At 31.1% G+C, this 144,179-nt stretch overlaps 2 protein-coding genes and 1 long non-coding RNA gene across 5 annotated transcripts in view; 1 reads left to right on the top strand and 2 right to left on the bottom strand.

Moving 5' to 3' along the window:
* Positions 1-30,849, top strand: part of LOC143228634 (uncharacterized) — a 32,241-nt gene extending 1,392 nt beyond the window's left edge. The window contains exons 2-3 of the long non-coding RNA XR_013015367.1: positions 15,168-15,274; positions 30,642-30,849. This is a non-coding gene — a long non-coding RNA (uncharacterized LOC143228634). The remainder of the gene's footprint in view (positions 1-15,167; positions 15,275-30,641) is intronic.
* LOC143228633 (transient receptor potential protein-like) lies at positions 1,292-45,587 on the bottom strand. Of its 2 annotated transcripts, XM_076459861.1 has the most exons (15): positions 45,449-45,587; positions 32,807-33,155; positions 30,162-30,399; positions 26,398-26,742; positions 23,939-24,109; positions 22,837-23,071; positions 18,979-19,131; positions 16,227-16,366; positions 15,198-15,310; positions 14,765-15,019; positions 14,458-14,653; positions 11,112-11,273; positions 8,019-8,054; positions 7,409-7,592; positions 1,292-2,347 (listed from the first exon to the last, which is right to left on the bottom strand). In XM_076459861.1, exons 2-15 carry the CDS (start codon positions 32,962-32,964, stop codon positions 1,650-1,652), a joined length of 3,084 nt encoding a protein of 1,027 aa, XP_076315976.1. In that variant the 5' UTR covers positions 32,965-33,155; positions 45,449-45,587; the 3' UTR covers positions 1,292-1,649. The 2 variants fall into 2 exon arrangements, with proteins under 2 accessions (XP_076315976.1, XP_076315977.1); XM_076459862.1 differs by lacking the exons at positions 16,227-16,366; positions 18,979-19,131; positions 22,837-23,071 and having other exon boundaries at positions 1,293-2,347.
* A 15,898-nt stretch (positions 45,588-61,485) lies between these two features.
* Positions 61,486-125,941, bottom strand: LOC143228632 (hemicentin-1-like). Of its 2 annotated transcripts, XR_013015365.1 has the most exons (29): positions 125,815-125,941; positions 123,952-124,227; positions 120,238-120,431; positions 119,708-119,921; positions 119,184-119,318; positions 114,647-114,834; positions 113,307-113,658; positions 112,578-112,751; positions 111,514-111,684; positions 109,117-109,287; positions 106,387-106,557; positions 104,569-104,739; positions 102,480-102,650; positions 97,519-97,662; positions 90,303-90,440; positions 88,426-88,557; positions 85,087-85,314; positions 83,124-83,186; positions 79,614-79,733; positions 77,828-77,962; positions 73,592-73,711; positions 70,509-70,628; positions 70,199-70,330; positions 69,905-70,033; positions 69,527-69,649; positions 68,264-68,415; positions 67,618-67,737; positions 67,383-67,509; positions 61,486-62,489 (listed from the first exon to the last, which is right to left on the bottom strand). XR_013015365.1 is itself a non-coding variant. In XM_076459860.1 (27 exons), exons 1-27 carry the CDS (start codon positions 125,897-125,899, stop codon positions 62,111-62,113), a joined length of 4,560 nt encoding a protein of 1,519 aa, XP_076315975.1. In that variant the 5' UTR covers positions 125,900-125,941; the 3' UTR covers positions 61,486-62,110. The 2 variants fall into 2 exon arrangements, 1 of the variants encoding a protein (XP_076315975.1); XM_076459860.1 differs by lacking the exons at positions 68,264-68,415; positions 69,527-69,649.
* Between the last annotated feature and the right edge of the window lie 18,238 nt (positions 125,942-144,179).

The raw sequence follows: 144,179 nt of genomic DNA, 5'->3' as shown, positions 1-144,179 counted from the left end.
TGGTTCACGTCACAGTTAGTTGTAAGTGTGTAAGGTTGGTTCACATCACAGTTAGTTGTGTGTAAGGTTGGTTCACATCACAGTTAGTTGTAAGTGTGTAAGGTTGGTTCACGTCACAGTCAGTTGTAGGTGTGTAAGGTTGGTTCACGTCACAGTCAGTTGTAGGTGTGTAAGGTTGGTTCACGTCACAGTCAGTTGTAGGTGTGTAAGGTTGGTTCACGTCACAGTTAGTTGTAAGTGTGTAAGGTTGGTTCACGTCACAGTTAGTTGTAAGTGTGTAAGGTTGGTTCACGTCACAGTCAGTTGTAGGTGTGTAAGGTTGGTTCACGTCACAGTCAGTTGTAGGTGTGTAAGGTTGGTTCCCGTCACAGTCAGTTGTAGGTGTGTAAGGTTGGTCCACGTCACAGTCAGTTGTAGGTGTGTAAGGTTGGTTCCACGTCACAGTCAGTTGTAGGTGTGTAAGGTTGGTTCAAGTCACAGTCAGTTGTAGGTGTGTAAGGTTGGTTCCGTCACAGTCAGTTGTAGGTGTGTAAGGTTGGTTCCACGTCACAGTCAGTTGTAGGTGTGTAAGGTTGGTTCCACGTCACAGTCAGTTGGTTAGGTACATGTAGGTTGGTTCACGTCACAGTCAGTTGTAGGTGTGTAAGGTTGGTTCCACGTCACAGTCAGTTGTAGGTGTGTAAGGTTGGTTCCACGTCACAGTCAGTTGTAGGTGTGTAAGGTTGGTTCACGTCACAGTCAGTTGTAGGTGTAAGGTTGGTTCACGTCACAGTCAGTTGTAGGTGTGTAAGGTTGGTTCACGTCACAGTCAGTTGTAGGTGTGTAAGGTTGGTTCACGTCACAGTCAGTTGTAGGTGTGTAAGGTTGGTTCAACGTCACAGTCAGTCACAGTCAGTTGTAGGTGTGTAAGGTTGGTTCCACGTCACAGTCAGTTGTAGGTGTGTAAGGTTGGTTCCGTCACAGTCAGTTGTAGGTGTGTAAGGTTGGTTCACGTCACAGTCAGTTGTAGGTGTAAGGTTGGTTCACGTCACAGTCAGTTGTAGGTGTGTAAGGTTGGTTCCACGTCACAGTCAGTTGTAGGTGTGTAAGGTTGGTTCCGTCACAGTCAGTTGTAGGTGTGTAAGGTTGGTTCCACGTCACAGTCAGTTGTAGGTGTGTAAGGTTGGTTCAGGTCACAGTCAGTTGTAGGTGTGTAAGGTTGGTTCAGGTCACAGTCAGTTGTAGGTGTGTAAGGTTGGTTCCAGGTCACAGTCAGTTGTAGGTGTGTAAGGTTGGTTCCACGTCACAGTCAGTTGTAGGTGTGTAAGGTTGGTTCCACGTCACAGTTAGTTGTAGGTGTGTAAGGTTGGTTCACGTCACAGTTAGTTGTAGGTGTGTAAGGTAGGTTCACGTCACAGTCAGTTGTAAGTGTGTAAGGTAGGTTCATGTCACAGTCAGTTGTAAGTGTGTAAGGTAGGTTCATGTCACAGTCAGTTGTAAGTGTGTAAGGTAGGTTCATGTCACAGTCAGTTGTAGGTGTGTAAGGTTGGTTCACACTACAGCTGTTAGTTGTAGGTGTGTAAGATTGGTTAATGTTACTCTTAGCCAGTTTTATGACACAGTGGTAGAAGAGTTTGTTATTCATTTGCATGTGTTGGTACTGGTTTACTTCACAGCCAACCATTTTTTGGTTGTAGGGAAATCGAAGATGCAGTCACTCTGTTTGTTCCAACTCGACTTCTCAGTGGTTCTTGATGATGTTTCGTTTTTAAAGGAGTGTTGGAATGTGAAGACACCTCACATCTTTCTTGTATGCTTTCTTCATTTTCTGATCTAACTCTTGGTACATCCAGTGGGTAGGAATCTTCTTTGTGGCTGAGGTCATCAGTTGAGTTAGAGGAAGTGGAAGCTTGTGGAAAACTACGTGTTGGAACTTCTGTAGTTATTTCATTGACAAACTCAACCTGAGTTATTGAGTTGATCTCTTCAGATATTGAAGCTAAATCAGACTCATTGTTTGAAAGATCATTAGAGAATGACTTCATTAAAGATGTATTGTACCTATTGATTCCTTCCTGTTTGACGTCAGTTTCTGATTCATTTAAAACATGGGCTTTCAGATCTTTTAGATCTCCACTGATTCTCAAATCGGTTTTGCCAATTTGGTTTTGTTTGTTCTTCGTAGCTGCCACAATGGCATTCCAGTTTTTCCTGGCATTCTGTTTTTTGGTTCCAGTTAGACGGCGGGTGATCTTGAAACCTTTCATCTGTTTCTTTTCTTGAAAGACTGTGTTAATTAAGTTTTCTACTGTACCAAAGTTGAAATCCTTGAGCAGGCGGCGTTCCTTCTGACGTTCTTTTTTACCAACTACAAGAAAAAATAAAATTTCAGACACTGGTGGTCATCTGTGAAAGTACCTTCTTTTCACCTTCATGAAAGCAACTATAGAAACAATAATAAAATGACTTATGAGTTGAATATTGATGGATAATCAGTAAGTTGACTCCCTGTTTAAAGATAAAAATAATGCTGCCTAAAATATTGTATAATATGGGATAACTGTATAATCTACATTATAAATGGTTTAAGTGGTTATAATGTAAGCTTTAAAACAGTTGAATAGATAGAATATTTGTTCTTAAAGGCCCAGAAAGGACAGTACTTTTAGATTTGACAAGCTTAACACGTTAAGTCAGGCTTTCCTAAAGTAAGACTTGAATCTGTAGGGACATAATAACACAGCATAAATAAGTTAAGCTAGTTACATACTTTAGACAATTTGAGCTTGAAAATACATGATTTACTAGCATTACACATACACGTGCACTACTAGAGAAAGTAGTTCACTTTAATGACAAAGAAAGTAAAACCAATAAACAGTGGTAAGTCTATGGATTTACAATGCTAAAATTTGGGGTTCAATTCCCCTTGGTGGACTTGGCAGATAGCCCGAGGTGGCTTTGCTGTAAGAACACACACACACACACACACACACACACAAACTTCAATATATTACCAGAAAGCAATGATCTGATGTGCTTAAAAAGTTGCACCAGTTATTCAAATGATAAGTTAATATCAAAATTTGTTGCAGTTGGTGGTATGTAACATGTATTTCAAATGACATATAATACCGACACTGTAAATACACTTAGCTGTACTTAATATATATATATATATGTATATTAACTTGTACTGAATATTATAGAACTGACACTACATTTAATTAACCTTCACAATCATATTATAGAACTGACACTACATTTAATTAACCTTCACAATCATATTATAGAACTGACACTACATTTAATTAACCTTCACAATCATATTATAGAACAATAATACACTGAACATAACATTTATCATGATATATTACTTCAAACAATACATTGAACATAACCTTTAGAAATATATTATAGTAGCAACAATACATTGAACATAACCTTTAGAATATTATAGAACAACAATACATTTAACTTAACATTTAGAATGATATAGAACAATACATTTAATTTAATCATTAGAATGATACTATAGAAAAACAATACATTGAACATAACCTTAAGAATGACATTATAGAAGAACAATACATTCAACATAACCTTTAGAATGCTATTATAGTACACACAATACATTTAACTTAATATATAGAATGACATTCCAGTACCAAGAGTACATTCAACATAACCTTTAGAATGATATTATAGTACCAACAATACATTTAACTTAACATTTAAAATGCTATTATAGTGCCAACAATACATTTAACTTAACATTTAGAATGATATTATAGTACCAACAATACATTTAACTTAACACTTAGAATGATATTATAGTACTGACAATATAAACTTAACCTTTAGAATGATATTGTATGAATATAGTTAACTATTGTTATCTCCCTTTAAACCACAGTATGTATATATACAACATGATGTCATTCGCACCTTCTCTGTCAGTATAGTGAACTTAAGTATTGTTATCTCCCTTTAAACCACAGTATGTACATATAAAACATGATGCAGTTCTCACCTTCTCTGTCAGTGTAGTTAACTTAAGTATTGTTATCTCCCTTTAAACCACAGTATGTATGTATAAAACATGATGTGGTTCTCACCTTCTTTGTCAGTATGGTTAACTTAAGTATTGTTATCTCCCTTTAAACCACAGTATGTATATATAAAACATGATGCAGTTCTCACCTTCTCTGTCAGTGTAGTTAACTTAAGTATTGTTATCTCCCTTTAAACCACAGTATGTATATATAAAACATGATGTCGTTCGCACCTTCTCTGTCAGTATGGTTAACTTAAGTATTGTTATCTCCCTTTAAACCACAGTATGTATAAATACAACATGATGTGGTTCTCACCTTCTCTGGCAGTATAGTAAACCTAAGTATTGTTATCTCCTTTTAAACCACAGTATGTATATATATAAAGTTATATGTGGTTCTCACTTCTTTGTCAATATAGTTAACTTAAGTATTGTTATCCCCTTTTAAACCACAGTATGTATATATAAAACATATGGTTCTCACCTTCTTTGTCAGTATGGCTAACTCAAATATTATCTCCCTTTAAACCACAGTATGTATATATAAAACATGATGTGGTTCTCACCTTCTCTGTCAGTATGGTTAACTCAAGTATTGTTATCTCCCTTTAAACCACAGTATGTATATATAAAACATGATGTGGTTCTCACCTTCTCTGTCAGTATGGTTAACTCAAGTATTGTTATCTCCCTTTAAACCACAGTATGTATATATAAAACTGTATGTGGTTCTCACCTTCTCTATTTGTGTAGTTAACTATTGTTATCTCCCTTTAAACCACAGTATGTATATATAAAACATGATGTGGTTCTCACCTTCTCTGTCAGTATGGTTAACTCAAGTATTGTTATCTCCCTTTAAACCACAGTATGTATATATAAAACTTGATGTGGTTCTCACCTTCTCTATTTGTGTAGTTAACTATTGTTATCTCCCTTTAAACCACAGTATGTATATATAAAACATGATGTGGTTCTCACCTTCTCTGTCAGTATGGTTAACTCAAGTATTGTTATCTCCCTTTAAACCACAGTATGTATATATAAAACATGATGTGGTTCTCACCTTCTCTGTCAGTATGGTTAACTCAAGTATTGTTATCTCCCTTTAAACCACAGTATGTATATATAAAACATGATGTGGTTCTCACCTTCTCTGTCAGTATAGTTAAGTATTGTTATCTCCCTTTAAACCACAGTATGTATATATAAAACATGATGTGGTTCTCACCTTCTCTGTCAGTATGGTTAACTCAAGTATTGTTATCTCCCTTTAAACCACAGTATGTATATATAAAACATGATGTGGTTCTCACCTTCTCTGTCAGTATGGTTAACTCAAGTATTGTTATCTCCCTTTAAACCACAGTATGTATATATAAAACATGATGTGGTTCTCACCTTCTCTGTCAGTATAGTTAAGTATTGTTATCTCCCTTTAAACCACAGTATGTATATATAAAACATGATGTGGTTCTCACCTTCTCTGTCAGTATGGTTAACTCAAAGTATTGTTATCTCCCTTTAAACCACAGTATGTATATATAAAACATGATGTGGTTCTCACCTTCTCTGTCAGTATGGTTAACTCAAGTATTGTTATCTCCCTTTAAACCACAGTATGTATATATAAAACATGATGTGGTTCTCACCTTCTCTGTCAGTATAGTTAAGTATTGTTATCTCCCTTTAAACCACAGTATGTATATATAAAACATGATGTGGTTCTCACCTTCTCTGTCAGTATGGTTAACTCAAGTATTGTTATCTCCCTTTAAACCACAGTATGTATATATAAAACATGATGTGGTTCTCACCTTCTCTGTCAGTATAGTTAAGTATTGTTATCTCCCTTTAAACCACAGTATGTATATATAAAACATGATGTGGTTCTCACCTTCTCTGTCAGTATGGTTAACTCAAGTATTGTTATCTCCCTTTAAACCACAGTATGTATATATAAAACATGATGTGGTTCTCACCTTCTCTGTCAGTATAGTTAAGTATTGTTATCTCCCTTTAAACCACAGTATGTATATATAAAACATGATGTGGTTCTCACCTTCTCTGTCAGTATAGTTAAGTATTGTTATCTCCCTTTAAACCACAGTATGTATATATAAAACATGATGTGGTTCTCACCTTCTCTCTGTCAGTATAGTTAAGTATTGTTATCTCCCTTTAAACCACAGTATGTATATATAAAACATGATGTGGTTCTCACCTTCTCTGTCAGTATGGTTAACTCAAGTATTGTTATCTCCCTTTAAACCACAGTATGTATATATAAAACATGATGTGGTTCTCACCTTCTCTCTCAGTGTGGTTAAGTATTGTTATCTCCCTTTAAACCACAGTATGTATATATAAAACATGATGTGGTTCTCACCTTCTCTGTCAGTATGGTTAACTCAAGTATTGTTATCTCCCTTTAAACCACAGTATGTATATATAAAACATGATGTGGTTCTCACCTTCTCTCTCAGTATAGTTAAGTATTGTTATCTCCCTTTAAACCACAGTATGTATATATAAAACATGATGTGGTTCTCACCTTCTCTGTCAGTATAGTTAACTATTGTTATCTCCCTTTAAACCACAGTATGTATATATAAAACATGATGTGGTTCTCACCTCTCTGTCAGTATGGTTAACTCAAGTATTGTTATCTCCCTTTAAACCACAGTATGTATATATAAAACATGATGTGGTTCTCACCTTCTCTCTTGTGTGGTTAACTATTGTTATCTCCCTTTAAACCACAGTATGTATATATAAAACATGATGTGGTTCTCACCTTCTCTGTAAGTATAGTTAACTTAAGTATTGTTATCTCCCTTTAAACCACAGTATGTATATATAAAACATGATGTGGTTCTCACCTTCTCTGTCAGTATAGTTAAGTATTGTTATCTCCCTTTAAACCACAGTATGTATATATAAAACATGATGTGGTTCTCACCTTCTCTGTAAGTATAGTTAACTTAAGTATTGTTATCTCCCTTTAAACCACAGTATGTATATATAAAACATGATGTGGTTCTCACCTTCTCTATTTGTATAGTTAAGTATTGTTATCTCCCTTTAAACCACAGTATGTATATATAAAACATGATGTGGTTCTCACCTTCTCTGTCAGTATGGTTAACTCAAGTATTGTTATCTCCCTTTAAACCACAGTATGTATATATAAAACATGATGTGGTTCTCACCTTCTCTGTCAGTATAGTTAAGTATTGTTATCTCCCTTTAAACCACAGTATGTATATATAAAACATGATGTGGTTCTCACCTTCTCTGTCAGTATGGTTAAGTATTGTTATCTCCCTTTAAACCACAGTATGTATATATAAAACATGATGTGGTTCTCACCTTCTCTGTCAGTGTTCCCAGCAGCAAACTTCATTCCATTATTTTTTAGGATTTCAAAAAGTTCTGAACGAAAACCATGAATACTTTGTTTTATTTCTTTGACATCATCTTCTGTGATGCCCGTGTCATCGGTCATTTCCTGATGGTTTGTTACGTACCTCCGGACTAAACACTTCATAATCCTCTGTAGGAACGTGAGAAAGAAACAGTTGTAAGTGAATAAGATGAAACTACAGTTGGTTTGTATGTAAAACTGGTAAAGATATTACACTTTTAAAACCAGTATTTTGGACATGGGTACTAAGCTTTCTATCCAGAAAAGGTACTTTTACATTTCTCTAACCCTCTTTCTCCTCAGTGACACAGTGGTATGCTTGTGGACTTGTATTGCTAGAAATTGAGTTTCGATACTTGCAGTGGGCAGAACACAGATAGCCCTTTGTGTAGCTTTGTGTTTAATGACATACATAAACCTTACCAGAAATTTTTGATATCATACTGTGACTATATAATGAGAAACATAAGCCTTACAGGAAACCTTTGATATCATACTGTAACTATTAAATGTTACTTCTCAGAACATACAAAGTTACATAACGGAAAGTTCTACCTGATATTTAGCATCTCTGTCTCTCTCCTTTCTTATCTGCAATATAAAGAAATACATCACTATAGTAAGTTACAGACTAAGGCATGTTTACTGTCGAGATCTTTACTGTTAAACGTTGTTAGTCACTTTTAAATATTTCAAGAAATGCATGGTTTATGAGAGTGTTATCAATAACTCGTTAACTTTTATTGTTCAATAACAAAATAAATTACATTTACAGTTTCTGCATTAAGCTTATTTGGAAGTCAGAATCTTCCTCACATCACCAAGTTATAAATTACTCCTGTAACTGACCTTGACTGGAAGCAATAGATGTAACTTACCTGGTGTGAAGAGAATCTCTTCGACATCAGAAAGTTTAAGAGATTAATGCTGTAACTGACCTTGCTTGGAAGTAATAGATGTAACTTACTTGGACTGATGGGAATCTCTGTGACATCTACAAGTTATAAATCACTCTTGTAACTGACCTTGACTGAAAGTAATAGATGTAACGTACCTGGTGTAAAGAGAATCTCTATGATATCAGAAAGTTTAAGAGATTAATGCTGTAACTGACCTTGCTGGGAAGTAATAGATGTAACTTACTTGGACTGATGGGAATCTCTGTGACATCCACAAGTTATAAATCACTCTTGTAACTGACCTTGACTGAAAGTAATAGATGTAACTTGTTCGGACTGAAGAGAATCTTCATGACATGTACAAGTTGGAAATTACTGCTCTAACTGACTTTGACTGGAAGTATTAGATCTAACTTACTAGGAACAATTAGAATCAACAAGTTAGAGATTATTCCTGTAACTGTTCTTGCCTGATTAAAATCCAACTGTGCATCAACAATGCTTTAGTAATTCATTTTGACTGACAAGAATCCATTCAATTTATAATGATTTTTATCATTCAGCTTCACAGGTGACAATGGAACAATAAATTTACAAACTAGTAGGTATTGTTACTACTCATGATGACTGCAAGGTCCAACAATACATGAAGAAACTAATAGATACTGTTGCTACTTAAGTTGTCTTCTAGAATCCAACAGTACATTTAGAAACTAATAGATACTGTTGTTACTTAAGTTGTCTTCTACAATCCAACAATAAATGAAGAAACTTAATAGATACTGCTGCTTCTTAAGTTGTCTTCCAGAATCCAACAATACATTTAGAAACTAATAGATACTGCTGCTACTTAAGTTGTCTTCTACAATCCAACAATAAATGAAGAAACTTAATAGATACTGCTGCTACTTAAGTTGTCTTCCAGAATCCAACAATACATGAAGAAACTAATAGATACTGCTGCTACTTAAGTTGTCTTCCAGAATCCAACAATACATGAAGAAACTAATAGATACTGCTGCTACTTAAATTGCCTTCTAGAATCCAACAGTACATTAAGAAAATAATAGATATTGTTGCTTCTCATTTTAACCAAAAAGGATCCAACAGATATATATATATATATATGTGATGTAAGTGGTCTTGAATGGTGAGAATCCAACAACATATCAAGAAACTATTAAATATCAGGCTTTTGCACATGAAATGTATTTTCATGTGCCAATGAAACTCAATATTTAGTAGTTGAAAGAGAAACATTATTGTAAACAGAATAATATGTTGTCTGGTTCATTTCAAGCTCACTTTATTTTTCTTATTTCAGAAACTAGGTAATATTTATATTGAGTTTATCACCATGGATAAAATTGATATTTGTGTAATTTTCTTGTATGAGTTCAAGCTTGGTAATATTGTGGCAACAGCAGTTTGTAATATCAATCATGCATTTGATGGTAAGCTAATGAGAACACAGCACAACGTTGATTTAAAAGATTTCACTGTGGTGATACAAGCCTTGAAAATGGGCCTCAGGGTCATTCTCAGAAAGCTATTAATGAGGAAGAATTGAAGGTGTTTATTCCAAACAATGAGAGACCTACTGACAAACTTAATGTTTATTATTTAACAATTTCCTGACATCTTGAAGTAATTGGTAAGGTGAAAAAACTGAAAACCATCAGACAAGATGAGTTGAATATGTTCTTCTCTCACAACAGAAACAATTTGTTTCTTCATAGAATCATCACTTGTGATGAAAGAGGATTCTTTACAACAATCAACGATGATCCAGACAATGGCTTGACTATGATGAAGCACCAAAGCCAGTTTTTTTATCGTATAAAGTTTATGGTCAGTGTTTGGTGTTCATCAACAAGTGTGATTCATTATTCATTCTTAAACCCAGGAGAAACAATCACAGCAGAGATATATCGTTGTGAACTTGAAATTATACATCAAAAGTTGTCATGCAAACATCCAGCAACAGTCAATCACATACCGTTTCATAACAATGTTCGACCTCATGTCTCACGTTACTGTCCAGAAACTTCATCCACATCCTCGATATTTACCACATCTTGTGAACTTGAAATTATACATCAAAAGTTGTCATGCAAATATCCAGCAACAGTCAATCACATACCGTTTCATGACAATGTTCGACCTCATGTCTCACGTTACTGTCCAGAAACTTCATCCACAACCACCATATTTACCACATCTTTTTCCTACAAATTTTCACCTTCCTTTGAACATTTGGGCATTTTTAAAGGAAAAAACGTTTGCAAATTAAAGGTCAATAGAAAGTGCCTTTGAAGACTTCATTACATGAAAGGACTTCTAATTGTTTAAAAATGGCATTTATAAACATACAACTCTATGGCAGAAGTATATTTAATCTATAGGAGTTTACCATGCTTAAGTAAATTAAACAACAAGAATATGTACTTTAAAAATTTAACATTTCATATGCAACAACCTAATCTTATTATCATTCATTTTGACTGTGAGAATCTAAAAATACATTGACGACAAACTATTATTATAATAATCCATTTGACTGATAAGTAGCACGTGCCAACATGTATATATATGTGATGTAACTGAAATCGTGAGAATCTAACAGTACATCGATAAACTATTAGTATAACTATGGTTGTCTGACTAGGATCCAACAGATACATTTGTGGTGTAACTGACATTAACTTTGAATTATTTATCGCTAATTTCTGAAGTATGTAGTTGTTACCTTGACTGACAAGGTTCCTGCATGAGATCTGCAGCCAAACAGGTGTTTGAAAGCTTTAGGTGTTGGGATAATGTTGAAGGGGGGTGGAACTGTTCCTCCATCTTCAAAGTAACTGATCCACAATTTGCTTCTAGCAAACTTCCACTCAATATCTGATCGTTCCTTTTGCAAGAAAATTAACAACTTAGGGTGAGTTGTACAATTTAAATGTTTTCTTAGGTAAACAATAATTGTAACTTAACTTATGTGGCAATATGTGCTATATACTTAGTTGAGACGACACAAGGTATGACATTTCATGCATAGAAAAATGTTTGGACTTTGTGTAGAGGTAAGAGGCTATATGAAGTTATACAAGGTAGAAAGTTCCACATGAGAAAGATGTGAAATAAGAAACAAAATAAGAAGTTTCATCAAAACAAGGAAATATGTGGTGATTAGAAGGATAGCCAACAGAACATTGTGGTTTCATCAAAACAAGGAAATATGTGGTGATTAGAAGGATAGCCAACAGAACATTGTGGTTTCATCAAAACAGGGAAATATGTGATGATTAGAAGGATAGCCAACAGAACATTGTGGTTTCATCAAAACAGGGAAATATGTGATGATTAGAAGGATAGCCAACAGAACATTGTGGTTTCATCAAAACAAGGAAATATGTGATGATTAGTAGGATAGCCAACAGAACATTGTGGTTTCATCAAAACAAGGAAATATGTGATGATTAGAAGGATAGCCAACAGAACATTGTGGTTTCATCAAAACAAGGAAATATGTGATGATTAGTAGGATAGCCAACAGAACATTGTGGTTTCATCAAAACAAGGAAATATGTGATGATTAGAAGGATAGCCAACAGAACATTGTGGTTTCATCAAAACAGGGAAATATGTGATGATTAGAAGGATAGCCAACAGAACATTGTGGTTTCATCAAAACAGGAAATATGTGATGATTAGAAGGATAGCCAACAGAACATTGTGGTTTCATCAAAACAAGGAAATATGTGATGATTAGAAGGATAGCCAACAGAACATTGTGGTTTCATCAAAACAAGGAAATATGTGATGATTAGAAGGATAGCCAACAGAACATTGTGGTTTCATCAAAACAGGGAAATATGTGATGATTAGAAGGATAGCCAACAGAACATTGTGGTTTCATCAAAACAAGGAAATATGTGGTGATTAGAAGGATAGCCAACAGAACATTGTGGTTTCATCAAAACAAGGAAATATGTGATGATTAGAAGGATAGCCAACAGAACATTGTGGTTTCATCAAAACAAGGAAATATGTGGTGATTAGAAGGATAGCCAACAGAACATTGTGGTTTCATCAAAACAAGGAAATATGTGATGATTAGAAGGATAGCCAACAGAACATTGTGGTTTCATCAAAACAAGGAAATATGTGATGATTAGAAGGATAGCCAACAGAACATTGTGGTTTCATCAAAACAAGGAAATATGTGGTGATTAGAAGGATAGCCAACAGAACATTGTGGTTTCATCAAAACAAGGAAATATGTGATGATTAGAAGGATAGCCAACAGAACATTGTGGTTTCATCAAAACAAGGAAATATGTGATGATTAGAAGGATAGCCAACAGAACATTGTGGTTTCATCAAAACAAGGAAATATGTGGATGATTAGAAGGATAGCCAACAGAACATTGTGGTTTCATCAAAACAGGGAAATATGTGATGATTAGAAGGATAGCCAACAGAACATTGTGGTTTCATCAAAACAGGGAAATATGTGATGATTAGAAGGATAGCCAACAGAACATTGTGGTTTCATCAAAACAAGGAAATATGTGGTGATTAGAAGGATAGCCAACAGAACATTGTGGTTTCATCAAAACAAGGAAATATGTGATGATTAGAAGGATATCCAACAGAACATTGTGGTTTCATCAAAACAAGGAATTATGTGATGATTAGAAGGATAGCCAACAGAACATTGTGGTTTCATCAAAACAAGGAAATATGTGATGATTAGAAGGATAGCCAACAGAACATTGTGGTTTCATCAAAACAGGGAAATATGTGATGATTAGAAGGATAGCCAACAGAACATTGTGGTTTCATCAAAACAGGGAAATATGTGATGATTAGAAGGATAGCCAACAGAACATTGTGGTTTCATCAAAACAAGGAAATATGTGGTGATTAGAAGGATAGCCAACAGAACATTGTGGTTTCATCAAAACAGGGAAATATGTGGTGATTAGAAGGATAGCCAACAGAACATTGTGGTTTCATCAAAACAGGGAAATATGTGGTGATTAGTAGGATAGCCAACAGAACATTGTGGTTTCATCAAAACAAGGAAATATGTGATGATTAGAAGGATAGCCAACAGAACATTGTGGTTTCATCAAAACAAGGAAATATGTGATGATTAGAAGGATAGCCAACAGAACATTGTGGTTTCATCAAAACAAGGAAATATGTGATGATTAGTAGGATAGCCAACAGAACATTGTGGTTTCATCAAAACAAGGAAATATGTGATGATTAGAAGGATAGCCAACAGAACATTGTGGTTTCATCAAAACAAGGAAATATGTGGTGATTAGAAGGATAGCCAACAGAACATTGTGGTTTCATCAAAACAAGGAAATATGTGATGATTAGAAGGATAGCCAACAGAACATTGTGGTTTCATCAAAACAAGGAAATATGTGGTGATTAGAAGGATAGCCAACAGAACATTGTGGTTTCATCAAAACAAGGAAATATGTGATGATTAGAAGGATAGCCAACAGAACATTGTGGTTTCATCAAAACAAGGAAATATGTGATGATTAGAAGGATAGCCAACAGAACATTGTGGTTTCATCAAAACAAGGAAATATGTGATGATTAGAAGGATAGCCAACAGAACATTGTGGTTTCATCAAAACAAGGAAATATGTGATGATTAGAAGGATTCTAGCAATAGACAACAGAACATTTCACATATGAGGTCTGATATGTCTTACCTAAGTATTAAAAATTGTTTGGTCAATTTTTTACCTATCTTTCATTTTAGAAAATAAGTTTAATTTTTAACTAGTTATTTATTGTTGAAGAAAAGTTAATCATATTCTTAATGTGTATATATATATATATATATATAATGTATTATGAGATATATATTTAACCATTGTTAAAACTTCATAAAGTAAGTTTGCATCTACTTGTTGAGAATATTATATGTCAGTTCAAATGACGTAGTTCCACTGAGGTTTACATATGTAATTACGTAAAATATACACAGAACTATGACTTTCTTTCTCATGTTACTTCTGTAAAAATGGCGTCACTTGTTTGTAAGCTCATCTTCTGGACCTTACCGAAATGATCTCGTACGAATGGTTCATCATGGCAATGAGAAGATTTAGAAGTACCACGATGTTGATAACTGAGTAACAACCAAACATCAACAAACTCCAGAAACGGGTGTAACTTTTCACCCCTGTCAGCTCGAAACTTTCTAGCTCGACTAACCCAAAACTGGCCCAAAATAAACTCTGTGAGGTTTCGAAAAGGCTGTGTATGGAAAGAGAAATATTAGAAACTTGTTCATTTTTATTTTATTTATTCAACATAAGCATTAATGCAAAATAAAACATAAGAACCTGTGTGAGAAAACAAGCTTACTTTGCAAACCGCCGCCAGATGTCGCACGATTTATCCTCGTTCGGGTTAGGTGTCCCCCCTGGGCCACTGTAGCAGATGTTCTTATCCATCTCGGCATAGTACCACAACATTTGATTCATGCCACACCCAAAGGCAAAGAGAACAAGAGTGTAAATAAAGAAGAATTTCATGATGTCGTAGATCATTCTTCCTAGAGAGATTTGTATTGGTCCAAGATGGTGATTCACAGAAAAGATGTGGACCGTCTTCAGAAAGCTAAATAAAACATTATATTACTTCATACAAATCTTATTCTTAAGTAGTTTTTCATATTTTTACGTTTAAGTTAATTGGTAATTTCTGTATTGTTTTGCACTCTCGTGACAAACTAAAATAATCTTAATTTATATATTTTTATTCTCAGGTAGACTTCGACAAAATGTAACACACAAACCTGAAAATGTTGGCTGCTCCAAAGACTCCTTCAGCTATAAGCATAGGATCATAAGGGTGCCACTTCTCACGTGGCTGGTAAGCATCCATACCCAGTGCTAACTCTCGATGAACCTGAAAGAAGTAATAAAATGTTTAACACTTTCGGCATTTAATAAAAACACTGTTAATCCATCGTTCAATGAATTTGAACAAATACATTGTGATACATTAGTGTAACTTGGTATAGTTATAGATGTTTATGGATAACAAATACATCATGATACATTAGTGTAACTTGGTATAGTTATAGATGTTTATAGGTATGGTTAACAAATACATCGTGATACATTAGTGTAACTTGGTATAGTTATAGATGCTTATAGGTATGGATAACAAATACATCGTGATACATTAGTGTAACTTGGTATAGTAATAGATGCTTATAGGTATGGATAACAAATACATCATGATACATTAGTGTAACTTGGTATAGTTATAGATGCTTATAGGTATGGATAACAAATACATCATGATACATTAGTGTAACTTGGTATAGTTATAGATGCTTATAGGTATGGATAACAAATACATCGTGATACATTAGTGTAACTTGGTATAGTTATAGATGCTTATAGGTATGGATAACAAATACATCGTGATACATTAGTGTAACTTGGTATAGTTATAGATGCTTATAGGTATGGATAACAAATACATCGTGATACATTAGTGTAACCTATTTACTCTGGAACGTAAAGAGGTGTTTAAAGAATGAGATTCTTAGATAACCACAGGTCTGATTATGGTAATATATATGGTATGTTTGTTATATTATAATTAAACATAATCTTAAAACCACAGACACAAGACTCAAAAAAATAAATTTTCATTTGAGGTATTATAGGTATTTTTTAAGATTATTCCTTGCAGCTTTAAGCATGCCATTATTTTTGTTAGTGACTATATCATAGGTAAGCTTGAAGTGTTAAAGGTTGGAGGTCAATGAATAAGGCCTATGACCTTAACTGAAGGTGATCATGTACATTACCTGTATCCAGGCAACCATTCGCATACTGATCCACGTTAGATAGAGCATGTTTGTTATGAAATCCACTATGTTCCACATGTCACTAATATAGCTCAGCAATCCAGAGGCCCATAGCTGCTTCACTTCACACCAAACAAACCCTGTGTGAAAATGAAGAGAGAAGAGTGCACTCTCTTCAACAAGATGTCCAGAAGTTTATTAAGATGTACAATACACTAAAAGGACACAGGTTCATAGGAGATTAAGGAACAAACACTTTATCATGTCTTCTATGATAAGAAGATAGCTTAGAGTTTCTACTTTACTTTCAAAGAGGAGAAAGACATTTAGAGTCGTTATTCAGACAGCAGATTGAGATTAAAGGTCCTTGCTTGCATAACTTAGTGAGTTTGAAGGCCTTCTAATGTCAAGGTGAATTTGGCATCTTCGATTGGCTATTCAAGAGGATTGAAATGTCTTCAGTTAGAGCCAAGGTGAGGTTGGAGGTCTTCAATGAGGCAGGATGGTGAGACTGGAGGTCCTCACATAGATGAGAGGGTGAGGTTGGTGGTTTCACTTGAATAGTGAATCAAGTTGAAAGTTCTTCTCTGAGATGGGTAAATTTGGCAGTCTTCACTTGGATAATAAGGAAATTGGAAGGTCTTTAGTTAGACGAGTGAGGTTGGAGGTTCTCAGTTGGATAATCAAGACAGTTGAAGTGCTTTCAGTTAGATGTCAAGAAGAGGATGGAATACTTCACTTGGATATCAGAGAAAGCTGGAAGGTGTGATTGAGGTTCTTCACTTGGACATCAGAGAAAGCTGGAAGGTATGATTGTGGCTCTTCACTTGGACATCAGAGAAAGCTGGAAGGTGTGATTGTGGCTCTTCACTTGGATATCAGAGAAAGCTGGAAGGTATGATTGTGGTTCTTCATATCTATATCAGAGGAATTTGGAAGGTATGATTGTGGTTCTTCACTTGGATATCAGAGAAAGCTAGAAGGTGTGATTGGGTACTTCGCTTGAATATCAGAGAAATTTGGAAGGTATGATTGTGGCTCTTCACTTGGACATCAGAGAAAGCTGGAAGGTGTGATTGTGGCTCTTCACTTGGATATCAGAGAAACCTGGAAGGTATGATTGTGGTTCTTCATATCCATATCAGAGGAATTTGGAAGGTATGATTGTGGTTCTTCACTTGGATATCAGAGAAAGCTAGAAGGTGTGATTGGGGTTCTTTGCTTGAATATCAGAGAAATTTGGAAGGTATGGTTGTGGTTCTTCACTTGGATATCAGAGAAAGTTGGAAGGTATGATTGAGGTTTTTCACTTGGATATCAGAAAAAGCTGGATGGTATGATTGGGGTTCTTCACTTGGACATCAGAGAAAGCTGGAATGTATGATTGGGGTTCTTCACTTGGACATCAGAGAAAGCTGGAATGTATGATTGGGGTTCTTCACTTGGATATCAGAGAAAGCTGGAAGGTGTGACAGGGGTTCTTCACTTGGATATCAGAGAAGTCTGGAAGGTATGATCATGGTTCTTCATATCTATATCAGAGGAATTTGGAAGGTATGATTGTGGTTCTTCACTTTGGATATTAGAGAAAGCTGGAAGCTATGATTGGGGTTATTCACTTGTTTAACCAAACGAACTGGAAGGTCTTAAGATATATTGAAAGGGGAGATTATAAATCATTACTTGGATAGAAATTTCATTGAACTGTTCATATGAGTAGAAGAATGAAGTTGGAGGTCTTTGGATAGAAGTGAGATATCACATAAACATACAATGGAGGCTGAAGTTTCTTATTCGGATTAGGTGAAGTCGTTATACACAGTGTCAATGATATTATCACTGTTCAACGTCACTATAACAAGATGTACAGTAAGTTGTGTGTTAATGACATTATCACTGTTCAACGTCACTGTAACAAGATGTACAGTTAGTTGTGTGTTAATGACATTATCACTGTTCAACGTCACTATAACAAGATGTACAGTAAGTTGTGTGTTAATGACATTTTCACTGTTCAACGTCACTATAACAAGATGTACAGTAAGTTGTGTGTTAATGACGTTTTCACTGTTCAACGTCACTATAACAAGATGTACAGTAAGTTATGTGTTAATGACATTATCACTGTTCAACGTCACTATAACAAGATGTACAGTAAGTTGTGTGTTAATGACATTATCACTGTTCAACGTCACTATAACAAGATGTACAGTAAGTTGTGTGTTAATGACATTATCACTGTTCAACGTCACTGTAACAAGATGTACAGTAAGCTGTGTGTTAATGACATCATCACTGTCAACGTCACTGTAACAAGATGTACAGTAAGTTGTGTGTTAATGACATTATCACTGTTCAGTGTCACTGTAACAAGATGTACAGTAAGCTGTGTGTTAATGACATCATCACTGTTCAACGTCACTGTGTACCAAGATATACAGTAAGTTGTGTGTTAATGACATTATCACTGTTCAGTGTCACTGTAACAAGATGTACAGTAAGTTGTGTGTTAATGACATTATCACTGTTCAGTGTCACTGTAACAAGATATACAGTAAGCTGTGTGTTAATGACATTATCACTGTTCAACATCACTATAACAAGATGTACAGTAAGTTGTGTGTTAATGACATTATAGCCTTTCAAACATCAATTGACTGGAAGGTAACTGGGCAGTTTTATGTTGAATGAAAGACACATAAAAGACCTTTTCACTGTTTCATGATGGACAATGTGGATAAATGGAACCTACCAAACACATACAATATGATGCCTGTTTCTACAAATCCAGGAAGTTTTCCTCGTTCATGTTCCTGTGCAATTCGAAGCCACTCCAGAAGAAATGGTGTTCCAAACCATTCGAAGACCAGTTGTTCCACTCGTTGGGAAGCCAGGATTAAAAGAACTAGGATTACAATAGAACAAAGAAGTAAGATTGTAAACGAAGATAATGGTGATACAAAAAGAAATAGACCATAAAACAAAAAGTGATGGAGATTTATAAATAAATATGTTCATAAAGGAATGTAGAGAACTATCTAAATTACACCATAACACAAAGAGTGATGGAGATTTATAAATAAATATGTTCATAAAGGAATGTAGAGAACTATCTAAATTACACCATAACACAAAGAGTGATGGAGATTTATAAATAAATATGTTCATAAAGGAATGTAGAGAAGTATCTAAATTACATCTGCATAGACAGAGACACACACATATATTCACAATTGTTTATACTATTTCCATATATATATATATACAAGTAGATAAACAATATTAAAGGTAAGAGAATTTGAAAACTTGTAAATAAGGGTCATAATAGTAAAGACAAACAAGGCTGTATTACTGTAGACAGTATTTATTTTGTCTACAAACCTCTATTTTAGGTAAATGCTTTTACCAGTTGTTACATTTGGTTAAGTAAAAATAGAGATTGTAGTTTGTGTAAATAATATCTGTTGGATCTCCAGCCTTGTTTACTTAGTTTTATAATTCCTATTTGTAGGATTATAAATTCGCATTTTTTATTTGTTTATCTTGCTTGTTGGCTTTTTATGATCAACTAAGGCAAATAATTACTTTATGGCAGCTGTTTTTATACATTGTAATGATAATATATGCATAGCTAGGTTCATGATGATTTACTGTAGCTATTGGCTATTAGATCGCATTAGTTCGAGATGTAGAATGTTAAGGTGCAGCTGAAGATTGTCGTGGATATTTGTTTGAGAATATAGTAAACATGTGTAGCTTCTAAATTAACTATACATAATGCATAGATTAAGATACAATATCACTAAATTTGTACAAAAGTTACTAGTAGAAAAGCAGGCTTTTCAAATAAACACATATATGTCAAAAATATGATTTAAAATAAGCTTTGTGTTTTTTAATAATTTAACGAATGTTTGTAATAAAATTTAATATTATGTGTATGATTTATTTAATTCTTCATAATATATGACTTATCTCCCTAAAGACACTGATTGTACAAACAAATTAGTATTCTATATATAACAAATCTATTATCTGCTGCTAATTCCTGTAATTAACATTTTAAAGGATCACCATATATTTGAAAAGAAGTTAACTTCAAAGGGTAATGGTAACATCATTTACACTAGACCAGTGGTTCTTGACCTTTTTCATGCCTTACCCCCTGAGACTCTCCAGGGTATTACCATGATCCCTCTAATAATTTTTGTAATGGTGAACTTTGTGTAAAGGTAGAATAAAACAAAACTTTATAAAGATCCTAATTTATTGAAAATGTTACAAATAAATGACCTTGAGAAATGCTTCAAGTGCTAAACAAATGTAAAATCCATGGAAATACTGAACAGCATACAAAACCTACATATTCACTCAGTGTTAGGGTTAATGAGAAAATACACTAAATACACTTAAATATTTAAGTTTTAAGTTTGATATATTAATATTATATAGTTAAAAACATTTAGGCAATTCTAAACGTTGTAATATATGAACATTTTTACTCAAAATTAGACGGGTAGTTACACAACAAGCATCTCGATGCGGTTCAACTGCCGCACTTCAGCGTGTTTCTCATTGGTGGGTAGTTACGGGCACTTGCCACGAAAACTACAAACTGCTCCATGATTTCCCCAATAATTCCCAAACCTTCCGTGACCCCCGAGAAACTTCAAACGACCCCTAGGTTAAGAACCACTGCACTAGACTTTAAACATTTTAGCATAGGTAAAATACACAAGAAACAAATCGATTTTTCAGTAACCTATGGCTTTTTTAGTACTTTATCTAGTATTCTACAAAAGGTTTGGGTACAATATATCAATCTGTTTTTGTTGTAGACAACCAAGAGAATAATAACACTATAATTACAAACTTGCTACTTTGATGGATTTTCTTCTTCCTGTAAGTCTTGTGGGTGCATTGTTATATGTGTACAACCTTAACAGTCAAAAGCAAAGGTTGTAACATGTTTTTTAACCAAATCTTTAGGGTTTATGTTGCTCCTTATCACAAAGGTCTATTATGGTTTTGAGGAATTCTATGCAATCCCTATTATGAACCACTACTGTGATTAATTATACTCACAACTGTTTAAACTATAACTATTTATATATACATATGCAATTGTTTGTACGACTCCTACGTATAGATATATACAACTGTTTATGCTACACCTATATATTTCCTTACACCATACTACACTCGCATATATTTTTTCAGCCTAAGATCTTAAATGGTAAACTATGGGTGGAGGACAGACACGTTTCTTTTCTTACTTTAGAGAAGTTCACTATGACAGAGGACAGGAACTACTGATCTAGAGGTTGACCATGACAGAGAGGGAACTACTGATCTAGATGTTGACCATGACAGAGTTTGAGAACTACTGATCTAGATGTTGACCATGACAGAGGACGGGAACTACTGATCTAGATGTTGACCATGACAGAGAGGGAACTACTGATCTAGATGTTGACTATGACAAAAGACAGGAACTACTGATCTAGATGTTGACCATGACAGAGGACGGGAACTACTGATCTAGATGTTGACCATGACAGAGAGGGAACTACTGATCTAGATGTTGACTATGACAGAAGACAGGAACTACTGATCTAGATGTTGATCATGACAGAGAGGGAACTACTGATCTAGATGTTGATCATGACAGAGAGGGAACTACTGATCTAGATGTTGACCATGACAGAGAGGGAACTACTGATCTAGATGTTGACCATGACAGAGTTTGAGAACTACTGATCTAGATGTTGACCATGACAGAGGACGGGAACTACTGATCTAGATGTTGACCATGACAGAGTTTGAGAACTACTGATCTAGATGTTGACCATGACAGAGGATGGGAACTACTGATCTAGATGTTGACCATGACAGAGGACGGGAACTACTGATCTAGATGTTGACCATGACAGAGGACTGGAACTACTGATCTAGATGTTGACCATGCCAGAGGACTGGAACTACTGATCTAGATGTTGACCATGACAGAGTTTGAGAACTACTGATCTAGATGTTGACCATGACAGAGGACAGGAACTACTGATCTAGTTGTTGACCATGACAGAGAGGGAACTACTGATCTAGTTGTTGACCATGACAGAGAGGGAACTACTGATCTAGATGTTGACCATGACAGAGAGGGAACTACTGATCTAGATGTTGACCATGACTGAGGACAGGAACTACTGATCTAGATGTTGACCATGACAGAGGACAGGAACTACTGATCTAGATGTTGACCATGACAGAGAGGGAACTACTGATCTAGATGTTGACAATGACAGAGTTTGAGAACTACTGATCTAGATGTTGACAATGACAGAGTTTGAGAACTACTGATCTAGATGTTGACCATGACAGAGGACAGGGACTATTGATCTAGTTGTTGACCATGACAGAGAGGGAACTACTGATCTAGTTGTTGACCATGACAGAGGACAGGAACTACTGATCTAGATGTTGACTATGATAGAGAGGGAACTACTGATCTAGATGTTGACCATGACAGAGGACAGGGACTATTGATCTAGATGTTGACCATGACTGAGAGGGGTCTACTGATCTAGATGTTCACAATAAAGTATCTCACACAAAAAGAAACAGTAAGATGCTGATTGACAGATGAATTTCATGAAAGGCTTCTTCATCTTGAGACCCATTTTGCTGTGTGGTGCCAAGATGTATACCATTGAGTAGACTGGGAACATAGCACTCAGTTTTGCGATCTCCAATATCTGACCAATAGAACCTTTCCTTCTAAATCCTGGCATCCCCTCATACCAGACAGAGGCAAGCAACTGTTGCACTTTGGAGTGAGCAACAAACTGAAAGACAAGTAATGGAATTCACTAAGTTCCTCTGTTTTTACGTTAAAGTTTCTTTAAAACGTATACTGGAACTTTAGTGTTAAACGGTGCAAAATCTATTTTTGAGCAATGATATTAGACTTCTGTGGTGTTGTGTTTTTGATGATGGTGTTATTGTGATGACAAGAACTATGTTTAATGATGATGGTGTTATTGTGATGACAAGAACTATGTTTAATGATGATGGTATAATTATGCATTATTCTTTTACCTTCAAATTTTTATGTTCACTAATATTATCCATAAGTGTCAGTGTAATTGTTTTTGTATAATTCCCTTTTCTGCTCCAGCGAGACACATTCATGGACATCATCAAATTGAAAGTCTTATAAACAAATATTCCACGATTGTCCTACGCGAACAATAAATTCTAATTTTATTTTATAAAGTAAGTAATTAGTTCCAATAACATGTTTTCCTGAACTGAAAAAAAACGATTACTTTACTCCTCAAGAAGACAAACTCAGAGCAGACCTGAAATACTGAGCTGAGGCCACACTCAAATCGTGTTAGTTTGGCAGGTAAATTGTTACTTAAGTTATAAAATAGCATCAACATTGTCGTACTGTCAACCTATATATCGTATGAGATAACATTCTTTCTTTTGTATTTTTGAAAATTGTAAATTTTCACTTATGGATTTCTTTAGGTAGTTTTGCTAACCGTTTTACGTAGACAATTTTGAGAATTTCACTAACTGGTTTTACGTACACATTTTTAACAGTTTCATTTATTCTTTTCTGTAAAGATTTTTGAGACTATTACTAATTACTTTCTGAGTTTCAATTACTGTTTTACGTAGCAATTTTGGAGACTTTCTCTTACCGTTTTCTGTTTGTAATTTACAGCAACTTTGAGACGTTCTAATTTCATTCTTTCTCCGGTCTGAAAAGCCGGGCCAGAGGGGTCATAATTTAATATGATTTCCAGTTCTGAAGATGTTCTAGCATGATCTAGAAGTGATGTGGCGAATTCTTGGCACCTTTGACGTAGTTCCTGGAACAGTTAGTGGACTTATTAATATAAAACTGGCCTCTTTTTAATCTAACATGCTTAATATACAGAATTACTTATTTTCATGCTATAGACCGACCTATAGGTTAACAACCTAAACAAAGTTCCGATACTGTTGTAGATTGTGTTTTAATGTAGACGTTTGTGTTATTATTGTCACAAAGTCATGTGTTTAAGGTTCGAATTTCTCTCCAAAGTTTTATAACACGAATTAGGCCAGAATAGATGACACAACATTCAGCCAGTTAGTCAGTCAGTTCGGTGTTGAAAATATTCAATTGTGTTTTGACGATAAACATGAGAAAACTAACAGGTAGTTGATTGTACAGTATTTAGTTATGTTTGTTTTTTGAATTTCGCGCAAAGCTACACGAGGGCTATCTGCTCTAGCCGTCCCTAATTTAGAAGTGTAAGACTAGAGGGAAGGCAGCTAGTAATCACCACCCACCGCCAACTCTTGGGCTTTTACCAACGAATTGTGGGATTGACCGTCACATTATAATGTCCACACAGCTAAAAAGACGAGCATGTTTGGTGCGACGGGGATTCGAACCCGCAACCCTCAGATTACGAGTCGAACGCCTTAACCACCTGGCCATGCCGGGCCGTATTTAGCTATGAAGCTAGGCCTATCGGTAGGTCCGTCTTGAAATTTGTGTAACGTTTAGTTGATAAAATAAAATGTTTTTGTTTTGAAATTCAGTGGACTGGACTGTAAATCATATAAACATTATAAACAATATAAACATTATAACATAAACATTATGACATAAACAATATGACATAAACATTATAAACAATATGACATAAACAATATAAACAATATGACATAAACAATATAAACATTATAACATAAACAATATAAACAATATGACATAAACAATATAAACAATATGACACAAACATTATAAACAATATGAACAATATAACATAAACATTATGACATAAACATTATAAACAATATGACAAACATTATAAACATTATAACATAAACAATATAAACAATATGACATAAACATTATAACATAAACATTATGACATAAACATTATGACATAAACATTATGACATAAACAATATGACATAAACATTATGACATAAACATTATAAACAATATGACATAAACAATATAAACAATATGACAAACAATATAAACATTATAATATAAACAATATGACATAAACAATATAAACATTATAATATAAACAATATGACATAAACAATATAAACATTATAATATAAACAATATGACATAAACAATATGACACAAACATTATAAACAATATGAACAATATAAACAATATAACATAAACAATATGACATAAACATTATAAACAATATGACATAAACAATATGACATAAACATTATAAACAATATGACATAAACAATATAAACAATATGACATAAACAATATAAACATTATAACATAAACAATATAAACAATATGACATAAACAATATAAACAATATGACACAAACATTATAAAGTTTACAACATAAACATTATAACACAAACAATATAAAGTTTACAACATAAACATTATAACACAAACAATATAAAGGTTACAACATAAACATTATAACACAAACAATATAAAGGTTACAACATTAACTTTAAAACACAAACAATATAAAGGTTACAACATAAACATTATAACATAATATAAAGGTTACAACATAAACATTATAACATAATATAAAGGTTACAACATAAACATTATAACATAATATAAAGGTTACAACATAAACTTTATATCACAAACAATATAAAGGTTACAACATAAACATAACAAATAATATAAAGGTTACAACATAAACATTATAACATAAACAATATAAAGGTTACAACATAAACGTTATAACATAAACAATATAAAGGTTACAACATAAACATTATAATGTTTATATTTATGTTATCTATGTTACAGCATTTCCCTAACCAGACTTGTTAGGGTTCTAATGCATTTTTATAAAACATAGGATATAAATCATAGAAATACATGTCTAAGAACAAAGTATAGTATGATTTGTATTTTAATAAGATTTTTGCAAATAGCTTGTTTGTAATATACGTAATTTATAGTCGATTTCTGAAGGACAAAGCTACACAATAGACTTCCTGACCTGAATCTACAATCGTTGGTGCGGGAAACAAATACTTAATATTATTTTCAACTTGATAAAACATAATAATTTTTAGTAGATTTTTTAAATTACATTTGGTTTTAACCAACACAAAAACGATATAAAATATTCGATTACCGTTACTTACTGTGTAGTCGACCTTAAATTCATTTTCTATAGAACTCAGGCGTCTCAGTTCCCAGCTCAGTTCAAAAGCCGTAAGAATCGGGTCTTTACTAGATAACGCTATCAGTGACGGAGACGAGAGGGCACGATAAGCATTAATTCTAGAACAAGAATGACGCAAACAGTCGCTAGAGGCCTTCACTACGCAGTCATCGCACCCGCAGCGTACATCGTGTGGCATAGGTAAGGTGGCGCCACGGTTGAGTAGTAGCTTCAGTATCTCGTAGTTGTCTTTATGGGAAGCAAGTATTAGAGGGGTGACGTCGGTCGTGTACTTGGCCATTTCATGAGCCACTTTCTCCCAACTCTGAAAGAAAGATACTTTATTAGCCTGTTCTCAGTGTGATTCATTATTATTGTTATTTATTTCTTCATAAAACGCTGTTTTCGCTTTTTAATGTTTTTAGAAAAGGTGAATTATTCGATTCATTCGCAATTTAATAACTTGTTATAAGATTTAACAGTTTTCTATTTGTTTCTACAGAACTCAGTACGTTTTATAAATATGATATTAGAATCTCACTACATCGTCACAGTCCTTGTTGCTGTGTCACATCTCACAACTTAACAATAGCCCTGCAGTGTGATTCCAGTGGTAACATTCTCCTCCTTAAGGTTGACATGATCAAAGCACACCCTCTCCATATAAGCTTTCCATAATCCACCTAGGGTATGAAGAAGAAAATTTATCAAAACCCTTTCTAACAGTCTAGCCACAGAGAAATCCATCCGACAACTTAAATCATATGTATTTCTTCCCAACCTTTTAAGATATTTGAACGGATATGGGAGCGGAAAGTGCTGGAGTATACGTGACTTATATCACTTTTCCAGATGGATATCCTTCCAGATAATGTCGTATACATGAATCGTTTTTGACACTACCTTTGGTGTTCGTGGATTCTCACACGCTATAAAACGCAGCACTTTGATTGGGTACGACTTGTTACATCATTTTGTTCCGAGGTGGTATCACTGATCAACGTTTCATTTGTTAAAGTACGAGAGGTATACTCGTTTGAGGAATTATATAATTCCCATTTGCACATGTCTTCATGAGTGTATAAATATTAAAGGGCGTAACACCCTTCACAAAAGCAATTTCTTGTCAGTGGCATCACGCTATCTACGTGAGACGCGCCAAACAATGTTAAAGTGTAGTTTTGATACACTCCGTTCCATCGCGACTTTATATTAGCTCTGGTTGTCACGTGACTTGCTGATTTGAATATACAAAATATATTTTATGTACTGTGTTCAACTCTCTGTAGTTACTGTAAACATTTGTAGACATCAAAATCTTCATCACTCCTTTCATAAATATGATAAAGGACTGCTATGGCCAAGTGGTTAAGGCACTCGACTCCTACTCAGAGGGTCGCGGGTTTGAATCCCGTCACACCAAACAAGCTCACCCTTTTAGCCGTGGGGGCGTTATAATGTTTTGGTCAATCCAATTAATAGTTGGTAAAAAGTACCCTGAGAGTTGGCGGTGGACGGTAATGACTAGCTGCTTTCACTCTGGTCTGACACTGCTAAATTATGCACGGCTAGCGCAAATAACTCTCATATAGCTTTGGGCGAACTTTCAAAACAAAAAAACAAACAAATATGACATATCGTATTAAATGCTTAAAATGGAAAGGATAGAACATGAACTGAAATAAAAATGTTTTATGTGCCTCTACCGTTGATAGTAAACAGTAGAGGTAGTAACTGTTTGTTTGTTTACTGTCAACAGTAGAGGTACGTAACTGTTTGTTTGTTTACTGTCAACAGTAGAGATACGTAACTGTTTGTTTGTTTACTGTCAACAGTAGAGATACGTAACTGTTTGTTTACTGTCAACAGTAGGGATACGTAACTGTTTGTTTGTTTACTGTCAACAGTAGAGATACGTAACTGTTTGTTTGTTTACTGTCAACAGTAGAGGTACTTGCCCACATCGAACCTTTATTTTCTGGAGGTAGGGATGCACATAAAAAAATAAGGTAACACGTTAAGTAACTGTTCGTCACATCTAACCCTTGAACATTGGTAGAATACAAGCAAGTTGAATTAATTTATTTAATAAGGTAGAATTATATGGGTTCGAAAGTGACTGGGTGTAATCACTTGTTGGGTCATGCGATATTACTGTTGAAGAGGATCATATTTTGTATCGTACTTTTAACACTTTCCTTGTAATTAAATGGTTTCTAGGGACACATTTACGTGGTTACTTACCAAAGTAGCTACAAGTTAAGTACACTACATGTCCAAAAGGTTGTGGACACCAGATCATCACACCCTTGATGAACATCTCATTACAAAACCATGGACATTTATATAGAGTTGATCACCCCTTGCTGTTATAATAGCTTTCACTCTTTTGGGAAGGTTTTCACTATATTTTGGAACATGGCTGCGGAAATTTGCTCCTATTCAGCCACAAGAGTATTAGTGAGGTCGGACACTGATGTCAGGCGAGAAGGTCTGGCTCACAGTCGGAGTTCCATTTCATCCCAAAGGTGTTCAATGGAGTTAAGGTCAGGGCTCTGTGCAGGCCAGTCAAATTCTACCACATCAATCTCGGGAGACCATATCTTTATGGACCTCATTTTGTGCACGGGAGCATTGTCATGCTGAAATAAAAAAGAACCTTCCCCAAACTGTTGCCACAAAGTTGGAAACAAACAATTCTCTAGAATATCATCGTATGCTGTAGCATTAAGAATTCTTTCCACTGAAACTAAAGAGCCTAGCCCAAACCATTAAAACAGCCCCAGACCATTATTCCTTCTCCACAGAACTCTACAGTTGGCACTATGCATTCAGGCAGGTAGCGTTCTTCTGGCATCAGTTAAACCCAGATTCATCTGTCAGACTGCCAGATAGTGAAGTGTGATTCAACACTCCAGAGAACACGTTTCCACTGCTCCAGAGTTTAATGACAGTATGCTTTACACCACTACAGCTGATGCTTGGAATTGCACATGGTGATCTTAGGCTTGTGTGTGGCTGCTCAGCCATGGAAACCCACTTTATGAAGCTCCCGACGAACAGTTCTTGTGCTGACATTGCTTCCAGAGGCAGGTTGGAATTTGGTAGTGAGTGTCCCAACTGTGGACAGACAATTTGTACCCGCTACGTGCTTCAGCACTCGGCTGTCCCGTTCTGTGAGCTCGTGTGGCCTACCGCTTCGTGGCTGAGCTGTTGTTGCTCCTAGACGTTTTCACTTCACAATAACATCACTTACAGTTGCCCTGATCAACTCTAGCAGGGCAGAAATTTGATAAACTGACTTGTTGGACAGGTGGCATTCTGTGACAGTGGCACGTTGAAAGTTACTGAGCTCTTCTGTGCGACCCATTCAACTGCCAATGTTTGTCTATGGAGATTGCATGGCTGTATGCTTGATTTTAGACACCATTTAGAAATGGGTGTGGCTGAAATAGTCGAATCCACGTTTTAGAAGGGGTGTCCACATACTTCTGGCCATGTAGTGTATATCATTCTAGTATTATAAAACGAGAGTGGAGTAGATTTTTAGAAACTAAAAATCCTAGTTTTACAGTTTCTCTTGAGTGCAAGTAACTTAACCTTTCATCATTAATGTGCACTTTGAGTTGACATAATCAAATACAAGTAGTTTTGTATCTCATGTCATACTCAGGTGTTTAACCTTATGTCCTGTGAACCACACGTGATGAACTAGGGTTAAGGTTGACGTTAAACACTTCTTACGTAGGGTTGTCCAGGCACGTGAACCTTCTCCTCATGTTGGAGCAACATCTCCACAGCTTCCACATATTCCTCCTCAATAGCACGCAAGAGACCATCTCCGGTCTCTATTCCATGTTTCAGTAAAAGCTCGATTAGTCCAGAATCCTCGTTCTCGATGGCCACCACCAGGGCTGTTCGTCCGAGCGGGTCACAAACATTGATGTTGAAGCGTGGATTAGACTTGTGATTCTCTAGAATTCTAAAACGAAACTTAGATCAGAATCTATTAACCAACAAACTTACATAAAATGAAACTTTAGAATGTATTAACCAACAAACTGACATAAAATAAAACTTTAGATCAGAATCTGTTAACCAACAAACTTGCACGATTTGTTTGTTTATTGTTATAGGCCCTTCCCTTGGACTTACACGGTTTGTTTGTTTATTGTTATAGGCCCTTCCCTTGGACTTACACGATTTGTTTGTTTATTGTTATAGGTCCTTCCCTTGGACTTACAGTAGAGCCATCAATGGTCATCCCCCAGAAGTGGAAATGGTAATGTATCATTCTGTAAGCTAAGCCTGAAATTTTGCTATGCAACTGAATGCAAATAACAAAATTAATTTCTAGCTTAGTGTGCATTTTGTTACCCGAATTTCAAAATATTTATTTCCTGACTTTTTGTTTTGTTACTGTAATTCTATGCCTCACTTCTGTGTAATTTGAATTTATGGATGTAGTTTGACGACAGCTCACATTCATGTTATAAATTATCAACTACGATATTTTTGGTTTCTTTTCTAAATAAATTATTATAGGACTTAAGAAGAGATCAAACTTGATGTTTTAGGTCGTTTTCATTCGTCCCCCGCTAGTACAGCGGTAAGTCTATTGATTTACAACGCTAAAATCAGGGGTTCAACTCCCCTCGGTGGACTCAGTAGATAGGCCGATGTGGCTTTGTTATAAGAAAAACACACACTCGTTTCCATTTTGTGAGTTAAGCGCCATCTGTCAATACGTAGAACAAATCCCACTGCTTTCGAAATTCGTAATATAACTGATGAAATTCATTCAGTTAATTTGATAATGAGATTTAATAACCGGATGTACTTCGGGTATGAAACTGAAAACTAAAATAGTATTTTCATGAAAGGCTACCACCAAGAGTCAGGGCCAACACCATAATAGGCCCAACAACAAGAGTCAACACCAATTTTTAACTTGCATAGTAAAGTAATTCTATTTTTTCATTTACTATACAGCTAGATAATACGACAAATAAGTCTAACATTTCAGTATTACTTACATGTAGGTATCGGTTTGAAACGTCAAAAGGAAAAAAACAACAACTACCTTTTCAAGTTTATATTTTCTAGATTTAGTATGAGTAAATGTATTGATCATACTGGAATGTCTATTTCATTCATAAGTTCATGTCCATTGGTCATCAGAGTAAGATTATTCGATCTGTTTTGACCCATGGTGCTTTTTGGTTGTATTTTAATCCTTTTCAGTTTTGAAAATGACCGTTCTCCAGTTGGTAACCGTGAATGACAAATAGATGCGCAAGGGAATTTCTACATTTGGAAGACAAGACTCCAAAGAATGGTCAATTATCAAACAGTAAAACTGTAACTGTACAAGTTCTTGTTTAGTGCCAAAACGACAAACAAGATAAGTGCTCAAAAGTTCAGTAAACTGCACCGAGACTTTCTTCCAAATCTTCTGGATTTGTCTTGGTCATATTTAATGACCTCTTCACAATCTCTTCAGGTGTAAACGACTGTAACTGAAGAAGGAATCCAAATACAACATTCACCTTTTGATAAGCATTCTGGCGTTTTGACATGGCAGAAAACAAGCCATCAGTAATGACCAGAAATGTTCGGCTTTCAATCTTCTGAAAAACGGTTTGAGATACAAGTGTATCAAAAGTTCCGGAACCACTGAAATAATCAGACTCGTGATTTGTGTTCTCTTCGTGTTTGTTGTTCACAATCTTTACACCAAATTGGTTTTTATCAGTTTCTTTGGCAAACTGTTTTCAGCCAAGAATACAAGTACTACACTGTTCGGTGTGTAACGGTACGTGAATTTTAAACCTTCAAAATCCACTTATAGAGCGTTCCATCTATATTTTGTTTAATGAGGAACAATCTATGGAGTTTTGTCTTTCGTTTAAAGTGCATAACGAAATGAACAATCCATTGTTATCAACGTATAATTTGGGAATGGTCAACACATGTTGATAGCTTGAAAGCATTTAGCGTGGGCCCTTGAAAGTGCTACTAGGATAATCCAGCATTGCCAGGGGTAATGTGAAAACTTCTGGAAAAATTAAAAACTTGAATCCGTTGTTGAAGAGTTCTGGTGAGTTATGAACAATTCCACTAACCAGCAATTAACTTTATCGTACTGATTCATCTTTATTGGTTAGTTTGATTATATTTGTTTATACATATGTGAGGAAGTATAATTCTTGCTCTCAAGTCTTCCTGACGGTAGGTGGCGCATATCTATATTCACACCTTTATTTATTAGCTATTTAAAAATACGTTGGGAAGTTAGGGATATTAACCGTAAAATTAAAACGTTGTTATTGGTTGTCATAGAAAGAATGTGTAAACATATGATCCTAAAATCCAAGCTTCACACTTACTTTCGAACTGAGACAATGTCTCCCCGCTCTGCACACAATAAATATTTCTTTTCGTAGATACTAAGTTGACAGTCAAGTTGCTCTGTCAGATAAGAAAACGTCTCTTTGCAGTGGTCTGATTGGTTTCCGAGAAGGTCGTTCTTCCTCATTGGAAACATCCCGGACAACTTTATACTGAAGTTCCAATGTCACTTATGTCGCTTCTTGTTAATAAATCACTGTTTCTATCTCAGTATTCATGTCGAAACATTTATGAATGTGTGACGACAAGCGCCATTAGCCACTTTTGTTATCACTTAGAGACATTGCTCACTTCCATTGGATATTACGATGATTCTGTAAAGAAACGCTGAAAACACATATTAATATTATTTACAAAATAAACATCAAACATAAATTAATAATAATACTATGTTGTGGTAAATCAGTAAGATAAATAAGTTTAAGATAACTGTTACAAGACGAGTTTATAAATCAGATAGACGTTTCCTAACCATTGGGACAGTTCTCTCAATTCCTTTAAAAAGTTTTAACAGTTTGAGTAGATTTCTCTATATCTAATAAACAGTATAAACGATTTGGACAAAATTGTCTGTGTCTTTCAGCAGTTTTAACGGCTTGGGCAGAAGTCTCTACATATATAAAAAATTTTAATGGTTGCAGCAGTTCTCACTACGTATTTAAACAGTTTTACAGGATAGGACTGTTCTCTCTACATCTGTAAACAGTTTTAATGGTTACCATTGTTCTCTCAACATGTGTAACAGTTCTAATGGTTACGACTGTTCTCTCTACATATGTAAACAGTTTTAATGGTTACCACTGTTCTCACTACGTATGTAAACAGTTTTAATGGTTGCGACTGTTTTCACTACGTATTTAAACAGTTTTAATGGTTACGACTGTTCTCTCTACATATATAAACAATTTTAATGGTTGCGACTGTTCTCACTACGTATTTAAACAGTTTTAATGGTTACGACTGTTCTCTCTACATATATAAACAATTTTAATGGTTGCAACAGTTCTCACTACGTATTTAAACAGTTTTAATGGTTACGACTGTTCTCTCTACATATATAAACAATTTTAATGGTTGCGACTGTATTCACTACGTATTTAAACAGTTTTAATGGATACGACTGTTCTCTCTACATATGTAAACAATTTTAATGGTTGCGACTGTATTCACTACGTATTTAAACAATTTTAATGGTTGCGATTGTTCTCACCACGTATTTAAACAGTTTTAATGGTTATGACTGATCTCTCTACTTATGTAAACAGTTTTAGTGGTTGTGACTGTTCTCTATATATGTAAACAGTTTTAATGGTTACGATTGTTCTCTCAACATGTGTAACAGTTTTAATGGTTACGACTGTTCTTACTACGTATGTAAACAGTTTTAATGGTTGCAACTGTTCTCACTACGTATGTAAACAGTTTTAATGGTTGCGACTGTTCTCACTACGTATGTAAACAGTTTTAATGGTTGCAACTGTTCTCACTACGTATTTAAACAGTTTTAATGGTTACGACTGTTCTCTGAACATATGTAAACAGTTTTAATGGTTACGACTGTTCTCTCTACATGTGTAAACAGTTTTAATGGTTGCGACTGTTCTCTCTACATGTGTAAACAGTTTTGATGGTTACAACTGTTCTCTCTACATGTGTAAACAGTTTTGATGGTTACGAATGTTCTCTCTACATGTGTAACAGTTCTAATGGTTACGACTGTTCTCTCTACATATGTAACTGTTTTAATGCTTACGACTGTTCTCTCCACATGTGTAAACAGTTTTTATGGTTACGACTGTTCTCTCTACATGTGTAACAGTTCTAATGGTTATGACTGTTCTCTATACATGTGTAACAGTTCCAATGGTTGCGACTGTTCTCTCTACATGTGTAAACAGTTTTGATGGTTACAACTGTTCTCTCTACATGTGTAAACAGTTTTGATGGTTACGAATGTTCTCTCTACATGTGTAACAGTTCTAATGGTTACGACTGTTCTCTCTACATATGTAACTGTTTTAATGCTTACGACTGTTCTCTCCACATGTGTAAACAGTTTTTATGGTTACGACTGTTCTCTCTACATGTGTAACAGTTCTAATGGTTATGACTGTTCTCTATACATGTGTAACAGTTCTAATGGTTGCGACTGTTCTCTCTACATGTGTAACAGTTCTAATGGTTACGACTGTTCTCTCTACATGTCTAACAGTTCTAATGGTTACGACTGTTCTCTCTACATGTGTAAACAGTTTTAATGGTTGCTACAGTTCTCACTACGTATTTAAACAGTTTTATTGGTTACGACTGTTCTCTCTACATATATAAATAATTTTAATAGTTGCGACTGTATTCACTACGTATTTAAACAGTTTTAATGGATACGACTGTTCTCTCTACATATGTAAATAGTTCTAATGGTTGCGACTGTTCTCTCTGCATGTGTAACAGTTCTAATGGTTACGACTGTTCTCTCTACATGTGTAAACAGTTTTAATGGTTACGACTGTTCTCTCTACATGTGTAACAGTTTTAATGGTTGCAACAGTTCTCACTACGTATTTAAACAGTTTTAATGGTTACGACTGTTCTCTCTACATATATAAACAATTTTAATGGTTGCGACTGTATTCACTACGTATTTAAACAGTTTTAATGGATACGACTGTTCTCTCTACATATGTAAACAATTTTAATGGTTGCGACTGTTCTCACCACGTATTTAAACAGTTTTAATGGTTACGTCTGATTTCTCTACTTATGTAAACAGTTTTAGTGGTTGTGACTGTTCTCTATATATGTAAATAGTTCTAATGGTTGCGACTGTTCTCTCTACATGTGTAACAGTTCTAATGGTTACGACTGTTCTCTCTACATGTGTAAACAGTTTTAATTGTTACGACTGTTCTCTCTACATGTGTAACAGTTCTAATGGTTACGACTGTTCTCTCTACATGTGTAACAGTTCTAATAGTTGCAACTGTTCTCACTACGTATTTAAACAGTTTTAATGGTTACGACTCTTCTCTCAACATATGTAAACAGTTTTAATGGTTACGACTGTTCTCTCTATATGTGTAAACAGTTTTAATGGTTGCGACTGTTCTCTCTACATATGTAAACAGTTTTAATGGTTACGACTGTTCTCTTTACATGTGTAAACAGTTTTGATGGTTACGACTGTTCACTCTACATGTGTAAACAGTTTTGATGGTTACGACTGTTCTCTCTACATGTGTAACAGTTCTACTGGTTGCGACTTTTCTCTACATGTGTAACAGTTCTAATGGTTACGACTGTTCTCTCTACATGTGTAAACAGTTCTAATGGTTACGACTGTTCTCTCTACATTTGTAACAGTTCTAATGGTTGCTACTTTTCTCTCTACATGGGTAACAGTTCTAATGGTTACGACTGTTCTTTCCCAAAACTATTAAAACTGTTTACATACGTAGAGAGAACAGTCTCAACCATTGAAACAGTTTTAACAGTTGGAATAATTCTCTCGCTACATGTTTAAACAGTTTTAACGATTTCGACCATTCTCTCTATACTTTAAACAGTTTGACTAGAGTTCTCTACATATATAAACAGCATTAACATTCTGGTAAGAGTTCTTTATATATTTAAACAGTTTTAAAAAATTGGCAGGGAACTGTACATGTTTATACAGTATTAATAGTTGAGACACTATTGGCAGAGAACTGTACATGTTTATACAGTATTAATAGTTGAGACACTATTGGTAGAGAACTGTACATGTTTATACAGTATTGATAGTTGAGACACTATTGGCAGAGAACTGTACATGTTTATACAGTATTAATAGTTGAGACACTATTGGCAGAGAACTGTACATGTTTATACAGTATTGATAGTTGAGACACTATTGGCAGAGAACTGTACATGTTTATACAGTATTAATAGTTGAGACACTATTGGCAGAGAACTGTACATGTTTATACAGTATTAATAGTTGAGACACTATTGGCATAGAACTGTACATGTTTATACAGTATTAATAGTTGAGACACTATTGGCAGAGAACTGTACATGTTTATACAGTATTAATAGTTGAGACACTATTGGCAGAGAACTGTACATGTTTATACAGTATTAATAGTTGAGACACTATTGGCAGAGAACTGTACATGTTTATACAGTATTGATAGTTGAGACACTATTGGCAGAGAACTGTACATGTTTATACAGTATTAATAGTTGAGACACTGTTGGCAGAGAACTGTACATGTTTATACAGTATTAATAGTTGAGACACTATTGGCAGAGAACTGTACATGTTTATACAGTATTAATAGTTGAGACACTATTGGCAGAGAACTGTACATGTTTATACAGTATTAATAGTTGAGACACTATTGGCAGAGAACTGTACATGTTTATACAGTATTAATAGTTGAGACACTATTGGCAGAGAACTGTACATGTTTATACAGTATTAATAGTTGAGACACTATTGGCAGAGAACTGTACATGTTTATACAGTATTAATAGTTGAGACACTATTGGCAGAGAACTGTACATGTTTATACAGTATTAATAGTTGAGACACTATTGGCAGAGAACTGTACATGTTTATACAGTATTAATAGTTGAGACACTATTGGCAGAGAACTGTACATGTTTATACAGTATTAATAGTTGAGACACTATTGGTAGAGAACTGTACATGTTTATACAGTATTGATAGTTGAGACACTATTGGCAGAGAACTGTACATGTTTATACAGTATTAATAGTTGAGACACTATTGGCAGAGAACTGTACATGTTTATACAGTATTAATAGTTGAGACACTATTGGCAGAGAACTGTACATGTTTATACAGTATTAATAGTTGAGACACTATTGGCAGAGAACTGTACATGTTTATACAGTATTAATAGTTGAGACACTATTGGCAGAGAACTGTACATGTTTATACAGTATTAATAGTTGAGACACTATTGGCAGAGAACTGTACATGTTTATACAGTATTAATAGTTGAGACACTATTGGCAGAGAACTGTACATGTTTATACAGTATTGATTGTTGAGACACTATTGGCAGAGAACTGTACATGTTTATACAGTATTGATAGTTGAGACACTATTGGCAGAGAACTGTACATGTTTATACAGTATTAATAGTTGAGACACTATTGGCAGAGAACTGTACATGTTTATACAGTATTAATAGTTGAGACACTATTGGCAGAGAACTGTACATGTTTATACAGTATTAATAGTTGAGACACTATTGGCAGAGAACTGTACATGTTTATACAGTATTAATAGTTGAGACACTATTGGCAGAGAACTGTACATGTTTATACAGTATTGATAGTTGAGACACTATTGGCAGAGAACTGTACATGTTTATACAGTATTAATAGTTGAGACACTGTTGGCAGAGAACTGTACATGTTTATACAGTATTAATAGTTGAGACACTGTTGGTAGAGAACTGTACATGTTTATACAGTATTAATAGTTGAGACACTATTGGCAGAGAACTGTACATGTTTATACAGTATTAATAGTTGAGACACTATTGGCAGAGAACTGTACATGTTTATACAGTATTAATAGTTGAGACACTATTGGCAGAGAACTGTACATGTTTATACAGTATTAATAGTTGAGACACTATTGGCAGAGAACTGTACATGTTTATACAGTATTAATAGTTGAGACACTATTGGCAGAGAACTGTACATGTTTATACAGTATTGATTGTTGAGACACTATTGGCAGAGAACTGTACATGTTTATACAGTATTGATAGTTGAGACACTATTGGCAGAGAACTGTACATGTTTATACAGTATTAATAGTTGAGACACTATTGGCAGAGAACTGTACATGTTTATACAGTATTAATAGTTGAGACACTATTGGCAGAGAACTGTACATGTTTATACAGTATTAATAGTTGAGACACTATTGGCAGAGAACTGTACATGTTTATACAGTATTAATAGTTGAGACACTATTGGCAGAGAACTGTACATGTTTATACAGTATTGATAGTTGAGACACTATTGGCAGAGAACTGTACATGTTTATACAGTATTAATAGTTGAGACACTGTTGGCAGAGAACTGTACATGTTTATACAGTATTAATAGTTGAGACACTGTTGGTAGAGAACTGTACATGTTTATACAGTATTAATAGTTGAGACACTATTGGCAGAGAACTGTACATGTTTATACAGTATTAATAGTTGAGACACTATTGGCAGAGAACTGTACATGTTTATACAGTATTAATAGTTGAGACACTGTTGGTAGAGAACTGTACATGTTTATACAGTATTAATAGCTGAGACACTATTGGCAGAGAACTGTACATGTTTATACAGTATTAATAGCTGAGACACTATTGGCAGAGAACTGTACATGTTTATACAGTATTAATAGTTGAGACACTATTGGCAGAGAACTGTACATGTTTATTAATAGTTGAGACACTTTTCTATATTTTTTTAACCATTTCTAACGTCTGGAAAGTTCACTACACGTTTAGACATTTTCATCACTTAGGACAGTTCTCTCTACACGTTTCAACTGTTTTAACGGAGTGAGGAGAATTCTCTACACGTTTTAAGTATTTTAACAGTTTGGACAGTATTTTCTGCACGTTTAGACAGTTCTAACGATTGGGAAGTGTCTTGATCAATCACTAATAATCCAAATGTTTTGATTAATTACCAAGAACCCTAAAGCATCGTGGATTATGTAAAGTTTTGTATTTATAAGTGCCACATGATTAATGTGAAAGTTCTCTTTACATGTGACACGTGGTTTATTTTAAAGCTTTTTTTTATATATGCTACGTGAATTACAGTAAGTCTTATTTTGTAAATTACTTTCCAGCCAATCTCCACAATAATGGGTGTAAATGGTTATTTTAATACTAAATGATAAAAACTATATTTTAACTTTATATAAGTGGTCATATTGTTCTATACAAACAAATATTTAATACTAAATGATAAATCTATATTTTAACTTTATATAAGTGGTCATATTGTTCTATACAAACAAATACCAATGTCAAATTATTTCATTTTCTGATAAGATGAACGATTCAGGTCTTATTAAGATGTTAAATTATCTCATTAATTGACATGAAGACGTTTAATCTTCCATTAACACTGTTAACTGACCTCGTAGGTTGAACGAAAATATTGTAGTTAAAGTATATATCTCTGTGTAAGATTCACAGACTTCAGATCCAGTAAATACCTCTGTGTAAGATTAACATATTTCAGTTCCAGTATATACCTCTGTGTAAGATTAACAGATTTCAGATCCAGTAAATACCTCTGTGTAAGATTAACATATTTCAGTTCCAGTATATACCTCTGTGTAAGATTAACAGATTTCAGTTCCAGTAAATATCTCTGTGTAAGATTAACAGATTTCAGTTCCAGTAAATATCTCTGTGTAAGATTAACAGATTTCAGTTCCAGTAAATATCTCTGTGTAAAATTAACAGATTTCAGTTCCAGTATATACCTCTGTGTGAGATTCACAGATTTCAGTTCCAGTAAATATCTGTGTGTAAGATTAACAGATTTCAGATCCAGTAAATATCTCTGTGTAAGATTCACAGATTTCAGTTCCAGTAAATATCTCTGTGTAAGATTCACAGATTTCAGTTCCAGTAAATGTCTCTGTGTAAGATTAACAGATTTCAGTGCCAGTAAATATCTCTGTGTAAGATTCACAGATTTATATCCAGAAATATCTCTGTGTATGATTCACAGATTTCAGTTCCAGTAAATATCTCTGTGTAAGATTCACAGATTTCAGTTCCAGTAAATATCTCTGTGTAAGATTAACATATTTCAGTTCCAGTAAATATCTCTGTGTGAGATTCACAGATTTCAGTTCCAGTAAATATCTCTGTGTAAGATTAACATATTTCAGTTCAAGTAAATATCTGTGTGTAAGATTCACAGATTTCAGTTCCAGTATATACCTCTGTGTAAGATTAACATATTTCAGTTCCAGTAAATATCTCTCTGTAAGATTAACAGATTTCAGTTTCAGTAAATATCTCTGTAAGATTCACAGATTTCAGTTCCAGTATATACCTCTGTGTAAGATTAACAGATTTCAGTTCCAGTAAATATCTCTGTGTAAGATTAACAGATTTCAGTTCCAGTAAATATCTCTGTGTAAGATAAACAGATTTCAATTCCAGTAAATATTGCTGTAAGATTCACAGATTTCAGTTCCAGTAAATATCTCTGTGTAAGATTCACAGATTTCAGTTCCAGTAAATATCTCTGTAAGATTCACAGATTTCAGTTCCAGTAAATATCTCTATAAGATTCACAGATTTCAGTTCCAGTAAATATCTCTGTGTAAGATTAACAGATTTCAGTTTTAGTAGATATCTCTGTGTAAGATTAACAGATTTCAGTTCCAGTATATATCTCTGTGTAAGATTAACAGATTTCAGTTCCAGTAAATATCTATGTGTAAGATTCACAGATTTCAGTTCCAGTAAATATCTCTGTAAGATTAACAGATTTCAGTTCCAGTAAATATCTCTGTGTAAGATTAACAGATTTCAGTTTTAGTAGATATCTCTGTGTAAGATTAACAGATTTCAGTTCCAGTAAATGTCTCTGTGTAAGATTCACAGATTTCAGTTCCAGTAAATATCTCTGTGTAAGATTAACAGATTTCAGTTCCAGTAAATATCTATGTGTAAGATTCACAGATTTCAGTTCCAGTAAATATCTCTGTGTAAGATTAACAGATTTCAGTTCCAGTAAATATCTCTGTGTAAGATTAACAGATTTCAGTTCCAGTAAATATCTCTGTGTAAGATTAACATATTTCAGTTCCAGTATATATCTCTGTGTAAGATTAACAGATTTCAGTTCCAGTAAATATCTATGTGTAAGATTAACAGATTTCAGTTCCAGTAAATATTTGTGTGTAAGATTAACAGATTTCAGTTCCAGTAAATATCTATGTGTAAGATTAACAGATTTCAGTTTTAGTAGATATCTCTGTGTAAGATTAACAGATTTCAGTTCCAGTAAATATCTCTGTGTAAGATTAACAGATTTCAGTTCCAGTATATACCTCTGTGTAAGATTAATAGATTTCAGTTTCAGTAAATATCTCTGTGTAAGATTAACAGGAACCTTCACGTAATTGTTAATTTCATGAGTCACAGTTGACTGATTCAACAGATATAAAAAATGTAACACAATGTGTTAAGAGATCTTTCCAGGACCTATAAAGTTATCATATGTTTAGTATTTATTGTTTCATATCTTTGGCCTATTAGTGATATAAAATGTCGTGGTGGGAACTGAGTTTGAGTCAAATAATGAATGGTTTATTCTTCCTTAGTGTTGGTAAACCATAAATTAGAACGAGGTATGTCTTGAAGATGTCTAGTAAGACGAATTATAAGTGAATTTCGACCAACCCAGTGTATGTAATAATTTAATCAGTAATTCTACAGGGTTACAAATGATAGGTTGTTGAACAAACAGAAATAAAAATTGCTTTTTAAAGTTTTGATTACTGTAGTTCATTTTACAAACTACCCATATTTGTTCCTTGATTTATCAAATATTAATTATAATGTGGCTCGTATGTTGTTTCGAAGTCTACCTCTCATATAGTAATCCTATTGTCGTCACTTATTTAAGTGTATTTTGTATCCCTGAAGAGAAATATTTTGGCTTAAAAACTTTAAAATATTTAAACGTATAGACAGAAATGTCCCAACTATTAAATATATTTAAACGTATAGAGCGAACTGTCCCAACCATTAAAAGTTTTTAAACGTATAGAGAGAATTGTTCCAACTTTTAAAATATTTAAACGATAGAGCGAACTGTCCCAACCATTAAAAGTTTTTAAACGTATAGAGAGAAATGTCCCAACTATTAAATATATTTAAACGTATAGAGCGAACTATCCCAACCATTAAAAGTTTTTAAACGTATAGAGAGAATTGTTCCAACTTTTAAAATATTTAAACGATAGAGCTAACTGTCCCAACCATTAAAAGTTTTAAACGTATAGAGAGAAATGTCCCAACTATTAAATATATTTAAACGTATAGAGCGAACTGTCCCAACCATTAAAAGTTTTTAAACGTATAGAGAGAAATGTCCCAACTATTAAATATATTTAAACGTATAGAGCGAACTGTCCCAACCATTAAAAGTTTTTAAACGTATAGAGAGAATTGTCCAACTTTTAAAATATTTAAACGTATAGAGCTTAACTGTCCCAACCATTAAAAGTTTTTAAACGTATAGAGAGAAATGTCCCAACTATTAACTATATTTAAACGTATAGAGCGAACTGTCCGAACCATTAAAAGTTTTTAAACGTATAGAGAGAATTGTTCCAACTTTTAAAATATTTAAACGTATATAGCGAACTGTCCCAACCATTAAAAGTTTTTAAACGTATAGAGAGAAATGTCTCAACTATTAAATATATTTAAACGTATAGAGAGAAATGTCCCTACTATTAAATATATTTAAACGTAGAGAGCGAACTGTCCCAACCAATAAAAGTTTTTAAACGTATAGAGAGAAATATCCCAATTATTAAATATATTTAAACGTATAGAGCGAACTGTCCAAACCATTAAAACTTTTTAAACGTGTAGAGAGAAATGTCCCAACTATTAAATATATTTAAACGATAGAGCGAACTGTCCCAACCATTAAAAGTTTTAAACGATATAGAGAGAATTGTTCCAACTTTTAAAATATTTAAACGCATAGAGCGAACTGTCCCAACCATTAAAAGTTTTTAAACGTATAGAGAGAAATGTCCCAACTATTAGAAATATATAAACGTATAGAGCGAACTGTCCCAACCATTAAAAGTTTTAAACGTATAGAGAGAATTGTTCCAACTATTAAATATATTTAAACGTATAGAGCGAACTGTCCAAACCATTAAAACTTTTTAAACGTGTAGAGAGAAATGTCCCAATTATTAAATATATTTAAACGTATAGAGCGAACTGTCCCACCATTAAAAGTTTTTAAACGTATAGAGAGAATTGTTCCAACTTTTAAAATATTTAAACGCATAGAGCGAACTGTCCCAACCATTAAAAGTTTTTAAACGTATAGAGAGAAATGTCCCAACTATTAGAAATATATAAACGTATAGAGCGAACTGTCCCAACCATTAAAAGTTTTTAAACGTATAGAGAGAATTGTTCCAACTTTTAAAATATTTAAACGCATAGAGCGAACTGTCCCAACCATTAAAAGTTTTTAAACGTATAGAGAGAAATGTCCCAACTATTAAAAATATTTAAACGTATAGACTGAACGGTCTGAATCATTAAAATTAGTTAAACTTGTAGAGAGAACTGTCCAAACCATTAAATGATTTAAACGTATATAGAGAACTGTCCCAAGTATTCAAAATATTTAAACATATATAGAGAATTGTCCCAACCATTAAATGATTTAAACGTATATAGAGAACTGTCCTAACCATTAAATGATTTAAACGTATATAGAGAACTGTCCCAAGTATTCAAAATATTTAAACATATATAGAGAATTGTCCCAACCATTAAATGATTTAAACGTATATAGAGAACTGTCCCATGTATTCAAGATATTTAAACATATATATAGAGAACTGTCCCAAGTATTCAAAATACTTAAACATTGATATTGTCTCAACCATTAAATGAGTTAAACGTATTTAGAGAACTGTCCCATGTATTCCAGATATTTAAACATATATAGAAAACTGTCCCAACCATTAAAAGTTTTTAAACGTATAGAGAGAATTGTTCCAACTTTTAAAAATATTTAAACGTATAGACTGAACAGTCTGAATCATTAAAATTATTTAAATTTGTAGAGAGAACTGTCCTAACCATTAAATGATTTAAAAGTATATAGAGAACTGTCCCAAGTATTCAAAATATTTAAACATATATAGAGAATTGTCCCAACCATTAAATGATTTAAACGTATATAGAGAACTGTCCCATGTATTCAAGATATTTAAACATATATAGAGAACTGTCCCAACCATTAAATGATTTAAACGTATATAGAGAACTGTCCCAAGTATTCAAAATATTTAAACATATATAGAGAATTGTCCCAACCATTAAATGATTTAAACGTATATAGAGAACTGTCCCATGTATTCAAGATATTTAAACATATATATAGAGAACTGTCCCAAGTATTCAAAATATTTAAACATTGATATTGTCCCAACCATTAAATGAGTTAAACGTGTTTAGAGAACTGTCCCATGTATTCCAGATATTTAAACATATATAGAAAACTGTCCCAACCATTAAATGATTTAAACGTATATAGAGAACTGTCCCAAGTATTCAAAATATTTAAACATATAGAGAGAACTGTCCTAACCATTAAAAGTATTTAAACTTGTTGAGAGAACTGTTCCAACCCTTTAAATATGTCCTAACAATTACAAGTGTTTAACGCACCAACCGTATCATAACTATTGATATATATAAAAACAAATATACTGTTTACAACATAATGTGTTATAATAACACGTAACGCACATTACATTTCAGTAAACAACACAGTTTCAACACTTACCGTGTTCTTCAGTGATGTGCGAAAACTTTGGAGACATGAAAACAGAATTCACTCGAAGAACAACTGAAGACAGAAGCCAAGTTGTTCAGTGCCTGTAACTGTCTGGAACAAAGACAGAAGCCAAGTTGTTCAGTGCCTGTATGTTGTAGTGCTTCATCAGTTAGTGTTTAGCAGTACTTGGTTAAATAGATTATCGAATCACTGTGCAACATTTCATAAAGATACACGTGTTATGACCGAGTTAGACTTGAAGTTTTAATAAGAAAATGGTTCTAATTAGACATTAAATATGAAACTGGATCTAATTTGACTTGAAATTTTAATATAAAACTGGATCTAATTAGATTAAGGCGTTCGACTCGTAATCTGAGGGTTGCGGGTTCGAATCCCCGTCGCATCAAACATGCTCGCCCTTTCAACCGTGGGGGCGTTATTATGTAACGGTCAATCCCACTATTCGTTGGTACTAAGAGTAGCCCAAAAGTTGGCGGTGGTTGGTGATGACTAGCTGCCTTCCCTCTAGTCTTACACTGCTAAATTAGGGACGGCTCGGTGCAGTGGGCTAACAACCTGCTCACTTAAAAGCTTGTTCATGAAACCACAATAGATTGCGGCCCTATGTTCCTTGATGGAATCGAGTGGTAAAAAGAAAGAAGAAAAAGTTAAAGTACAGATATTAAATACGTGTTGCATAGGTTCGAAGTGTTGTTTGGAAACTAAGATAATAAAACCAAAGTAAGTTAAAGTACAGATATTAAATACGTGTTGCATAGGTTGGAAGTGTTGTTTGGAAACTAAGATAATAAAACCAAAGTAAGTTAAAGTACAGATATTAAATACGTGGTCATAGGTTGGAAGTGTTGTTTGGAAACTGAGATAACAAACCAAAGTAAGTTAAAGTACATATATTAAATACGTGTTGCATAGGTTGGAAGTGTTGTTTGGAAACTAGATAATAAAACCAAAGTAAGTTAAAGTACAGATATTAAATACGTGTTGCGTGGGTTGGAAGTGTTGTTTGGAAACTAAGATAATAAAACCAAAGTAAGTTAAAGTACATATATTAAATACGTGTTGCATAGGTTGGAAGTGTTGTTTGGAAACTAAGATAATAAAACCAAAGTAAGTTAAAGTACAGATATTAAGTGTTGCATAGGTTCGAAGTGTTGTTTGGAAACTAAGACAATAAAACCAAAGTAAGTTAAAGTACAGATATTAAATACATGTTGCATAGGTTCGAAGTGTTGTTTGGAAACTAAGATAATATGACCAAAGTAAGTTAAAGTACAGATATTATATACGTGTTGCATAGGTTGGAAGTGTTGTTTCGAAACTAAGATAATAAAACCAAAGTAAGTTAAAGTACAGATATTAAATACGTGTTGCATAGGTTGGAAGTGTTGTTTGGAAACTAAGATAATAAAACCAAAGTAAGTTAAAGTACATATATTAAATACGTGTTGCATAGGTTGGAAGTGTTGTTTGGAAACTAAGATAATAAAACCAAAGTAAGTTAAAGTACATATATTAAATATGTGTCGCATAGGTTGGAAGTGTTGTTTGGAAACTAACATAATAAAACCAAAGTAAGTTAAAGTACAGATATTAAATACGTGTTGGATAGGTTGGAAGTGTTGTTTCGAAACTAAGATAATAAAACCAAAGTAAGTTAAAGTACAGATTTTAAATACGTGTTGCATAGGTTGGAAGTGTTGTTTGGAAACTAAGATAATAAAACCAAAGTAAGTTAAAGTACAGATATTAAATACGTGTCGCATAGGTTCGAAATGAATGGAGTCTAGTTTTACCTCAGTTCTACACTGAACAGACAGAGTCTGGTTTTACCACAGTTCTACACTGAACAGACAGTCGGGTTTTACCTCTGTTCTACACTGAACAGAGTTTGGTTTTTAGTTTAACTATCGAGTTCGATTCAAAGACAATTTCAGACATTTTCTTTATACCGTTGTTAACAAAAGTTAATTGTAATACGAAACGATTCAGATGTGAGGTTGACTGCTTGGCAGATACCGTTTTATTCAAGTTTTAATAACCATGTATTTCATTTAAAGAAACATAAATTCAGGATTATTTGCTAATTGCTGTAAACTTATTAAAGTGAAAAATTTCTGTCATAAAAGTTAGAGGCTCTCACAAAAACATCAGTCCAATTTCTACACGAGTTACTTCGTACACTACAGTTTTAAATAGATGTTTTGTACTTGAAAATATAAAAATAATACTGCACAACAGTTATTTTAAAAAGTTTTGCTGATTGTGACAGGTACCTGGTGGGTATGCACAAATATAGTTTTGGTTTTGCTTCATCACGTAGGAACTCTGAGAAATAGACAGTTAACTGTTTACCGGCAATAACGTATTTAATTGCGGTTATATTTCTAATACATTATTAACACTCCTACGAAAAGACGTTTCTAGTCCTGATTTCTCCAAGCCCGTTACCCTGGCTGTGGTTTCGCTAGATAGTAGATAGGGACAGTGGGAACCTCGTTAATCCATTCATTAATGGATTTAAATGGCAATTTCATTTAAATACAAAATTATTAGCCTAATATTAATAACCTTTCAAGTTGCTCTGGGGCCTATTAGGCCCCACTTTTCGTGGGAGTGTTAAGTTCAACATAATTAAAAGTGTTTTGCTCCTGATTTTCATTTGTATTCAATGTCCGGTGCATCACGTTGCAGTGTCCAACAGTAGTCAGCAAGCATTGACGGATTCCAGTTGTCCTGATCTCGTTTCTCCATTGTAACAATGTCTTGGTGAAACTGAAGGTTTGGATGAAACGTGATGGGTAAATTTGGATGTGATTTTCGTGATCAGCAGCCAAAAATCATGTGTTCAAGAAGTAAAAACTTTGTTGTGCAGTATAAGTCGACCATGATTGGTCATTACCTTTATTAATACCGTCAGGTTAGACATTTAATTAAAAACTTTGTTGTGCAGTATAAGTCGACCATGATTGGGCATTACCTTTATTAATACCGTCAGGTTAGACATTTAATTTAAAACTTTGTTGTGCAGTATAAGTCGACCATGATTGGTCGTTACCTTTATTAATACCGTCAGGTTAGACATTTAATTAAAAACTTTGTTGTGCAGTATAAGTCGACCATGATTGGTCATTACCTTTATTAATACCGTCAGGTTAGACATTTAATTAAAAACTTTGTTGTGCAATATAAGTCGACCATGATTGGTCATTACCTTTATTAATACCGTCAGGCTATACATTTAATTAAAAACTTTGTTGTGCAGTATAAGTCGACAATGATTGGTCATTACCTTTATTAATACCGTCAGGTTAGACATTTAATTAAAAACTTTGTTGTGCAGTATAAGTCGACCATGATTGGTCATTACCTTTATTAATACCGTCAGGTTAGACATTTAATTAAAAACTTTGTTGTGCAATATAAGTCGACCATGATTGGTCGTTACCTTTATTAATACCGTCTGGTTAGACATTTAATTAAAAACTTTGTTGTGCAGTATAAGTCGACCATGATTGGTCGTTACCTTTATTAATACCGTCAGGTTAGACTTTTAATTAAAAACTTTGTTGTGCAGTATAAGTCGACCATGATTGGTCGTTACCTTTATTAATACCGTCAGGTTAGACATTTAATTCAAAACTTTGTTGTGCAGTATAAGTCAACCGTGATTGGTCATTACCTTTATTAATACCGTCAGGTTAGACATTTAATTAAAAACTTTGTTGTGCAGTATAAGTCGACCATGATTGGTCATTACCTTTATTAATACCGTCAGGTTAGACATTTAATTAAAAACTTTGTTATGCAATATAAGTCGACCATGATTGGTCGTTACCTTTATTAATACCGTCAGGTTAGACATTTAATTAAAAACTTTGTTGTGCAGTATAAGTCGACCATGATTGGTCATTACCTTTATTAATACCGTCAGGTTAGACATTTAATTAAAAACTTTGTTGTGCAATATAAGTCGACCATGATTGGTCATTACCTTTATTAATACCGTCAGGCTATACATTTAATTAAAAACTTTGTTGTGCAGTATAAGTCGACAATGATTGGTCATTACCTTTATTAATACCGTCAGGTTAGACATTTAATTAAAAACTTTGTTGTGCAGTATAAGTCGACCATGATTGGTCATTACCTTTATTAATACCGTCAGGTTAGACATTTAATTAAAACATGAGAGATTTAAGACCTCTCTTTGTGAGAAAAGCCGAACGTGGCCTAAATGTGAATTAAAAAGTCCGAGGTTCCATTCCTCTGTAGCAAAATTACGCTACGTATTTTGGGGGTGTGGTTGGTTATAATGTGTTTTAAGATCATATTGTTCGAATAGAGTTAATGGTGCCAATCTAGCTCCTTCGAAGTTAGGGACGACTGGCACAGACAACTCAGAAGAATCAACCAACTTGTGAGAGACAAATCAAACAACAAAACATCCAAGGTCTGCTGGTGTTTGTTTAAAATGTTTCATGTTTCTGCAAGGCGTGTTTAGGCCTCTTCCAAATGGGACATAAGGTCTTCTGTTAAGTCCTTCTACTTTGAGGTGTTAAGTCTTATTTTCACGTTTCTTTCTCTGGAATTTAAGTTATTGTGTAAATCTTATGTAAGGTTATGGGAGGCCTGGGATGGCCAGGTGGTCAGGGTGATCGACTCCTAATCTGAGGGTCGCGGGTTCGAATCCCCGTCGCACCAAACAAGCTCATTCTTTCAGCCGTGGGGGCGATATAATGTTCGGTCAAACACACTATTCGTTGATAAAAGAGTCCGCTAAGAGTTGACGGTGGGTGGTGATGACTAGCTGCCTTCTCTCTAGTCTTACACTGCTAAATTAGGGACGACTAGCGCTGATAGCCCTCGTGTAGCTTTGCGCGAAAATTCATAAATCAAAGAAATGGGTTAAGATGAGTCATGAACATTGTGAGTGAGATACATTTATATTTTATGTTGTAAAAAAGTTAAACTTTTGTCATTACCTCACCTTAAAATAGGTAACATTTACCATTTGGTTGTTAGATTATAGGATACCTGTACTGAGCTCACCACTCATTTTAGGGTTGCAAGTCCCTAAACTTATCGCTGACCCACTAGAGGATATAAAATAGGTAAGGTCTTACACTATTTTATTGATTTAATGTGAAATAATTTAATATGATTCATAAAAAAATTAGGAAAGACAATAAAGATAGAGAAACATGAGAAACGTTTCCTTGTTCTCACTTCGAAAGGCCCGATTTGTGACATCAAAAACGATCAAAAATCTTACCTCGGTTTTGTATCTTCTTGTCTCGCTTTGATAAGCTGTAGTAACTAGGCCCCTGGGCCCGGCATTGCCAAGCATGTTAAGGCGTGCGACTCGTAATCTGAGGGTCGCGGGTTCGCATCCCCGTCGCGCCAAACATGCTCGCCCTTTCAATCGTGGGGGCGTTATAATGTGACGGTCAATCCCACTATTCGTTGGTAAAAAGAGTAGCCCAAGAGTTGGCGGTGGGTGGTGATGACTAGCTGCCTTCCTTCTAGTCTTACACTGATAAATTAGGGACGGCTAGCGCAGATAGCCCTCTAGTAGCTTTGTGCGAAATTCAAAAACAAACAAACAAACTAGGCCCCCAAGCGTCACCAAAAAGACAGCATAGATAATACTCATAAGAACAGAAATATTTTACTGAAAAAAAACCCAACAAAAACGTACATTAGCATGGAAGTTCCACCTTTGTTTACTACAACGTTATTAAATATAGAATGTCTACACAACAACAGAATATATCTTACTTTGATAGAAGACAAACCATGCTTCCACTAGAAGCAATGTTTTCTTAAACGTTTACAAAGCACCAGAAACCAACAGACCAAAATTATTTGACAAAATTCACATGTACAGCATATTTGTTATTGTAATAAAATTGACTTACTGTACATGAATACACTGTATTGTTGCTATAAAAATGTATTGCTTACTGTTACATGGGTACAATGTATTGTTACTATAAGAATTTATTGTTTTACTCTTACAGAAGTACAATGCCATTGCTTTACTGTTACATGAGTACAAACTATTGTTTTACAGTTATATGAATACAATACTTTTGTTCTACAGTTACACGAGTGCAATACTATTGTTTTACTGTTACATGAGTACAATACTATTGTTTTTACTGTTACAGAAATACAGTGTATTGTTACTATAATAATTTATTGTCTTACAGTTACATGAGTACAATACTATTGTTTTTACTGTTACAGAAATACAATGTATTCTTACTATAATAATTTATTGTGTTACAGTTACATGAGTACAATACTATTGTTTTTACTGTTACAGAAATACAGTGTATTGTTACTATAATAATTTATTGTCTTACAGTTACATGAGTACAATACTATTGTTTTTACTGTTACAGAAATACAGTGTATTGTTACTATAATAATTTATTGTTTTACAGTTACATGAGTACAATACTATTGTTTTACTTTTACAGAAATACAGTGTATTGTTACTATAATAATTTATTGTCTTACAGTTACATGAGTACAATACTATTGTTTTTACTGTTACAGAAATACAATGTATTGTTACTATAATAATTTATTGTCTTACAGTTACATGAGTACAATACTATTGTTTATACTGTTACAGAAATACAGTGTATTGTTACTATAATAATTTATTGTCTTACAGTTACATGATTACAATAATATTGTTTTACTGTTGCATGAGCACAATGTATTGTTACTATAAGAATTTGTTGTCTTACTGTTTCGGGAGTACAAAACTATTGTTTTTACTGTTACAGAAGTACAATACTATTATTTTACAGTTGCAGAAGTATAATACGATTACTTTATAGTCACAAAAGTACAGTACTGTTGCTTTATAGTTACAGAAGTACAGTACTATTGTTTTACAGTTACAGGAGTACAGTGCTATTGTTTTACAGTTACAGGAGTACAATGCTATTGCTTTATAGTTACAGAAGTACAATACTATTGTTTTACAGTTACAGGAGTACAATACTATTGTTTTACACTTACAGGAGTACAGTACTATTGTTATATAGTTACAGAAGTACAATACTATTGTTTTACAACTACAGGAGTACAATACTATTGTTTTATAGTTACAGAAGTACAATACTATTTTTTTACAGTTACAGGAGTACAGTACTATTGCTTTATAGTTACAGGAGTACAATACTATTGTTTTACACTTACAGGAGTACAGTACTATTGTTTTATAATTACAGAAGTACAATACTATTTTTTTTAATTACATGAGAAGAGTTATATTAGTTTAGTGTTTATTCAAAGGGTTCTTGTTTTTTTTAGATGCTCTAGTTAGATCATCTATCTGAAATACACCATGTTCTTTAGGAAGATAATCTTGAATGTTTACGTTTGGAAAAGGACATGTCTTGAGTGATAAACCTCTGTTTATTTGTTATGGTTAAAATATTATCTTTACTTTCAACACAATTTAAATCAATGTCATTCGAACCATAGTCACTTTCTTCGTTTTTAGCTGAGGTTGTCATATTGTCAGAACAGACACATATCGTTGTTTGGTTAGACCTCTTAAAGGGTACACAGTTTGATGGTTGGCTAGTCTTTTTTAAGGGCACACAGTTTAATGTTTGGTTAGATTCGTATAAGGACAAAGAGTTTAATGTTTGGTGAGACTCCGTTAAGGTCACACAATTTGATGCTTGGTTAGACTCCTCTAAGGTCATACAGTTTGATATTTGGTTGAACTTGTCTAAGGTTACACAATTTGATATTTGGTTAGATTTCTCTAAGTTCACACAATTTGATATTTGGTTAGACTCCTTTAAGGTCATACAGTTTGATGTTTGGTTGAACTTGTCTAAGGTCACACAGTTTGATGTTTGGTTGAACTTGTCTAAGGTCACACAGTTTGATGTTTGGTTAGACTTCTCTAAGTTTGATGAACGTTCAAACTCTTTCAAAAATGCAGATTTTGTTTTTCTTTGTTGAATGCACTAGAAATGATGTCGGGACCCATTTTGTTTCTTCCAAATAAAAATAACAAAGAACTGAAAGTTGTTAGATATAAATAAGTAATGTCTGTTGAAAAAACTTATAAGTATTGAAAATGAAACTGTTACTATTTTCCGGAACAATGTATTTATTAAAATCACTGTTTAACCATTCCTTGTCGTGTGGAAGGTTGTAATATTTGTTGTATTGTTGTCCATTCCGTTATTTATCTTATCAACACTTTTGTGTAAGTATTTTTAATTTTAATTTCCAAACTAGGATTACAGAAGAAACCTATTAAAATGCTCATACAAGAATGATGTTATATTTACAACAGTTTTTATAATGATATATTCCCAACTGTTTTGTATCGACACAAAATTTCAATAATAGATAATAGTAGCGCAAGAGAATCGTCTTACCTCTTGTAACTTTTACTGTCATTATTACCGTTTGTTTGAGAAGACTGATGCAATGAACAGCTTGGTCACAACGACACCAGTGGAAATAGTCAGTGTTGAGTTGAAGTTGTGAAATACGATAAAATATTTTATCTTCTCCACTTATTGTAGTGGAAGAAGATTTAGATTAGTACAAATAACGTGTTTCAGCGAAAACATAAACACAAATAACAGGTGTATCAGAGAGATAGAATCCTACATGTGTTTGTTATCACGTTGCAACACTGTAGACAAACACAGAAAGGACTTCTTTTAGTGTGTCTTTACAACACTTTCTCTCTGAAGATGGTTGTTTATTAAAAAAGACAAGAGACATGTTATTTTACACACCACCAGTTGTAACGAGCACACATTATACAGTTGAAAACATGTATGTAAACAGATACCGTTGTTACATTTTAATGTAAACACAGGTTCAATGATAATTACTCCTAGTACTTTGATTGTTTAACCAGGTTCGTACCTGACAGTAAAATCGGAACACACTTCACGTTAGGACTACTTCTAGTACTTTGATTGTTTAACCAGGTTCGTACCTGACAGTAAAATCGGAACACACTTCAAGTTAGGACTACTTCTAGTACTTTGATTGTTTAACCAGGTTCGTACCTGACAGTAAAATCAGAACACACTTCAAGTTAGGACTACTTCTAGTACTTTGATTGTTTAACCAGGTTCGTACCTGACAGTAAAATCAGAACACACTTCAAGTTAGGACTACTTCTAGTACTTTGATTGTTTAACCAGGTTCGTACCTGTCAGTAAAATCAGAACACACTTCAAGTTAGGACTACTTCTAGTACTTTGATTCTATAACCACGTTCGAATCGGGAAGATATTAACACTGAGGGCTAACTCCAATTTTATAAGAACAATATTTTGTAGCCAGAATTACACACTATTACCTAACACCATAGTTCCCATGGTAACAAACTTGTGTAGAAAAGGATGCCGGTTTCAAGCAGGCGACAGTGGAACTACCATGGTAACATTATTATGTAATATATATCACAAACCGTTTGAAAAGCTGTGCACACCGACAAAGCTAAACATTCACTTTTGAAATGACGGTAGAACAGACATGAATAATGTTTATAACAAACTGTATTTCACAAGTAGAAGTTTCTACAGTAAGTTGTTATGAATTAAGTGTTATTGTTCACATTTTGAAATGTTACGTAACTTAAAGAATACAAATATATACTTATAATATGTTATTGATGAGTGATTCGTAAGTCTTAGCATGACTCACGTGTTAAATAATTACTGTTTGTGGTGGCCGGTATATAAGTAGCTGAGAGCTTTGGTGTTGAGTGAAACCAACACAATTAACCCTTTTGAAGTCAATTAAATAATTGAAATTCATGGACTTAAAGTTTCCAGTCACTTTATTATATTTGAATATTCCTACTCACAACAAGCTGTGATAGATCCAGTCATAACACTAACCCGACGACAGTGTACGCCACCTGGTCAGAAATTTACTTTGAACGACAATATAAACACATCGTCCGTTTTAACACAATTCGAGCCTGTGGTCAGGTAATTAGAATATGCCAGTGGTTTCTATAAATTTATATTCAATAAATGTAGCTACAAATAATCCATGTTCACGTTACATTACTGGTAAGTGATGTTCACTGAATGTACTTACATATAATCCATGTTCACGTTACATTACTGGTAAGTGATGTTTACTGAATGTACTCACATATAATCCATGTTCACGTTACATTACTGGTAAGTGATGTTTACTGAATGTACTCACATATAATCCATGTTCACGTTACATTACTGGTAAGTGATGTTTACTGAATGTACTCACATATAATCCATGTTCACGTTACATTACTGGTAAGTGATGTTTACTGAATGTACTCACATATAATCCATGTTCACGTTACATTACTGGTAAGTGATGTTTACTGAATGTAGTTACATATAATCCATGTTCACGTTACATTACTGGTAAGTGATGTTTAATAAATGTAGTTACATATAATCCATGTTCACGTTACATTACTGATAAGTGATGTTTAATAAATGTACTTACATATAATCCATGTTCACGTTACATTACTGGTAAGTGATGTTTACTGAATGTAGTTACATATAATCCATGTTCACGTTACATTACTGGTAAGTGATGTTTAATAAATGTAGTTACATATAATCCATGTTCACGTTACATTACTGATAAGTGATGTTTAATAAATGTACTTACATATAATCCATGTTCACGTTACATTACTGGTAAGTGATGTTTACTGAATGTACTCACATATAATCCATGTTCACGTTACATTACTGGTAAGTGATGTTTACTGAATGTAGTTACATATAATCCATGTTCACGTTACATTACTGATAAGTGATGTTTAATAAATGTAGTTACATATAATCCATGTTCACGTTACATTACTGATAAGTGATGTTTAATAAATGTACTTACATATAATCCATGTTCACGTTACATTACTGGTAAGTGATGTTTACTGAATGTACTCACATATAATCCATGTTCACGTTACATTACTGGTAAGTGATGTTTAATAAATATAGTTACATATAATCCATGTTCACGTTACATTACTGGTAAGTGATGTTTAATAAATATAGTTACATATAATCCATGTTCACGTTACATTACTGGTAAGTGATGTGTAATAAATGTAGTTACATATAATCCATGTTCACGTTACATTACTGATAAGTGATGTTTAATAAATGTAGTTACATATAATCCATGTTCACGTTACATTACTGATAAGTGATGTTTAATAAATATAGTTACATATAATCCATGTTCACGTTACATTACTGGTAAGTGATGTGTAATAAATGTAGTTACATATAATCCATGTTCACGTTACATTACTGATAAGTGATGTTTAATAAATATAGTTACATATAATCCATGTTCACGTTACATTACTGATAAGTGATGTTTAATAAATGTAGTTACATATAATCCATGTTCACGTTACATTACTGGTAAGTGATGTTTAATAAATGTAGTTACATATAATCCATGTTCACGTTACATTACTGATAAGTGATGTTTAATAAATGTAGTTACATATAATCCATGTTCACGTTACATTACTGATAAGTGATGTTTAATAAATGTAGTTACATATAATCCATGTTCACGATAAACATGATAAACACTGTTAGACTTAAACAGTTATACTTTAATTTGTGTTGTATATCTTCAGGTCTATTGGTTTAGTCTCAGTCACTTGACGAGTTCATGTCGCGTGTGTAAAAATTTCAGCTGGTTATTCTATCCTTAAAATATTTGTAGTCTGTGTTGTATGAGATGAGGAGTTACCTTAACAGTGGACAAATAATATAACAAGTTCGTCAGAGAAATAAAGAACCTTCTCTTCAATCGTACAAATATTATAACATAAAGAAATGTTAATTTGTTTCTCTCCAGGTGGCACAGTTTCGTGTGAATTATTTTCTCCTCAGAAGACACGAGTGTTGATCTAGTAATATGAGATTTTAAAAACTAACCTCACCATTAGATAAGATTTTCCCACATAAGTGTGACCCCCAGTGGCTCAGCGGTATGTTAAAAACCGGGTTTTGATACCCGTTGTGGGCAGAGCACAGATAGCCCATTGTGTAGCTTTGTGCTTAATTCAAAACAACAACAATAAAAGAGAACTTCATCTGTATTATAACAAACCCACGCAAAAAGTACCTGGGGCGTTTAACGTTATCACGTCTCGATCTCCGGACTCTGAAATCTACAACTGAATAGGTTAACCACTGGGCCACGCCTTATATCTCTTTACATTTGGAACTAGTTAAATACAAATAGAATATTACTATTTAGGAATTACACAGAACACTCTGGGAAGAACTCTTAAATTAGTCAGAGAGTTACAAGAAAACTTATCAGAAATGTACAATGATGTTAAAACTACAGGAAGTTTAGAAAAATTAAAACAAATTCTTCCAGTTTTACTCTTCCGAAGTTCCCTAACTATGTAATTAAGATACCTTTTACATTGCTGATGGTTTTGTTAATTTTTGTATTCCATTGTTTACACACTACATGTTTGTTTGTATGTTGTTTTGAATTTCGCGCAAAGCTACACGAGGGCTATCTGCGCTAGCTGTCCTTAATTTAGTAGTGTAAGACTAGAGGGAAGGCAGTTAGTCATCATTACCCACCGCCAACTCTTGGGCTACTCTTTTACAAACCAACAGTGGGATTGACCGTGACTTATAACGCCCCCACGGCTGAAAGGGCGAGCATGTATGGTGCGACGGGGATTCGAACACGCGACCCTCAGATTACGAGTCGAACGCCTTAACCCACCTGGCCATACCGGGCCCATACTACATAGTACCATAGTTCTAAATATAAACTTGATGTCTTCACTTATGTCAGGGTAGAGCTGTACATGGCTTAATAAAGACAGCTCCGACACTTGAAATATGTGTACATGTAAAGATGCTATTTCTGCTCTTACTAATTGAGAAAGTGGCTTCCTCTATATTTCTGTGTTTAATCTTCCAATTATAATGAATGTAACACATATGTTACTATCTATGTTTGTAACCATAACACTTGCACCAATTATTAATGGTCTCACAAATAAAGGTCCCTAAAACAGTTTCACACTTTGGGTATTCAAGACTCACAGATGTATAAAAATAAGTGAGGTGCGTACATTTCTTTATCACTGAACACGATTGTAAATAGAAGTTCTCTACTCACAACAAGAAAACAACTTTAATTAGAACTGTACGTGAAGGTTTGATTATATCTTCATTGATGTAATTTTTATTGTTGTGCTGATAAACTGGAATTATTAGAGAAGAAAAACAATTATTTTTTCATTAAACGATACTAGTTTTCAGAGATAAAACCATTTCAGTTTATACCAGTAAAATGTAAGCACATTTTGAGCTTCTTACATTGAGTTATTTTGATACAGTGACTAATGTATGGCTAAAAGAATACAACCTGAACACTTCTCTCGGGTAGAACTTCCAGGAAATTCTTTTTGTAGAAAGGTTTCACCTTCTGTAATTTGTTTGTGCGTATACTAAGACTATTATTTCTAGCTGAAATGGTCGGTGTTCCTGTGAGTGTAAACTAATCGTAAAATACAAACAATGTTATTCAAACCTGGAAAGGTTTGGTACGATTTTCACGTTGACCACAAATGTTCTTTTTTTTTTTTGCACGAATTTATCGAAATCTAGTTTGTTCATTCAGTGGGAAAAGGTGGACACAAATAAAGGAAATATTTACATCAGGTCACAAATTAATAAATTATTGGATGAAATCAGGTGACTTTCAAAGAAATAATTACGTATGTGAAAATGGTGATTGAAACAACCATTTAAAGAGTCGCGAGGAAACTACAAATAAATAAATTATTTAACGAATTAATTAATCACATGAAGACCATGAATTATTTAACTGCTTGAATCCTAATAAAAAGGAATGATCATATATTACAATATTTCATATATATTTGGATTTAAATAATATTTTTGTTTCATAATTTTCGAACAAATCTACTTGCGTTCAGCCGTTCCAAACTTTAAATTGTCAGAATACATGTAACTAGTCAACACCATACAATCTTGGATTATTATAATCCAATAGAAGGGATTTCACTGTCACTCTTATAACATACGTATGGGTATTTTTCTTATAGTAAAGCCACAGCGAGCTATGTGCTGTATCCACCAAGGAGAATCGAATTCATAATAATAGGGTAGTAAATTTAGCGGGGGACAACACACATACGAACTCAAAAGTTTTCATGTCAAAAAGGTCGGACTATAAACCCTTCAGTTTACAGTTGGAGAAAGTTAACCGTTAGGCCTAACAGATTTCGAAAAATATCAACAAGGAGAGTCAATTCCTTATTGAACCTCTACATTTAAATGAATAATAAACATTTGTTATTAATTTCTTTCAAACTTTATGTAAGGTGTCAAGGAAGCGAAATGTTTTGAAGGACAATATATGTATATTTTTTTCGTAGTGTAAGGTTTCTTGGCGTAACTGTTCCTAAGATGGTTTATTTGCCTTTTGTTTGTTTCTATAATTCGGTATAATTGAATCAAGAAACCTTACAGTCAGTGCAGACGGTGCTTCCCCCTACCAACAGTAACCTCCCTCTCGTAAACCAAAAGACAATTTCAGTATCAATCATGAGGTGGGAAATGTTCCTTCACTTCATTTACTAAAACTGCATCTAGTAAATACGTTTTGAATAGTTGTTAAACAGTTAAATACCTAAATACTTGAATAATTTAATAGTTGTTAAATATCTGAATAGTTGTTAAACAGTTAAATTTTATTAGCCATTCATTTTTTTTACTGGTTGTTTATTACATTGTTCACTGTTTTTGTAATACTGCTAAAAGCTACTGCGAGACTACCTGCGCTAACAGACGAATGGGAAGGTGGCTAGTCACTACTACTGACTCCAACTGTTGGGCTACTCCTTTACCAAAAAACAGTGGGACTCACAATTATATTACACTCACAGCTAAAAAGGCACACACTGTGATGGAACTCGGAACTTGACACTCGTAGGTTATGGATTTACCAATATTACTTATGTTTATGAAGCTGTCAGAAGGTGTATAGTTATGATGGAAATCTAGTTTCTCTTATGGGGGTTTCTACCCCCACCTTTTTATTTTTACAAACATCAAGTTTAGTAAGCCTTTTCTTATTGAATGGGGTTATAAGGGGTAGCTTGTAGGTAGCAAGGGGTACTAGCTGGTGGGTATAGTGAAATCCTGCAGTGTTTATAAAAACGTATTAACTGGTATGTTACTACACATTTTGTGGTTTAAAAAGTTTCACTGTACTACAACTGAACACATGAACCATGAACTGTTTTATTAGTTAACTAATATACATGGCTGTGACAAAGTTTCACTGTACTTTGACTGAACACATGAACCATGAACTGCTTTATTAATTAACTAATATACATGGCTGTGACAAAGTTTCACTGTACTACTAATGAACACATGAACCATGAACTGTTTTATTAGTTAACTAATATACATGGCTGTGACAAAGTTTCACTGTACTTCGACTGAACACATGAACCATGAACTGCTTTATTATAGTTAACTAATATACATGGCTGTGACAAAGTTTCACTGTACGACTACTGAAAACATGAACCATGAACTGCTTATTAGTTAACTGATATACATGGCTGTGACAAAGTTTCACTGTACTACTACTGAACACATGAACCATGAACTGCTTTATTAGTCAACTTAACTAATATACATGGTTGTGACAAAGTTTCACTGTACTACTACTGAACACATCAACCATGAACTGCTTTATTAGTTAACTTAACTAATGTACATGGCTGTGACAAAGTTTCACTGTACTACTACTGAACACATGAACCATGAACTACTTTATTAGTTAACTTAACTAATATACATGGCTGTGACAAAGTTTCACGTACTACTACTGAACACATGAACCATGAACTGCTTTATTAGTCAACTTAACTGATATACATGGCTGTGACAAAGTTTCACGTACTACTACTGAACACATGAACCATGAACTGCTTTATTAGTCAACTTAACTGATATACATGGCTGTGACAAAATTTCACTGTACTACTACTGAACACATGAACCATGAACTGTTTTATTAGTTAACTAATATACATGGTTGTGACAAAGTTTCACTGTACTACAACTGAACACATGAACCATGAACTGCTTTACTGATATACATGGCTGTGACAAAATTTCACTGTACTACTACTGAACACATGAACCATGAACTGCTTTATTAGTTAACTAATATACATGGCTGTGACAAAGTTTCACTGTACTACTACTGAACACATGAACCATGAACTGCTTTATTAGTTAACTAGTACACATGGCTGTGACAAAGTTTCACTGTACTACTACTGAACACATGAACCATGAACTGCTTTATTAGTTAATGGAAGAGCCACACAACTCACATGAAATTACAGAATTGTCTTGTGATAAATATTACAGATAAATGATTCTCTCTATAATAATGTATTATGTACTGGACTGATCAAATTCTAATAATGTTTTCTGTACATAAAACCAACAGACATTCTAGATTTTAGGTAGTATCAGATTAAAAAATATAAAGAAATTTTATATTTATGTATAATCAATATGGAAATTCAGAAACTGAGATATATATCAGAAACTTGGTAGAATATTGCACGGTTTGCTGTTCGTTGTCAATAGATACAGCATTAACCTTTATACGATATTCTTTGCTTGAGTCCAAGTCTTGAAGTGTGTACAGGACACCTCTACCGTCTTCCAGGCGAATACGGAACGGAATACCAGTTTCATTTTCAATGATTGTAAAAATGGTATTGGGTAGATGGACTCCGCTATGGTCATGTGCTGAAAGCCGAACTAGGTCCTGATAAGCTTGAATACCACTAGGTAGTGCCACCATTTTGAAAGCTAAAACTTCAGCGTACTTGGAGTTGGGTGGACAAGCGATGTTCGCTTTCTCACATTCCAGTCGACAGAAACTGTAACAAAACAGTATCTCAGATACATTGAGTAAACTGTAAAAACACTATTTTACAGTGCATAAGCATAACACTTCAATAAATATGTAAAAATATGTACATTGTGTAAACACTATACTTCTACAATCTGAAAATAAAAATATATCATTCACTAATTTACAGAGGTTGGTATTGTATGTCAACCATGTCATAGAGGAAGATGTTTCATGTAAACTCTGTGATAGAGGTTGGAGCGAGTTGCATATCATACAAACAGAGTTTTATGAGTTATGATTTAAACATTGACAGCTGTTGATGCATCAGATACTAACACATAACATTTGTAAAAATTAAAGAACTTGTGAGAAATCATATAATGGAAGGTAAATTTAGAATCTAAAAATTATGAGAATGTGCTGTTAAAATGTTCAGTGTAAATGTTTTGGTGCTTTGCTGTTTAATCTGTTAAAATGTTCAGTATAAATGTTTTGGTGCTTCACTGTTTAAACTGTTAAAATGTTCAGTGTAAATGTTTTGATGTTTCACTGTTAAAATGTTCAGTATAAATGTCTTGGTGCTTTGCTGTTTAAACTGTTAAAATGTTCAGTATAAATGTTTTGGTGCTTCACTGTTTAAACTGTTAAAATGTTCAGTGTAAATGTTTTGGTGCTTCACTGTTTAAACTGTTAAAATGTTCAGTATAAATGTTTTGGTGCTTCACTGTTTAAACTGTTAAAATGTTCAGTGTAAATGTTTTGATGTTTCATTGTTTAAACTGTTAAAAGGTTCAGTATAAATGTTTTGGTGCTTCACTGTTTAAACTGTTAAAATGTTCAGAATAAAAGTTTTGGTGCTTTGCTGTTAAAATGTTCAGTGTAAATGTTTTGATGTTTCACTGTTAAAATGTTCAGTATAAATGTCTTGGTGCTTTGCTGTTTAAACTGTTAAAATGTTCAGTATAAATGTTTTGGTGCTTCACTGTTTAAACTGTTAAAATGTTCAGTGTAAATGTTTTGGTGCTTCACTGTTTAAACTGTTAAAATGTTCAGTATAAATGTTTTGGTGCTTCACTGTTTAAACTGTTAAAATGTTCAGTATAAATGTTTTGGTGCTTCACTGTTTAAACTGTTAAAATGTTCAGTGTAAATGTTTTGATGTTTCAGTGTTTAAACTGTTAAAATGTTCAGTATAAATGTTTTGGTGCTTCACTGTTTAAACTGTTAAAATGTTCAGAATAAAAGTTTTGGTGCTTTGCTGTTAAAATGTTCAGTGTAAATGTTTTGGTGCTTTGCTGTTAAAATGTTCAGTGTAATTGTTTTGGTGTTTCACTGTTTAAACTGTTAAAATGTTCAGTATAAATGTTTTGGTGCTTTGCTGTTTAAACTTAAAATGTTCAGTGTAAATGTTTTGGTGCTTCACTGTTTAAACTGTTAAAATGTTCAGAATAAAAGTTTTGGTGCTTCACTGTTTAATCTGTTAAAATGTTCAGTGTAAAAGTTTTGGTGTTTCACTGTTTAAACTTAAAATGTTCAGTGTAAATGTTTTGGTGCTTTGCTGTTTAATCTGTTAAAATGTTCAGTATAAATGTTTTGGTGCTTCGCTGTTTAAACTGTTCAGTATAAATGTTTTGGTGCTTTGCTGTTAAAATGTTCAGTGTAAATGTTTTGGTGCTTCACTGTTTAAACTGTTAAAATGTTCAGTATAAATGTTTTGATGTTTCTCTGTTTAAACTGTTAAAATGTTCAGTATAAATGTTTTGGTGCTTTGCTGTTTAAACTGTTCAAATGTTCAGTGTAATTGTTTTGGTGCTTCGCTCTTTAAACTGTTAAAATGTTCAGTGTAAATGTTTTGGTGCTTTGCTGTTTAAACTGTTAAAATGTTCAGTGTAATTGTTTTGGTGCTTCGCTGTTTAAACTGTTAAAATGTTCAGTGTAATTGTTTTGGTGCTTCGCTCTTTAAACTGTTAAAATGTTCAGTGTAAATGTTTTGGTGCTTCACTGTTTAAACTGTTAAAATGTTCAGTATAAATGTTTTGGTGCTTTGCTGTTAAAATGTTCAGTGTAATTGTTTTGGTGCTTCGCTGTTTAAACTGTTAAAATGTTCAGTGTAAATGTTTTGGTGCTTCACTGTTTAATCTGTTAAAATGTTCAGTATAAATGTTTTGGTGCTTCACTGTTTAATCTGTTAAAATGTTCAGTGTAAATGTTTTGGTGCTTCACTGTTTAATCTGTTAAAATGTTCAGTATAAATGTTTTGGTGCTTCACTGTCTTTCACTGTTTAATCTGTTAAAATGTTCAGTGTAAATGTTTTGGTACTTCACTGTTTAATCTGTTAAAATGTTCAGTATAAATGTTTTGGTGCTTCACTGTCTTTCACTGTTTAATCTGTTAAAATGATCAGTGTAAATGTTTTGGTGCTTCACTGTTTAATCTGTTAAAATGTTCAGTATAAATGTTTTGGTGCTTCACTGTTTAATCTGTTAAAATGTTCAGAATAAATGTTTTGGTGCTTCACTGTTTAATCTGTTAAAATGTTCAGTGTAAATGTTTTGGTGCTTCACTGTTTAATCTGTTAAAATGTTCAGTATAAATGTTTTGGTGCTTCGCTGTTTAAACTGTTCAGTATAAATGTTTTGGTGCTTCACTGTTTAAACTGTTAAAATGTTCAGTATAAATGTTTTGGTGCTTTGCTGTTAAAATGTTCAGTGTAAATGTTTTGGTGCTTCACTGTTTAAACTGTTAAAATGTTCAGTATAAATGTTTTGATGTTTCTCTGTTTAAACTGTTAAAATGTTCAGTATAAATGTTTTGGTGCTTTGCTGTTTAAACTGTTAAAATGTTCAGTGTAATTGTTTTGGTGCTTCGCTCTTTAAACTGTTAAAATGTTCAGTGTAAATGTTTTGGTGCTTTGCTGTTTAAACTGTTAAACTGTTCAGTGTAATTGTTTTGGTGCTTCGCTCTTTAAACTGTTAAAATGTTCAGTGTAAATGTTTTGGTGCTTCACTGTTTAAACTGTTAAAATGTTCAGTATAAATGTTTTGGTGCTTTGCTGTTAAAATGTTTAGTGTAATTGTTTTGGTGCTTCGCTGTTTAAACTGTTAAAATGTTCAGTGTAAATGTTTTGGTGCTTCACTGTTTAATCTGTTAAAATGTTCAGTATAAATGTTTTGGTGCTTCACTGTTTAATCTGTTAAAATGTTCAGTGTAAATGTTTTGGTGCTTCACTGTTTAATCTGTTAAAATGTTCAGTATAAATGTTTTGGTGCTTCACTGTCTTTCACTGTTTAATCTGTTAAAATGTTCAGTGTAAATGTTTTGGTACTTCACTGTTTAATCTGTTAAAATGTTCAGTATAAATGTTTTGGTGCTTCACTGTCTTTCACTGTTTAATCTGTTAAAATGATCAGTGTAAATGTTTTGGTGCTTCACTGTTTAATCTGTTAAAATGTTCAGTATAAATGTTTTGGTGCTTCACTGTTTAATCTGTTAAAATGTTCAGAATAAATGTTTTGGTGCTTCACTGTTTAATCTGTTAAAATGTTCAGTGTAAATGTTTTGGTGCTTCACTGTTTAATCTGTTAAAATGTTCAGTATAAATGTTTTGGTGCTTTGCTGTTAAAATGTTCAGTGTAAATGTTTTGGTGCTTCACTGTTTAAACTGTTAAAATGTTCAGTATAAATGTTTTGATGTTTCTCTGTTTAAACTGTTAAAATGTTCAGTATAAATGTTTTGGTGCTTTGCTGTTTAAACTGTTAAAATGTTCAGTGTAATTGTTTTGGTGCTTCGCTCTTTAAACTGTTAAAATGTTCAGTGTAAATGTTTTGGTGCTTTGCTGTTTAAACTGTTAAAATGTTCAGTGTAATTGTTTTGGTGCTTCGCTCTTTAAACTGTTAAAATGTTCAGTGTAAATGTTTTGGTGCTTCACTGTTTAAACTGTTAAAATGTTCAGTATAAATGTTTTGGTGCTTTGCTGTTAAAATGTTCAGTGTAATTGTTTTGGTGCTTCGCTCTTTAAACTGTTAAAATGTTCAGTGTAAATGTTTTGGTGCTTTGCTGTTTAAACTGTTAAAATGTTCAGTGTAATTGTTTTGGTGCTTCGCTCTTTAAACTGTTAAAATGTTCAGTGTAAATGTTTTGGTGCTTCACTGTTTAAACTGTTAAAATGTTCAGTATAAATGTTTTGGTGCTTTGCTGTTAAAATGTTCAGTGTAAATGTTTTGGTGCTTCACTGTTTAATCTGTTAAAATGTTCAGTATAAATGTTTTGGTGCTTCACTGTCTTTCACTGTTTAATCTGTTAAAATGTTCAGTGTAAATGTTTTGGTGTTTCACTGTTTAATCTGTTAAAATGTTCAGTATAAATGTTTTGGTGCTTCACTGTCTTTCACTGTTTAATCTGTTAAAATGTTCAGTGTAAATGTTTTGGTGCTTCACTGTTTAATCTGTTAAAATGTTCAGTGTAAATGTTTTGGTGCTTCACTGTTTAATCTGTTAAAATGTTCAGTATAAATGTTTTGGTGCTTCACTGTTTAATCTGTTAAAATGTTCAGTGTAAATGTTTTGGTGCTTCACTGTTTAATCTGTTAAAATGTTCAGTGTAAATGTTTTGGTGCTTCACTGTTTAATCTGTTAAAATGTTCAGTATAAATATTTTGGTGCTTCACTGTCTTTCACTGTTTAAACTACAACATTTAAGGACAAATATTCTTTCAACTGATGAGTTCTGGTACTGAATAAAAGACGTCATTGTTGATGAAAGGTGGTAGATTGATCTTTGTCAGTACATATCTCATATTGTATACGATGAAATAAAGAATCACATATTAAGTAAAAATGTGCTCTCTGTGTGTCTAATAACACACATACAGATCCTTAAAAAACAATGTGTTACCAACAGAAGAATAAAACATTTACCCTGTTGTAGGATCTCGGTCATAATTTGGAGGACAAGGTGTCTCTACACACTCAAATTTTCCCCTGGTGTTAAAACACATCATGTCAGGTCCACAATCAATGTTATGTTCAGCACATTCATTGATATCTGTGGGAGACACAAACATTACTTCATATCTGGACTACATCTCTGTTTATGGCACTTGTCAGAATGACTATACATCAAATGTGTAAAGCAGAACTGTAAAGTACTCACCTTGGCAAGTCTGCCCATTGTCAGCTACTCTGTAACCCTCTGGACAGGAACAGCGGTAGCTACCAACAGTGTTCTCACACTGATGCTGGCACTGTCCTTCTTTTGTACACTCATCATAGTCTGGAACAAGAAGAAGAAACCACATTGAAACCAATTAGGTTAAAATTCTCATCTGTTAGCATAGTTGGCATTATGTATATATAGATTATCAAGTGATTAAAACAATATTTGATGGTTAAATGAAGTGATAAAACTGACACCAGAACATCTGGCCAGTGAATGAATATCACTCTCTGAGACAATGCTTATGTAAGACATGTTCCTGTTCACTAAATCACTTGAAAGTAATTGTACTGTTTCCAAGGATATCTAACTTCATCAGAACAGTTTTATTAGCACAAAATCTTTGACATTATGTACTAAAAGATTTAAATAGAAAATAAAAGTCATGTGCTGGTTAAATGAAGTGATAAAACTGACACCACTACTTCTGGCCAGTGAATGAATGTCACTGTCTGAAACAATGCTTATGTAAGACATGTTCCTGTTCACTAAATGATTTGAAAGTAACTGTATTGATATCCAAGGGTATCTAACTTCACCAGAACAGTTTTATTAGCATAAAATCACAGAAGGATGGGGCTACCTTTACATCGTCCATTCACCCACACAAATCCTCCAGGGCAACTATAGTCCTGTTGGAAATTGCTTAGTGCGGGGTCTCTATTTCGTTGTCTGAACCTTGACCTTTGCAATGGGAAACATCATCCTGTCTGTTTCGTTCCAAATACTGTAGACCTGGAACGAAGCAAGAACAGTGATTGTTATGTATATCGGATGTCATAAAACATTAGTATTAACAATGGTTATACCAAAAATGAAGACAGCAGATGTCATAAAACATGAGTATTAAGAACTGGTCAAACCAAAAATGAAGACAGCAGATGTCATAAAACATGAGTATTAAGAACTGGTCAAACCAAAAATGAAGACAGCAGATGTCATGAAACATAAGTATTAAGAATGGTTATACCAAAAATGAAGACAGCAGATGTCATAAAACATGAGTATTAAGAACTGGTCAAACCAAAAATGAAGACAGCAGATGTCATAAAACATGAGTATTAAGAACTGGTCAAACCAAAAATGAAGACAGCAGATGTCATAAAACATGAGTATTAAGAACTGGTCAAACCAAAAATGAAGACAACAGATGTCATAAAACATAAGTATTAAGAATGGTTATACCAAAAATGAAGACAGCAGATGTCATAAAACATGAGTATTAAGAACTGGTCATACCACAAATGAAGACAACAGATGTAATAAAACATAAGTATTAAGAACTGGTCATACCACAAATGAAGACAGCAGATGTCATAAAACATGAGTATTAAGATACACAAATTCCAAGTATATGTAAAAGTTTAAAGTGTTGATTATCTGGAAGTTTACTGAACAATTACAAAACCAAGTAATTGATATACTGAATAACTCAAACTGGTCTTGTCTGAAAGGTTGTCATGCAATGCTTAATACATTTTTACTTTTTATGTAGTTTTTATTTCATTTTGTAATTCAACAAAAAATTAGAAACAAACTACTTGAACTATCAGTATCAATTGTATCAATTCTGATGCATTAGTCTAGCCTACAACCTGTCTGATGTTCTGATCTGAAACCATTATCAGATCAGATATGCCAGTCCAACATCTGTTGTTTTTTTTTGTAATGACACAGCCTCCATTACAGAAACACTAATCATTTTGAAATGTTGGTTTATTTGTTAACATGTATGGTGGAAGTTTATGATGAGATATGGTTATTGTTTTAAAATATTGAATTAAAAAAATCCTGAAATTTGGATATAGTTTCTTCTCCAAACAACTTATGAAATACAACATCTAACCAGCACATGACTTTCTGTCCGACAACAGTTTCTGTCCTGGAGCACATATACACTCATAATCCCCTTTCAGGTTCCGACACTGATAGCTGCAGGGGCTTGGACTCTGGAAACACTCGTTTATATCTGGCCCGTAGGAAAACAGAATAAATAAATATTAATAGTAAGTACAAAATATATCACAACACAGTTTAATATGTTGAAAACTGAAATAAAAACTTATAACACACAAATTGATACCAAAAATATTAAACCTATATGTTGTGTGATTTTTACATGCTGAATACGTACTGATAACAAAATATGGATAGAAAAAGCTAATACACTACACTGTTAATTTTGTCTGTTAATGTAATTTACTTAGTAAGACAAGAAGTATACCTTGACAAGGCTGGCCTGTGCCTGTAGAATAGTATCCTCGAGGGCAGGAACACCTGTAGCTGCCGTACGTGTTCGTACAGACTTGACTATAATGACACTGGTTGCTTCCAGTCCTACACTCATCACTATCTGAATACCAGAACAGAAACACGTAATAAGGAAGAAATTCTCAGAAAATATAACAAACTAGGCTTGAAATGTTTTATTATCATATACTAATATCTTAACGAATTTCACTGACCAGTTTAAATTCTGTTTGTCATAAAATATTTTTACAATGTGAAGTCAACTTACCAACACAGGTACCATTATGACTTTTCACAAATCCTCGTGGGCACAGAGTGATACATTTGTAACTTCCAATTGTGTTCTTGCATTCCTGGTCAGGGAGGCAGTTGTATGTCTGGCTGACACATTCATCAATGTCTGCAAGTAGTGAATTAATAATAAAGACACTCTAGACATGGAATCAGTCGTATATCAGGTTAACATGTTAATTAAGGTCTTAAAATAATAACGAGAGAGAACAACGTAACAAATCCTTCCTAATCTTGTAGCAACAACAAAATGTATGAATCACATGTTGGAAACTCAGACAACCAACCTTGACATTTTCCCGTATCTTCAAGTAAGAAACCTTGTGGACATGCACATAGGTAACTTCCTGGAATATTTATACAGTTATGGCTACATGGACGGTTTGATTGTTGGCATTCGTTGATATCTATAAAAAATAATATGCAGCGAATGGGAAAAAAACAATACAACAAGTAAGTATAAATATCTGTAGTGATAGGACTATATTAACACCACAACAATTGTAAATATCTATAGTGATAGGACTATATTAACACCACAACAATTGTAAATATCTATAGTGATAGGACTATATTAACATCACAACAATTGTAAATATCTGTAGTGATAGGACTATATTAACACTACAACAGTTGTAAATATCTGTAGTGATAGGACTATATTAACACTACAATTGTAAATATATGTAGCGATAGGACTATATTAACACTACAATTGTAAACATCTGTAGCAATAGGACTATTAACACTACAATTGTAAATATCTGTAGCGATAGGACTATATTAACACTACAATTGTAAACATCTGTAGTGACAGGACTATATTAACACTACAACAGTTGTAAATATCTGTAGTGATAGGACTATATTAACACTACAACAGTTGTAAATATCTGTAGTGATAGGACTATATTAACACTACAACAATTGTAAATATCTGTAGTGATAGGACTATATTAACACTACAATTGTAAATATCTGTAGTGATAGGACTATATTAACACTACAACAAGAGTAAATATCTGTTAAGGAATATGTTAACACTACAACAAGTGTAAATATCTGTAGTGATAGGACTATATAACACTACAACAATTGTAAATATCTGTAGTGATAGGAATATGTTAACACTACAACAAGTGTAAATATCTGTAGTGATAGGACTATATAACACTACAACAAGTGTAAATATCTGTAGTGATAGGAATATGTTAACACTACAACAAGTGTAAATATCTGTAGTGATAGGACTATATTAACACTACAACAATTGTAAATATCTGTAGTGATAGGACTATATTAACACTACAATTGTAAATATCTGTAGTGATAGGAATATGTTAACACTACAACAATTGTAAATACCTGTAGTGATAGGACTATATTAACACACAACAAGAGTAAATATCTGTTGATAGGACTACATTAATACTAAAACAATTGTAAATATCTGTAGTGATAGGACTATATTAACACTACAACAAGAGTAAATATCTGTTAAGGAATATGTTAACACTACAACAAGTGTAAATATCTGTAGTGATAGGAATATGTTAACACTACAACAAGTGTAAATATCTGTAGTGATAGGACTATATAACACTACAACAAGTGTAAATATCTGTAGTGATAGGAATATGTTAACACTACAACAAGTGTAAATATCTGTAGTGATAGGACTATATAACACTACAACAAGTGTAAATATCTGTAGTGATAGGAATATGTTAACACTACAACAAGTGTAAATATCTGTAGTGATAGGACTATATAACACTACAAGTGTAAATATCTTGTAGCAGGAATTTAAGTTTAAGAAAGTGTCAAGCCTTTTGGAACCTGAAAGATAGCCTGGGGTGGTAAAAATTTATATTTCTCTTCATCCTGCAGAGTGAAAAGTTTAATGGTAAAATAGTTTTGATAGAATAACTATGTTTAATTTTAACACAGAGAGTGAACTTTTAAGAGACATCTGAAGATGAGGAAGGTGCCATCTTAAGTATGCCAGAAGATCTGTAAAGAGACCATCATTTTGTGGTCACAGTAGATCTGTAAAGAGACCATCATTTTGTGGTCACAGTAGATCTGTAAAGAGACCATCATTTTGTGGTCACAGTAGATCTGTAAAGAGACCATCATTTTGTGGTCACAGTAGATCTGTAAAGAGACCATCATTTTGTGGTCACAGTAGATCTGTAAAGAGACCATCATTTTGTGGTCACAGTAGATCTGTAAAGAGACCATCATTTTGTGGTCACAGTAGATCTGTAAAGAGACCATCATTTTGTGGTCACAGTAGATCTGTAAAGAGACCATCATTTTGTGGTCACAGTAGATCTGTAAAGAGACCATCATCTTGTGGTCAAGGTAGATCTGTAAAGAGACCATCATTTTGTGGTCACAGTAGATCTGTAAAGAGACCATCGTTTTGTGGTCACAGTAGATCTGTAAAGAGGCCATCGTTTTGTGGTCACAGTAGATCTGTAAAGAGGCCGTCATTTTGTGGTCACAGTAGATCTGTAAAGATAGTCGTAGAGATAAGACTATTAACATTACAACAGGTGCAAACAGCCGTAGAGATGGAACTGTATTAACATTACAACAGGTGCAAACAGTCGTAGAGATGGGACTATTAACATTACAACAGGTGCAAACAGCCATAGAGATAAGACTATTAACATTACAACAGGTGCAAACAGCCATAGAGATAAGACTACTAACATTACAACAGATGTAAACAGCTGTAGAGATGGGACTGTATTAACATTACAACAGGTGCAAACAGCCATAGAGATGGGACTGTATTAACATTACAACAGGTGCAAACAGCCGTAGAGATGGGACTGTATTAACATTACGACAGGTACAAGCAGCCATAGAGATGGGACTATATTAACATTACAACAGGTGCAAACAGCTGTAGAGATGGGACTATATTAACATTACAACAGGTGCAAACAGCTGTAAAGATAGGACAAATTTGGATTAACACAATTTTAGAGTGATTTGTGTATTGTAATTGTACAAATATTTACTCACTGTGTGCTTGAAGGTTTAGCCTCTGCAGATGATTTATTGTGATAACAAGACACAAGATAGTTGATACGATAATACAATAACAACAATAGTTAGCTGTGCAGTAGTCCGATGACTGGTCACTGGGTATGTTTGGTCATACAATGAGGTCATTAAAATCAGTTTATCATGCTCTACACTGGAGTTTTATGTTTTCTGTAGATATGTTGACAACTTGAGCATACATTTTTTATATTTACTATCAAGTAAACCATGTACCAAATCTCATTCTGTGTGTTATTAACATGAACTAAGTGTAACACCAGTTTTCTATGAACACACTACTTAAACATACCAACACATCGACTTGATCCAACCAGACGGTATCCACGAGAACAGTCACACCTGTAACTGCCAATCAGATTAATACACTGTTGATCGCACTGCTGGTGGTTCTCTTCACATTCGTTGATATCTGGCAACACAAGGTATAAACCACTTATCCATCAAAAACAATCTCTGTGCATGAGAAATATATATTATTTTGTATAACATTTAGAAGTGTGAAATATTTATGTATCACTTCTTTTCACATGCTGCAATATAATCCTTCTCTTGTTTTATGGATAAACATCTGTGGAACTATTAATTATATTGAGATTGCAGCAGATGTAAAGAGGATATGAAAGATAGAGTGCAATTGGAATATTATTATTGTTATAATAAGCTTTTCTTGTTGTCGAAAATCCCAAAGGTACCATAAATAATGTAGTTTTCATAAAAGTAATAGACCTAATACCAATATCTCATGATAGGTATGTGAATCTGTAGGTAAGGATATTTATCATCTTTGACAACAGGAGTTGCTCGTGCCACTTACAATGTCGTCTGATGTCACAAACAGATAAACATTTCTAATATTGGAGGAGCAAACCATCTGAAATACAGTTTTTATCTGCTGTTAGTGTCATTAACACCTTTTGTAAAACTATTCACCCATCACGTAACACCACTTCTTCCTTTTAAGATTCTCTCGGATATTTCATTAAAAATTAATGTTCGTTGTGAGTATCTTATTACATGCAAAAGTAACAAAACAATTTTAAAATAATTAACGAAAATAACAAGCACAATAAGGCCAAATATTAACTGTTATAAGCCCAAAAAGGTAAGTTGAAATAATTTCAAGAAAATTTTATAAAGTGTAGGTTTTACGCTAGTAACTGATAACATACATTTATACAAAATGGCCATTTCCCACTCATAAAAGATAAACTGTCTAAGTTATTAGGTTTTATGAATGTTTTTACTATAGGAGTGCTATATATATATATACACACACACACACACCCCCAGGTCATTATTACATTCTTATCAATATGTTATATGTATAAATATACACACCCAGGTCATTATTACATTCTTATCAATATGTTATATGTATAAATATACACCCCCAGGTCATTATTACATTCTTATCAATATGTTATATGTATAAATATACACCCCCAGGTCATTATTACATTCTTATCAATATGTTATATGTATAAATATACACACCCAGGCCATTATTACATTCTTATCAATATGTTATATGTATAAATATACACACCTAGGTCATTATTACATTCTTATCAATATGTTATATGTATAAATATACACATCCAGGTCATTATTACATTCTTATCAATGTGTTATATGTATAAATATACACACCCAGGCCATTATTACATTCTTATCAATATGTTATATGTATAAATATACACATCCAGGTCATTATTACATTACATTCTTATCAATATGTTATATGCACAAATATATACACCAAGGTCATTATTACATTCTTATCAATATGTTATATGCACAAATATATACACCCAGGTCATTATTACATTCTTATCAATATATTATATGTATAAATATACACACCCAGGTCATTATTACATTCTTATCAATATGTTATATGTATAAATATACACATCCAGGTCATTATTACATTCTTATCAATATGTTATATGTATAAATATATACACCCAGGTCATTATTACACTCTTATCAATATGTTATATGTATAAATATATACACCCAGGTCATTATTACATTCTTATCAATATGTTATATGCACAAATATACACATCCAGGTCATTATTACATTCTTATCAATATGTTATATGTATAAATATACACATCCATGTCATTATTACATTCTTATCAATATGTTATATGTATAAATATATACACCCAGGTCATTATTACACTCTTATCAATATGTTATATGTATAAATATATACACCCAGGTCATTATTACACTCTTATCAATATGTTATATGTATAAATATATACACCCAGGTCATTATTACACTCTTATCAATATGTTATATGTATAAATATATACACCCAGGTCATTATTACATTCTTATCAATATGTTATATGTATAAATATACACATCCAGGTCATTATTACATTCTTATCAATGTGTTATATGTATAAATATACACACCCAGGCCATTATTACATTCTTATCAATATGTTATATGTATAGATATACACATCCAGGTCATTATTACATTACATTCTTATCAATATGTTATATGCACAAATATATACACCAAGGTCATTATTACATTCTTATCAATATGTTATATGCACAAATATATACACCCAGGTCATTATTACATTCTTATCAATATGTTATATGCACAAATATATACACCTAGGTCATTATTATATTCTTATCAATATGTTATATGCACAAATATATACACCCAGGTCATTATTACATTCTTATCAATATGTTATATGTATAAATATACACACCCAGGTCATTATTACATTCTTATCAATATGTTATATGTATAAATATACACACCCAGGTCATTATTACATTCTTATCAATATGTTATATGTATAAATATACACATCCAGGTCATTATTACATTCTTATCAATATGTTATATGTATAAATATATACACCCAGGTCATTATTACATAGTTATCAACATGTGATATATATATGTATATACACCAAGGTCATTATTACATTCTTATAAATATTATATATGTATATGTATACACATACCCAGGTCATTACTACATTCTTATCAATATTTTGCATGTGATAAAAATTTAAATTGTAAATTTCAGATGTAATTACTAAACGTGAGTAATATGTGTTACAAGTGGTGATGAGGTTGTTTGTGCCACAAAATAATTATAAATTTGAACAATACTTCCTGTCATACCTTATGACAGTCTGTGAAGTATTTACTGAATAAGTTATTATCATAATGATCTAAGTGTGTGATCTGTAGAGTTTACCAATGTTCTCACTGATTAATAAAATCAGTAAAACGTTCAATATGAAAACTGGTCTCTTTATGTTGAACAAAGAAGTAACGTGAAATAACTTTCCACTTATAATGTAAATGTTATACTTTCATATTGTTTATCGAGATAATCAAATACAGATATCTGTATATCTGTGATACTCCAATAAGAGAACAAATACTTTAATCTTTTTTATTAAACTTTTAACAAGCAAAGCTCACGTATTAAAGAATCTATCACCATCAAGACAATACAGTGAAAATTTCTCTGTTAACTTCTTACAGAGACTTCTGAAACTAGGTAAGTAAGAAACATTTTACCTCAGTGCAAAGTTACAAATACAAAGGAAGTATTTTCATATTTCTTTCTAAGTGTTTTGCTTTAAAGCAAAATTTAAAAACATATTGTGATGCATAAAAATGTATACACCTTGAGGAAAAAAATTAATTCATACAAAGAATCTTTGAAGGATTGACTTATAAAACTTTGACTCATGTCAAACGTTAAAACATCAAACCCATAAGACATTACTATCAGATGTTTAACAACTGTTTTATGTAAAATGTAATTTTGATCAGCTGTTTATAATAAAGTTAGATTTAACCAAGTTTCTGTTCCTAGCAACTATTAGAATAAAACGTTTGAAATGTGATTTCCCAGAAAATCTCCAAGGTTTACAGCTATTGGCAAACCTGTTAAAAGGCACCCTCTAGTGATTGATGAGGGAACTAGTGAAACACCTTCATCTCTTTTCAAGGTTGGAATATTACTTTTAGATTGATGTTTCTAAAGTAGCAAATTAATAATTTATAAGACAGACATATGAAATCATTTAAAGACCTATTTTAGTTTTTGTAAGAATATAATCAGATTACTGGCTTCAATAAGTATGATTATATGTGATCATAATAAAACCTTTAGTCACAACCCAGCTCTTTTAATTGGATTTTTTCTTCCTTTATTTCTGCAAAAAGTGAAACGTTCACTAGTTTTTTTAAACTTTGTGATGCAGGTTTGTTATCTCACTACAAGTTTCTAGCAATGAAAAACATTTTAACTAAGAACGTAACCACTGGAAGTAATAAATTGTACTTTGTATATTTTAATTAAATAGCCCAACTACTGTCTAAGCTTATGCTACTAAACCTTCTAACATAAGAATATTGAACATTGATTTTATATCACTAATTTAAACCATGACTTAAGGCTTTATAATTATTCAAACAGACTACACTATTCTGTCATAAGTTGAGTTACACTAACCTTGGCAGCTAACACCACCAATGGTTCTTCGAAATCCATCTTCACACTTGACCAAACACCTATAAGAACCTATGGTGTTTTCACACTCTTGATAAAAATCACATGAAGCTAAGCCCATCTTGCATTCATCCAAATCTGTAAGACAAATACCATGATAAGAAAATACTTTAACAAGATGTTTAGTATTTCTATACAACAATCGTTGTACACAACATTACAAGATGTTTAGTATTTCTATAAAACAATCGTTGTACACAACATTACAAGATGTTTAGTATTTCTATAAAACAATCGTTGTACACAACATTACTAGATGTTTAGTATTTCTATACAACAATCGTTGTACACAACATTACAAGATGTTTAGTATTTCTATACAACAATCGTTGTACACAACATTACAAGATGTTTAGTATTTCTATACAACAATCGTTGTACACAACATTACAAATGTTTAGTATTTCTATAAAACAATCGTTGTACACAACATTACAAGATGTTTAGTATTTCTATAAAACAATCGTTGTACACAACATTACAAGATGTTTAGTATTTCTATAAAACAATCGTTGTACACAACATTACAAGATGTTTAGTATTTCTATACAACAATCGTTGTACACAACATTACAAGATGTTTAGTATTTCTATACAACAATCATTGTACACAACATTACAAGATGTTTAGTATTTCTATACAACAATCGTTGTACACAACATTACAAGATGTTTAATATTTCTATAAAACAATCGTTGTACACAACATTACAAGATGTTTAGTATTTCTATACAACAATCGTTGTACACAACATTATAAGATGTTTAGTATTTCTATACAACAATCCTTGTACACAACATTACAAGATGTTTAGTATTTCTATAAAACAATCGCTATACACAACATTACAAGATGTTTAGTATTTCTATACAACAATCCTTGTACACAACATTACAAGATGTTTAGTATTTCTATACAACAATCCTTGTACACAACATTACAAGATGTTTAGTATTTCTATACAACAATCCTTGTACACAACATTACAAGATGTTTAGTATTTCTATACAACAATCCTTGTACACAACATTACAAGATGTTTAGTATTTCTATACAACAATCCTTGTACACAACATTACAAGATGTTTAGTATTTCTATACAACAATCGTTGTACACAACATTACAAGATGTTTAGTATTTCTATACAACAATCGTTGTACACAACATTACAAGATGTTTAGTATTTCTATAAAACAATCGTTGTACACAACATTACAAGATGTTTAGTATTTCTATACAACAATCGTTGTACACAACATTACAAGATGTTTAGTATTTCTATACAACAATCGTTGTACACAACATTACAAGATGTTTAGTATTTCTATACAACAATCGTTGTACACAACATTACAAGATGTTTAGTATTTCTATACAACAATCGTTGTACACAACATTACAAGATGTTTAGTATTTCTATACAACAATCATTGTACACAACATTACAAGATGTTTAGTATTTCTATACAACAATCGTTGTACACAACATTACAAGATGTTTAGTATTTCTATAAACAATCGTTGTACACAACATTACAAGATGTTTAGTATTTCTATACAACAATCGTTGTACACAACATTACGAGATGTTTAGTATTTCTATAAACTAATTCTTGTACAGTATTTCTTCTCATGTCATATAAATATGAAATACTTTCTGTATTGATTGTCAAATGTGTTTACTTAAGACATATTCCCTATTCTATGTATATATAATGTTAGCCCACCTTTACATGTTTGCCCATTAGGTCCTAATGTTAAACCATCAGGACAGAAACACAGGTAGCTTCCAGGAGTGTTGGCACAGCCGTGAGAACAAAGTTGAAGTCGAGTACATTCGTCGTCATCTGGAAGAGAATCAAAATAAATAATCATTTAAACAAACTGTCCTAAAACAATATTGAGAAATATTGGCAGTGCATAGATTGTAATTCAAAAATTTGTGTTTACTACTGAAAGTAACCCTACCACGAGGTACTTGGAAATCTAATATCAAGAGCATAACAACAACATGTTAGCCCTTAAAGAGTGCATATATTTTTAGTACATATACTGTTGGTATGTACAGTCATGTGAAAAGTTAGGACACTCTATGAAAGTCTGTGTATTTTGTAACAGTTTTGGATATATAGATATTTAATCTCAATTTTAACAATACAGAGAGATTATAAGAATATATCTAAACAATTAAAACTGAAGAAAAGACTTTTCAAGATTTTCTGTAAATGTAATTCTACAAAAATGCATATTCTAACTGAGGTAAAAGTTATGACACCCCCACATTTATACCCACTTAAAATGGCTGAACTCACACACAGGTGTATCATACCAGGTGCACATGATTAGAAAATCGTTAATCAGCATTTTGAATGAGGTTTGACCTATTTAAACCTCAGACATTTAGTTTGGTATGCTCCTGACTGTTGAAGTGAAAGTGAGCACCATGGTGAGAGCAAAAGAGCTGTCTGAGGCCTTCAGAAAGAAAATTGTAGCAGCTTATGAGTCTGGTAAGGGATTTAAAAATATCTCAAAATATTTTGAAATCAGCTGGAAAATAGTCAACAAGTGGAGGGCTTTCCAAACAACTGCCAACATGCCCAGGTTTGGTCGTCCAAGCAAGTTCACCCCGAAAGCAGACCACAAGATACTAAAAGAGGTCTCCAAACACCATAACATGTCATCACGGGACCTACAGCAGGCTCTGACTACTGATGACGTGAAAGTGCATGCCTCCACAATCAGAAAGAGACTGCACAAGTTTAACTTGCATGGGAGGTGTACAAGGAGGAAACCTTTGTTCTCTAAGAGAAACATCAAAGCCAGACTGAAGTTTGCCAGAGAGAATGTAGACAAAGACCAGGACTTCTAGAATAATGTTCTTTGGACAGATGAGTCCAAAATTGAATTATTTGGACACCAGAACAGAGGACATGTTTGGCATAAACCATTATAGCATTTCAGGAAAAGAACCTCATACCAACTGTGAAGCATGGAGGTGGAAGTGTCATGGTTTGGGGCTGCTTTGCTGCAGCAGGACCTGGACAGCTCACACTCATAGAATCCACCATGAATTCTACTGTGTATCAGAGGGTACTTGAGGATCATGTGAGACCATCCATTACGAAAATTAAAGCTGAAGCGGAACTGGACCCTGCAACACGACAATGACCCAAAACATACCAGTAAATCCAACAAGAACTGGCTGAAAACTAACTTGAAATGGGCTGTACATGCAAGAAACCCCTGAAACATCTCACAGCTGAAAGAATTCTGCATTGAGGAGTGGGGTAAACTCTCTTCTGACCAATGTCAGAGACTGATAGATGGCTACAAGAAGCATCTCACTGCAGTTATTTCAGCCAAAGGGGGTAACACTAGCTATTAGGGGTAGGGTGTACTAACTTTTCCTCAATTAGAATATGCATTTTTGTAGAATTACATTTACAGAAGATCTTGAAAAGTGTTTTCTTCAGTTTTAATTGTTTAGTTATATTCCTATAATCTCTCAGTATTGTTAAAATTGAGATTAAATATCTATATATCAAAAAATGTTACACAACTACACAGGCTTTCATAGGGTGCCCTAACTTTTTCACATGACTTTATATTGTTTGTACATATACTGTTGGTACGTACATTGTTTATACATATACTGTTGGTACGTACATTGTTACTACATATACTGTTGGTATGTATATTGTTAGTACATATACTGTTGGTATGCATATTGTTGGTACATTTACTGTTAGTCCATATACTGTTGGTATATATATTGTTCGTACATATACTGTTGGTACGTATATTGTTGGTACACATACTGTTAGTTCATATATTGTTGGTACGTATATTGTTAGTACATATATTGTTAGTCCATATACTGTTGGTACATATATTGTTAGTACATATACTGTTGGTATGCATATTGTTGGTACATTTACTGTTAGTCCATATACTGTTGGTATATATATTGTTCGTACATATACTGTTGGTACGTATATTGTTGGTACGTATATTGTTAGTCCATATACTGTTGGTACATATATTGTTAGTCCATATACTGTTGGTACATATATTTTAGTACATATATTGTTAGTACATACATTGTTAGGTTTCTGTGTTTGGTATTCATGTAAATCATTAACTATGAAACTCTTCTTTAATATGAGTGCTTCATTACTCTTTCAGGCAATAGTACACATCTCATCGTTACCCTGTTAGATACCAGTACACATCTCATTGTTACCCTGTTAGATACCAGTACACATCTCATCGTTACCCTGTTAGATACCAGTACAGATCTCATCGTTACCCTGTTAGATACCAGTACAGATCTCATCGTTACTCTGTTAGATACCAGTACGCATCTCATCGTTACCCTGTTAGATATCAGTACACATCTCATTGTTACCCTGTTAGATACTAGTATACATCTCATGGTTACCCTGTTATATACCAGTACACATCTCATTGTTACCCTGTTATATACTAGTATACATCTCATTGTTACTCTGTTAGATACCAGTACGCATCTCATCGTTACCCTGTTAGATATCAGTACACATCTCATTGTTACCCTGTTAGATACTAGTATACATCTCATTGTTACCCTGTTATATACTAGTATACATCTCATTGTTACCCTGTTAGATACTAGTATACACATTGTTTTATTACCCAGTTAGATGCAAGGGTATATCCTGTTTTGTTACTTTGTTGGATAGCAGGGTATATTTTCAGTTGAGAACCAAATTTAAGGTGGCTCATTACACATAAACACATTAAAGTTTCATGTTTGAGCTAAATGTATTAAATAAAGGATGGTTTGTGTAAGTTAAATACATAAATGATGGGCTTGTGTAACTTGAACATGAATGATGGGTTTGTGTAATTCAAATATGTGAATGATGGATTTGTGTAATTCAAATACACGAATGATGGATTTGTGTAATTCAAATACGTGAATGATGGGTTTGTGTAACTTAAATATGTGAATGATGGGTTTGTGTAATTCAAATACACGAATGATGGGTTTGTGTAATTCAAATACGTGAAAGACGGCTTTGTGTAATTCAAATACATGAATGATGGGTTTGTGTAACTTAAACATGAATAATGGGTTTGTGTAACTTAATACATGAGTGATGGGTTTTTGTAACTTAAATACGTGAATGATGGGTTTGTGTAACTTAATACATGGATTAAGGGTTTGTGTATCTTAAATACATGAACAAACATACCTCTACAATATGGACCTTCTGCATCAAGTATAAACCCATCTGGACACTTGTTGCTTGGGTTCCCTGTTTGAACAACATAAATAGAATAAAACAAGCATTTTAGTTTTGAAATATGTTACATAGCTTATAGACTGACATTTCTTTTTGAATAGAAAAGTCCATTGAAAATTCTACAGTTAGGTTTTATTGATAATAGATGTTGATACTAAGTGTTACTGAGATAAATAACAAAGTATCCATAATGAGGTTTGACAAGTTACCTAAAGGAATACATGCAAGTGTAACAAGTTAACTAAAGGAATACATGCAAGTATTAACATGATACCGAAAGGAATACACGCAAGTGTAACAAGTTAACTAAAGGAATACATGCAAATGTAACAAGTTACCTAAAGGAATACATGCAAGTGCAGCAAGTTAACTAAAGGAATACATGCAAGTGTAACAAGTTACCTAAAGGAATACATGCAAGTGTAACAAGTTACCTAAAGAAATACATGCAAGTGTTAACAAGATATCTAAAGGAATAATGGCAAGTATGAACAAGTTGCCTACAGAAATACATGCAAGTGTAACAAGTTACCTAAAGGAATACACGCAAGTGTAACAAGTTAACTAAAGGACTACATGCAAGTGTAACAAGTTACCTAAAGAAATACATGCAAGTGTTAACAAGATATCTAAAGGAATACACGCAAGTGTAACAAGTTACCTAAAGGAATACACGTAAGTGTAACAAGTAACTAAAGGAATACATGCAAGTGTAACAAGTTACCTAAAGGAATACATGTAAGTGTAACAAGTTAACTAAAGGAATACATGCAAGTGTAACAAGTTACCTAAAGAAATACATGCAAGTGTTAACAAGATACCTAAAGGAATACATGCAAGTGTTAACAAGATACCTAAAGGAATACATGCAAGTGTAACAAGTTACCTAAAGGAATACATGCAAGTGTAACAAGTTACCTAAAGGAATACATGCAAGTGTAACAAGTTACCTAAAGGAATACATGCAAGTGTAACAAGTTAACTAAAGGAATACAAGCAAGTGTAACAAGTTAACTAAAGGAATACATGCAAGTGTAACAAGTTACCTAAAGAAATACATGCAAGTGTAACAAGTTAACTAAAGGAATACATGCAAGTGTAACAAGTTAACTAAAGGAATACATGCAACTGTAACAAGTTACCTAAAGAAATACATGCAAGTGTTAACAAGTTAACTAAAGGACTACATGCAAGTGTAACAAGTTACCTAAAGAAATACATGCAAGTGTTAACAAGATACCTAAAGGAATACATGTAAGTGTAACAAGTTAACTAAAGGAATACATGCAAGTGTAACAAGTTAATTAAAGGAATACATCCAAGTGTAACAAGTAACCTAAAGAAATACATGCAAGTATAACAAGTTAACTAAAGGACTACATGCAAATGTTAACAAATTACCTAAAGGAATGCGTGCAAGTGTTAACAAGATACATGATAAAGTATGGACAGAAAGCTGTAATAAGATATGTAACAAAATAGTGTTAGCAAGTGTTAAGATACATAACAAAACAATGTTGGTAAGTGCTGATAAGATACATAACAAAACAGTGTTGGTAAGTGCTGATAAGATACATAACAAAACAGTGTTGGTAAGTGCTGATAAGATACATAACAAAACAGTGTTGGTAAGTGCTGATAAGACACATAACAAAACACTGTTAGTAAGTGCTAATAAGATACATCATGAAACAGTGTCAGTAAGTGTTAACAAAATAAACCCATAGAAAGTAAATGTTAATAGGATACAGAACAAATCAATTATAAGAAGTGTAAATAAAAATATAGACACTTGTTAAAATACGTAAGATAAGACAGGTATATCACAAGTTTAGCTTTCTTCAGGCAATAGTCTGAAATAATTGAATTTGTAGAAATAAAAGTATAATCGAACCATTTCATAGCTGTGTACCTTTGGCAATGGTTGATGAAACAATATAGTTCATTTCTTGGTTGTTTTTATCATAGTGGTTGGCCAGACCAGTAGCATATAGAGTTTCTACCAAGTAAGGCATCTGTCCTAATGCTTCATCGTAAGTAATTGTATGATTCCAAGCATAGGGTAAGATATAATTGTTAACCCTGAAGGTCCGTGCAGAGTAACCATACAAAGAGCTTGGTCCTGTTTGTATGTAATCCTCTAAAAATTAAGTAATTCATTGTGTAAGTGAAACAAACCTTTTACTGTGTAAATACAACAAACCATTTACTGTGTAAATACAACAAACCTTTTACTGTGTAAATACAACAAACCATTTACTGTGTAAATACAACAAACCTTTTACTGTGTAAATACAACAAACCATTTACTGTGTAAATACAACAAACCATTTACTGTGTAAATACAACAAACCTTTTACTGTGTAAATACAACAAACCATTTACTGTGTAAATACAACAAACCATTAGTTGTGTAAATAGAAAAAGGCACTTGCTGTGTGAATAACTGATTTAATGAAAAGTTACTGTATATGTTTTAGTGGAAATAGTTTATTATATAAAACACTGAAAGAATAAACTGAACACAAACAGGTGCCTGTTATATTTACAGTGCATGAACATCTTGAAAACAGAAGTATTAGTTATTCATGTCTTTCACTGAATGTACATCCTAGATACAATCTCATGTCTTTCAGTGAATGTTCGTTCTAGATACAAGCCAATGTCTTACAGTGAATGTCTATCCTAGATAGAAGCTCATATCTTCCAGTAAATGTTGATCCTAGAAACAAGTTCATGTCTTCCAGTGAATATTCATCCTAGATACAAGCTAATGTCTTTCATTGAATGTCCATCCTAGATACAAGCTAATGTCTTCCAGTGAATGTTCATCCTAGATACAAGTTCATGTCTTCCAGTGAATGTTCATCCTAGATACAAGTTCATGTCTTCCAGTGAATGTTCATCCTAGATACAATCTCATGTCTTTCACTGAATGTACATCCTAGATACAATCTCATGTCTTTCACTGAATGTACATCCTAGATACAAGCCAATGTCTTTCACTGAATGTACATCCTAGATACAAGCCAATGTCTTTCAGTGAATGTTCGTTCTAGATGCAAGCTAATGTCTTCCAGTGAATGTCCATTCTAGATACAAGCCAATGTCTTTCATTGAATGTCCATTCTAGATACAAGCTAATGTCTTCCAGTGAATATTCATCCTAGATACAAGCTAATGTCTTCCAGTGAATGTTCATCCTAGATACAAGTTCATGTCTTCCAGTGAATGTTTATTCTAGAAACAAAAGTATGTCTTCCAGTGAATGTTTATTCTAGAAACAAGTTCATGTCTTTCATTGAATGTCCATCCTAGATACAAGCTAATGTCTTCCAGTGAATGTTCATTCTAGATACAAGTTCATGTCTTCCAGTGAATGTTCATCCTAGATACAAGCTAATGTCTTCCAGTGAACGTTCATCCTAGATACGATCTCATGTCTTTCACTGAATGTACATCCTAGATACAAGCCAATGTCTTTCACTGAATGTACATTCTAGATACAAGCCAATGTCTTCCAGTGAATGTATATTCTAGATACAAGCCAATGTCTTCCAGTGAATGTTCATCCTAGATACAAGTTCATGTCTTCCAGTGAATGTTTATTCTAGAAACAAAAGTATGTCTTCCAGTGAATGTTTATTCTAGAAACAAGTTCATGTCTTTCATTGAATGTCCATCCTAGATACAAGCTAATGTCTTCCAGTGAATGTTCATTCTAGATACAAGTTCATGTCTTCCAGTGAATGTTCATCCTAGATACAAGCTAATGTCTTCCAGTGAACGTTCATCCTAGATACGATCTCATGTCTTTCACTGAATGTACATCCTAGATACAAGCCAATGTCTTTCACTGAATGTACATTCTAGATACAAGCCAATGTCTTCCAGTGAATGTACATTCTAGATACAAGCCAATGTCTTCCAGTGAATGTCCATTCTAGATACAAGCTAATGTCTTCCAGTGAATATTCATCCTAGATACAAGCTAATGTCTTCCAGTGAATGTTCATCCTAGATACAAGTTCATGTCTTCCAGTGAATGTTTATTCTAGAAACAAAAGTATGTCTTCCAGTGAATGTTTATTCTAGAAACAAGTTCATGTCTTCCAGTGAATGTTTATTCTAGAAACAAGTTCATGTCTTCCAGTGAATATTCATCCTAGATACAAGCTCATGTCTTTCATTGAATGTCCATCCTAGATACAAGCTAATGTCTTCCAGTGAATGTTCATCCTAGATACAAGTTCATGTCTTCCAGTGAATGTTTATTCTAGAAACAAGTTCATGTCTTCCAGTGAATGTTTATTCTAGAAACAAGTTCATGTCTTCCAGTGAATGTTTATTCTAGAAACAAGTTCATGTCTTCCAGTGAATATTCATCCTAGATACAAGCTCATGTCTTTCATTGAATGTCCATCCTAGATACAAGCTCATGTCTTTCATTGAATGTCCATCCTAGATACAAGCTAATGTCTTCCAGTGAATGTTCATCCTAGATACAATCTCATATCTTCCACTGAATGTCCATTCTAGGTAAAAGTTCATGTCTTCTTGTGAATGTCCATCCTATATTTCATACAGATAACCAAATACTTATCTGAGGATAGCTGGCATGGGTATTAACACTTTTACTAATAAAGCATAGAACGTTTTGACCTGAAGATGACCTAAGAAGGTTGAAACATTGTTCTCTGCTTTATTAATAAAAGTATTAGTACCCATACCTGAGACACATTTTTACTTCAGTGGGTTTCTTGTCATCACAAGATCACCAAATAATACTTTCACCCAAACATACATAACAAAACTAATACTTTCACCCATTCTCCCCAAACATACATAACAAAACTAATACTTTCACCCAAACATACATAACAAAACTAATACTTTAACCCATTCTCCCCAAACATACATAACAAAGTAACATTTTTTAACAATCACTCAACAATGTTAATGTGAAAAGGATGAACAAACAACAGAATCATGAGTAGTGACATCACATAACCAATCTAACCACAAACTAAGCAGATCACAAAACAAAACTGTCACAATGATGAGGTCACATAACAGACATCTATGGTCATTTTCCTCAACTATCGTGATGGTAGAAAATCACAAAATAACGCACAAACTCTGGGAAAAGACCACACTTCCAGCACATAATCCCATAACACAGAAGAAAGCATGAATTAATAATTTCAATCCTACAGATTTCTGTAATTAATGTTACATCAGCCAAAGATACCTTCATAAGGATCAATCTCTATTTGAGTGTCAGGAGCAAAAACTGGCACTTCTCCACTGATGACGACATCTACCAGCAACACACCATCAGCATCCAGTCCTCTTGCCACATGTGTCATATGTAACACTTCCCCTGCAAGAGAGAACCATGAACGTTTGATGAGAAACCCATAAACGTTGTTAGATACTGAAAGTTGAGGTTTTCCATAATAAATTAAGTTGAACACTAACCCTACATAAACAACATAGAATGAAGAAGATGTTAATAAAGTTGGGTATCAGTATTATATATAGATCAACTAATTAAGAAACTCCAAGTTTAACACTAACCCTACATAAAGAACATAGAATGAAGAAGATGTTAATAAAGTTGGGTATCAGTATTATATATAGATCAACTAATTAAGATACTCCAACTTTAACACTGACCCTACATAAAGAACATTGAATGAAGAAGATGTTAATAAAGTTGGGTATCAGTATTATATATAGATCAACTAATTAAAAAACTCCAAGTTTAACACTAACCCTACATAAAGAACACAGAATGAAGAAAATGTTAATAAAGTTGGGTATCAGTATTATATATAGATCAACTAATTAAGAAACTCCAAGTTTAACACTGACCCTACATAAAGAACATTGAATGAAGAAGATGTTAATAAAGTTGGGTATCAGTATTATATATAGATCAACTAATTAAGAAACTCCAAGTTTAACACTGACCCTACATAAAGAACATAGAATGAAGAAGATGTTAATAAAGTTGGGTATCAGTATTATATATAGATCAACTAATTAAGAAACTCCAAGTTTAACACTAACCCTACATAAAGAACATAGAATGAAGAAGATGTTAATAAAGTTGGGTATCAGTATTATATATAGATCAACTAATTAAGAAACTCCAAGTTTAACACTGACCCTACATAAAGAACATAGAATGAAGAAGATGTTAATAAAGTTGGGTATCAGTATTATATATAGATCAACTAATTAAGAAACTCCAAGATTAACACTGACCCCACATAAAGAACATAGAATGAAGAAGATGTTAATAAAGTTGGGTAACAGTATAATATATAGATCAACTAATTAAGATACTCCAAGATTAACACTAACCCCACATAAAGAACATAGAATGAAGAAGATGTTAATAAAGTTGGGTAACAGTATTATATATAGATCAACTAATTAAGAAACTCCAAGATTAACACTGACCCCACATAAAGAACATAGAATGAAGAAGATGTTAATAAAGTTGGGTATCAGTATTATATATAGATCAACTAATTAAGAAACTCCAAGATTAACACTAACCCTACATAAAGAACATAGAATGAAGAAGATGTTAATAAAGTTAGGTATCAGTATTATATATAGATCAACTAATTAAGAAACTCCAAGTTTAATACTAACCCTACATAAAGTTAAGCAACAGAATTACATAGAAATCTATTAATGCAGGAGTTGTTAATAAGTTTATTGTCAGCACTGAGCAGAATCACAAATAAATAAATTGTAAATGAAACAAAACTATAATAACATGAAGATCAAAGGTACAGAAAATTAAGTATGTAAATGAACAGATAGGTTTCTAAACAAAATTTTGTGATTAAAGATGACTATTTGCACATTATAAGTAGGCTAGAGCAGTTGTGCATCTACACTGATTCCAGCACTTGTGGGTCAAGTATTTATTTCCTATGTGTTTCACTAATGAAGAGTTTCTGTCCATTACTTAATGACTAGTTTAAGAAAAGTATAAAAACATACTGTACAGTATTGTAACAAAGAGCAATTCTAACTGGTAGCAAGGTCTATACAACAACTTTCAAACACCAAAAGTAACCTTTTTTACATAAAAATTCTACTTACCAGTTGCAAAAGAAACCTGAGTTTCTTTACGAAAGAAACCATCAGTGAGGCTAAACCCATTAACAGCCTGGCCAATTTCATAGGCAGTTGTCCAGTAGACTGGGGTGAGTAGAGGGACTAGAGTTTTAAGCCAAGCGGCTGAAACAAAATGAACAACAACTTTAATCGTCTTTCTCCATTTTCTGTGCATATCACAAGGTTTTTAAATGAATTATATTCAAAATTTGATTAATGTACTTTTTGTTATATCAATTAATATATTACAAAATGATGGTTAATGATCCATATTTTAACAGTATATATAAACTTGTTTATGTCATTAATTCTACAAGACAAAATTAAAACAAATTTTGAGTTTCCCCTGGTGTGAGAAATTGGCATTACTTTTCTCTTGTTATCACTTCTCTAATTTGTTCATTACTTCTTCAATGAGAATGAAGTTTAAGGTAAATTACTCACAATAATATCATCATTGGTTAGACAAAGCAGAATTTTTACTGTCTTCAGTCTTGATTGGTTACTGAGCCATCAAACAGAAAATTAGGCCCCTCTTGCCACACCAACCTGTCACATCTCTTTCAAGATTCGTTAAGAGTTTTCTGTTATGTTTAATACCACATTATTTATAATCAACAGAAGGTTGAGATTTTCATCTATCACTTTATATTGAATTACTTTCTTTACAGGGATTTGTCTTTGTTTCACTACAAACTTCATTCCATGGGAAACATATCAACTTGCACAGTTAGGAAGACAGAAAAATTGTGATGATTAAGAAATACTGGCTGCTTCCTGAATGTTATTATTCTGTGCTATTTGGTGCATTATTGAATTACATAAAAATTATTCAGTGCAGCATTATTTTAGTATAAAAATGTAGCGATAAATATCACTGACAGTTGACTGACAAAATAAGTCAGTATTTATTATTATAAAAGTAAATAAGTGTAAATATATGGAACTCTTTAAGTTAGTTAAGACTAGATTGGGTGAAATAAATAATAATATAGTAACTAATTTTCAGGAGGCACAAATGCAAGCAGTTCATAGTAGCTTCTGGGTAATGTAATTCAACAGTATAACATAAGCTGCACATTCCCCAAGTGATTTACTACTTAAAATGGCATGAAGAGTAGTTTCACACATTTCAAATGGTAATAAAACAATACAATTTAATTATAAGTAGATGTTTACTGTCACAAGCTTACAGCTACTAAAGATAGATTAATGTTGTTCCATCTCACATTTTAAAATTGTTCTAGAAGAAAAAGTAATTTAGAATTATTTTTTTTAAGGTTACAAAGTCGGTCAAATTGATCAACCTTGTATAGAGTTAAGGTAGAGAAAATAGCATATATAAAATAAAGTTTTACTAACAAAAACATCTGAAATATATTTAGGAGGTTTTAAAAATTAAGCAAATGAAATTTGAAAATTCTAAGATGAAGAAAACAGTGTTTATTATTGACATAAAATCATTGCACTCAAACTAGTAAAAACAAACTATACTTATGGACTAATATTTTTCTAGTTCATTAACACGAAATGCATACATCATAGGTACAAATTTGTTGTCAGTCCAATGGGACTATTTAAGTCTAAATGGAAAGAAACTTCACTGAACCTTTTTACCCAGATTCTCTCATAACATAATGAAGCTAAATCCAGAGTCTTCCTGAACCAACTGAAATTCTACCAATATTCTATAAGAAAGATATGAGATGATGAAAGAGGCAAATCTCATCAAAGAGTTTCCTTATAAGAAGAAAATAAAAATCATGATCAGCTGAATTAAACGAAAAAAGAAGGAAAGACAAGTGGCTGAAGGTAGAAGTGTTTCATTAATAGGAAAGACAAGTGGCTGAAGGTAGAAGTGTTTCATAATAAGGAAAGACAAGTGGTTGAAGGAAGAAGTGTTTCATTACAAGGAAAGACAAGTGGCTGAAGGTAGAAGTGTTTCATTACAAGGAAAGACAAGTGGCTGAAGGTAGAAGTGTTTCATTACAAGGAAAGACAAGTGGCTGAAGGTAGAAGTGTTTCATTACAAGGAAAGACAAGTGGCTGAAGGTAGAAGTGTTTCATAATAAGGAAAGACAAGTGGCTGAAGGAAGAAGTGTTTCATTATAAGGAAAGACAAGTGGCTGAAGGTAGAAGTGTTTCATTATAAGGAAAGACAAGTGGCTGAAGGTAGAAGTGTTTCATAATAAGGAAAGACAAGTGGTTGAAGGAAGAAGTGTTTCATTATAAGGAAAGACAAGTGGCTGAAGGTAGAAGTGTTTCATTATAAGGAAAGACAAGTGGCTGAAGGTAGAAGTGTTTCATTATAAGGAAAGACAAGTGGTTGAAGGAAGAAGTGTTTCATAATAAGGAAAGACAAGTGGCTGAAGGTAGAAGTGTTTCATTATAAGGAAAGACAAGTGGCTGAAGGAAGAAGTGTTTCATAATAAGGAAAGACAAGTGGTTGAAGGAAGAAGTGTTTCATTATAAGGAAAGACAAGTGGCTGAAGGTAGAAGTGTTTCATTACAAGGAAAAACATTTTTCACTGTTCTATTTTAGTAATACAAATCAGAAATTTATGTCAGGAAATTTTGACACCCTGAGGTACCCATTACGTGTTAAAAATACTTTACTGAAAATTTGAATATTTTCATGTGAAAGATTTCTAATATTAACTGAATGTTTGTCAAATTTTTTAAAGATACAGATTTTATATTAATAGTTAGTAATATTTTCATGTGAAAGATTTCTAATATTAACTGAATGTTTGTCAAATTTTTTAAAGATACAGGTTTTATATTAATAGTTAGTAATGTCAAATATATAATTTAAACAAATACAAAATGGTCAATCTAACCAAGACAATGTAAAGAGAATTAAACCTACATAACTTATTTACTGAACTTATAAATCTATTGAGAATTGTTAAACATATGTCACAAAATCCTACAAATTAGTAATTTAAAGCTTTCAATTAGAATATGGATACTGAGATATAATGTCACTGTAGATGTAAATACTATTCAAACAAAATTAAACAAAAGATAAATTACACTAAACTTCTCAGATATCATTTTATTAAACTATTGATACTACAATAGAAAGACTTTCTCATGTTTTGGCACTCTTACCACTTGAAGCTAGTTTCATTACAAACCAAGAGTTAAATTAGTTGTTATCATTTCTTGTGAGAAATTATTGTTTATTAAACTTAGTTTGAAAAAAGATTCCAAGCGTTCAAAGAAAAGAAAACTAAGAACTGAAAGCAAAAATATGAGAAATATTTATTGTGAAGATATAATTCTGAAGTGAACTGAAAGTCAGTTTAATAATATTTTAGTATCTTTGTTACCAATCACTGCTGTAACTATAGTAATGTTTTAGTGCCTTTCTTACCAGTTACTGATGTAACTATAGTAATGTTTTAGAACCTTTCTTACCAGTTACTGATGTAACTATAGTAATGTTTTAGAACCTTTCTTACCAGTTACTGATGTAACTATAGTAATGTTTTAGAACCTTTCTTACCAATCACTGCTGTAACTATAGTAATGTTTTAGTGCCTTTCTTACCAATCACTGATGTAACTATAGTAATGTTTTAGAACCTTTCTTACCAATCACTGCTGTAACTATAGTAATGTTTTAGTGCCTTTCTTACCAATGACTGCTGTAACTATAGTAATGTTTTAGTGCCTTTCTTACCAGTTACTGCTGTAACTATAGTAATGTTTTAGTATCTTTCATACCAGTTACTGATGTAACTATAGTAATGTTTTAGTGCCTTTCTTACCAGTTACTGCTGTAACTATAGTAATGTTTTAGTATCTTTCATACCAGTTACTGATGTAACTATAGTAATGTTTTAGTGCCTTTCTCACCAGTTACTGCTGTAACTATAGTAATGTTTTAGTATCTTTCATACCAGTTACTGATGTAACTATAGTAATGTTTTAGTGCCTTTCTTACCAGTTACTGCTGTAACTATAGTAATGTTTTAGTATCTTTCATACCAGTTACTGATGCAACTATAGTAATGTTTTAGAACCTTTCTTACCAATGACTGCTGTAACTATAGTAATGTTTTAGTATCTTTCATACCAGTTACTGATGTAACTATAGTAATGTTTTAGTGCCTTTGTTACCAATCACTGCTGTAACTATAGTAATGTTTTAGAACCTTTCTTACCAATCACTGATGTAACTATAGTAATGTTTTAGAACCTTTCTTACCAATCACTGCTGTAACTATAGTAATGTTTTAGAACCTTTCTTACCAATCACTGCTGTAACTATAGTAATGTTTTAGTATCTTTCATACCAGTTACTGATGTAACTATAGTAATGTTTTAGTGCCTTTCTTACCAGTTACTGCTGTAACTATAGTAATGTTTTAGTATCTTTCTTACCAGTTACTGCTGTAACTATAGTAATGTTTTAGTGCCTTTCTTACCAGTTACTGCTGTAACTATAGTAATGTTTTAGTATCTTTCATACCAGTTACTGATGTAACTATAGTAATATTTTAGTGCCTTTCTTACCAGTTACTGATGTAACTATAGTAATGTTTTAGTGCCTTTCTTACCAGTTACTGATGTAACTATAGTAATGTTTTAGAACCTTTCTTACCAATCACTGATGTAACTATAGTAATGTTTTAGAACCTTTCTTACCAATCACTGCTGTAACTATAGTAATGTTTTAGTGCCTTTCTTACCAATGACTGCTGTAACTATAGTAATGTTTTAGAACCTTTCTTACCAATCACTGCTGTAACTATAGTAATGTTTTAGTATCTTTCTTACCAATCACTGCTGTAACTATAGTTCTTTCATACCAGTTACTGCTGTAACTATAGTAATGTTTTAGTGCCTTTCTTACCAATCACTGCTGTAACTATAGTAATGTTTTAGTATCTTTCTTACCAATCACTGCTGTAACTATAGTAATGTTTTAGAACCTTTCTTACCAATCACTGCTGTAACTATAGTAATGTTTTAGTGCCTTTCTTACCAGTTACTGATGTAACTATAGTAATGTTTTAGTGCCTTTCTTACCAATCACTGCTGTAACTATAGTAATGTTTTAGTATCATTCTTACCAATCACTGCTGTAACTATAGTAATGTTTTAGAACCTTTCTTACCAATCACTGCTGTAACTATAGTAATGTTTTAGTGCCTTTCTTACCAATCACTGCTGTAACTATAGTAATGTTTTAGTATCTTTCTTACCAATGACTGCTGTAACTATAGTAATGTTTTAGTATCTTTCTTACCAATGACTGCTGTAACTATAGTAACGTTTTAGTATCTTTCTTACCAATCACTGCTGTAACTGTAGTAATGTTTTAGTGACTTTCTTACCAATCACTGCTGTAACTATAGTAATGTTTTAGAACCTTTCTTACCAGTTACTGATGTAACTATAGTAATGTTTTAGTATCTTTCTTACCAATCACTGCTGTAACTATAGTAATGTTTTAGAACCTTTCTTACCAATCACTGCTGTAACTATAGTAATGTTTTAGTGCCTTTCTTACCAGTTACTGATGTAACTATAGTAATGTTTTAGTGCCTTTCTTACCAATCACTGCTGTAACTATAGTAATGTTTTAGTATCATTCTTACCAATGACTGCTGTAACTATAGTAATGTTTTAGTGCCTTTCTTACCAATCACTGCTGTAACTATAGTAATGTTTTAGTATCTTTCTTACCAATGACTGCTGTAACTATAGTAATGTTTTAGTGCCTTTCTTACCAATCACTGCTGTAACTATAGTAATGTTTTAGTATCTTTCTTACCAATCACTGCTGTAACTATAGTAATGTTTTAGAACCTTTCTTACCAATGACTGCTGTAACTATAGTAATGTTTAAGTGCCTTTCTTACCAATCACTGCTGTAACTATAGTAATGTTTTAGAACCTTTCTTACCAATCACTGCTGTAACTATAGTAATGTTTTAGTGCCTTTCTTACCAATCACTGCTGTAACTATAGTAATGTTTTAGTATCTTTCTTACCAATGACTGCTGTAACTATAGTAATGTTTTAGTATCTTTCATACCAGTTACTGATGTAACTATAGTAATGTTTTAGTATCTTTCATACCAGTTACTGATGTAACTATAGTAATGTTTTAGTATCTTTCTTACCAATGACTGCTGTAACTATAGTAATGTTTTAGTATCTTTCATACCAGTTACTGATGTAACTATAGTAATGTTTTAGTATCTTTCATACCAGTTACTGATGTAACTATAGTAATGTTTTAGTGCCTTTCTTACCAATGACTGCTGTAACTATAGTAATGTTTTAGAACCTTTCTTACCAATCACTGCTGTAACTATAGTAATGTTTTAGTGCCTTTCTTACCAATCACTGCTGTAACTATAGTAATGTTTTAGAACCTTTCTTACCAGTTACTGATGTAACTATAGTAATGTTTTAGTGCCTTTCTAACCAATCACTGCTGTAACTATAGTAATGTTTTAGTATCTTTCATACCAGTTACTGATGTGACTATAGTAATGTTTTAGTGCCTTTCTTACCAATGACTGCTGTAACTATAGTAATGTTTTAGAACCTTTCTAACCAATCACTGCTGTAACTATAGTAATGTTTTAGAACCTTTCTTACCAATCACTGCTGTAACTATAGTAATGTTTTAGTATCTTTCATACCAGTTACTGATGTAACTATAGTAATGTTTTAGTGCCTTTCTTACCAGTTACTGATGTAACTATAGTAATGTTTTAGTGCATTTCTTACCAATCACTGCTGTAACTATTGTAATGTTTTAGTATCTTTCTTACCAATGACTGCTGTAACTATAATAATGTTTTAGTACCTTTCTTACCAATCACTGCTGTAACTATAGTAATGTTTTAGTGCTTTTCTTACCAACTACTACTTTAACTATAATAATGTTTCAGAATCTCTCTTACTAATTACTATTTTATAACTAAAATAATGTTTTAGTACCTTTCTTACCAATTTCTGCTTTAAATATAACAATGTTTTAGTTCATTTCTTACCAATTACTGTTTTAACAATGTTTTAGTTCATTTCTTACCAATTACTACTTTATCAATGTTTTAGAATCTTTCTTACCAATTACTACTTTATCAATGTTTTAGAATTTTTCTTACCAAATACTGGTTTAACAATTTGAAGATACATTTATTTTTGTACTGAAAGACTAAAACTCTTCTCACCAACTAGATCGGGAACATTTTCAAGTTTGGCAATTGTTGTGCGATGCATTCCGAGTCGAGTAATATTAGCTTCAAGCTTTGAAGGTCCAATATCTACATTATTTAAGGCTCCAATCACGTGACCTGCAGCTCGAAGTGGCATCTCTGTGAAACAAAAAGTACTAGTAATCTCTTTTAACCATGTTAGCATCAGAAGTGTATAACCACCAGACATTTATAATAATGAAACAACCATGCAGTTGTAACTGCTAGGACTGTCAAACTATTATATATTCATAATAAAGAAACAACACTACAGTTTTATCTATCAGAACTGCATAAATAACACAGACCTGCAAAGGTTCTGTTGTCTTGAAATGTTTACATGTTCTACAGTAATTTCTGTACACTTAACTTAAAAAAAAAGATTGTCCATTTTTATTCCTCAAGTACAAACTTTTCACAAAATATCACTTTATGTTTTTACATAAGTGAATGATTTTCATCAAAATCAGGTTACATTTTGTTATGCTTAAAATGTTGACAACCATTGGATGTAGGTTTCTCTTATCCAATCGCAATGTGAGAGTTTTATCAGTAGTCCTACAACCCAAAACTAACAAGAATAATAATAATAAATGTTTATTGTTGTAAGCAAGATAATATTTCGACCTAAGTAAGAATCTGTTCTTCCCAATTTGTAAACAAAATCCTTATGTGATAGGAAAAAATTAATATTATTTTCGAAATCTCCATAGATGAATTATGGAAGCTACATTATTAAAACCAAAACAACGTTTATGAAGTTTAAGTTTGTATCCCTGTGTAATAGATATTTATTATTAAGAATTCAAAATGTACAAATGTATAATAGACAGGAACAGTAAGGTTTTAAACATCCACACTAATATGCAACCATCTACAAAAGGTATATTAAAGGAAATAAAGAAATTAGTGGCGATACAATACTGTGTTTGGGAAAGAGAATATTCTGTAATGTTGTTTTACGATACAATACTATGTTAGGGCAAGAGAATATTCTGTAATGTTGTTTTACGATACAATACTGTGTTAGGGCAAGAGAATACTCTGTAATGTTGTTTTATGATACAATACTGTGTTAGGGCAAGAGAATATTCTGTAATGTTGTTTTACGATACAATACTGTGTTAGGGCAAGAGAATATTCTGTAATGTTGTTTTATGATACAATACTGTGTTAGGGCAAGAGAATATTCTGTAATGTTGTTTTATGATACAATACTGTGTTAGGGCAAGAGAATATTCTGTAATGTTGTTTTACGATACAATACTGTGTTAGGGCAAGAGAATATTCTGTAATGTTGTTTTATGATACAATACTGTGTTAGGGCAAGAGAATATTCTGTAATGTTGTTTTATGATACAATACTGTGTTAGGGCAAGAGAATATTCTGTAATGTTGTTTTCTGATACAATACTGTGTTAGGGCAAGAGAATATTCTGTAATGTTGTTTTATGATACAATACTGTGTTAGGGCAAGAGAATATTCTGTAATGTTGTTTTATGATACAATACTGTGTTAGGGCAAGAAAATATTCTGTAATGTTTTACGATACAATACTGTGTTAGGGCAAGAGAATATTCTGTAATGTTGTTTTTCTATTTTAATGGCACTAATTCTCACATGTTATTACAGAATGTAAATTTCAACACTTTGCTTCATTGGTTCCTATTAACAACTGACTGAGCCAGGGTGAAAATACCTATAATTATTTAGAATTACATATACTTGTATCAAGGGTATGTCATTAAGAATTCCTCTTGAACGAAAATATTGACCAAATTTAGGGTCTCAAATAACTGTCATAATATCTTATGTAGTACCTTAACTATATAGAAAGAAGCTAGTATATGATAGAAGAAATCGACTTTGTGGCACTTCATAAGTAAACCTTGATAAAAACAGTATTTAACACTACATATTAAGTTTAGTTGTCACTTCCAAAAAGAGTAGAGAATTGTCAGTAGAGCAGAGAGTTTACATAAAAGCTTTACGTGATGTTGGTTGGACTCTGACAAACTGATTTAGACTAGAAACATTCCACAAACACTGTCAAGTGTATCCTAGATCATGAGACTGAGACAGGTAAGTTTGAAAATAAGAAAGGAAGAGGTAGAACACATAAACTCAGTGATACTGATGTTAAATAAATTTGTTTATGAAGTCTTCAGGACAAAAGTAAGACTGTCACTGATATCAAGCATAACACAAACAACATGTACTGAATAACAGAACAGTGTCCAGATCTACAGTATGAAGAACACTGAACCAGAATGGAATATTTGGTTATGTACCAGTTTAAAACCTTTACTTTGACATACAAACATTGTCAAGAAACTGAAAGTTGGTAAAAAGTACAAAAACTGGACTGTTGATGATTGGAAACTGGTTTTATGGATGGATAAGTCCATGTTTGAAATATTTAGTTATAAACATAAGTTGTAAATCTGGTAGAAGAAAGGTGAAAGATACTTACCTCAGTGCATAGCACCTACCATGAAACATGAGGGGAGGCAGTGTAATGGTTAGGGAGTGTTTTTTTATTGAGGTAACAAGAGATATTTACAAAATAGATGGAATAATGGACCAGGTCAAGTACCATCAGATATTGATCCATCATGGTATACCAAGCAGTTTATGTATTATTGGTAAATGATTCTACTATCAAGAAGATAATAACCCCAAACACACACCTAACCTATGTAGAAACTGTTTAGTTAAGAAAGAAGCTACTGGACTCATTCAAATGATACATTATCCTTCACAGATCACTGATTTTAACCCATCTGAACAGATCTGGGATCTGATGGATCAAAAACTTGGCAAATCAAAAGTTACTTTCAAAGAAACTTTATGGGAGTGAATTAGAGACACTTGGAGTAAAATCCCAAAGAATACTTTGATTAAATAAGTTACAACAATCCTTGAAATACTGTTCATAGTTATTAAAGTAAAATGAGATACACAAAATATTAACTGTTCAACTCAGACACTTCCACTGAGTTTCTGTTGTACTAAACATAAATATTAATACAATTATGTTTCACCTGTAATTTACCTTCTGCTGTTCTTTAAAAGTAGTCTGAAATCTGATGTTTGACTTTGTCTTAGAGGTTTTCACAGTACTGTATGTGATAAAGCATATGGTTGAAATATTCACTCTCTAGATTATAATGAAATCTTTAATCACTTCATACATTCCAATAAATATAAGGAATTTATTGTGGTGAGAAAAGCATCTTCTTTAAGGTTTTCAAGTAAGCAATTACCACGTGTGAATAACAAATAAATTATTAAAATATACATCTATACATGGTAAAGTTTACAATTAAGTTTCTGTAATAATAATAATAAATCGTGATCTGCATAAGCTAAGTCTAAACACGAACCTTGCCATTAGTATAGCTAATTAAATATACTTTTCCTGCTAAGTCTAAACATGAACCTTGACATTAGTATAGATAATTAAATATACTTTTCCTGCTAAGTCTAAACATGAACCTTGCAATTAGTATAGCTAATTAAATACACTTTTCCTGCTAAGTCTAAACATGAACCTTGCCATTAGTATAGCTAATTAAATATACTTTTCCTGCTAAGTCTAAACATGAACCTTGACATTAGTATAGATAATTAAATATACTTTTCCTGCTAAGTCTAAACATGAACCTTGCAATTAGTATAGCTAATTAAATACACTTTTCCTGCTAAGTCTAAACATGAACCTTGCCATTAGTATAGCTAATTAAATATACTTTTCCTGATAAGTCTAATCACGAAACTTGCCATTAGTATAGCTAATTAAATATACTTTTCGTGCTCAGTCTAAACACGAACCTTGCCATTAATATAGCTAATTAAATATACTTTTCCTGCTAAGTCTAAACACGAACCTTGCCATTAGTATAGCTAATTAAATATACTTTTCCTGCTAAGTCTAAACATGAACCTTGCCATTAGTATAGCTAATTAAATATACTTTTCCTGCTAAGTCTAAATATGAACCTTGCCATTAGTATAGCTAATTAAATATACTTTTCCTGCTAAGTCTAAACATGAACTTTGCCATTAGTATAGCTAATTAAATATACTTTTCCTGATAAGTCTAAACATGAACCTTGCCATTAGTATAGCTAATGAAATATACTTTTCCTGCTAAGTCTAAACATGAACCTTGCCATTAATATAGCTAGATAAATATACTTTTCCTGCTAAGTCTAAACACGAACCTTGCCATTAATATAGCTAATTAAATATACTTTTCCTGCTAAGTCTAAACACGAACCTTGCCATTAGTATAGCTAATTAAATATACTTTTCCTGCTAAGTCTAAACACGAACCTTGCCATTAGTATAGCTAATTAAATATACTTTTCCTGCTAAGTCTAAACATGAACCTTGCCATTAGTATAGCTAATTAATTATACTTTTCCTGCTAAGTCTAAACATGAACCTTGCCATTAGTATAGCTAATTAAATATACTTTTCCTGCTAAGTCTAAACATGAACCTTGCCATTAGTATAGCTAATTAAATATACTTTTCCTGCTAAGTCTAAACATGAACCTTGCCATTAGTATAGCTAATTAAATATACTTTTCCTGCTAAGTCTAAACATGAACCTTGCCATTAGTATAGCTAATTAAATATACTTTTCCTGCTAAGTCTAAACATGAACCTTGCCATTAGTATAGCTAATTAAATATACTTTTCCTGCTAAGTCTAAACATGAACCTTGCCATTAGTATAGCTAATGAAATATACTTTTCCTGCTAAGTCTAAACATGAACCTTGCCATTAGTATAGCTAATTAAATATACTTTTCCTGCTAAGTCTAAACATGAACCTTGCCATTAGTATAACTAATTAAATATACTTTTCCTGCACATATTTCCACATGTAATTTTCCCTGTAGGCACATACAATGTAATCAACAATACCTTCACAAGCCCCAGGGTGACACTCTTCTATCTGGGTGGCATCCCCAGCACACACACGTCCACCATGTTGAGGAGCAGGGTCATTACATTCTCGTGTCCTCTCCCTGGTTCCTCTATCACACGTGACAGAACAGACTGACCATTCACTCCAGGATGACCACTTGCCATCGACTGGTGCATTAGAAAAATAGAAACTTTGTTTATAGAAAAGATTTACTAAAATCGACCATCACATAAATATACCGTACATAAACAGATCAAGTAGATCTAATATATTTTTACTAAACTTCACGTGCTTTACTGTAGTCATTAGTGTTAAACTGTAAATGTGTCACACAACACATTAAATATTTGACTGGTTATCGTATCATTCTCTGTTTTAATAACATTTTGTGAACAAACTTTGCATATGCATAAAACATTTGACAGTCAGCAGGACCCACATATTAATACAAGTTTGCAAACTAGTAGGACTTGCACATGTCAGAAGTTTGGGAGTCCATAGAAGCTACACGTGTCAAAAGTTTGGGAGTCAGTAGGAGTTACGTGTCAAAGTTTGGGAGTCCACTAAATAATGTGAATATCTGATATACAGGCATTCAGTTGCATGTCACATTAACAATAAACATGTATAACTTTCATTTTAATGTTTCAGTTCTGTTACGTGTTAAAAATACAATTACCACCATTCTATAGTTTCTTACTATACATTTTCACAAGACTCTTAAAACTACAAAAAATGGTGTATAACCAATCAGTAAATAAAAAAAACAATAAAGGATTGTTACAGAAAATTGAGATATTTAACTTGAAGTGCACACAGACAAAGCCCAACATTCACTTTTGAAATGACGGTAGAACAGACATGAATAATGTTTATAACAAACTGTATTTCACAAGTAGAAGTTTCTACAGTAAGTTGTTTAGAATCAATAGTGTTATTGTTTACATTTCAAAATGTTACATAACTTAAAGAATGCAAATATATACTTATTGTATGTTATTGATGAGTGACTGTTAGTCTTAGCATGACTCACATGTTAAATAATAATAATGTTAATTAATAGCTCATAATTTTGTCTCATAATGAAGCCAAGAGTGGAATACAAACAAGGCCTATCCACATTAGCCACACCTAATCTGGAAACAAGGCCTATTCACATTAGCCACACCTAATCTGGAAACAAGGCCTATCTACATTAGCCACACCTAATCTGGAAACAAGGCCTATCCACATTAGCCACAGCTAATTTGGAAACAATGGTTATGTGCATTAGCCATTCTTAATCTGAAAATAAAGGCTATGGTTATCTGAATTAGCCATTCTTAATATGAAAACAAGGGCTATGGCTATCTGAATTAGCCATTCTTAATCTGAAAACAAGGGCTATGGTTATCTGAATCAGCCATTTTTAATTTGGAAACAAGGGATATCTGTATTATTGATTTCTAATCTGGAAGTAACAACTTAGATGGAAAACAACGAATTTCCAAAAAGACCCAAAATTTGAGTCTATTCAACTAGTTCACTACTGTTCTTCAGGACAGTCAGCTAGTTAAAAGTAATAGTGTTGGGTCTTTTGTTAAAATAACTGAACTATTTATATAATAATGTCATGAGCTCTTTCATGAAAATTATATGGAAGACACCTCAGTAATACAGCCATAGCCAATTTCTGTCTACTCTAATAGAATAGTGGATTTTACTTTCATAATGTACTCACAGCCATAAAGTGAGATCTATTATTTCTTTATTAAAATATCAGACATTTCTTCTGTTAATATCTGTTTGAAGTATAACTAACACACAAACCAATGTAAAGTTGCTTTTGAAGGAAATTACTGTACTCATTCTGTTCCATTGTTAATTTTGTTAATTTAATTAATTAGATATAAGAACTACTCTTTTAACCTTCTAGTATGCGAGACTCCTCTTCAGGAGAGACGTGGCATGTTAAATGAAAAGCTGTGGACTTCCAGAATATCACTAATTTTATACCTGTTTATTAGGACATTCTATTAAATTTATGCATAAGTACAAAATTGCAAACATCTAATACGTCATTATGGTCATTCTGTTTAAACAAACCTGGACAGTGGTGTGTATTACAGGTCTGCGTATCCTGATTAGCCCCAAAACAAGCTCGTCCTCCATTAGTGGGGGCTGGGTTATTACAATTACGGAAACGTCGTCTCTGTCCACTGTTACACGATGCAGAACACTCACCCCAGGAAGACCATGCAGACCAGCCACCATGAGCTAAGTTTATAGATTTGGACAATACATTACTAGACATAATTAATTACTATAATTACATCAATGTTTTACCAATGACTTTTATCAGACTAATTTTTATTTTCTCTCTTAAAATTTCTGGATATAAGACAATGGTAAAGACCTCTTTAACTCAGGTATAAGTCTTGTTGAATGTATAACCCAAGGGTTTCATTATGCTGGAATTTCAAAGCTTAAATATAGTGAAACAAACTGTAAAGTTCATAATTTTCTGAAGAATTGTAACAATGTTACATAGACAAAAATAACTGTTTATGTTATTTATACAAAGTTTATTGTTACAACCATATTCATGTACCTAGTCAGTGTTCATCACCAGAACTGATGTCAGTGTCTTACAGTAACAGGTTTACAGTTACTACAGCTACTATTTATGTCATTTACACAAAGTTTATTGTAACAACCGTCTTCATGTACCTAGTTAGTGTTCATCACCAGAACTGATGTCAGTGTCTTACAGTAACAGGTTTACAGTTACTACAGCTACTGTTTATGTCATTTATACAAAGTTTATTGTTACAATCATCTTCATGTACCTAGTTAGTGTTCATCACCAGAACTGATGTCAGTGTCTTACACGTAACAGGTTTACAGTTACTACAGCTACTGTTTATGTCATTTATACAAAGTTTATTGTTACAATCATCTTCATGTACCTAGTTAGTGTTCATCACCAGAACTGATGTCAGTGTCTTACACGTAACAGGTTTACAGTTACTACAGCTACTGTTTATGTCATTTATACAAAATTTATTGTAACAACCATCTTCATGTACCTAGTTAGTGTTCATCACCAGAACTGATGTCAGTGTCTTACAGTAACAGGTTTACAGTTACTACAGCTACTGTTTATGTCATTTATACAAAGTTTATTGTTACAACCGTCTTCATGTACCTAGTCAGTGTTCATCACCAGAACTGATGTCAGTGTCTTACAGTAACAGGTTTACAGTTACTATAGCTTCTGTTTATGTCATTTATACAAAGTTTATTGTTACAACCGTCTTCATGTACCTAGTTAGTGTTCATCACCAGAACTGATGTCAGTGTCTTACAGTAACAGGTTTACAGTTACTACAGCTACTGTTTATGTCATTTATACAAAGTTTATTGTTACAACCGTCTTCATGTACCTAGTTAGTGTTCATCACCAGAACTGATGTCAGTGTCTTACAGTAACAGGTTTACAGTTACTATAGCTTCTGTTTATGTCATTTATACAAAGTTTATTGTTACAACCATCTTCATGTATAGTAACAGACTGCCTGGTTAGTGTTCATAACCAGAACTGATGTCAGTGTCTTACAGTAACAGGTTTACAGTTACTACAGCTACTGTTTATGTCATTTATACAAAGTTTATTGTTACAATCATCTTCATGTACCTAGTTAGTGTTCATCACCAGAACTGATGTCAGTGTCTTACAGTAACAGGTTTACAGTTACTATAGCTTCTGTTTATGTCATTTATACAAAGTTTATTGTTACAACCATCTTCATGTATAGTAACAGACTGCCTGGTTAGTGTTCATAACCAGAACTGATGTCAGTGTCTTACAGTAACAGGTTTACTAACCAAATCAAAGTTTGATCTTTGCTGGACTCACGTTACCTGGACAGTGTTCATTGTTACAGTAGTCAGTTTGAGTGTTTGACCCAGCACAATAACGACCACCATGAGCTGGCTGTGGGGAATCACAGAACCTTTGTCTTTTCCTTGTTCCACCTCCACAGGAGAGAGAACATCGTGACCACTGGTTCCAATCACCCCAAACTCCATGAACTGGGAGAAAAAAAGAACCATTGAGCCTGTAAGATTACAACTGATCCATTAAAATATGTGAAGTTTATGCAGAATTTCTTGAGAAGCACAATGATAAATCTCTTCAGAGTTTAATAATATATCTGACAAAGAAATGGGAGGTAAGTGAATAAGTGAATTATGTAAAACCATTTTACACCAAGAAACCATAAAGGTTTGTATCTACTTTACAGAAGACCAGGAAGTTGAGCGAAATGAGAGATGTTTCAACATCTAATGATGTAAACACTTTACTAGATGTTTCAACATCTAATGATGTAAACACTTTACTGGATGTTTCAACATCTAATGATGTAAACACTTTACTAGATGTTTCAACATCTAATGATGTAAACACTTTACTGGATGTTTCAACATCTAATGATGTAAACACTTTACTGGATGTTTCAACACCTAATGATGTAAGCACTTTACTAGATGTTTCAACATCTAATGAGGTAAACACTTTACTGGATGTTTCAACATCTAATGAGGTAAACACTTTACTGGATGTTTCAACATCTAATGATGTAAACACTTTACTGGATGTTTCAACATCTAATGATGTAAACACTTTACTATATGTTTCAACATCTAATGATGTAAACACTTTACTGGATGTTTCAACATCTAATGATGTAAACACTTTACTGGATGTTTCAACATCTAATGATGTAAACACTTTACTGGATGTTTCAACATCTAATGATGTAAACACTTTACTGGATGTTTCAAGATCTAATGATGTAAACACTTTACTGGATGTTTCAACATCTAATGATGTAAACACTTTACTGGATGTTTCAACATCTAATGATGTAAACACTTTACTAGATGTTTCAACATCTAATGATGTAAACACTTTACTAGATGTTTCAACAGCTAATGATGTAAACACTTTACTAGATGTTTCAACAGCTAATGATGTAAACACTTTACTGGATGTTTCAACATCTAATGATGTAAACACTTTACTAGATGTTTCAACATCTAATGATGTAAACACTTTACTGGATGTTTCAAGATCTAATGATGTAAACACTTTACTAGATGTTTCAACAGCTAATGATGTAAACACTTTACTGGATGTTTCAACATCTAATGATGTAAACACTTTACTAGATGTTTCAACATCTAATGATGTAAACACTTTACTGGATGTTTCAACATCTAATGATGTAAACACTTTACTGGATGTTTCAACACCTAATGATGTAAGCACTTTACTAGATGTTTCAACATCTAATGAGGTAAACACTTTACTGGATGTTTCAACATCTAATGAGGTAAACACTTTACTGGATGTTTCAACATCTAATGATGTAAACACTTTACTGGATGTTTCAACATCTAATGATGTAAACACTTTACTATATGTTTCAACATCTAATGATGTAAACACTTTACTGGATGTTTCAACATCTAATGATGTAAACACTTTACTGGATGTTTCAACATCTAATGATGTAAACACTTTACTGGATGTTTCAACATCTAATGATGTAAACACTTTACTGGATGTTTCAAGATCTAATGATGTAAACACTTTACTGGATGTTTCAACATCTAATGATGTAAACACTTTACTGGATGTTTCAACATCTAATGATGTAAACACTTTACTAGATGTTTCAACATCTAATGATGTAAACACTTTACTAGATGTTTCAACAGCTAATGATGTAAACACTTTACTAGATGTTTCAACAGCTAATGATGTAAACACTTTACTGGATGTTTCAACATCTAATGATGTAAACACTTTACTAGATGTTTCAACATCTAATGATGTAAACACTTTACTGGATGTTTCAAGATCTAATGATGTAAACACTTTACTGGATGTTTCAACATCTAATGATGTAAACACTTTACTGGATGTTTCAACATCTAATGATGTAAACACTTTACTAGATGTTTCAACAGCTAATGATGTAAACACTTTACTGGATGTTTCAACATCTAATGATGTAAACACTTTACTGGATGTTTCAACATCTAATGATGTAAACACTTTACTGGATGTTTCAACACCTAATGATGTAAACACTTTACTAGATGTTTCAACACCTAATGATGTAAACACTTTACTGGATGTTTCAACACCTAATGATGTAAACACTTTACTGGATGTTTCAACACCTAATGATGTAAACACTTTACTGGATGTTTCAACATCTAATGATGTAAACACTTTACTGGTTTACATACAATCAAGAAACCTAAAAAATAAGGCATATTAAAAACGTTTTCAATATTCACATAAACCAGTATTTTATCTCATTTATATCTTTGTCAAGAATGATTAATAGTTAATCATTACACCATTCTAGTTCAGTTAATAAACCAGCTTACACTATTCTAAAGTGTAAGCAGTAAATTCGTTTAAATAAACTAATAAATAAAACTAACAGATCAAATTATTCTTGAACAAACTAGCTAATTTAAATACATTTATTTCAGATCTTGAAATCATATGTAGATGTTTGTCATTCTGACAGTTACAAAGTTCGTTAAAATTCATCTGTTAAATGTTCGTACTTTCACACTCCTTCTGTTGACATGTTTCCTCTTCTTTTTCAAGACCAAGACAAGGTAATCCATCATGGATAGGAGCTGGACTGTCACAAATTCGTGTTCGAGATCGAACTCCATTACCACAGGTTAGACTGCATGGATTCCAGGCCAACCATTGACCCCACATCCCGTTCACTGTAAATATGTTTGTACACTTATATGAACTGGATCAACAACAAACTAACATTAAACAAGTTTTACCAGTTCACTGTAGAACCAGGTTTGTACAGTCACATGAACTGGATGAACAACTAACTAACATTAAACAAGCTTTACTAGTTTATTGTAGAACCAGGTTTGTACAGTCACATGAACTGGATCAACAACAAACTAACATTAAACAAGTTTTACCAGTTCACTGTAGAACCAGGTTTGTACAGTCACATGAACTGGATGAACAACTAACTAACATTAAACAAGCTTTACTAGTGTAATGTAGAACCAGGTTTGTACAGTCACATGAACTGGATGAACAACTAACTAACATTAAACAAGCTTTACTAGTTTACTGTAGAACCAGGTTTGTACAGTCACATGAACTGGATGAACAACTAACTAACATTAAACAAGCTTTACTAGTGTAATGTAGAACCAGGTTTGTACAGTCACATGAACTGGATGAACAACTAACTAACATTAAACAAGCTTTACTAGTTTACTGTAGAACCAGGTTTATACAGTCACATGAACTGGATGAACAACTAACTAACATTAAACAAGCTTTACTAGTGTAATGTAGAACCAGGTTTGTACAGTCACATGAACTGGATGAACAACTAACTAACATTAAACAAGCTTTACTAGTTTACTGTAGAACCAGGTTTGTACAGTCACATGAACTGGATGAACAACTAACTAACATTAAACAAGCTTTACTAGTGTAATGTAGAACCAGGTTTGTACAGTCACATGAACTGGATGAACAACTAACTAACATTAAACAAGCTTTACTAGTTTACTGTAGAACCAGGTTTGTACAGTCACATGAACTGGATGAACGACTAACTAACATTAAACAAGCTTTACTAGTGTAATGTAGAACCAGGTTTGTACAGTCACATGAACTGGATGAACAACTAACTAACATTAAACAAACTTTACTAGTTTACTGTAGAACCAGGTTTGTACAGTCACATGAACTGGATGAACAACTAACTAACATTAAACAAGCTTTACTAGTGTAATGTAGAACCAGGTTTGTACAATCACATGAACTGGATGAACAACTAACTAACATTAAACAAGCTTTACTAGTTTACTGTAGAACCAGGTTTCTAAAGTCACATGAGCTGGATGAACAACTAACTAACATTAAACAAGCTTTACTAGTGTAATGTAGAACCAGGTTTGTACAGTCACATGAACTGGATGAACAACTAACTAACATTAAACAAGCTTTACTAGTGTAATGTAGAACCAGGTTTGTACAGTCACATGAACTGGATCAACAACAAACTAACATTAAACAAGTTTTACCAGTTCACTGTAGAACCAGGTTTGTACAGTCACATGAACTGGATCAACAAAAAACTAACATTAAACAAGTTTTACTAGTGTAATGTAGAACCAGGTTTGTACAGTCACATGAACTGGATGAACAACTAACTAACATTAAACAAGCTTTACTAGTGTAATGTAGAACCAGGTTTGTACAGTCACATGAACTGGATCAACAACAAACTAACATTAAACAAGTTTTACCAGTTCACTGTAGAACCAGGTTTGTACAGTCACATGAACTGGATCAACAACAAACTAACATTAAACAAGTTTTACCAGTTCACTGTAGAACCAGGTTTGTACAGTCACATGAACTGGATGAACAACTAACTAACATTAAACAAGCTTTACTAGTGTAATGTAGAACCAGGTTTGTACAGTCACATGAACTGGATGAACAACTAACTAACATTAAACAAGCTTTACTAGTTTACTGTGGAACCAGGTTTGTACAGTCACATGAACTGGATGAACAACTAACTAACATTAAACAAGCTTTACTAGTTTACTGTAGAACCAGGTTTCTAAAGTCACATGAGCTGGATGAACAACTAACTAACATTAAACAAGCTTTACTAGTTTACTGTGGAACCAGGTTTGTACAGTCACATGAACTGGATGAACAACAAACTAACATTAAAGAAGGTTTGAAAAACGTTCAACAAACAAGGGTGTTGTAAAATCATGTGAAACAGATAAACAAGTAATATTAAACAGGATTACATTTCATTCAGCAATGGAAAAATCTCTTTACAACATATAATTTATAAATAACGATAGAAAAATATTTTCAAATATAAGAACTCAAGCACATTCTACAAATTTATCACTGGTTCATGACTAAATTTTAGTCACAAATACCTGGACATTTCTTCACTAAACAAGTTTCCTCCTCCGTGTCAGAACCAACACAGTCCTTTCCTCCATAGAGAGGTGAAGGATTCTCACATAACCTCTTCCTTATTCTTACGCCCTCTCCACAGGTGGCGCTGCAACCTCCCCATTCCTTCCAGTTGCCCCAGGTTCCATCCACTAAAACAATGTGTCACTTTGTCACCAAATGATATATGATGTTTAATAATAAAATAGTAACCTTTATCACTACATGTAACATTTGATAAAAGAACAGTCGATTGCACGTTAGCTAGATGTGATTCAACACGTAAACATGTTGCATATGTTTCAGCTAGATATGATTCAATATGTAAATATGTTATGTATGTTTCAGCTAGGTATATTTCTACACAAACATGCTACATATGTTTCAGCTGATATGTTTCAACACAAAAACATGTTACATGTGTTTCAGCTAGACATGATTCAACATGTACAAATGTTACACACACTAATACACTACATATAATGTGTCACATAGATACTGTTAAACACATGATGTGCCAGTTACATACAGTTCAACACATTCACATGTTACACATTATGTGCCAGCTAGATACTGTTCCACAGGTAATCCACAAAAATACTGTGATACATTTAGCATGCAACATTTTGTTCGCTATTTATATTGTGACACAAAGAGGTAAATCACACGTTTTGACTGAATACAGGATGACACAAAGATATTAGTGATACAAACTTGTTTACCTATGCTGCAGTAAATATTGTGATACAGAAATATTGGACCTTGATTTATTAAATAAATATTCTCTGACACAAAGAAATATGAGACCTTGATTTATTATATAAACACATTGTGACACAAAGAAACATGAAGCCTAATTTATTAGATATTTTGTGACACACACAAGTAGGTGTCATCTATTTCTTAACTGAATATACTGACTGAGAGGTACTTCCCCAATGCTATTACAAAAAACTGAACAGCTTCAAAATACCTATTTTTACGAGTGAATGTTTATTTCTGACAACTATTTCTGATTATTTGATAATATAAAACATGCTCTTACCAGGACATGGTTTCAGTTCACACATTCTTGTTTCTCTCTCTGGCCCTATACACCCCTTACCACCATTCTTTGGAGGTGGATTCCCACAGACTCTCAATCGTTCTTGCAACATTCCTTCTCCACATGTGGTACTGCAAGGACCCCACTTCTCCCATGGAGACCACATACCTTGAACTTGAAATTTAAATGAAAGACGAATTTTTCTTTAATAAATAAACTATCACATCAACCACAGAATTCAGCTTATAATATTGTTATTAACCTTGAATGGTTAAATTCAACCGAATCTATAGAAAACATTAACCCTTCCTATTAGTAAATATAGTGGTTTATTTGACAATTTAGGCTGTTATCTAACTTCTATAAGTAACTAATCCACATCTAGAAATAATGTGAACAATCTAGTTGATAACAGAAAGTGGAAAACTTTAGACAGTCACTATTTCTATCAGTTATGAACAGTAAACTACATCCTGTACAAGTTTTCAGTTTCAGACAAATTAAGTAACACGTGGAATACGCCCTCATAAAGATGAAAGAAAAGATGCTCCACCAAAGATATCTTAGTTAGTTTTACTATACATATAAATAAGTAGAAAAGTTTTGACTTAAAACTATTAATAATTTACTATTTGAAACAACAGCTGAACATGGTAAAAGTTATAATTTCTGTGTTTCACAAGATAACTTATTTTATGAATTATTTAATCTCTTCCAATAGTTACTCACCTCTTACAAGCAGATGTGCATCTTTCAAAACAGAACCAAGTGGATTAGTTGCTAGACAACTGTAAATATCTTCATCAGATATTTGGACAGCTACAATTCGGAGAGTGTTGTTTGCTAGAACTGTCATATGACCATCATGGGCGAGAGAAGAATGAGCCTTCTGCCACTTTATGTCTGGTTTGGGTTCACCTGTGGCTTTACAGTCCATCATAATAGTCTCTCCCAAGTCTACTACAGTATCGTGTGGCTCAACGACAAACGATGGCCCACTTTTCACGACCAACATGGCTGTTCCTTCAGCTGCACCATATTCATTACTAGCCACACATTTGTAGTGTCCAGTGTCTTCACTCTATAAAAATAGGACCACACATCTGCAGTGTTTTCACCATATCAGAAAATTATGAAATTAAATATTAACCATGTAAATTTATATGTCTAGTGTTTCACTTAATAAGAACAAGTTAGTTCGTGTCTTAACTGTACAAAACATAAAGGTACTTACTACTATCAGTAATAACTGAATTCATTAGGTGGTACTTTAAGGTGCTTGTAGTAAAGACAGTATTTGATAAACAAACCTTGCAATAATGTTCTTTATCTATGAGGAACTAATAACAAAATACATATAAAACATTAACTGTGATCTCAAAACATAAAGTAATGGAATAAAAAATTCAGATTATAAAATAAGAAAAATTAAAATGACAAATTAATACAGATATAATGAGAGTAATATAGCTGATATTAGAATAATAAAACAATAAAAAATACAGAAAACAACTGGAGTTGTGAAGTTTCACAGAACATACAAGAATAAGAGAAAACAACTGGAGTTGTGAAGTTTCACAGAATATACAAGAATAAGAGAAAACAACTGGAGTTGTGAAGTTTCACAGAACATACAAGATAAGAGAAAACAACTGGAGTTGTGAAGTTTCACAGAACATACAAGAATAAGAGAAAACAACTGGAGTTGTGAAGTTTCACAGAACATACAAGAATAATGGAAAACAACTGGAGTTGTGAAGTTTCACAGAATATACAAGAATAAGAGAAAACAACTGGAGTTGTGAAGTTTCACAGAACATACAAGATAAGAGAAAACAACTGGAGTTGTGAAGTTTCACAGAACATACAAGAATAAGAGAAAACAACTGGAGTTGTGAAGTTTCACAGAACATACAAGAATAACGGAAAACAACTGGAGTTGTGATAATGATAAGATGAGTTACATAAGAAGGTGAGAAGCCAACAGGAGTTATAGAATATTACAGTTTGAGAAGAAGATCAGCTGTAAAATGTTACAGAATACCATAGAATGGAATGCAGTGACTTACTAAAGACTTGTATATGACAAGTGAGCCATTGGTCATCTGCTGTATACGATGATTGAGTTCTACATGCTGGCCATTTTTGGTCCAAATAATTTGTGGGAAAGGATCGCCATCAACGGCACAGTTTAACACGATGGGGTCAGCCAACCTGACGGCTTGAGGACCAGGAGCTGCCAAAACCACAGGGGCCACTGTAGGTGGACATTAAAAGTTTCTTTTTAAAATACAACCATTTTAATGTTTTCTAATAAACTATATTCTATATTCTTCTATTATAAAAAAAAGAAGTAATTTTAGTAGTGGAGTTGTGTTAAATAAAATCTACCAAACTATTTTGGTTGCTGAATGAATTAACCATAATAACAACACATTTATGGTTCTACTGATTATAAATATGAAAGAAAAAACATACAGATCTGGTACTGACCAGTCGATTAAACTGTTCTGTTCCACTTAAGAAATGTTTTTATTAACTGACATCCTTCTACAGTTATTTCTGGGTGTTGAAGTCTTGAGAAGAATTTAAACAGACCAACTTGGATGTGCACTTTGAAGTAAGGGTTTGGTATCAAGATCGTAACTTTGAAGTAAGGGTTCGGTATCAAGATCATAACTTTGAAGTAAGGGTTTGGTATGAAGATCATAACTTTGAAGTAACGGTTCGGTATCAAGATCGTAACTTTGAAGTAAGGGTTCGGTATCAAGATCGTAACTTTGAAGTAAGGGTTCGGTATCAAGATCATAACTTTGAAGTAAGGGTTTGGTATCAAGATCGTAACTTTGAAGTAAGGGTTTGGTATCAAGATCGTAACTTTGAAGTAAGGGTTTGGTATCAAGATCGTAACTTTGAAGTAAGAGTTTGGTATCAAGATCGTAACTTTGAAGTAAGGGTTTGGTATCAAGATCGTAACTTTGAAGTAAGGGTTCGGTATCAAGATCGTAACTTTGAAGTAAGGGTTCGGTATCAAGATCGTAACTTTGAAGTAAGGGTTCGGTATCAAGATCGTAACTTTGAAGTAAGGGTTCGGTATCAAGATCGTAACTTTGAAGTAAGGGTTCGGTATCAAGATCGTAACTTTGAAGTAAGGGTTCGGTATCAAGATCGTAACTTTGAAGTAAGGGTTCGGTATCAAGATCGTAACTTTGAAGTAAGGGTTCGGTATCAAGATCGTAACTTTGAAGTAAGGGTTTGGTGTCAAGATCGTAACTTTGAAGTAAGGGTTTGGTATCAAGATCATAACTTTGAAGTAAGGGTTTGGTATCAAGATCATAACTTTGAAGTAAGGGTTTGGTGTCAAGATCATAACTTTGAAGTAAGGGTTTGGTGTCAAGATCATAACTTTGAAGTAAGGGTTTGGTGTCAAGATCATAACTTTGAAGTAAGGGTTTGGTGTCAAGATCATAACTTTGAAGTAAGGGTTTGGTGTCAAGATCATAACTTTGAAGTAAGGGTTTGGTGTCAAGATCATAACTTTGAAGTAAGGGTTTGGTGTCAAGATCATAACTTTGAAGTAAGGGTTTGGTGTCAAGATCATAACTTTGAAGTAAGGGTTTGGTATCAAGATCATAACTTTGAAGTAAGGGTTTGGTGTCAAGATCATAACTTTGAAGTAAGGGTTTGGTATCAAGATCATAACTTTGAAGACGTTTCATTTAACATGTGAACCGCTAAAACCCACGAGAACTAAAACACAGGAACATATATAATTTCAACAAATAGTTAAACAAAAGGGAATGTACACGAACATACAATTATCATAAAATTATGAGAAAGTACACAAAAACTGTATATAACCTTAAAGGAGGAAGGACAGTACAACTATATATAATACTAAAGGGAAGTTAAGAAATTTGGTAATTGTTTTGGTTTTGAATCTCAGAAGCACTAAAGGGGCTCAACTTACTGCTGTACCAATAGGGGACGTACAAGGAAAAACCAAGGTTGTGGTGGGCTAGTGAGTTCCAGGATTTATAGTTTTAAACCTTAGTGGAATGTGATTGGCTGGACTGTGACTCTAGATTAAGCTACTAGGTTAAACATTAGTTAAAATCTTGAACTCAAGGCTATGGGAGGGTAAAATGGAGTACCCCAACTATGTGTAATACTGAAGGTGGAAGGAAATAACAACTATGTGTAATAATAAAGGTGGAAGGATACAAGAACTACATGTGATACTAAAGGTGGAGGACACAAGAACTACATGTGATACTAAAGGTAGAAGGATAAAAAACTATATGTAATACTAAAGTTGGAAGGATGTAACAACTACCTGTGATACTAAAGGTGGAAGGATACAAGAACTACATGTGATACTAAAGGTGGAAGGATACAAGAACTACATGTGATACTAAAGGTGGAAGGATACAAGAACTACATGTGATACTAAAGGTGGAAGGATACAAGAACTACATGTGATACTAAAGGTAGAAGGATAAAAAACTATATGTAATACTAAAGTTGGAAGGATGTAACAACTACCTGTGATACTAAAGTTGGAAGGATACAAGAACTACATGTGATACTAAAGGTGGAAGGATACAAGAACTACATGTGATACTAAAGGTGGAAGGATACAAGAACTACATGTGATACTAAAGGTAGAAGGATACAAGAACTACCTGTAATACTAAAGGTGGAAGGATACAAGAACTACATGTAATACTAAAGGTAGAAGGATAAAAAAACTATATGTAATACTAAAGATGGAAGGATACAACAACTGCGTGTAATACTAAAAATGGAAGGATATAACAACTACCTGTGATACTAAAGGTGGAAGGATACAAGAACTACCTGTAATACTAAAGGTGGAAAGATACAAGAACTACCTGTAATACTAAAGGTGGAAAGATACAAGAACTAACTGTAATACTAAAGGTGGAAAGATACAAGAACTACATGTAATACTAAAGGTAGAAGGATAAAAAACTATATGTAATACTAAAGATGGAAGGATACAACAACTACCTGTGATACTAAAGGTGGAAGGATACAAGAACTACATGTAATACTAAAGGTAGAAGGATATAACAACTACCTGTGATACTAAAGGTGGAAGGATACAAGAACTACATGTAATACTAAAGGTAGAAGGATAAAAAAACTACATGTAATACTAAAGGTGGAAGGATGTAACAACTACCTGTAATACTAAAGATGGAAGGATACAAAAAAGTACCTGTGATACTAAAGGTAAAAGGATATAACAACTACCTGTGATACTAAAGGTGGAAGGATATAACAACAACATCTAATACTAAAGATGGAAGGATACAAGAACAACATGTAATACTAAAGATGGAAGGATACAAGAACAACATGTAATACTACAGATGGAAGGATACAAGAACTACATGTAATACTACAGATGGAAGGATACAAGAACTATTTGTAATACTAAAGATGGAAGGATAAAAGAACTACTTCTAATACTAAAGATGGAAGGATACAAGAACTACTTGTAATACTAAAGATGGAAGGATAAAGAACTACTTGTAATATTAAAGGCGGAAGTATACAAAAACTACCTGTGATACTAAAGATGGAAGGATATAACAACAACATCTAATACTAAAGGTGGAAGGATACAAGAACTACATGTAATACGAAAGATGGAAGGGTACAAGAACTACATGTAATACTAAAGATGGAAGGATACAAGAACTACTTGTAATACTAAAGATGGAAGGATAAAGAACTACTTGTAATATTAAAGGCGGAAGTATACAAAAACTACCTGTGATACTAAAGATGGAAGGATATAACAACAACATCTAATACTAAAGGTGGAAGGATACAAGAACTACATGTAATACGAAAGATGGAAGGGTACAAGAACTACATGTAATACTAAAGATTGAAGGATACAAGAACTACATGTAATACTAAAGATTGAAGGATACAAGAACTACATGTAATACTAAAGATTGAAGGATACAAGAACTACTTGTAATACTAAAGATGGAAGGATAAAGAACTACTTGTAATATTAAAGGCGGAAGTATACAAAAACTACCTGTGATACTAAAGGTGGAAGGATATAACAACAACATCTAATACTAAAGGTGGAAGGATACAAGAACTACATGTAATACGAAAGATGGAAGGGTACATGAACTACATGTAATACTAAAGGTGGAAGGATACAAGAACTACATGTAATACTAAAGATTGAAGGATACAAGAACTACATGTAATACTAAAGATTGAAGGATACAAGAACTACTTGTAATACTAAAGATGGAAGGATAAAGAACTACTTGTAATATTAAAGGCGGAAGTATACAAAAACTACCTGTGATACTAAAGGTGGAAGGATATAACAACAACATCTAATACTAAAGGTGGAAGGATACAAGAACTACATGTAATACTAAAGGTGGAAGGATACAAGAACTACATGTAATACTAAAGATTGAAGGATACAAGAACTACATGTAATACTAAAGGTGGAAGGATACAACAACTACATGTAATACTAAAGGTGGAAGGATACAAGAACTACATGTAATACTAAAGATGGAAGGATACATGTAATACCTCTCACTCGTATAGCAGACCTCACTTTCTTCTCTCCGGCACGGTTCATTGCTACACATGTGTAATTTCCTTCATTTTCCTTCCCTGCATTATGTATGGTAAGAATGCTTCGGCCATCCCTGGAGACAGGCTGATCTATAGAAAGCCATACCAATGTCTGATATTGCTATTTTGAGAGCCTGAGGCAATTATTGATAAAAATCAATCATTCCTTTAGTGTGATTCATGACATTTAACAATTAACTCTCTAAAAGTGCTGGTTTGAAACATTTACAATTCACAGTAGTAGTTGTAATATGTTATAAATACATGGGAAGTTGTTTTAGAAATAACAAGTAAATAGAGTTTACAACAATCAAGATACATCCTACATTATTACTGATTCTTAATATACTAAGGTTGTATACAAGAAGCACTAAATCAAAAGAGTTTTGAAAATATTGTGATAAAACTTTTTTGTTTATGGTACAGAATAACGTAAATATTTTGCACAGTTAAACAAAGGTAATAACGTTAACACTAACTTGGTAATTTTGAACTGTTAAGAAGCCAAAACACTGAAGGGGTTGGAACACCAACTGCCTCACATTCCAGAATAAATTTTTCTCCCAGGGTAACATCCTTGTCTTGAGGATAAGTGATGATTGTGGGTGGAACCATAACTTCCAAGTCAAAATCCTTGTGCTCTCGGCCAGCATTGTTTTGTGCTACACATACGTAATGACCACTGTCTTCTGACTGAAAATTGAAAATATGTATGAAAAACTCCACAAACAAGTCCGTTACAACTGATACAATACCAAATAACAATGATGTAACAGAAGTCATGAAACCAGGTAGTCACAACAATCCAACAATGTAACATCACAAACACAGTTAACTGTAACATTATAAGTCATATAGCATTACTAATCACAAACAAATTAATGTAATAGTAGTCACAAAGACTAAACATAACACTGGTAGTCACAGTGAATGCTGTAGCGTTAACACACTTCACGTGACTAGTAAAGTGTGTAAGTAATACTAATATAACCAGTACAGTGTACATCACCTGTGATTGCAGAATCAGTAGATCTCCTGTTGGTTGAAGCTCTATCCTAGAGGTCTTTGGAACAAGTTTCTCCCCATTGTAAAGCCAGCTAATGTGAGGAGAAGGAAAACCATTTGAAGTACATCGCAAGGTAACTTGGTATCCTTTCTGGGTTGTAATGTGTTCTCTTTCATTATCTTCAATGGTAGGGGGAACTAAAAGTTTGTGTTAGAAACCAAACTTCATCTACTCAGTTTTTCATATATTTAAAATTTTAACACTTTTTGCAATTCAAACAATAAATAAAATTTATATCAAAACACTTGGTTTAGTTTGTAACACTTTTACCAAACAGTGATGAAGCACTTTTCCTGGCAGGTTTTATTGTATTTGTGGTTATAATGTAATTATAAAATAATGTGTACCTTACACAGCTATTGTAACACTTAATGTCACTTGAACAGCTGTATCCATGCTGATGACAGTCTGTACCTTATACAGCAATCACAACACTTAATGTCACCTAAACAGCTGTATCCATGCTGATCACAGTCTGTACTTTTCCTGAGAGACAGTTGTGATTATAAAGTAATTCAAAAATAATTAATAGAATAGTTAAAGCTACCCTCTTACATTCTATTACATTATTCCATTCTGCTACATTCTATAATATTTTCTTATTTTCTGCTACACTCTGTCCTACTCTCTTATACTCTACTACTATTTTATTCTTATTCCACTCTGCTGCACTCTATCCTACTCTCTTACATTTCTACTGCTATCTATTTTTGCCTATTTCACACTCTGTCCAACTCTATTATGTTCTGCTGCTATCTGTTTTATCTTATTCCTATTTCTTGCTACACTCTATCATCTACTCTCTTACGTTTCTGCTACTATCTATTTTACCTTAAGTTCACTCTGTCCAACTCTGTTATGTTCTGCTGCTATCTGTTTTATCTTATTCCGTTCTGCTACACTCTGTCCCATATTCTCTTACATTCTACTACTATCTATTTTTTTACCTAATTCACTCTCTCCCGGCTCTATTATATTCTGCTGTTATCTGTTTTATCTTTATTCTATTTCTGCTTCTGCACTCTGTGTCTACTCTCTTTACGTTTCTACTGCTATCTATTTTTTATTCACTCTTCTCTGTCTGTTATGTTCTGCTGCTACTATCTGTTTTGTCTTGTTCCGTTCTTAACTCTATGCACTCTGTACTCTCTTACATTCTACTGCTATCTATTTTACCTTATTCCACTCTGTCAACTCTGTTATGTTCTACTGCTATCTGTTTTATCTTATTCCGTTTCTGCTAAGCACTCTATCCTACTCTCTTGCGTTTCTGCTACTATCTATTTTGCCTGATTCACGCTCTCTGTGTCCGGCTCTGTTATATTCTGCTGCTATCTGTTTTATCTTATTCCGTTTCTTACACTCTGTCTCTACTTCTCTCTTGCGTTTCTGCTACTATCTATTTTGCTCTTATTCCACTTGTGTCGCACTTCTTACGTTCTGCTGCTATCTGTTTTATCTTATTCCGTTCTGCTACACTTGTCCTACATCTCTTACGTTCTACTTTCTATTTTTTTGCCTAGTTCATCTGTCGGCTCTATTATATTCTGCTACTATTTGTTTTATTTTATTTGTTCCTTCTTGGCTCTGTCCTACTTTCTTATATTCTTACATTTCTGCTGTTGTCTGTTTTGCCCTGGTTCATCTCTGCTGCGCTCTGGTTTCTACTCTTTAGCGTTCTGCTGCTATCTATTTTACCTAGTTCATCTCTGTCAACTCTATTATATGTTCTGCTGCTATTCTGTTTTATTTTATTCCGTTCTGCTGCATCTGTCTATATCTTGCGTTACTGCTGCTATCTGTTTTGCCTTGTTCACTCTGTCTCATATATATTTTTTACATTCTGCTGCTATCTGTTTTATCTTTGTTTCTATTTCTGCTGCACTCTGTCTCTACTTTCTATACGTTCTGCTGCTATCATTTATTTTGCCTAGTTTCTGTCCAACTCTGTTATGTTCTGCTACTGTTTGTTTTATCTTGTTCCGTTCTGCGCTCTGCTCTGTCTCTCTCTTTATTCTGCTATTATCTGTTTTATCTTGTTCTATTCTCTTACACTCTTGTTCTACTTCTTGCATTTCTGCTGCTATCTATTTTGCCTTATTCCGTTTCTTGCTGTATACTCTGTCTCTACTTTCTTATATTTTCTGCTGCTATCTGTTTTTTGCCTTATTTCACTCTGTCTAATCTCTGTTATGTTCTACTATTATCTATTTTACCTTATTCCACTCTGCTACACTCTGTTCTACTCTCTTACATTCTACTACTATCTATTTTACCTTATTCCATTCTGCTACACTCTGTCCTACTCTCTTACATTCTACTACTATCTATTTTACCTAATTCCACTCTGTCCAACTCTATTATATTCTACTACTATCTGTTTTATCTTATTCCATTCTGCTACACTCTGTCCTACTCTCTTACATTCTACTACTATCTATTTAACCTTATTCCATTCTGCTACACTCTAACCATTCTGTGTGTTATCTTTCCCATTTATTTTCTGTGATGATTTTCATTATTTATTATAAGGATTATTAAATAGCTGTATAATAAGCAAAAGTAAACTATCTTCTTTATTACCAACAAAAACAACAGCGTTTAAAAGACATTTTCAAAATGTACCTGCTGTATACATGGTTGATTAGACATTTTCAAGATGTACCTGCTGTATACATGGTTGATTAGACATTTTCAAAATGTACCTGCTGTATACATGGTTGATTAGACATTTTCAAAATGTACCTGCTGTATACATGGTTGATAAGACATTTTCAAAATGTACCTGCTGTATACATGGTTGATAAGACATTTTCAAAATGTACCTGCTGTATACATGGTTGATAAGACATTTTGCTATATATCAGGCCTGTGGGCAGTTGGGATACAACAGATGTAGCAATGGTCATTGATAAGATCTTTATGTGATACAAGAAAGTCCAGTAATGATCTGGCCAGCAACTGACCTATAAGTACAGGTGTAACCATTAAGTATAGATCAACAATAACATAAAGCAGCCTCCATAAATGCATAGCAGATCAACAGCTGTTGCGTAGGAGAATTAAATAAACTCAAATGAGCATCTGTCTCAGACAAGAGAGTGGGAAAAGAAGGAAGACAAGTGATCTTTACAAAGTTCAAACTGTTTGACAAGAAGTGAAGGTAGCTTGTCTGACAGTAGACAGGTGAGCTTAGTCAATGTACATTCTGGGAGCTTTACAACTATGGGCTACATAAAACTGCTGGCACCTTGACTGATACAAACAGTCTGTTGTCTATAATGTCATTTACTCAGGAACAAGACCCATTGAGCAGAGATTCATTATCCAGCAAGACAGAAATCCCAAGCCTGCAGATGAGGTGAATTAATATCTGGAAACAGGAGCATTTGAAAGTATGGCTTGGTTTGCATAATATCTTGATAAAAATACTATTAAGATTGTATGAGCTTATGTGGAAACTGGCAACCAAGCTTCATTGAATTGTGAGGAGTAACATAAACATCTGGACAATGTTTCACAGCCACAAACATCTGGACAATATTTCACAGCCACAAATCCTGTCCTTGGTGACATAAAACTGAGGTATATTGTAAACATAAAATAACTAACACTAAATACGAATAGCTTATGAAGTATATTAAATGGCTACTACACCTTGAACTACAACATCAGTGGAATGCACATCAGTGCCGGCTTCATTGATTGCTGTGCAAATGTATGTTCCCATGTCACTTGGCTGGGCAAGAGAGATGCGTAAACTTTTATTAGGCAGTACTACAAGTCTGGAGTCTAGCAAGTCTAGGGGTTTAGTGCTTCTTTCCCATATTATCCTGGGATTTGGAATGCCTTCTGTTCTGCAGTCAAGTGTTACATCCTGCCCTTGAATAACAGTCACCTCAGATGGGCTATCATTTAGTATCGTGGGTGGGACTAGAAGAAATAAGGAAAAACAGCCCTCAGATTTAATGTACATAAAAATATGAAAAATCATAAACTGGAATAGCAGTGACCTACACAAACAAATAACAACATTTCATTACTAGTGCTTACTAACAGACGTTAAAACTCGTTAGAAAAAGAAATAACTCCATAAAAGTTACGTTTTAATATAGAATTATAATATTTGTTTTGATTACAGAAAACACAGACTACTTTCAGTAAACAAGCTTCTAATTACAGGATGAAGACCATGTTCCTAACATTTCTTCAAGAAACAATTTTACTGAAAGAAATCTACTGCTCTATTAGTAAGAGAAACTGTGACCTGTTGATTTTCTGTTAATAGCATTACTACTTAGAAACAGAACAATGAACCATTATTTTCTCCTTGGAAGTAATATATTCTATTCTCAATTCTTTCATTATAAAGTTAATGATCACTGATTACAGAGAAGAAATGCTACACATTTGAAACTTAAATATTAAAATTTTGTGTAAATATCCAACAACATAAGTTCTGTTAGAATCTAAGTAGACTTAAGTTGTGTTAGAATCTAAGTAGACTGAAGTTCTGTTAGAATCTAAGTAGACTGAAGTTCTGTTAGAATCTAAGTAGACTGAAGTTCTGTTAGAATCCAAGTAGACTGAAGTTCTGTTAGAATCTAAGTAGACTGAAGTTCTGTTAGAATCTAAGTAGACTGAAGTTCTGTTAGAATCTAAGTAGACTGAAGTTCTGTTAGAATCTAAGTAGACTGAAGTTGTGTTAGAATCTAAGTAGACTGAAGTTCTGTTAGAATCTAAGTAGACTGAAGTTCTGTTAGAATCTAAGTAGACTGAAGTTGTGTTAGAATCTAAGTAGACTGAAGTTGTGTTAGAATCTAAGTAGACTGAAGTTGTGTTAGAATCTAAGTAGACTGAAGTTGTGTTAGAATCTAAGTAGACTTAAGTTCTGTTAGAATCTAAGTAGACTGAAGTTGTGTTAGAATCTAAGTAGACTGAAGTTCTGTTAGAATCTAAGTAGACTGAAGTTGTGTTAGAATCTAAGTAGACTGAAGTTGTGTTAGAATCTAAGTAAACTGAAGTTCTGTTAGAATCTAAGTAGACTGAAGTTGTGTTAGAATCTAAGTAGACTAAAGTTCTGTTAGAATCTAAGTAGACTGAAGTTCTGTTAGAATCTAAGTAGACTGAAGTTGTGTTAGAATCTAAGTAGACTAAAGTTCTGTTAGAATCTAAGTAGACTGAAGTTCTGTTAGAATCTAAGTAGACTGAAGTTGTGTTAGAATCTAAGTAGACTGAAGTTCTGTTAGAATCTAAGTAGACTGAAGTTCTGTTAGAATCCAAGTAGACTGAAGTTCTGTTAGAATCCAAGTAGACTGAAGTTCTGTTAGAATCTAAGTAGACTGAAGTTGTGTTAAGAAAACCTTAACATATAAAACATTAAACTCTACTTATCTTTTGCTTACTTTCTCTAAATAATCTTATACTTTGAATTCCTTTCTGAGAATGTTAATTAATATTTGAATATACCTTAATATTCACATATTTTCCCCTATTAACACCCTTAACATTAAAACTGACCTTGAACTTCCAATGACCTATGAACTTGAGCTGACCCTGCCTCACTATAAGCAGTACATACATATATTCCACTGTCTTCAACCATAACTTCATAAAAATGAAGTGTTCCATCATCCAAAACAGTATGACCTGACATGTAGAAGGAAAAAGTGCATATAAGAATTTGTTTTAAAAACAATATTAAATATTTACTGATAAAATACAAGTGATTATAATATTATACATACAACACTGTAGTTATTACAATATTATACATATACAAGTAGTGACTACAATATTATATATATACAAGAATCTAGTATTATTATACATACAACAGAAAAGTGATTATAATATTATACATACAAGAATCTAGTATTATTATATATACAACATAAAAGTGATTATAATATTATACATACAAGAATCTAGTATTATTATATATACAACAGAAAAGTGATTATAATATTATATATACAAGAATCTAGTATTATTATATATACAACAGAAAAGTGATTATAATATTATACATACAAGAATCTAGTATTATTATATATACAACAGAAAAGTGATTATAATATTATACATACAAGAATCTAGTATTATTATATATACAACATAAAAGTGATTATAATATTATACATACAAGAATCTACAAGAATCTTATTATATATACAACAGAAAAGTGATTATAATATTATACATACAAGAATCTAGTATTATTATATATACAACAGAAAAGTGATTATAATATTATACATACAAGAATCTAGTATTATTATATATACAACATACAAGAAAGTGATTATAATATTATACATACAAGAATCTAGTATTATTATATATACAACAGAAAAGTGATTATAATATTATACATACAAGAATCTAGTATTATTATATATACAACAGAAAAGTGATTATAATATTATACATACAAGAATCTAGTATTATTATATATACAACAGAAAAGTGATTATAATATTATACATACAAGAATCTAGTATTATTATATATACAACAGAAAAGTGATTATAATATTATACATACAAGAATCTAGTATTATTATATATACAACAGAAAAGTGATTATATAATATATATACATACAAGAATCTAGTATTATTATATATACAACAGAAAGTGATTATAATATTATAGATACAAGAATCTAGTATTATTATATATACAACAGAAAAGTGATTATAATATTATACATACAAGAATCTAGTATTATTATATATACAACAGAAAAGTGATTATAATATTATACATACAAGAATCTAGTATTATTATATATACAACAGAAAAGTGATTATAATATTATACATACAAGAATCTAGTATTATTATATATACAACAGAAAAGTGATTATAATATTATACAACAGAAAACAATACAAGAATCTAGTATTATTATATATACAACAGAAAAGTGATTATAATATTATACATACAAGAATCTAGTATTATTATATATACAACAGAAAAGTGATTATAATATTATACATACAAGAATCTAGTATTATTATATATACAACAGAAAAGTGATTATAATATTATACATACAAGAATCTAGTATTATTATATATACAACAGAAAAGTGATTATAATATTATACATACAAGAATCTAGTATTATTATATATACAACAGAAAAGTGATTATAATATTATACATACAAGAATCTAGTATTATTATTATATACAAAACAGAAAAGTGATTATAATATTATACATACAAGAATCTAGTATTATTATATATACAACAGAAAAGTGATTATAATATTATACATACAAGAATCTAGTATTATTATATATACAACAGAAAAGTGATTATAATATTATATATACAAGAATCTAGTATTATTATATATACAACAGAAAAGTGATTATAATATTATACATACAAGAATCTAGTATTATTATATATACAACAGAAAAGTGATTATAATATTATACATACAAGAATCTAGTATTATTATATATACAACAGAAAAGTGATTATAATATTATACATACAAGAATCTAGTATTATTATATATACAACAGAAAAGTGATTATAATATATATATTATACAAGAATCTAGTATTATTATATATACAACAGAAAAGATTATAATATTATAGTACAAGATTATAATTATTATACAACATACAAGAATCTAGTATTATTATATATACAACAGAAAAGTGATTATAATATTATACATACAAGAATCTAGTATTATTATATATACAACAGAAAAGTGATTATAATATTATACATACAAGAATCTAGTATTATTATATATACAACAGAAAAGTGATTATAATATTATACATACAAGAATCTAGTATTATTATATATACAACAGAAAAGTGATTATAATATTATACATACAAGAATCTAGTATTATTATATATACAACAGAAAAGTGATTATAATATTATACATACAACAAGAATCTAGTATTATTATATATACAACAGAAAAGTGATTATAATATTATACATACAAGAATCTAGTATTATTATATATACAACAGAAAAGTGATTATAATATTATACATACAAGAATCTAGTATTATTATATATACAACAGAAAAGTGATTATAATATTATACATACAAGAATCTAGTATTATTATATATACAACAGAAAAGTGATTATAATATTATACATACAAGAATCTAGTATTATTATATATACAACAGAAAAGTGATTATAATATTATACATACAAGAATCTAGTATTATTATATATACAACAGAAAAGTGATTATAATATTATACATACAAGAATCTAGTATTATTATATATACAACAGAAAAGTGATTATAATATTATACATACAAGAATCTAGTATTATTATATATACAACAGAAAAGTGATTATAATATTATACATACAAGAATCTAGTATTATTATATATACAACAGAAAAGTGATTATAATATTATACATACAAGAATCTAGTATTATTATATATACAACAGAAAAGTGATTATAATATTATACGTACAAGAATCTAGTATTATTATATATACAAGAACAGTATTATTATATATACAACAGAAAAGTGATTATAATATTATACATACAAGAATCTAGTATTATTATATATACAACAGAAAAGTGATTATAATATTATACATACAAGAATCTAGTATTATTATATATACAACAGAAAAGTGATTATAATATTATACATACAAGAATCTAGTATTATTATATATACAACAGAAAAGTGATTATAATATTATACATACAAGAATCTAGTATTATTATATATACAACAGAAAAGTGATTATAATATTATACATACAAGAATCTAGTATTATTATATATACAACAGAAAAGTGATTATAATATTATACATACAAGAATCTAGTATTATTATATATACAACAGAAAAGTGATTATAATATTATACATACAAGAATCTAGTATTATTATATATACAACAGAAAAGTGATTATAATATTATACATACAAGAATCTAGTATTATTATATATACAACAGAAAAGTGATTATAATATTATACATACAAGAATCTAGTATTATTATATATACAACAGAAAAGTGATTATAATATTATACATACAAGAATCTAGTATTATTATATATACAACAGAAAAGTGATTATAATATTATACATACAAGAATCTAGTATTATTATATATACAACAGAAAAGTGATTATAATATTATACATACAAGAATCTAGTATTATTATATATACAACAGAAAAGTGATTATAATATTATACATACAAGAATCTAGTATTATTATATATACAACAGAAAAGTGATTATAATATTATACATACAAGAATCTAGTATTATTATATATACAACAGAAAAGTGATTATAATATTATACATACAAGAATCTAGTATTATTATATATACAACAGAAAAGTGATTATAATATTATACATACAAGAATCTAGTATTATTATATATACAACAGAAAAGTGATTATAATATTATACATACAAGAATCTAGTATTATTATATATACAACAGAAAAGTGATTATAATATTATACATACAAGAATCTAGTATTATTATATATACAACAGAAAAGTGATTATAATATTATACATACAAGAATCTAGTATTATTATATATACAACAGAAAAGTGATTATAATATTATACATACAAGAATCTAGTATTATTATATATACAACAGAAAAGTGATTATAATATTATACATACAAGAATCTAGTATTATTATATATACAACAGATTATAATATTAAAAGTGATTATAATATTATACATACAAGAATCTAGTATTATTATATATACAACAGAAAAGTGATTATAATATTATACATACAAGAATCTAGTATTATTATATATACAACAGAAAAGTGATTATAATATTATACATACAAGAATCTAGTATTATTATATATACAACAGAAAAGTGATTATAATATTATACATACAAGAATCTAGTATTATTATATATACAACAGAAAAGTGATTATAATATTATACATACAAGAATCTAGTATTATTATATATACAACAGAAAAGTGATTATAATATTATACATACAAGAATCTAGTATTATTATATATACAACAGAAAAGTGATTATAATATTATACATACAAGAATCTAGTATTATTATATATACAACAGAAAAGTGATTATAATATTATACATACAAGAATCTAGTATTATTATATATACAACAGAAAAGTGATTATAATATTATACATACAAGAATCTAGTATTATTATATATACAACAGAAAAGTGATTATAATATTATACATACAAGAATCTAGTATTATTATATATACAACAGAAAAGTGATTATAATATTATACATACAAGAATCTAGTATTATTATATATACAACAGAAAAGTGATTATAATATTATACATACAAGAATCTAGTATTATTATATATACAACAGAAAAGTGATTATAATATTATACATACAAGAATCTAGTATTATTATATATACAACAGAAAAGTGATTATAATATTATACATACAAGAATCTAGTATTATTATATATACAACAGAAAAGTGATTATAATATTATACATACAAGAATCTAGTATTATTATATATACAACAGAAAAGTGATTATAATATTATACATACAAGAATCTAGTATTATTATATATACAACAGAAAAGTGATTATAATATTATACATACAAGAATCTAGTATTATTATATATACAACAGAAAAGTGATTATAATATTATACATACAAGAATCTAGTATTATTATATATACAACAGAAAAGTGATTATAATATTATACATACAAGAATCTAGTATTATTATATATACAACAGAAAAGTGATTATAATATTATACATACAAGAATCTAGTATTATTATATATACAACAGAAAAGTGATTATAATATTATACATACAAGAATCTAGTATTATTATATATACAACAGAAAAGTGATTATAATATTATACATACAAGAATCTAGTATTATTATATATACAACATACAAGAAAGTGATTATAATATTATACATACAAGAATCTAGTATTATTATATATACAACAGAAAAGTGATTATAATATCTAGTATTATTATATATACAACAGAAAAGTGATTATAATATTATACATACAAGAATCTAGTATTATTATATATACAACAGAAAAGTGATTATAATATTATACATACAAGAATCTAGTATTATTATATATACAACAGAAAAGTGATTATAATATTATACATACAAGAATCTAGTACATACAACAGAAAAGTGATTATAATATTATACATACAAGAATCTAGTATTATTATATATACAACAGAAAAGTGATTATAATATTATACATACAAGAATCTAGTATTATTATATATACAACAGAAAAGTGATTATAATATTATACATACAAGAATCTAGTATTATTATATATACAACAGAAAAGTGATTATAATATTATACATACAAGAATCTAGTATTATTATATATACAACAGAAAAGTGATTATAATATTATACATACAAGAATCTAGTATTATTATATATACAACAGAAAAGTGATTATAATATTATACATACAAGAATCTAGTATTATTATATATACAACAGAAAAGTGATTATAATATTATACATACAAGAATCTAGTATTATTATATATACAACAGAAAAGTGATTATAATATTATACATACAAGAATCTAGTATTATTATATATACAACAGAAAAGTGATTATAATATTATACATACAAGAATCTAGTATTATTATATATACAACAGAAAAGTGATTATAATATTATACATACAAGAATCTAGTATTATTATATATACAACAGAAAAGTGATTATAATATTATACATACAAGAATCTAGTATTATTATATATACAACAGAAAAGTGATTATAATATTATACATACAAGAATCTAGTATTATTATATATACAACAGAAAAGTGATTATAATATTATACATACAAGAATCTAGTATTATTATATATACAACAGAAAAGTGATTATAATATTATACATACAAGAATCTAGTATTATTATATATACAACAGAAAAGTGATTATAATATTATACATACAAGAATCTAGTATTATTATATATACAACAGAAAAGTGATTATAATATTATACATACAAGAATCTAGTATTATTATATATACAACAGAAAAGTGATTATAATATTATACATACAAGAATCTAGTATTATTATATATACAACAGAAAAGTGATTATAATATTATACATACAAGAATCTAGTATTATTATATATACAACAGAAAAGTGATTATAATATTATACATACAAGAATCTAGTATTATTATATATACAACAGAAAAGTGATTATAATATTATACATACAAGAATCTAGTATTATTATATATACAACAGAAAAGTGATTATAATATTATACATACAAGAATCTAGTATTATTATATATACAACAGAAAAGTGATTATAATATTATACATACAAGAATCTAGTATTATTATATATACAACAGAAAAGTGATTATAATATTATACATACAAGAATCTAGTATTATTATATATACAACAGAAAAGTGATTATAATATTATACATACAAGAATCTAGTATTATTATATATACAACAGAAAAGTGATTATAATATTATACATACAAGAATCTAGTATTATTATATATACAACAGAAAAGTGATTATAATATTATACATACAAGAATCTAGTATTATTATATATACAACAGAAAAGTGATTATAATATTATACATACAAGAATCTAGTATTATTATATATACAACAGAAAAGTGATTATAATATTATACATACAAGAATCTAGTATTATTATATATACAACAGAAAAGTGATTATAATATTATACATACAAGAATCTAGTATTATTATATATACAACAGAAAAGTGATTATAATATTATACATACAAGAATCTAGTATTATTATATATACAACAGAAAAGTGATTATAATATTATACATACAAGAATCTAGTATTATTATATATACAACAGAAAAGTGATTATAATATTATACATACAAGAATCTAGTATTATTATATATACAACAGAAAAGTGATTATAATATTATACATACAAGAATCTAGTATTATTATATATACAACAGAAAAGTGATTATAATATTATACATACAAGAATCTAGTATTATTATATATACAACAGAAAAGTGATTATAATATTATACATACAAGAATCTAGTATTATTATATATACAACAGAAAAGTGATTATAATATTATACATACAAGAATCTAGTATTATTATATATACAACAGAAAAGTGATTATAATATTATACATACAAGAATCTAGTATTATTATATATACAACAGAAAAGTGATTATAATATTATACATACAAGAATCTAGTATTATTATATATACAACAGAAAAGTGATTATAATATTATACATACAAGAATCTAGTATTATTATATATACAACAGAAAAGTGATTATAATATTATACATACAAGAATCTAGTATTATTATATATACAACAGAAAAGTGATTATAATATTATACATACAAGAATCTAGTATTATTATATATACAACAGAAAAGTGATTATAATATTATACATACAAGAATCTAGTATTATTATATATACAACAGAAAAGTGATTATAATATTATACATACAAGAATCTAGTATTATTATATATACAACAGAAAAGTGATTATAATATTATACATACAAGAATCTAGTATTATTATATATACAACAGAAAAGTGATTATAATATTATACATACAAGAATCTAGTATTATTATATATACAACAGAAAAGTGATTATAATATTATACATACAAGAATCTAGTATTATTATATATACAACAGAAAAGTGATTATAATATTATACATACAAGAATCTAGTATTATTATATATACAACAGAAAAGTGATTATAATATTATACATACAAGAATCTAGTATTATTATATATACAACAGAAAAGTGATTATAATATTATACATACAAGAATCTAGTATTATTATATATACAACAGAAAAGTGATTATAATATTATACATACAAGAATCTAGTATTATTATATATACAACAGAAAAGTGATTATAATATTATACATACAAGAATCTAGTATTATTATATATACAACAGAAAAGTGATTATAATATTATACATACAAGAATCTAGTATTATTATATATACAACAGAAAAGTGATTATAATATTATACATACAAGAATCTAGTATTATTATATATACAACAGAAAAGTGATTATAATATTATACATACAAGAATCTAGTATTATTATATATACAACAGAAAAGTGATTATAATATTATACATACAAGAATCTAGTATTATTATATATACAACAGAAAAGTGATTATAATATTATACATACAAGAATCTAGTATTATTATATATACAACAGAAAAGTGATTATAATATTATACATACAAGAATCTAGTATTATTATATATACAACAGAAAAGTGATTATAATATTATACATACAAGAATCTAGTATTATTATATATACAACAGAAAAGTGATTATAATATTATACATACAAGAATCTAGTATTATTATATATACAACAGAAAAGTGATTATAATATTATACATACAAGAATCTAGTATTATTATATATACAACAGAAAAGTGATTATAATATTATACATACAAGAATCTAGTATTATTATATATACAACAGAAAAGTGATTATAATATTATACATACAAGAATCTAGTATTATTATATATACAACAGAAAAGTGATTATAATATTATACATACAAGAATCTAGTATTATTATATATACAACAGAAAAGTGATTATAATATTATACATACAAGAATCTAGTATTATTATATATACAACAGAAAAGTGATTATAATATTATACATACAAGAATCTAGTATTATTATATATACAACAGAAAAGTGATTATAATATTATACATACAAGAATCTAGTATTATTATATATACAACAGAAAAGTGATTATAATATTATACATACAAGAATCTAGTATTATTATATATACAACAGAAAAGTGATTATAATATTATACATACAAGAATCTAGTATTATTATATATACAACAGAAAAGTGATTATAATATTATACATACAAGAATCTAGTATTATTATATATACAACAGAAAAGTGATTATAATATTATACATACAAGAATCTAGTATTATTATATATACAACAGAAAAGTGATTATAATATTATACATACAAGAATCTAGTATTATTATATATACAACAGAAAAGTGATTATAATATTATACATACAAGAATCTAGTATTATTATATATACAACAGAAAAGTGATTATAATATTATACATACAAGAATCTAGTATTATTATATATACAACAGAAAAGTGATTATAATATTATACATACAAGAATCTAGTATTATTATATATACAACAGAAAAGTGATTATAATATTATACATACAAGAATCTAGTATTATTATATATACAACAGAAAAGTGATTATAATATTATACATACAAGAATCTAGTATTATTATATATACAACAGAAAAGTGATTATAATATTATACATACAAGAATCTAGTATTATTATATATACAACAGAAAAGTGATTATAATATTATACATACAAGAATCTAGTATTATTATATATACAACAGAAAAGTGATTATAATATTATACATACAAGAATCTAGTATTATTATATATACAACAGAAAAGTGATTATAATATTATACATACAAGAATCTAGTATTATTATATATACAACAGAAAAGTGATTATAATATTATACTACAAGAATCTAGTATTATTATATATTATTATATATACAACAGAAAAGTGATTATAATATTATACATACAAGAATCTAGTATTATTATATATACAACAGAAAAGTGATTATAATATTATACATACAAGAATCTAGTATTATTATATATACAACAGAAAAGTGATTATAATATTATACATACAAGAATCTAGTATTATTATATATACAACAGAAAAGTGATTATAATATTATACATACAAGAATCTAGTATTATTATATATACAACAGAAAAGTGATTATAATATTATACATACAAGAATCTAGTATTATTATATATACAACAGAAAAGTGATTATAATATTATACATACAAGAATCTAGTATTATTATATATACAACAGAAAAGTGATTATAATATTATACATACAAGAATCTAGTATTATTATATATACAACAGAAAAGTGATTATAATATTATACATACAAGAATCTAGTATTATTATATATACAACAGAAAAGTGATTATAATATTATACATACAAGAATCTAGTATTATTATATATACAACAGAAAAGTGATTATAATATTATACATACAAGAATCTAGTATTATTATATATACAACAGAAAAGTGATTATAATATTATACATACAAGAATCTAGTATTATTATATATACAACAGAAAAGTGATTATAATATTATACATACAAGAATCTAGTATTATTATATATACAACAGAAAAGTGATTATAATATTATACATACAAGAATCTAGTATTATTATATATACAACAGAAAAGTGATTATAATATTATACATACAAGAATCTAGTATTATTATATATACAACAGAAAAGTGATTATAATATTATACATACAAGAATCTAGTATTATTATATATACAACAGAAAAGTGATTATAATATTATACATACAAGAATCTAGTATTATTATATATACAACAGAAAAGTGATTATAATATTATACATACAAGAATCTAGTATTATTATATATACAACAGAAAAGTGATTATAATATTATACATACAAGAATCTAGTATTATTATATATACAACAGAAAAGTGATTATAATATTATACATACAAGAATCTAGTATTATTATATATACAACAGAAAAGTGATTATAATATTATACATACAAGAATCTAGTATTATTATATATACAACAGAAAAGTGATTATACAACAGAAAAGTGATATAATATACATACAAGAATCTAGTATTATTATATATACAACAGAAAAGTGATTATAATATTATACATACAAGAATCTAGTATTATTATATATACAACAGAAAAGTGATTATAATATTATACATACAAGAATCTAGTATTATTATATATACAACAGAAAAGTGATTATAATATTATACATACAAGAATCTAGTATTATTATATATACAACAGAAAAGTGATTATAATATTATACATACAAGAATCTAGTATTATTATATATACAACAGAAAAGTGATTATAATATTATACATACAAGAATCTAGTATTATTATATATACAACAGAAAAGTGATTATAATATTATACATACAAGAATCTAGTATTATTATATATACAACAGAAAAGTGATTATAATATTATACATACAAGAATCTAGTATTATTATATATACAACAGAAAAGTGATTATAATATTATACATACAAGAATCTAGTATTATTATATATACAACAGAAAAGTGATTATAATATTATACATACAAGAATCTAGTATTATTATATATACAACAGAAAAGTGATTATAATATTATACATACAAGAATCTAGTATTATTATATATACAACAGAAAAGTGATTATAATATTATACATACAAGAATCTAGTATTATTATATATACAACAGAAAAGTGATTATAATATTATACATACAAGAATCTAGTATTATTATATATACAACAGAAAAGTGATTATAATATTATACATACAAGAATCTAGTATTATTATATATACAACAGAAAAGTGATTATAATATTATACATACAAGAATCTAGTATTATTATATATACAACAGTAATGACTACAATAGTATACATACAAGAATGTAGTATTATTATATATACAACAGAAAAGTGATTATAATATTATACATACAAGAATCTAGTATTATTATATATACAACAGAAAAGTGATTATAATATTATACATACAAGAATCTAGTATTATTATATATACAACAGAAAAGTGATTATAATATTATACATACAAGAATCTAGTATTATTATATATACAACAGAAAAGTGATTATAATATTATACATACAAGAATCTAGTATTATTATATATACAACAGAAAAGTGATTATAATATTATACATACAAGAATCTAGTATTATTATATATACAACAGAAAAGTGATTATAATATTATACATACAAGAATCTAGTATTATTATATATACAACAGAAAAGTGATTATAATATTATACATACAAGAATCTAGTATTATTATATATACAACAGAAAAGTGATTATAATATTATACATACAAGAATCTAGTATTATTATATATACAACAGAAAAGTGATTATAATATTATACATACAAGAATCTAGTATTATTATATATACAACAGAAAAGTGATTATAATATTATACATACAAGAATCTAGTATTATTATATATACAACAGAAAAGTGATTATAATATTATACATACAAGAATCTAGTATTATTATATATACAACAGAAAAGTGATTATAATATTATACATACAAGAATCTAGTATTATTATATATACAACAGAAAAGTGATTATAATATTATACATACAAGAATCTAGATATCTAGTGATTATAATATTATACATACAAGAATCTAGTATTATACATACACAACAAAAGTGATTATAATATTATACATACAAGAATCTAGTATTATTATATATACAACAGAAAAGTGATTATAATATTATACATACAAGAATCTAGTATTATTATATATACAACAGAAAAGTGATTATAATATTATACATACAAGAATCTAGTATTATTATATATACAACAGAAAAGTGATTATAATATTATACATACAAGAATCTAGTATTATTATATATACAACAGAAAAGTGATTATAATATTATACATACAAGAATCTAGTATTATTATATATACAACAGAAAAGTGATTATAATATTATACATACAAGAATCTAGTATTATTATATATACAGAAAAGTGATTATAATATTATACATACAAGAATCTAGTATTATTATATATACAACAGAAAAGTGATTATAATATTATACGTACAAGAATCTAGTATTATTATATATACAACAGAAAAGTGATTATAATATTATACATACAAGAATCTAGTGATTATAATATATATATCAACAACAGAAAAGTACAAGATCTAGTATTATATATATACAACAGAAAAGTGATTATAATATACAAGAATCTAGTATTATTATATATACAACAGAAAAGTGATTATAATATTATACATACAAGAATCTAGTATTATTATATATACAACAGAAAAGTGATTATAATATTATACATACAAGAATCTAGTATTATTATATATACAACAGAAAAGTGATTATAATATTATACATACAAGAATCTAGTATTATTATATATACAACAGAAAAGTGATTATAATATTATACATACAAGAATCTAGTATTATTATATATACAACAGAAAAGTGATTATATCTAGTATATTATACATACAAGAATCTAGTATTATTATATATACAACAGAAAAGTGATTATAATATTATACATACAAGAATCTAGTATTATTATATATACAACAGAAAAGTGATTATAATATTATACATACAAGAATCTAGTATTATTATATATACAACAGAAAAGTGATTATAATATTATACATACAAGAATCTAGTATTATTATATATACAACAGAAAAGTGATTATAATATTATACAACTAGTATTATTATATATACAAGAATCTAGTATTATTATTATATATACAACAGAAAAGTGATTATAATATTATACATACAAGAATCTAGTATTATTATATATACAACAGAAAAGTGATTATAATATTATACATACAAGAATCTAGTATTATTATATATACAACAGAAAAGTGATTATAATATTATACATACAAGAATCTAGTATTATTATATATACAACAGAAAAGTGATTATAATATTATACATACAAGAATCTAGATTATAATATTATACATACAAGAATTATTATATATACAACAGAAAAGTGATTATAATATTATTACAAGAATCTAGTATTATTATATATACAACAGAAAAGTGATTATAATATTATATACAAGAATCTAGTATTATTATATATACAACAGAAAAGTGATTATAATATTATACATACAAGAATCTAGTATTATTATATATACAACAGAAAAGTGATTATAATATTATACATACAAGAATCTAGTATTATTATATATACAACAGAAAAGTGATTATAATATTATACATACAAGAATCTAGTATTATTATATATACAACAGAAAAGTGATTATAATATTATACATACAAGAATCTAGTATTATTATATATACAACAGAAAAGTGATTATAATATTATACATACAAGAATCTAGTATTATTATATATACAACAGAAAAGTGATTATAATATTATACATACAAGAATCTAGTATTATTATATATACAACAGAAAAGTGATTATAATATTATACATACAAGAATCTAGTATTATTATATATACAACAGAAAAGTGATTATAATATTATACATACAAGAATCTAGTATTATTATATATACAACAGAAAAGTGATTATAATATTATTACAAGAATCTAGTATTATTATATATACAACAGAAAAGATTATAATAATCTAGTATTATTATATATACAAGTATTATTATATATACAACAGAAAAGTGATTATAATATTATACATACAAGAATCTAGTATTATTATATATACAACAGAAAAGTGATTATAATATTATACATACAAGAATCTAGTATTATTATATATACAACAGAAAAGTGATTATAATATTATACATACAAGAATCTAGTATTATTATATATACAACAGAAAAGTGATTATAATATTATACATACAAGAATCTAGTATTATTATATATACAACAGAAAAGTGATTATAATATTATACATACAAGAATCTAGTATTATTATATATACAACAGAAAAGTGATTATAATATTATACATACAAGAATCTAGTATTATTATATATACAACAGAAAAGTGATTATAATATTATACATACAAGAATCTAGTATTATTATATATACAACAGAAAAGTGATTATAATATTATACATACAAGAATCTAGTATTATTATATATACAACAGAAAAGTGATTATAATATTATACATACAAGAATCTAGTATTATTATATATACAACAGAAAAGTGATTATAATATTATACATACAAGAATCTAGTATTATTATATATACAACAGAAAAGTGATTATAATATTATACATACAAGAATCTAGTATTATTATATATACAACAGAAAAGTGATTATAATATTATACATACAAGAATCTAGTATTATTATATATACAACAGAAAAGTGATTATAATATTATACATACAAGAATCTAGTATTATTATATATACAACAGAAAAGTGATTATAATATTATACATACAAGAATCTAGTATTATTATATATACAACAGAAAAGTGATTATAATATTATACATACAAGAATCTAGATTATAATATTATACATACAAGAATCTAGTATTATTATATATACAACAGAAAAGTGATTATAATATTATACATACAAGAATCTAGTATTATTATATATACAACAGAAAAGTGATTATAATATTATACATACAAGAATCTAGTATTATTATATATACAACAGAAAAGTGATTATAATATTATACATACAAGAATCTAGTATTATTATATATACAACAGAAAAGTGATTATAATATTATACATACAAGAATCTAGTATTATTATATATACAACAGAAAAGTGATTATAATATTATACATACAAGAATCTAGTATTATTATATATACAACAGAAAAGTGATTATAATATTATACATACAAGAATCTAGTATTATTATATATACAACAGAAAAGTGATTATAATATTATACATACAAGAATCTAGTATTATTATATATACAACAGAAAAGTGATTATAATATTATACATACAAGAATCTAGTATTATTATATATACAACAGAAAAGTGATTATAATATTATACATACAAGAATCTAGTATTATTATATATACAACAGAAAAGTGATTATAATATTATACATACAAGAATCTAGTATTATTATATATACAACAGAAAAGTGATTATAATATTATACATACAAGAATCTAGTATTATTATATATACAACAGAAAAGTGATTATAATATTATACATACAAGAATCTAGTATTATTATATATACAACAGAAAAGTGATTATAATATTATACATACAAGAATCTAGTATTATTATATATACAACAGAAAAGTGATTATAATATTATACATACAAGAATCTAGTATTATTATATATACAACAGAAAAGTGATTATAATATTATACATACAAGAATCTAGTATTATTATATATACAACAGAAAAAAAGAATCTGATTATAAGTGATTATAATATATACATACAAGAATCTAGTATTATTATATATACAACAGAAAAGTGATTATAATATTATACATACAAGAATCTAGTATTATTATATATACAACAGAAAAGTGATTATAATATTATACATACAAGAATCTAGTATTATTATATATACAACAGAAAAGTGATTATAATATTATACATACAAGAATCTAGTATTATTATATATACAACAGAAAAGTGATTATAATATTATACATACAAGAATCTAGTATTATTATATATACAACAGAAAAGTGATTATAATATTATACATACAAGAATCTAGTATTATTATATATACAACAGAAAAGTGATTATAATATTATACATACAAGAATCTAGTATTATTATATATACAACAGAAAAGTGATTATAATATTATACATACAAGAATCTAGTATTATTATATATACAACAGAAAAGTGATTATAATATTATACATACAAGAATCTAGTATTATTATATATACAACAGAAAAGTGATTATAATATTATACATACAAGAATCTAGTATTATTATATATACAACAGAAAAGTGATTATAATATTATACATACAAGAATCTAGTATTATTATATATACAACAGAAAAGTGATTATAATATTATACATACAAGAATCTAGTATTATTATATATACAACAGAAAAGTGATTATAATATAATACGTACAAGAATCTAGTATTATTATATATACAACAGAAAAGTGATTATAATATTATATACAAGAATCTAGTATTATTATATATACAACAGAAAAGTGATTATAATATTATACATACAAGAATCTAGTATTATTATATATACAACAGAAAAGTGATTATAATATTATACATACAAGAATCTAGTATTATTATATATACAACAGAAAAGTGATTATAATATTATACATACAAGAATCTAGTATTATTATATATACAACAGAAAAGTGATTATAATATTATACATACAAGAATCTAGTATTATATATATATACAACAGAAAAGTGATTATAATATTATACATACAAGAATCTAGTATTATTATATATACAACAGAAAAGTGATTATAATATTATACATACAAGAATCTAGTATTATTATATATACAACAGAAAAGTGATTATAATATTATACATACAAGAATCTAGTATTATTATATATACAACAGAAAAGTGATTATAATATTATACATACAAGAATCTAGTATTATTATATATACAACAGAAAAGTGATTATAATATTATACATACAAGAATCTAGTATTATTATATATACAACAGAAAAGTGATTATAATATTATACATACAAGAATCTAGTATTATTATATATACAACAGAAAAGTGATTATAATATTATACATACAAGAATCTAGTATTATTATATATACAACAGAAAAGTGATTATAATATTATACATACAAGAATCTAGTATTATTATATATACAACAGAAAAGTGATTATAATATTATACATACAAGAATCTAGTATTATTATATATACAACAGAAAAGTGATTATAATATTATACATACAAGAATCTAGTATTATTATATAT

This window comes from Tachypleus tridentatus, chromosome 10 (assembly GCF_004210375.1).
Source record: "Tachypleus tridentatus isolate NWPU-2018 chromosome 10, ASM421037v1, whole genome shotgun sequence".
Taxonomy (NCBI): Eukaryota; Metazoa; Arthropoda; class Merostomata; order Xiphosura; family Limulidae; genus Tachypleus; species Tachypleus tridentatus.
The sequence above is the reverse complement of the archived record's forward strand: the minus strand, read 5'-3'. Positions and strand labels throughout refer to the sequence as shown.

Excerpts from the sequence above, each read along its gene's own strand:
- LOC143228633 (XM_076459861.1), bottom strand. The coding sequence starts at position 32,964 with ATGTTTCCAATGAGGAAGAACGACCTTCTCGGAAACCAATCAGACCAC. Across the intron at positions 19,132-22,836 it reads ATCTTACTGTTTCTTTTTGT|TTCTTTTAATCCTGGCTTCC; the intron begins GTGAGATACTTT and ends TTGTAATCCTAG. Across the intron at positions 15,311-16,226 it reads GAATGGTTGCCTGGATACAG|GTTCATCGAGAGTTAGCACT; the intron begins GTAATGTACATG and ends TACTTCTTTCAG.
- LOC143228632 (XM_076459860.1), bottom strand. The coding sequence starts at position 125,899 with ATGGTTGAAGACAGTGGAATATATGTATGTACTGCTTATAGTGAGGCA. Across the intron at positions 124,228-125,814 it reads TAGGTCATTGGAAGTTCAAG|TCCCACCCACGATACTAAAT; the intron begins GTCAGTTTTAAT and ends TATTTCTTCTAG. Across the intron at positions 70,034-70,198 it reads TCATAATGGTACCTGTGTTG|ATAGTGATGAGTGTAGGACT; the intron begins GTAAGTTGACTT and ends TCTGGTATTCAG.